The sequence below is a fragment of the Lonchura striata genome, chromosome 5, assembly GCF_050655825.1.
Source record: "Lonchura striata isolate lonStrDom1 chromosome 5, ASM5065582v1, whole genome shotgun sequence".
Classification (NCBI taxonomy): Eukaryota; Metazoa; Chordata; class Aves; order Passeriformes; family Estrildidae; genus Lonchura; species Lonchura striata.
In genome coordinates, this window is record NC_140707.1 from 11,657,508 (window position 1) to 11,787,437 (window position 129,930).

Here is a 129,930-nt window from a genome sequence, read left to right on the forward strand (position 1 = left end):
GCATGTTGTTGTTTTTTTTTTTCCCTACAACAAATTTAGGCATTTGTTAAATCCCCCAATGTTGTGACTGAAACAAATCCCACGACTGAACATCACCTCATGGAAGGAGCTGCAACACCAGTTTAGGTGGGGCTGCGTTCTCTACACAAATACATTCAGCCACATGTGGTATCAATCCTGTATCTGCCCAGCTGCAGATGCAGAGGTTCTAAACATCTCAAAAAGACTGCGCTTCCCCCCACCAGCCCTGGATTTATTCAGGTAGCCTTGCTAGCCCCAGAATTTATAAAATGCCTCAACAGGGAGAGGCTGTGTTTGCCTGGGCGAGCCAACAACACTCCATCCCAAAAACTCTCAGGATGCCTTGCGAGTGATTTAAAGGCTGGAACACGAGATGGCGCCAAGTCCTTGTAACAGCACCACCTAAATTTGGATAATTCCACCTGTCTCAGGTGTAGTTCCAGTTACAGAAAGCAACCACATTAATGGCTTGCTTAAATGTTTTTGGTTTTTTTTAATGCTGAACGAAAGGCACAATATGTTCCTAAAAGGCTTTTTTAAGGACAGCATGTGTCAGTGAATGTTTCTGGAATAAAAAGAGAAGATTGGAGGAAAAAAACCCAAACTGCTCAACAAATGTAGTTCTCTCTGGCAAAACTATCTGCATATTAAGGATTTTATTTCTTAACTGCTTCATATCTGTCCTAGTAAAGAGACCTCTAGATCATGTGTTCTGCTAAATGATGACAGAAGGAAAAATTATAAAAGAATTTTCATATCAAGTAGCTGTAGCTATCCTGCAAAATTTCAATATTCTATTTTCTAAATGCAGAATTTCTACTTTGATGTGGGGGCAAAATGTCTTTATTCAAGCTCCCAACTTGAATATTACAAAGTCATTCCACCAACTAAAAAAACCACAGGCATATCTTAACCACTTAAAAAAGAAAGTTTTCAAAGAGTAAGAGAAGGTTGTGGCAGAGGAAATTGGTGACGTGGCTGGCCACAAATCTCAGCTAAAGATAAAGCAGGCTACACTTTGTAGTGAGACATAATGGATTAGCTGCATGGAGTCCATGGGGAAGGATTCTCCAACACATTATTTCCTGTCTGCAGCTGATTTATCCCCATTTACAGGAAAGGAAATCCCTGAGCATTTCCATGGGTCACTTTTTTTTCAAAAACAAGAGATTTCACAGTATTGCAGCTTTCACCATCCTGCATCATAAAGTTTATTTGTTGCTTTAATGCTGGTGTTTCCTAGCCTGCAGCCTATGAGGACTGTGATTTGGGGGAAGCAGTGAAACCACACTGTGACTAATATTTGCTATAGCCTTGGAGAAAACATTTCATAAAAAAGGACGTGAAATCCTGTGAGAATTCATTCTTGAACAAATCGATACTAAAATATCCAAGTGGTTGGGACTGAATTTTGACTACTTTTTTTGCAACTAATTTACTCTCCTTCATAAACAGGGAATTTACAGCTTCATAAAAACTTTTCAGCAAATATAACAGCAATTTGGAACATACTGCAAAGTGGTGTGTCAAAAGATGATTTTTTATTTCCTGCCTCAGAACCATGAGTTTCTATCCAGGGAGCACAGCCATTTAGAGCCTTCATCTCAGAGTCTGTTTTGGCCCTTACCCTTTAGGGACTATGATCCATTTTGCCACTTTTCTGCACAATATAGTAACAGGGGAAGCAGCACAAGGAAAACGCCCCTGGAAGCATCAGCCTAAGCACCATTCAGGCACATTTGCAGGATCAGAAATCTGGCCTGAACTGAAACTCAGCATTGCCTAAGTGACCCAAAATGTGAATGTGATGCCGAGGAAGAGAAACTTGGTCAGGTCTGCTCAGTAAGTTTTAAGTACATAAGAACAAACCCTGATGGTTATATCTCATTAGGATAAACTCTGGGATCTCTCGTGGGAAATCTCACAGATAACTCTGTTTTTTAAGATGGAAGAAATGAAGGTGGTTGGTGAAGCCATGTCCAGCAGTGCTCTGCTTTGGGGCTTCTATCTTGTTTTTCTGATAGGTCTTTTCCGAGAAGGATGATTCTGCTCTCCCTGAATAAACCCCATTGTTACATAAGAGAGGCTAAGACTTAGCACAATGCCAGCTTTGTGACAGTCATGGGTCTGCACCACAGCAGCAAAGACACAAACCACTTTCATTGAAGGGGGCACTTCTGGAATGATAATTAGCCAAGAGGCCAGCACAGCTGAGGGAGTGCTCCTGGAACCCACTACACTGAGAGAGGTGCAGAACTAACTCACTTATTGCAATGATATTAAACAGGACAGACAGGACCAACGAGCTAAAGGAAGCCCAGAATTAAGATTCTCTCTCTGCTTTCTGGTGGTGCAGCAATATGATGTCAAACAGCAAAGAAATAGAGCTGTAAAATCATAACCTGTGAACAGATTGGGGCTCATGCTCTGTGCTCAGCCTCCCTCTGCTCCTGCCTGTGCTTCCCAAGGGAGTGGCAATAATTGCCTCCCCATTCCAGGCCCTTCCCCAGCACTGGGGCAAGGCCATGCTCGCCTTCCCAGGCACTGCCAGAGAAACGCTGGAGAACAGCATGTGCCAGCAGGGCTTGGCAATTCCAGTCAGGAATAAACAGCACAGGAGGAACCCTGCATCACAGTGTCCATGAGCTCCCAGGTGCTGCTTCTATCATGTGGAAAGTTGTGCAGATACCTGTCCTAGTCCTCCAGTGAGTTGGGAAAAAGGAGGGGAAACCAGGCTGTTTTCAACTAAGTTTTGCCCAGATTGTTCGAAATTCCACTGCCTCTTTCCCAAATGGTTAAGCAATACTCAACAAGCAGTGCTGCCCAGTAATTTTTAGTATCAGTATTATGAAAATTGCAAATGTTATCAACCTATGTGACCTATTTAGGAGGACTACCTCAAAGTTGAGACAAAAGGCAAGAAACATTCGAAAGCCAAATTAATACACAGCCCGTGGATCCTTGCCAGGTTAAATTATTCTTTAGCATGTTCAGAGATGTTTCAAAGGCATTCTACTTCACTTCCCATTTTCTCTCTCTCCCACCCTGGGCATGTCTGCTCTGTACGTGAGGTCCAGTCCCCTATCTGGAATATCTGGTATGTGATTCATAGCCTTGGTGTTTTGTGTAAGTTTAAAGCAAAACTGAAATAACGTGTATTTCTTCCCAAGGTCAGAGAGTGGCTCGGTAACAGGGAACAAGTTTTAACACTTCAAGATTATTCTAGGCAAAAAGAGTTTCTAAAACTGAGGAGAACTAACTGTTCTAAGTGACAAAATGACCTTAAAACAATGTGTATTTTAGACATGCTTAAACTATTTAGGTGAAAGACATCATCAAGCCAGAAGGAAGAGAGCAAACTGTGGTGGTGGAAAAGCAACCACTCCACAAAGAGTGAAAAGTGTGCGTTAATTGCATTGTTTATGTGTCTGAAATCTCTTTATCTCACTTTCTGCCAAGTAGTTACTTGTTTAGCCAACTCCATGGAAAACTGACATCCTCAGAAGCACTCAGCTGCTGTGCCAGAACAGCACAGGTGACCCCTTTGGCCAACAGAAACTTTATCAGATTTTTGCTCAGCCAGGCACCCTAAGTGATCAAGGAACTCGCAATGACCAAAACTCGCAGCAGTTTTCATATTTACACGAGCGATCTTGGAATCTCTAGAGACAGAAGAAAAGCTATACTTCATGGGTGTGTTTTTGTTTCACGTTTATGCACTTGGAGCCTTCCTGCTCTAGAGATTTTTTTCAGTCATAAACAGAGCATGAGAGGCTGATTTTTAAGCGAGAGTCAACAGGAGGGGTGATATAAAATAGTTATAACAATATAAACTACCTATGCTGTTATTTTGCTAAGAGAATTGAAATACCTAAGAAGTGCTCTAAGTAAGGAAACACCTGATTTGTAAAACTTTGGGGTAGTCAATACTATAATATCTGCGTTAACCGGGAAAACCCTCAGTGCGTAGGAAAAAGCACAAAAAAAAAAAAAAAAAAAAAAAAACCACGCGTGGTACCACTCCTTGGAAACGACACGGATTTGATTCCAGCAGTACGAGGGGTTGAAACGCTGTGCAGAGAGAATTCCCGTAGCGCAGGAATTCCCTGGAGCACCTGCCCGCGCGGGGGGGCCGGAGCGCCGGGCGCCGTCACTCGGGGGCGGCCCCGAGCGGGGCTGGCACCGGGAACGGCACCGGGAACGGCACCGGGAGCGGGATCGGAGCGGGATCGGAGCGGGATCGGGCTGCGAACCAGCCGCCCGAACCCTCGGTGCGGGAGGCGGCGGAGAGCGCTCCGGCCGCCCGGGCATCCCGGGTACCCCGGGCATCCCGGCTGTCCCGGCGCTGCGGAGGCACCACCGGGAGCGATCAGGGAGAGGATCAGGATCAGGAGGATCAGGAGCGGGCCCGGGGTGTCCGAGCGGGGCCGCTCCCGGCGCTGGCAGCGCCTGTTGCTGCCCCGCTCCATCCCGGCGGCTTTCGCACGGACGCGGCTCCCGAAAGGTAAATATTTATCCTCGCGGCGGACACAGCTCCGAAACTCGAGCTGGGCTGGCAAGCCGGGAAATAAAGCAGGGGGTTCAGCAAGCGCTGTCAGTGATGACATCCAGCTGCAGCCGAGCTCTCGAAGGTGGGAATCCCCCCTTCCTCCCCTTTCCCAGGCTTTGGCAATTAACTATAAAAAAAGCGGTGTGGGGGGGGTGTATTCATAGTAGTGAGGAAGAGGTTGTTTAAAGGGTGTTCAGGAAAAAATGCGCTGGCTGTTGGAGCAGCGCAGAGATACGGGAGGTGAGGGGATGTCAATGTCCCATGGGCTAGCGCTGTGCTGCTGGGATAAAAATAAAAATATCTCCTCCTAACATTTGCAAGAAGGATAAGGAACCACCCTCCTTTGTGCATCGTCCTTTGCTCAGCTTTGCGTGGGGCAAAGAAGATGCTGAGAATCATTTTGGCAGGTCAGCCACTCTGCCTGTGTGTGGGTGTAGTGCAACGTGTGCTTTTGAAGATTTGCATGTTCCACACTTTGTATTTCTACGGCCAAAAAAGTCACTTGCAATTTCAGATTTTTGGCTTTAAGGCTGTGGAAGGAGGGCAATCACTGAGGGATACTTTTCTGATGTTGTTTTGTTTGTTTGTTTGTTTGTTTTAAGTAATATATGAACAAGTGCATAAAAGATTCTACTCTGAAACTTGTTATGGAAATGTGGAAAGAACAGGTGTGACAGCAAAGAATGCAGAATTCCAGCTTTCCGTGCTTATTTTTTGACTTTGCCTGTGTTACTGATTTTTGCTTGCATCTGCTGTATGAAATTTAAAACCAATGAATCTTTAAGTTTCTCTCCATCTTTCTAATGGAGAAATACTTGGAGTAAAACTCGGCATACCAGGAAAGTGAAAGGTCAAAGTGGGAAAAACAAGCAAATATGGGTTGTTGTTTTTTAAATGATATGGGGTTTTCTATCCACTATCATGACTCCAGTTGAGAACAATTGTAAAGGCCTCTTGAACCCGAAGGAAAACCAGTGTAAGTTATAGAGAGGGAGAACTCAAAAGACCCTTAGCTTTGTCTTCAGGACAGGTATAATTGGTACCAGAATATGTGAAAAAAACATATTTAAAAATAATAATAATATCACTTATAATGTATAAAATCATTTGAAGTCCCCAGTAGCAAGACTTACGCTGAGGTATAACACAAGACTGGTCTCACCACTGACTGCTGAAGTTTTTTTCTGTTGTAGAGACACATGACTTGCCTGTAACTCTTCTGAACTAATGTTAGCATCACTTTTGAAAACTTAAATGCTTTATTTACCTGAGCTAGGTAGTAATCAAATATAATATTAAAAAAAAAAACATATAGCTTATCTGTCACCCATCTGGGACTCTGCCCTATGGGAAGCCCAAATTAAAGGGAGGGGGCAGAAACTGTTTGGTGTGTGGCTGGAACGTGGTAGGAATTGGGCTGGGAGCATTGTTCCCTGATTCCAGATTGCCTGGATGCTTTCACCTTCTATCCCAGGAAGCAGAAGGATCAGAGAGCACTGCTGCTGCCATCCTGATTGCACACCAGCAGCCCTATCCACGTGTGGATAAGTAGGAAAACAGGAAGGTGGTAGGGAAGGAATTGATAAAGATGAGATAATAAAGGTTATCTTCCCCTCACTCCTCCTGTATCTGATGTCACTTCATCTTTCTTCATGTGGTTCCAGCAGTGTGCAAAAGGGATCAGGGGGTGTGTGTGTAGCAAAGGGAGAAAGTTTTGATGATGTAGGCACAGACCACAGAAGTGTTTTTGGGGTTCTTGAATCCATTCTCCCATTTTCCTGTCACGCTTGTTGCACTGAGCCAGGGTTTCTCCAGACAGACCATGCAGACTCTGAGGCAGCAATGTGTGACTCCATGTGGCAGAGAGAGTTTGAATGGAGCATGGGGGGAGGACAGATGGACAAGAGTAGAGTGGAGACCTAAATAATCACCCTCCTCAGTGAGCTGGTTGTGTCAGCAATCAGGCAGGAGAGGCAGAGGGACAATGTCCTGTGAGTGCAAAAGAGGAGAAAATGAAACAGAACGAGACACTGAGCCACATCTTTGTTATTCCATGTGCAGTTCTGCTTCCAGCCCTCATTTACCTCACTTGTTTCCTGTTGGCCTCTTGCTGGTGTCTCTCCTCAAAACAAACAAACTCCCACAAAATCCTACAAGGCACTCATCCCCAGACACTGCTTTCACTCTTATTAGGCTACTCAGAGGCAGAGCAGAAACTCAGTTGGTTTTCCCTGCAGCTAAGGATTTGTTTGAGCTCAGGCAGCCTTGACCTGGTAAGGTTAGCAAAGGACTGTTCACACAGGTAAAGCAGGGCCTCAATAGGGCTCTGTTTATTAGCCAAAAATTCTACCTTCCTCCTGGTCCCTTCCACAGAAAAGACATTTACAGCAATAGGATGAAACCTCCTCCTTGCTTTAGAAGTCTATAATGTGATGATTTAGTTTAGCAAAGCAGAGAATGATAAATAAGGAAATGTGTTTTATGATAATGATCACTCAGTGTAGGTGCAAAATCATTGAACAAAGAAAGGCTTTTCTGTGTTTTCCAGAAATACCCACGGGTGTGGAAATAGCAATGCAGCAGAAGATGACATTGTACAGGGCAGTAAATTAGGGTGGCAAACTCATTCCTGTTTGCCACCCCATTCCCAGAGATCACTTCAAGCTCTCTAGGTATGACCTTGGAAATCTCAGCTACTCAAGAGGGTTTGGCAGCAGTGGCTGTCCCTGGAGGGACACTTGATCAGCCACCAGAGTTCTGTAGATATGTATGAAATAACTTTTGCTTCAGTCGATACCCTGAGAATCGGAAAGTTTGAGCAGTGAATTGAGTTTTCCCCAGTTTGCTTTTGTCTGTTCAGTGCTATCAACTCACCTGTTCCTTTGAATCTGAAGAAACTGAGAGTCCCACCTTTGCTCAATCTGTTTTTAACTTTGGCTAAGGACCAGCTCTGAGGTGATGTCTTTGATAACCTGTGGCAACTGAATTTCTTCCCGTCTTCTCTCTTCCACCTTTGCAACATTTTAGTTCTTCTTTTACATAAATGCACATTAAGCAACAAAATAAAGGTGCTTTTTTTCTTGTAGATGCCTCTGCCTTGTATGTTTTAGTGTGACATTTTTATTTCAAGTCTCTCTGACCTTGTAGCATTGCAGTTACCTTTTTTGTTTCCATCTTCATGTGTTTATTTGCTATAAAACCATTTCTCAGTGGCACTTTGCTCTTATCTGGTAATTCATTGATGCAGACAACAAAGCAGGTAAATTACAAGGATAATTTCTTTTTGAAGCAAACATAAAAAGTAAATCCTGGTGGCACTGCTGCCAGTCTAGGTCAATTTGTGTTTATAACGTGCACCTGTCAAGTTCCAATGTAGTGGTTTAGAGGGTTTTAAACACAATCTGGATTTTAAACTCTAATTTGATAACCTGGTACAACAAGATTTTATTACTGCTTTGTGGTTCGCTAGTATTGCTGAAAAACCTGTGACTGAAATTTGCTGAGGGGAAAGAGCTGTATATTTTCATACAGATCAAAAAGGAAAATATGGCATCTTCAGCTGCCTAAAACAGGGTTTTATTTCTCTGTCAGATCATCAACAAACAAATGAGGAACCATTAGTGGTTTTCTCAACTCTGTGTGTGTGATATATAAAATATATTCCGTGTTTCTCTGTTTAGTCAAATTTTCCAGGTTAAATCTGAAGTAACTGAGGATAAAAGTTGAGGCTTGAATACAGGTTAAACTAGAGCACTGTGTAGAGGAGTAAAGATAAGAAACTTGATGTGACCACACAGTATTCAAGGAATGGTAAATAATGGACCTGGCTTCCAAACAGTTGCAAGTATGACCTGGTGATTGTATGAGAAGCCTTTGGCATATCACCCAAGGAAATGGTGGCAAATTGATGGTGATTTCCTGAAGCAGAAGCAGATAGGAATTTGGAGAAAACAGATCAGCTGATTCTCCTTCAAGGAAACCTTGCATTGTTTGGAGGGCTGAAATCAGACTGGACGCTCAAAGTCAAGAAAAGGACAGATCCAAAGGATGCCTCTGTGGGGGTTGTTTTCATTAGAGCAACAGAAAGTGTATGAATATTCACAGAGAATTATTCACTTGCTGCTTAGGTCTTCATACTCTTTAAGATCAACAGATTGCGTGCCAGTTAAGGTAATTGGTGAAGATAAATCTAAGCTGTTGCATTCTAATCTGAATTTCCAGCACTTAGAGTATGGGAACTCCTGTTTCACCTTATCCTCTTCTGAAAGCAAGTCTGGTTGGTCTCTGCATTCAGAGGTGACTTAGCTAGGGTTGTCTCCTTTCTTCTCTATGTACTGCTCATACAAAAAAAGAGTAATTTTATTTCCAATTTCCGCTATTTTCAACCCAAAGTTTATTTCAGAAATCTTATTTGTTGAGGGGAAGATATTTTCCATGTGTCTCTTGAATGTAGTGAATAATATTTTTATTCCTCTACAGTGCAGATGGTAGCATCTGCTTTAAAAAAACATAATTAGAACATCTTATTCTAATGGCATTGCTGTAAGATTTATGAGTGTGTTTCTGGGATTATCACAAACTAATGAACATAATCCAATCAGCTCTCAAAGAGAAGAATTCTGATGTCTCACTCCAGACAAAAAAAAATTAAAATCTCTAGCAAACACCTTGGAGAGATAACCTGTTTTATGTGGATAGGTAGGAAACAAGCACAAACCACTTATGAAAGTAGAATGTGTTATTCCCTTAGAGTGTGTTCATTACAACTGAAGAAAAGTAAAAGCAAAATTAGTGAAGTCAATATTTTCTTTTCTTCTTCTTCTTTTTCTTCTGTAAATAAAATTTAAGTATGATATGATATTATATTATATTAATGTAGAAAGTATTTTAATATTAGTACAGATTATATTAAACCTGAAAATTTCAGTCACAGGCATTATAAATGATTAGTTAACTATTTCTTGAATTAAATCGTTCTTCAATTTAGAAAGGTGAATGCATGCAAAGTAGAAGTGTTACCTGAAACTGTAAAGTACATTTTTCAGTCTGCTCTGGCAGACTTTGTATGTATAAAAAGAAAATCATATTAGAACCTTTGTCACTAAAATAAAGTTGTTCTAACAAGTTTTTGTGCAAGAAGGAAGTCTGTTCTGGCCTGCTTTGCAGAGCATGACGCTGCTCTGTTGTGAAAAATAGTGAATAATCCTCAATAGTTACTCACCTATACAATGCCCAGTGTGGGCAACATTTTGTAATAATTGTAAATCAGGCCAAGATTAGAAAACTATTTCAAGAATTTTGATCCAAATCTGTTTTGCCTGGATTGCCTTCTTCATTTAGTTAAAATGAAGGAAACTTGGTAGTATCTTCAGCTTCCTCTGCAGATTGTGAAGCACAGCTGGTTCTCATTTAACTGGCAAAAGGCAGATTTTAGAAACCTTTTTATACTTTTTTTTTTAGCATGGGGAGAGGAGCTTGTGTTCAGTGCAAATGGTTTGTTATGAAAGGAATTCATACTCTAAAAATTTATCTGGGATTCACCAGCCATTTGTAGTTTTTTATTTAATCAAAGCTTCTGATTATCCAGGACTAATTGCAAATGGGAGTAGCAGCTGCTCACTTCCTTTTTGAAACCCAGATTTGGGTACTTAGAAGAAGAGGGTAATTAGCAGAGACTGATAAAAGTGCCATACCAAGCAGAATGTTCATAAATATCATTTCACTGTAAATGAATTTTATTTGCTTTTCTTAACTAATGAATAAACAGATCAGTTACATGTTTACAGCACAGTCTAAAAGAAAAAAAGAAAAACTACCCCTTATCAATAAACAGAAATAGAGGGAAAAAATTTCTTCATGACAGAACTCTATTGTACTATTTGCCAATATGACCATATTCTTCTTTTCAAGTAGGAATGGACAGGATCTATATTATGTTTGGAATTATGAAACTGTCTTGAATATTTCCACTTGGAGGTTTGAAAACAACTGAAAGGGGACTATATCTCTCTTATATAATAGCAAATCAAATTTTCCTTGCTAATTTAGTAGAATACAAAGATGCCACAGTTACTGATATGGAAGCAGACTGATCCATTTTCTGGAAAATTTAATTAATCTGAAGAAACTGATAGTGAATTCGGATTCCCTTTTCTCTCCTGAAATAGGAGCAGAAGATAATGTTATCCAACAGATGGTCATTTAGTCTTTTTTCTCTATTTTACTTTGATGCAAGTGGCCCTGAATGCAAGAAACTTCTGACAAACTTTTCATGCAGGAAAATCAGCTGGTAACTGTTAGGGATTAAAGGACTGTGTAAGTCATTAACCTGAAATAATTTCATTTTGTGGCTGTATTAATAAACAGGTCAAATAAAGGCATTGTTATCAAGCATTAAAATACATGATTAAGTTGTTAACTCAGGGAACTCCATAGGTGCATTCACAGACCAAATATGAGCAGTAGGACTTTCAAATAGCTCTAAAAATCTGCTGTGAGCCCTAATATGAAATACTCTGGAGCAAGATAGGATGTGTAAAAGCCTGGCAATCAGCATGCCCCCAGGTGTCATTCCTGATTTTGACAGTGCATTTTAGGACTTCAGGCTTTGCTGTGATGACATTCAGGCCCTCTAAAGTAATGTAAGAATTCTTTTTCATTTTTCTGCTCTGTCAGAACAAAGGTGTCAATCTCAGAAGCAGTAGAATTTGACTAAATGTATAACAATATATTGTCTTGGCTACAGTTATACTCTAGCATTTGGAATTTTTCTATTTATTTCAACCATATGAAAGAGTTCTTGGGACTGGAATTAGCACACAGTAGAATTTTAGCTGGAGTTTTATTTTTTTGGCAAATCCTTTTGTGTTATTGTTCATGTTCAAGTTGTTAAGTACTTATCTGGAAAGGAATCTAGAGAAATCCTCTGTGTGTTCATTATAATGGTTTAACATGCCCTAAAAGTAGTGGGAATTTAGAGAACAAAAGGTATCCTTTAAATACACCCCAGTGATGGATGATGCTGACAGCATCCTGAACTTCAGCTGTAAATATGTTTATAAAACCCAGGAGAGCACTGAGTTTATGAATAGGTTTGTTCCTAGGTTCAGCTCTTGCATTCAGTTCATTTGCAAAGTTTCCAAAAGCTTTCTGAATCAGGTGTCTTAGCAAATCTGTGAGCCAAAATGACTGAATTGGAATATGGAAAATTTAGAGACTCAGAAGTAGAGGCTTGAAAGTTTTACTGAGCAATCAGTCTCTATCTGGAAATGACACTTTTTTTTTTTTTTTTTTTTTTTTTTTTTTTTTTTTTAATTCAAAAAGGCATCCTGATGCATGGAACTGGGGTTTTGCTTTTTCTTATCTTTCTTAGTCCCTCTCATCACATATAACAAATAAGGAGAAATTTACATTGATTTGGTTTACCCTTGATAAGATGATTTGACATGGAAACATATTCATTTTACATTTGTATAGAACTTGGAATAAATACCTTGAAATGGTCGGCAGACACTGCATGATGGGCTCTGTGGGTGGTAAGAACTTGAGAACACCTCTTATAGTTGTTACTAAAAGGTGCAATATATTACAGGACAATTTTGAGATCTCTTTTGTAACCTGTGCCACAGGAGTATCCACTTTGTGGCAGCAGCACAGTGAGCACTTCAGAACTCTTTCTAAGCCTATAAAATCTTTTCCCCAGGTACTCAAAAATGGATATACAGTTTGGGGGTTTTTTGTTTGTTTGTTTGTTTGTTTTTATTATAGTGGTATTGCTTGTTTTACTTGTGGTGATAGAGCCAAAAGAGCAGCAGTGCACACAGATGTGTGAAACACAAGAGCTGAGCACTTGAGTGGGTTTTTAGGGAGGTGAATCCCTTAAGAGCCTTCCCTAGGTAAATATGTGTTTCTGTGAGCAAACACAGCTCCTCCATCAGCAGGTCACCGAGGAGCCTTGTCACACATTCATTGTGAGCTGCTCTATGCCCCTTCTAAAGTCAGCTTCTGCTTTCAGTGCATGCCTAATCTGTCTCTAGGCATCTTGGTATTCACTTTTTCTCTAGGATTCACTGGAAAAAAAAGAATAAAGGGGCTTGCATTCTTCTTGCCACCTGTAATAATGTTTCTTCAGCTGGGGGACGTTATACACTTCTCTCACCTCTGTGAATCTTAATTGTTCTTGGACATCCAGCTGCTCTTCTGTCTTGCAGCATTACCTATCTATATAATGCCCTTTTTTTTCAACATTAGGAAATCATGTTACTCCATTAAGTATGGAAAGCAATTATGATGGTAGGCTGGGATTTAAAATTCAGCTGTGGCACAGGGTTTGATACAGATACTTTCTTAGTAGTGGCCAGTTCTGCAGGGAGTAAGATGTCCCACATTCTGGATAATGGAGGAGAAAAACCAACAAAAGATATCATTTTAAACCAAGCTTTTTCTCGCTGTGAAGAGTTTTTTTGCCTCTTGGTTATGATGTCCAGGTGCTGGAATGATGAGTTACTTGTCCTCAGAGTTGTCTTGTTCAAGTTTAGGGCTTGATATGATGAGTGATCTCAGACTTAGGGAGAACTTAACAAAGCTTGAGGAGAAGGATGTACCACTGACAGTGGGCACAAAGAATGCAGAATTTACAGGCCACAGGGATTTTGGGCAGAGTTCCCAAAATAAGGAAGAAAGTAACAAAGCCACCTCAGCAACTGGTGCAACTCTGCTCTGTGTGTGGGTTGGTCTCTGGCCCACCAGGTGAAATAACCTATCTGGGGACAACGGTTGTACCTGTTCTTGAGGCAGAGAAAGAGGAAAAGCTTGAAGATTGTTCCGTGAAGATTATTGAAAATATCCTTGGGGAAGAAAGCTATCTATATAGGAATGTTTTGTTTATAAGCACAGAAATTAAACTGGCACAGCTGTTAAAATTTATATTTTTGTTGATATGCTGAGTAATGTGGGATGTGGTGCTTTTCGTAGTGATCCATTTGCTGTTCCCAGTTCAGTGCTTTTAATCCAAGCGGATTCGATTTTGTTGAATTTGCTGTTTCTAGCAGAAGTATGTTTTTCTTTTCTTTGTTTCCCACAGACACTTTCCTCAAAATAGCTACTGAAGCTTCAATTTATACAGAAGTGCTTGATACTGTCAGTTCCTGTTAGTATGAATTCAGCATATTTCTATCCACAGATGCAGGTTGGGTAATATTAAACCAGCCTAGTAGTGTTAAACCAGCCTAGTGAGTGTTATTTATAAATTGCTGCACAGAATGTTTCAAAGGGGGAAAAATACTCATATGAAAATGAATTTTGCAGAGTCAAAAAGCTGATGTTTTACTATACATTTTTAGCCTTTAGATCTAAAGCTGAGTTCAGACTTCACAAGAGCCTTAGTGTCGCATTTGTAAAGCTGAGGGAAATTCAGGACAGAACTTTATAATCAGGGTAACCCAAGAGTAGATAGTTTTGTAATAATAAATATTCATAAGAGGTATTTTTATTCTTTGTGTCTATGTTGAACTGTTTTTCTGTGCAGCTTAACCCAGACCGCAGGTTTTTTACCTTAGATATCTTGTGGATAAGAATTGCCTCTTTGCGTAATGTTAGAAAGTGATGCTGTATTAATTCTCTTACGTAGTGTGTTAAATGTAGTTTTAGGTTATAACATAAGGTTAAAATAGAGACTATGTATGTGGGGGAAGTTTTTTTAGGAATGAGATACTGGCTTCGAGGAACATCTAAACCTTCCAAAGGAGAGGAATTTATGGCTTCTTACCAGAAGAAAATAATTTCTTCAGGCCTTGCTCAGACTCGAAGATGCCAGGGGATTAAAGTAAACAGTTGACATACAACAGACAGAGTTTCTTGTTTAGAATAGAATGTATGCATAACCATGAAGGATGTAGGAATATGCAACAAGTGTATTGTTTTAAGGTTATTCCTTTGTTCACAAGTCATGCTTTTCATGACTCAGTGTCCGAGAGCATCCAGACATCCATAATTCTTTGCTTTTTATTGTCTTGCAATTGTCCTAACTCTAAACTTTATTACTCTAACTGTATTATTACTTTTATAACCATTTTATTATTATTAAACTTTTAAAATTTCAAAAACCAAGTGATTGGCGTTTTTCACATCAACCCTGCCCTTTTTTCTGAGGTTGTGCTGCAGAAAAACCCATCTGGAGTACCTCAGCATCCACTCGTGCCAATTCCTTCCCTCATCCTCACCTGTCCCAGAGTCTGCCCATGTTAAGGAGAATTTAGTGCTCTCCACTCTTCTGAACCTCCAAAGTGATTTGTTTCTGTAAAGATTTGTGGCTTTTACTCTGCACAGAAACATTCACACCTTCACCTGTGTCACCATGAGATTCTTTTGCAGATGAATTCTTTTGCATCTTTCTAAAAATCAGAAATACCCTGCACCTTGAATGATTCCCATTGCACTCCAAGGGCTCCATGCGCTCCACCAACTCTGCCTACTCCCTGAGGAGTGTTTGCTCTTTGCTGAAAAGGCAGCTGATTTTTACAGTGATCCTCTTTGTGCATCCAGGAACTGAAGAAACAGAGAAGATTTGAAAATTGGATTTGAAGAACACCTTCTGCCCCTGTGTTAGCACTGTTTAGCTTGTCTAAAGCTCTAGGAGTCTGACAGAGGTTAGCTTTGAAAATTTTGCTTAGCATATCTTCCTAATCTCTCTCCATTTCTGTCAAGGATTTGTTATCTGCTTTACTCTCCTTAATTCATGCACTTTAATCGGTGCATGAATTCTGTGTTTATTTTTACTATAACTCCTCACCTCTCAATTTACCAGAGCATGAATTTACTTACACGATGTGGGGGTGGGGGGAAGGTGTGGTCTGAGCAGTTTCCCAGGCATAGGACCTGGATTTAAGGAACTCCAAAGATCTCGTTGAAATGTTGACCTTCATGGAAGAAAACTCAGAGCTGTGACCTTGAGGCCAGTGAGATTGGAAGGAAAATTTAAATAAAACCCCCACACTTTGTTTTAAATCTTGAAATTTTGAGGATTTAACCTTTCTTAGTTGTAAAAGTCTCTGAACCAGATGTGAACTGCAATACCAGATCTGACTTTTGTATGTGTTTATTTTAAGAGCAGAAATGTTCATATTTTGGCTCAGAGATTTTCCTCTCGTGTATTTTATCAGGTAGTGTTTTGTTCAGCTGAAGTTTATATGCAAATTATTTATTAATTGTGTTGCTTTTTTCTTTAATTTTAACTAGTTAGAAGACAGAGAAGTGAACTAAAATATTTAGACTTTTCGGACTTAATACAGTAATGATGCAGTTTTAAGATTTGCAAAGTCAGAAGCTATAATGTTTTTCCTTTATATTGTATATATAACCCAGAAAACTTCATATATCTTATAACAACATGAAATTAAATGATGAAGGGCTTTTTTTAAGCTTTTATGGACAAAGTTTAAAGCAACACTGAGGAATGAAGGGCTTCCTGCAGCTGCTGAAGTGTTGCAGAGAGGAGCTGAAGAGAGCTCACTTTGCACATGCCATTCTGCCAGCGTCAGCTTTTGTATGTAAGGATGAGACTTTGTGCAAACATGAGTCAGGAAATCTGGTTATGGCACCAGTAGGAACTGTAACTCAATATCCACCAGGCCTGTGGAGGAGTTGCTGTGAGGTCATCTGTGTTTTAAAGCATCAAGTATCAGTCAGCTCTAGCATTTTTTAAAGGGGGCTTTCTTTTTTCTTTCACCTTCTGCTCCCCCCAGAATTGAAATTCAGACTGGTATTAGCAAAATTAATGAGTTTACTTTTGAAAAGAGCTGTTTGGCTTTGACTTTGCCACTTCATAGTGCAGGAAGTTTAGCTGTGTTCTGTTCCCTTTGTATTTTAAATTGAATTATTTAGCATATTATGTTTAAAAGCATCATTGCTTAATGCTTGTTGCTCTGACTTTCATCAGTAACACACAAATATGATTCTTTTAGCGTGCCAAGGTACATTTCAGGATACCCCCTCATACAAGGACTGCCAGCAAGGTGTTGAATAGGGACTTTAGCAGTTCTGCCACCTACCTGAAAAAATTTGCTATCAGGTCTTTGTTTAACTTTGGCTAATTGATATTTCTCTTTAGAGCTGTCCATTCTGCCTTCCTGTGGGCTCTTTACACTTTTCAGCTCAAAATAAACTTGTTTTTTTCTTTCCTATTCTAGCTATTCTTAAAAACCCTCTGAAATGGCCTTGATTTTATTTATTACAGAATGGGTAATCAATGAAAGAAGAGGGTTTTTACCTTTCTGCCTATTCCAGTGAAGCATATGAAGGGGAAATAGAGCAAGTACTGTGTGTATTAAGAAATAAATGAAATTTAAGCTAGAACCACAGAACGGTTTGGGTTGGAAAGGATTACAGAAGTCATCCTGCCATGGACAGGGATGGCCTTCCACTATCCCAGGTTGCTCAGAGCCCAGTCCAGCCCACTGCCAGGGATCCAGGGGCAGCCACAGCTTCTCTGGGCATCCCTGTGCCAGGGTCTGTCACCCTCACAGTAAAGAATTTCCTCCTGATATTGAATGCAAACCTACCTTCCTTCAGCTTAAGGCTCTTACCCCTTTTTCTGTCACTGGTGCCCTTGTGAAATGTCCCTCTCCAGCTCTCCTGTAACCCCTCTGGGCACTGGAAAACTGCTGGAAGTTCTCCCTGAAGCCTTCTCCCCTCCAGGCTGAGCAAGCCCAGCTCTCTCAGCTGTCAGATAAATAGGATTTCTGGCTGGAGAGCCCTGGGAGATCCTGCACAAGTAGCATCCCTTAGGCAGTCATTCTAGTGACCATCAGAGATTATTTGTTCCCTGGACTGCTAGTTAGGACTAAAGATTATCTTAATTAGAGAGTTCCAGCAGGTTCTCAAAGGCCAGGATCCAAATATGAATTTATAAGTTTTGTAACTGATGGAGCCATGAGTTGGAGGAATGGATCAGTGGCTGTGCTCCTGGCTGGGTGCTACACAGAGTGTGGCTGGGGGAAAAGAAAGGTGGGAAAGAGAGAGTGGAAGTTGGGCAGATTTCTGCATTCCAGGGCAGGAGTCCTCTTGCAGCTGAAGTAAAACTTGGAGGACTTCTGAGCTTATCCAAGGCACTTGATATTTCATTATGCCATTAAGTACAAAGCAATGTAATACTCAAATCTGAATATTTAAAGAGTCTACAAGCATCTGTTTATTCATCCTAGGGAAAAAAAAAAAAAGGTGGTGGTAGTTAATTACTACATGTGTCAGCTAAATGTGAGAGGAATTTGTAGGCCACAGACAAGACAAGATCTGGATTTCTGGAGTTTCTGTCAAAAACCACACCCCTTGTAATTGATAAAGTTGGTAGCCCCATTATTATGAGCAACCTTGGGAAAACATCTATGTTGCCTAAATTAATCTTGTTCATTTTCTTATCTCTGAGCAGCTGCTGGTTCAAGCCAGCCATGAAAGATTCAAATTTAATTAAGGCTTTTCATAGTTCTGAAGAGCATCTTGCTCTCAGTGAACATGTCTGTTAAATATTATGTTCCTTTGGATGCAGTAGGTTGTAGTTTTACATGGAGAATGTAGGTTAAGAAATTTGCAAGGGATATTGGCTCTGAGCACAATAGTTCTACCAGAGATTTTTCATTTTATTTGAAATGCAAATCTCAGATTAGGACATTCAGTGCAAAATTACCTTAGCAAAATAAATTTCGGGAATTCAGACCAGTTGGCTCTGTCTGCACTTCCTGGAAGATGTCATTACGTAGGCAATTATAACAAACAGGGTTGCAATATCTCTGTGGGCTGGGCTCTAAATTAATATGAGCATGTGGCTTAGAAGGGATGATAATAATTTAGACTTATGTCTGCTTAACAGTAAAGCATTGGCTATTAATAGCAAGGAATTTTTACTGGTCCGGCAAAAAAGTAAATTCTTTTCCTCCTAGAGACCTGAAAAGGTGAGTAGCCTGGTTCTTGTGTTTTGCTGGCTTGTGAATTAATCTAATAAATCCTGAAGGTTAGAATTTACTAATATTGAAGTTTGTACTGTAATGTGAGAGGTAGCTTTTGGTTAATCTTTACTAAAGCTGCAAAAACTTTTTTTTTTTTAATATATGTATGTATTTACATAAGTAAGTAAGTCATTGTGTTCTGCATATGTTGATGTCATTCAGGAATGAAAACTGTAAAAAATATTTGTAATTAAAATACCAGCAAATAGATGGATCCTGGTCAAGGGGGCTGTTACAAGTGTCTTGTTATTTATTAATATTTTCAAAAGAATCCACAGTTGAAGGTATTTCTATAGAATTAGATCAGAAAGCTGAATGCCCAGGAGATCTAAAAAGCTCTTTTCATAATACTGCTCAGAGCAGCCAAACTGTAAGGAGGGAGTGGCTGGGAAAGTGAGACTTGCCTGGAGCACACGCAGCAGGTCTGTCTAGAAAAAGATGTCAAGCAAGTAATATTACATTATCTCTCTGGAGCAGAGAACATTGCTTTCATTAATAAATCCTTGTTTGATCAGCAGATTTTGCTATGGCTTAGTGCAGTTAGGCAGCAGATACACTGTGGGTACAGGTGAGAAAAATAAGCTGACTGTGGAGGCAGGGAGGAGAGAGAAGATTTACTTCTGGTGGAGTTTTTCAGCAAAACTTTCTGGGTTTTGCCAGGGCTTTGATAGGAGGTTTTTCAATCAGTCAATTTTCAAGTTTGTAATGCAGTGTGTCAGCATCTTCTGTGCCTTTGTCACTACAAATGATGAAATGCAATATCAGATGTTAACCAGAAATGTCATCCTGCATTTCCTGTTTGAACAGCCATGTGCTGTTTCATCACAAATAAAAGCATGGAACGCAAGCTAGAATTAGAAACTCTGTGCTTTATTTAGCTTTTTTTTTTTTTCACTCTTTTTCTGCTGCCCTGATTTCCCAGCACAGCTGGTGGCCATGCATCCCTGGGGGAGTCTTGGTGCCCCTCTGGCACCTGTTTGCCACCTGTAGGTGGATTTCTTGTCACTGAGGTGATTATTCCCCATGCTATGGCTGCTTTGAACGAGAGGAAGTACTGCAAGGAAGGAGGATCACTGCAGCTGAGAGGGCTTTGGTGGCCTGTGATGTGGCAACAGAAGATGTAATTCTCCCAAAAACCAACAAATGGAACTAGCAGGATCAGGGGGAGTGCCTGGAAATAGTGCTTTCTTGTGTGAAAGAAAGCACTCTGAAATTTTAAGTTTATATCAGCTGGATTAATGACTTTCCAGAATATTCTGAGCACAGTTTATGTTATTTCCAGTGCAGCTAAATGAAATATTTGGGTGACACGTACTTTGGTTAAATTTAGCGTTGCTTGTACTTAAAAGATTATTTTGACAAAAAAAAAAAAAAACTGAGGGACCAAAACCACTCATTCATTTACATTAATCTGAGCCTTGGGTGACAGGAAGGATGAGGCATTCTCACATTGCCCTTCAGATCAATGTGACCTGAAGCTAAATCGTGGCTTGCCCACTGTGACAGGCTATAAATGGCAGAGTTCAAATGAGAATGTTGCAGCTTCTGACTCATTCCTGCATCTGCCTCTAGACCCTGGGGTTTATCTACATTAACTGGAATCAACATAGGATGCTGATAACGCAGTGGTTCTTAATAAATTACCTTTCTTTGTGTGTGTTTCACCAGAACCATGGAGAAAAGTCCATGCCACAGAAGAAGAAACTAATTTTGGTCGGATGGTACAAATTTTCATTGTAATATTTATTTCAATTCAAGCTTACTTGAATTCTTAGCACAAGTAATCCTATGACAAACACATATTAGTGGCACTTCAGTGGCATTGGAACCATAGGCCCACTGCCTTTGCACCTACCCAGAACCTGAGTTATTTGCAGGATATCTCTGTCCATTGTCAGACAGGTAATAGCAACAGGTGGTAGCTGCTAAAATGGAACAGTTTTAAACCACAGCTCTTCCAGCTTGCTGTACAAGAAGACTGAATGCTGAAAGACTGAATGTCCTAGGTTGGCTGTATGATGCCTTTATTCCCAATCATCTGCCCTGTTTATGTTGAATAATAAATTCTACACCTTAAGACTTGTTCCAGGAGTGGACGGGAGGATGAAGCGCAGAGTTTGCTCTCAAGAACTGCACTCCCTCCTCCACATTCTGCTCCTGGACTGTGTTGTCTGCGGATGGAGAGACAGCGAGACAGAGCTCTCCTTTGCTTTTCTAGTGAGTTTTAGCTAGCTGAGGCAGAGAAGTTCCCTGGACTGTGGTTTTTTCCCTTCCTCTGGACCTACTCTGGGCTGAACACCAGCAGAGCAGCAGCAGCAGCACCTGTGGTCCAGCGGGCCGAGACTGGGCTGTGGCATTTCCAGCGCTGGAGGGACTGAGCAGAGACTGAATGAGCCCAGCTGCAGCCCAGGGGGTTTTCTGAGCTTGTCCCTCTCTTGGAGTGGCAAGAAGTTTTATTGTTTAATATTGTTTAGGTATACTGGTTTAATAACCAGTTTTTTTCCAGTTTTCTCCGAGGAGGTATCTTTCCCGGACCAGCTCAGGGGAGGGGCCGATTGAATCTGCTTTCCTAAAGGAACATTTTGGGGTTCTTTCCCCAGATTTGCCCTGAAGCAGGACACTGAATTGCAGCCTTCATGGAAAAGAAATCAAGACACTGTGAGCCTTTGTGGGCTCTGTGGCTGCTGTGAGCTGTGTGTTGGAGCCAACCCTGTTTCCTCTCTGTGTGGGCACTGCTCTCGTGCTTTAGTGATGAAGCGATGTGCAAAAGGGGCTTTATTCCAGAGGGGATTTTCACTGGCACTGAAATGGACTGCATAAATTCTTCTCCACTTCGAAATGTCATCTGTTGGCAGCAGCAGCTGCTGCTTGACTTTAGTGTCCAGCAACACCAACTCATTCAGCAAGATTTTTCTTTTTTTTTTTTTTTTTGTCGTCATCCCCAATGTCAGATGGTAACATGAATGTATTTAGTCCTGTTTTAAAGTAGCAGCAGTAACTTCAGAGAATTCATACCTGGGGCATCTTGGTTATTTGAGCAGAAAAGATGGGATTTTTGGTGCCATGAAAAAGGTGGTAAAAAGAATGAATGGGAATATACAAAGGAGGAGTAAAACTTATTTTGGAATTTTCTTTACTCTTAAGGCAAAAATCAAAAAGCAGACTTCCTACAGATTTCTGCTTATAGGCAAGACATGTTCTGCCCCATGTCTTCATTCCCTCACTGAACCTGTCAATCCTCTTTTTTCCCCACAGAGGAAAAGGCTGAAATACACTGAATTTTGAATCTAGGAAACCATTGTTAAGGATGAGGAGCAGAAGAATCTTGGGCTTCCAGTATTTGAAGTTCTTTGGAATTTTCTTATTTGCATTTGACTGTTTTAGCAAAATCTCTTCAAAAAGATGAATCAGAACTCCCAAGTCATCTAGAAAACAGGAAGAGTTTTGTTAGTTTTCTTATTACTAGGCTGTATTTTTGTATCACTAGGCTGCATTACTAAGCTGTAGCATGGATTTTTTTGTGTAGCCTAATGTATAATGTGACAGTGACATATTTTGTCATCAGGCTATTTAGTGGTTTATTCTGTCTTTTCAGTAGAGAGAGTAAAGATCTGAAGAAATCCCAGAGGATGGCTTCTGATGCCAGTCATATGCTGGAAGCAGCTTTGGAGCAAATGGATGACATCATTGCAGGTACAGCAATGCATTATTTTATACCACACTATCTTGAGATTTAACTATGTCTGGTTTACTTTTTAATAATTATTCTCAATTTATCAAGTACTCTGACATGCAGATTTCACTATTAACACTCTGATTCAATAGCTGTGTGGAGAAAGCTGAAAGTAAAATAAGGGAAGTAAAAGAAACCCTACAATTTCAGCTCAGACAGGTAAATATTGAAGTAAGAGAGGTTTAGTTTGTTTTAATGCTCTATGGTAATTTAAATGCATCCTCGGCCTTGTGGTAACATTCCATATTTCATATGTTAGTTTTGTATTTTAATGTGGTTTAAAAAAAATTCTCACCAAGACTTTTGGGTAGCTGGATAATGCATACCTGCATCAAACATATGCAAAAATGTGAGTATACATAAAATTGTACATCACTTTTCTTATGCCCTGGGGGCTGTGCTCACACACCATGCAGCAGGGGCTCCTTAAAGGAGTGTCAGGGTAGGGCCATGATCTCACTTGTGCACAATGGGGAAGAATTCACTAAAGTTTTATAAATCTAAATAGTGACAACCAAGCTGAGCCTTCTTCCCTGATGATGAAGTCAATGGCATCAGCCTCTTGTTGCTGCAGTTGTGCTGCCCTTGATCTTCTTCCTGCTCTTGTAGGAAAGCTTTCTGTCCAGAGACTGATATGGGGCTTTACATGTCACCATCAGGCTAGATCATTATCCAAGATTTGTAGTTTAAATAATCACTAGGGTTTGGTTTGTTTTTTACATCCTCATATGAGTCTTCACTTTCTTCTAAATGTGCAAGCTTTAACAGACTGCTGAGATACACAGAACTGTAAATATGAATATGGGATAAATAGAAATGAAATTACTTTTCACACTGATGGAAAAAATTCTAGGCAAATAGGAAATATCACACATATATCTATCTCCTTGTCCTGAATGCAAAACCTTTTTCTGACAAGACTGAAGCTGATGGAAGTTGAGTGAGATTTTATTTTTTCACACCTAACAAAACACCATAGATAGGGAAGAATTGAACTTCCCTCGGATTTATAAGGAGAGAATAAGAAAAGCAAGTCCCAAACTGTAATTCACTTTTTAGCCACTGCAAGCCTTGGGATGCCATGGAAGCTGTGCTCAGAAGTCAGCTGCACACAAATGGAACTCGGTGTCTCTCTTCTGAGGTGATCAATTCACAGCTCTGCACACATTGGGGATATCATGGATGCACTGATGGTTCCATTCTGCAGAAAAAGGAAGAAAATTAAAAAAGAGTCACTCTATTTAAATTGATTTTCAGATTAAAGACTTATTGTTTTCCCCAGGAGCTATCAGTTGTGAGGCGAGTCCTGGCTATGACGGTAGATGTTTAGTGTTGGGTGTTTTTTCATGGTATAGAAAGATAGCCTCCTAATATGTGGCATAACTGATTAAATAGCAATACATGACAACCTAAGAAAATAATTTTTTCCTAAGTTTCATGTCAGAAAAGTAATTGAGGCCAGAAGACAGCTTTTATTGTGGTTGGTTGATTGATTTTAATATTATTTTCCCTGCTCATTTTTCAGCTTATTTGTTTGTGTCATACCATTTCAGAGTTTAATCTTGATAAATAAGGAATAGAATTAAATTTTTTCAGGCTTTCAAATGACATCACTTTTATTCCCATCACTAAGCTGTCTTGGTGGTGTAGAACAGTAATGCAGAGAAGCAAAGCAAATATTGGAAGAATTATTTCCTGGAAATCAGCTGGTCACAGATGTTCTGTGCTGGTGACCAAGCCCTAAACTAAAAAGACTCAGGCATAAATAAACTCCAGTGGCAAGTGGAGTTTATTTCCACAGTGGTCATGAGCAGATTGGCAATCTCTCCAGGAGAGCTGACTTTGTGACTTGGCATTACTTACATTTTCAGTCTGATATCCACTTGGCAGTGTTGAAAACGAGCTTATATAAAGATATCTAATAGGAAAAGAAACAAAATATTTCCCAGACAGGGCCTATGTAAAGCCTTGTGAATGTTATTTGAATGCTTTCCATATGATTTCAGAGTCACAGCTACCTGTACTAATAAAGAAACATATTGATTTATTCCTATACTTAGGAAAAACTCAGTTGTTTGGAAGGATTGTTGATATTATTTCTTTATTATTTTCTTTTGCCAGAAATAGATAAAACTTTTTAAAACAGCTTAAGTCTGTTGTCATTCTCCTCTAGCCAATGTTCTGTGTGTTCCAGAGCAATTCCTTGAATATTCTGGCATGATGGAAGGACCAAGTAGATCTGCTGGAGTCTGTACTGGGCTACAGCTGTTATCCCAATTTGTCTGAAACTGAGGAACAGAATGATTATTCGAGTTTGATTCTTCCTAATTCAATCCAGTGAGCTTCTGTATGCAATTTGGGCAGGGACTGGAAAACAGGAATAGTCTCTTGTCCTGTATGGTGGTGAAAGAAAAATAAGGTAAAAAAGCCCATTGAAAGGATGGCTGTAAGACTGTACTGAAACAAGCCAGGACTGATAATGATATAAGTTGTTATTACTAACATCCTTTAGTTACAAGCATGAAGAAACGTCAGAGAAAAACAACACATGCAGTAAAGAAGAAGCTGACAGCAATTAGGAATTATTCAAATAGTACACACAATCAACAACACACGTGAAATTCGATAATTATCAAGCATTAAAACACTTTATGTCATCCCAGAGTCTGTAATGGCTGATAAGCCTCAAATCACTGGAGAATTGGAAAATCATGTCTGGATAATGATTCTTCAGCTCACTTTAAAAATAGGTTCAGCTGCCATATTGATAAGGTCAAATTGCCAAGCCAAAATGACTTGAATATTATTTTTGAAGCAGAAGACATCTGGGTTTGTTGTCAAATATCCCATCCAGGTAGAGCTTCAAATATGAGAAAAATCATCTGTACAAATGCAGCTGCTCTCAGAGTTGACAGGAAACAGCAAAGAATCAATTTTTTAGAGCTTGTGTTATTTCAATTCACTGTATCCAGATCTTATGGACATTGCCAGGATTCAAAGACCGAGGTTAAACTTCATGACTGATGTAAACTTAGGTTGCTGATAAAAAAGACATTTTCTTTTGCAGTGAGGCCTGAGTGAGTACTAGTAGAGCCACATGCTTCTCTTGGCCCCAGAAACTTCATCTTTAGGTACAAAGTTAGCATTGCTCCCATTTTAGAGAACTGAGGAGTCCAGAGATGTATATCTGACATTGTTTAATTTTTGAAGCTTGAGTATAAATGTGCACGTACACATGCAAAAAAGGAGCATCCTATCTCTTTAATCAGCCTTCTTTTATTTAGTTTGCTTCATTATTAATAAAATATTTGATTGTGGCTTTGTCCTTCAGGGTGAGAACTGGGTATATACAAATATATATCACAAGTATTTAAAGATTTGCACTTTTAGGCTTCCAATAGTAGAAGTCCTACCCTTTTCTCCAAGAGGTAACATCTCTCATGCCTGGCTGTGATTAATCCAACCAAGGAGTCCCACTGCAGCCTGGGCTCATTCTCAGTGCAGCACAAAACCTATTAGTGCTCAGCCTGCATGAGGGGAGGATTGTGAGGCAAGATTAACAAATTGAATTTCACTGGGCCTGATCCAATTTGACAGATAGTCAGTGTTCCCAAGTCTTTTATGCCTCGGTACATCTGTACTGATAACCCACCCTCTCAGCTATATAAATTAGGCACGCTAAATGATTAGCCTTATTTGACTAAAATAGCAAAAAGGGCTAATGTGATTGTCAATGCACATCCCTTAGCCATTAGCTGGAGTGACTTGCACTCCAAACAGAGGCTTCCTCTAAAAAAAATGCACCATATATCAGATCTATCTACTCATTCTTCATTTAAGGTGGGTGACTTTGGCATTGTTTCCCTCTGAGCTTTAACCAAGTCATGACTTCTCCTTTTATTCAGCTTGTGCCCATTTGTTAAAATGTGTTTCTTTATAGGACTGTAGATTTTGGTTATTTTTCTTAGCAATATATCATAACAGATTAATATAGTTTTTATTTTACCAATATTTTATATCAAACTGCTTCTCTCTGTCATCAATTTGTAAATCTATTCTTTCCCTTTGTGATTAATGACCATTAATTGTAAGGTCTAAAAACTCCCATCACAATATAGTTTGCTACAGAGTCTCTTCAAATTCACCAAGTCATCATTGTAATTACTGAGTTTCCTTTTAACCAGAACTCCTGCAATTATTGCTCACTGGAAAATAATGAGAAAGTTAAATGTGTTATCACATGGGTCTGTGTTAATGCTTCAGTATTATCACAGAAATATTAAAAAAGTAAATACAATTAAAAAGTTGAGCAAGGAGTACTCATGTTTGAATTCTCTTCTCCTGAGCTGGCAGGATGTTGGTGTTCAGTTCATGGCTTTGGCTGCTGTGTTAGAAACCCAGCCACTGTCCACAGCCTTGCTGGAAAAAGGGCTCCAGAGGAAATTGTACTTAAGAGACAAACAGGCTTTTAGTTCAAGAGTAATATATTTTCCTTGTGGGATTTACCAGAATTTGAAGGACCTGATTGTGGGGAGTATTAAATCACCTCTAATAAGTGGTTAGAACTTGGTTTCTAAACAAAAAAAAAGAGTACTGACACTCACCTGAACTCCTTAGGATGGGCTTTAGATTCTATGGAATAAAATTTTCCCTGGGTTCCTAGATAAATAAAAGGAAATCACAGTATTTCCTGGTGACCTCATCCTTCACCTCTCAATAGCCACATGTCATCACAGGATCCATTCAGTCTAACAGCACTTTAACTGAGGAGGATGGACACCTCTGTTCTGCTTCATGTCCAGACCAGGCAGAGAGCACTTAATCCTATTTGTGTGTGTGTGTGTGTGTGTGTGTGTGTGTGTGCGTGTGTGTGTGTGTGTGTGTGTGTGTGTGTGTGTGTGTGTGTTTGCTGGGGAGGTGCTTCTCATTTGAAGTCTACACTGGGTGCCAGGCAGCTGATGGGCACAGCTGTGACTGTGTAGAGTGGCTAGAAAATAGCTTCTATTTGTTCCTTCCAACTTGGACACTTCCAGTCAGTTTTATGTTTTTGTCACTTAAATCCTACTCAAGGTTCACAATACTTTCAAACTCAAAAGTTTGGTTTCTATGGTAAAGGTGTATAACTTTGTAATAGGAATCTTTGTAGAATTTTGCTCCAGAGCACTGAACTGACCAGTTAAAATAATGGCAAGCAAAACAGGATAATTTAAATTTCCTTCATTGTAGATCAGAGTAAGTAGGCAACAACAGTTGTAGGAGTTTTCTTGCCTTTTCTGAATAAATTACAATTATCTTAAAAGGCTATGCTTCAGTTATGATTTGTGCATTTCCTCTTTATTTTCTGTTATTTTTCAATCAATGATTTAGGCTATCTTCTGAACAGAAGAAATAATATACCTAGAGCACTTGTTTATCTTGCTACTGCTATGCATTAAGTAAGGTGAGCATTTGTGAAGTTATAGTATTGTGACTTTTATAAACATTAACTAGAGCATGTTTGTGCATAGATCTTACAGCAAGAGATGTGAAAAAGGAAATTACATAGAAAATTACTTGAAGTGAGGTCTTTGTTATGGTTTGACACTGGCACAATGCCAGTGCCCCCATGAAAATGTAACCTCTCCATTGAATGCTGTGAAGTGGAATCAAGAATAGAGCAAAGCAGGCCCAAGCTTAATAACAGGAAAAAAAACTTTATTAAGCTACTACTACAAAAGGGAAAAAAAGAAAGGAAAAAGGGAAAAAAAAGAACAAACAAAGATCAAAATGGAAACCTTGCAAAAGCATTCCTCCCCCCACCACCCAACTCCAACAAACCACAGTAAGACACAATCTGGACCCCAATCAGGTTTCCACCCTCCAGACAATCGATACTCAGTCCATCGAGGGAACAGAGTCTCTCCTGTGCCACAGACCCCCCAAGAAACACAGCTCCACATCCTGTGTTTCCATGTCACACATGGCACCGCCCGGAGAAAAGTTTGCCATGGTGATCCTTCTCCTTTCCATGCACAGTGCTCTCACCACCAATGCATGGATGGACAGACTGCTTTTAGGATTTTTCTTTTCAAGGATGCCCTGCCAAAAGGAGAGAAAACAACAGTTTAGTTTTTCATTTTTTGGGACCACAGTCCCCCCCACCCCCCCATTTTCCCATTTCCCCTGAGGCCGAGGGTCTAAGAACAGAGATCTTCTTCTCTTCTCCTTCTTTTGAGGACAGGGGGCACTACCACAAGCCCCCTAACTTTCCTTCTGTTCACTCCACTTCTGTCTTTTCCCAGCTGAAGCAGGTCTCTTGACTCACTGGCATCCTCCCAAAACACAGTCCCTCTTGGAGGAGAAGATTGGTTCAGTTTGTGGCCAACATGGAAAAGTCCAGCCAAAAGCCACTCCTTGTCCCCCTCCCATCTAGAATTTCTTCTTCCAACATCCCAGGGTCCAAGGTGTCCCTCTTCCTCTCTTTCAAACCGCGGAGGGGAAAGAAAATTTCACAAAGCTTTCATTTCTCAAGGAAGGGTTAAAAGTCCAAGCTCTCCAGGGATGGCTCGATGCCCAGACTCCGGCGGCTCCCACGCACTGGGCACCTTGCAGCAGCTCCCCCCGCTCCTCCTTCTCCACGGTGAAACTGCTGATGAAAATTGCTGCTGTCTCTTTTTCCCTCTCGGGAGAGAAACTCTGGGTGGGGGGGAATGGAGACATCCCAGATTTCTTCCACCCTTCCATCTGCAAGGGCCAGCCTGGTTCCAGCCCCTCCACCCTTGGACCTACCTCAGTCAGGCCATGGGCCTTCCCCTCCCCACCCAGCCACGGGCCGGGCAGGGGAGAGTTTGCACTGCACGGAACCAAAGAGAGCGAGTTCTCCTGGGAATTCTGCTTTTAACCCCTCTGTGTTCTCAGAGGCGTGTCCACCTTCCATTGGTCAATATCCAAATTGACCTCTTCCTTCCGGAAAAAATTCTTTTTCCGTGTCAAACCACAACATCTTTGATAGAGGAATACTTAACTTCCTGTCATAACAGTTCCAGAAAATTATGTGTCAAGGCCTTGATGAGGGTTTGAGAGGAAGACAAAGATAAAAATTGTGTGTGACCTATAAATATCCAGGATATTAAAGGAGGAAATAAAAAAGCTGAACACAATATTTACAGTTTCTAATTTGTGGGGTTTTACTTTTTACCACTTAAAATTTGTTTAAGGTGCTGATATTTATCTTCAGATACTTGACTTCAGAAGTGCTGATTAGTTAATTCCTCAGATATCAACAACAACCTATTTATAGCAATTAAGTATATTTTAAATACTAAAAATAGAGCAGTTAATTGTTTTTCTATTTACTCAATTAATCATTTTTCATGCCAGCTCTCCGTGGCCTTGCCTTCAATTTTGTGACTAAAACAAATGTAACCACTTGAATAACCACTACAGCCATTTGTTACTATAACCAGCTATTTAGGAAGACTTTTACATGTGCTGGAGCCTTCACGTTAAGAGTTTGCCTAAGTTTCCAGGTGCACTTTTGATCTATGTTTTTAAAAGCATGTGAAAATCAGGGCACCTTGCATGCTGATTTGTGCCTGTGCAGCACTGGCTGCTGATCCCTTCCCCAGGGTTGCCAGAGCAACCTGTCCTTTGGAATTTCCTCAATTTTGAGTGCTTCACTTTGCAAAAGGTCACTGCAGCTGTCCCCAAACATGCTTCCCCTTCTCACTTTCTCAAAATCATGGGGCTCTGAGCACAGGATAGAGAATTGAGCCTCTCAATCTTGCTTGCAGGACTGATGGATTCCCTCTGCAAACAGGGCAGAACTTACAGAGCTGAAAGCACTGAGACCATCTTTCCTATGCATACTTAATTATCATCTTAAAAATAGGGGTTTAAACTTGTTTGCTGTAAGACAAAGTGGTCCTTTGAAGGTCCAAGTCAAATTGATTTACTGATGTATTTGGTCTTTGACTTCCCTTGCAAGTGTTTCTGCCTTTCCAGCAAAACAAAATTAGAACTTTTCTTGAGAATGGAAGTTAAACTAATTCAAAATGGAAAAATACTTAAAGTTTAAATATGCCACTTAAATTTTTTTATTCCACACAAGAGATAGGTTTTCTTAGTATGAAAGAGCAAAAATTCTCTTGTGTCCTAGACACCTACATCAGCTTACCAAAGTGCAGCAATGCATTGCAGTTATACCAAATAAACTCCATATATCAACACTGTTTTTACTGAGTTTTAGGAAGGACTGAAAAGAAACAGAAACAGAAATAGCTGCAGATACATCATGTAGCAAAGAAAGGCAGTTAAGCCATGATGTCCAAAATGCCACAAGATTGAAAATCTGAGGCACAAAGATCCTTTTGTTTGCATGATGTGATCTGTTCTTCAGTACATGAGTGAGTCAGTTCTTTAACAGGCAAGTGGACAGAGTTCTAAGATTTAAATTTGAAGATGTTTGATATCATTAAAATCCAAATTGTACCTTGTCCACTTCTTACTTTAAGTAAATGGAATTGATTTGAGAGTCCTTTTAAAAAGGAAAACCGTGTAGTCTTAATGAAACAGGTTTCCTTCACTTCCTCACAATCTGAATGATTTTACTACTGCAAATTACAAACAATTTTAGGTTTTGTGCTAAAAACACTGTTTAACTTTGACCACTGATTTCACTGGCCCTAAACACACTCCTTTTTTATGTGTAATTAAAAAAAAAAAAAAAAGAGAGAGAGTTCTTGAAAGTATTTTTTATTCTTTAACAAATGTGTTGGTCCTGTTTTTCCTGTGTAATGGAGACTCAGCCTCAAACCGCTATCACAGCTGCATAATCCTTTTTATTACCAGGCTGCTTAGCTTGTGTTTCTGGATGGGAGAGACTTTTTTATTGTAGCTGTGTGTGCAGTCCCCAAAAGTGCTGCACATCACAGCTCAGCGTCTAGGTAAGAAGTCTGAGTAATTACATATATAATTTGCATAAGAAATTATAGACAGTTCTTGGAAATTGTCTCAAAGATTCCACCTGTGATTGTAGGCTGAAAATCATCTGAGCTGCATGAAGCTCTCATCTGAATGTGGTCATTAGTGTTTTTAGGCTTGAAAATTTTTTCCTAGGGCTTTCTGTTAATCCAGCTTAATAGTTACTTTCCCCTGTAGTTAAAGATCTAAAAGCAGAGATTTGAGAAGTTAATATGAGCTGTGATTCAAAACACAGTTTGTGATGTATTCTGCATTACAGTAGGAGAAGAAAGGATTGGGTGAGCTCCCTCTTCACTCATTCTGCAGGAGGCTTAGGAAGCAGGAGGCTGAAATATGTCCTGTCCAGCCCTTACTCCTAGTTTACACAAATTCACATTTTCAAGGCTGTCTTCATGAGAAAAAAAAAAAACTGTGCTTCAAAGAAAATTTCACTGTATAATCTTGAAGGAGAGAGGAAGAACTTGGACAACCTATATACTCACTGAGTAAAAATTCAGGTAAAAATGTGCTCTCTAGCAGTGTAATGATTGAAAGGCTAGAGGCAATGTATGTTTGTGAAGTTTGTGAACTTTATTCTAACCAGTGCTGGTCAGATGTCAATATTGTTACTCATTAATATTTTAGCTTTGTAGAAAGTCATCCTCTACCCAACATAGATGTAGTTTTTGGTGTTTGCTGTGGGGGGGCTGTTGTTTTTTGTTAATTTCTGATCTAAAGGAGCCAGCATTCTCAGGAAAATCTCTTTTTAACCACTGATGATTGAGTTGTACATTGCCTGGAATTTTTTTTCAAAACTCAGACAGTTTGAAACTGAAAAAATTGAGATGAAAAGGATTAATGCAGGGGATCAGAAGTTAAGATGCAAGGGAGAGATCAGCCACAACATCTACTGCTAGGAGATATGGAAGCTGTGTGATGGATGAATGCACACAACACGGGCTCATGAGAGGGGTTTTTCAACCTGGCAGAGCTTTTGCCTCTTTCTTTACTTGTGCCTAGTAACTTATTTTTGCAAGCTACTGGCAGTGCTGTTTTCTGAATAGGTTATGTATTTGCCCAAAAGGAATGTTTCTTTGAAGCCATTCTGCTAATTGCAAGGAACTCTGAGAGAAGAATGCACTTGCACAGTCAGGGTGTAAGAAATGTGTAACTTAAAAGTTGTTTTGCTTGTTTTATTACTTATTTTATTCTTTCTGCCTACATAGAATGTGCAGCTGCCTTTAACCTCCTTCACTCACTGACTGGGGAGGCCAGGAGGGAGCTACTTGGAATGTCACAGTTTCAATATTTTTCTCCCTTTCTTTCTTTTTTTCCTGCTTTTCTAAAGTTAACATTCATGATGAACAATTGTGTTCCAGTAGTACACTAGGCAACCATTGTGCTGGGTATTATATAAACCTGATGACAAAAGATTTCCCTGTGTCCTGTTTACCCTTGGAAAAAGAAGTGAGGTACAGGAAGACTGTAACTTGTTCAAGAAAAAAATTAGTCTTTTTGTAAGAGTCATTTTTCCTGAATATTGATAAAATTCTGATGTTTGAACTGCATTCTTCCCCTCTTAGTTATTTATAATAAAGCTACATATATATAAACGGCTGTTAGTGGTAGAGAATGCTGGTAACAAATAATGTTACAATCTCTTTTTATTTCCATTAATCTGCAAGAACATCCAAATTCTTACTGTCTGGTGCTAAAACTTCATGCACTTTGCAGCATGATGATATCAAGGTTTAAAGCAAGGCAAAATAATACAATTATTTCCTACTACACACTTCTGTTTTCCACGGTGTGTTCTTCTGTGCAGTCCTACTTAATATGAAACTACATGGAAAGCAAATAAGAGAAGCAAGCCTGGGATTCATTTGAATTTTAGCAGTAAATCAGGAAGTTTTCTGAATTAAAATGCTGAGTTAGGCTCTGTATTTCTGCATTTCTGTCCCTAGTAAAAAATGCATTATTTGTTGTATTCAAAGGAGTTCTCAATTTTCCAATGCAGGGAGGAGAATAAAACGCACCATATTAACAATCCATAGCAAACTAGTTTTAAAGTAATTCAGCAGTTTGCAAAATGTGAGGATGCAGAGAATTCTGCCAGTCTGAACTGTCAATTGAGGAGCCTGGGATAACTCAAGGATGCATATAGTTCACGCCCAATCTCAAGAAATCACAGGATTCCTGGCTGGCTCTGCCTGTGCTCCAGCACTTTAGAAATTTTCTCCTTCATAGAATCAGTTTCTGAAACGTGACAGTCCCTGTGTGTATATGCTGTTTTCCCTGGTATTTTGGTAGAGGCAAATCAAATAAAGGCGTGATGGAAAGTGTGAATATCGCTGCCACACTGAATTTTCCTGCATCACCTGGGATTGTTTGCTTTGGAAGGCAGATGTTGTCAGGAACGTTGTAATCATGATAATGCAAGGATTGAGGCAAGAAGTGATACACAGTGAGTTCCTTGGGCTGGTGAACAAAGGTGTATCTTTGACTATATTATATAAACCACCTACTTAGTACAATTAACTGAACTCCTGAATTATTGTTTTAAATTGTATTTAGCTTAGCTTCTTTTTTCACACCTGAAGTATTCGTGGCAGGCCTGTAAGTTCATGTGATTTTGTTTGGATCGTGTGGAATTTTGTTTGTTTTTTTTCTCTTGCCTATGATTAAAAAATATTCATAAAACTCACATGAAACAATCTATAGCGGAATGCGCCTTTCAGTTTTTCCCATCCCATAAATATTTTAAATTGCCAGTTCATTGAAGGGGTAGCCACCACAGCTGGTTATGAAATAGCTTTGAATGCTGTCTGGTTTTCTAGAGTGAAAAATGCTTGCTAAGCAAAAAGAAAATATTGGCATGCAGTTTTCCAAAAGAGTGAGAAATGGCACAATAACCAAGGAATCAATGCTACTTAAGAAGCCAGTGTCACATATCAGTTTGTGTGTGCATCTCTCAGAATGTAATAAGCCTCTCTGGCTGAATGAAAATATGTAATTGGTTATATGACTCAAATGGCCCTTACTCAATTTGGAAATGTGCTATTTTTAGTTTAATAGTTTAATAATCTGCATTAGGCGATACAGAAACAGAAACGAGATGGGCCTGAGTAGCTGAGAGCATAGAAATACATAAGAAAATGTCATTTAGTGGTTAGAGAACACAAGTCCTGCAGAGCAGTCAGCTGATCCTGCCCTCAAAAGGAAGTAATTCAGGAAGCCAAGGTTGGTTTACGAGGTGAGGCTGTCTCGTGTGGCAGCCTTGGAGCACCGGATATTGAAGAAACTTAATCTTTGTCATGGTCTTGGCCAGAAATTAAGATGAGATCTTACACTTGAGGTATTAAAATAAATCCATAAGTGTAGAGGTCACCAGGATCAAACAGAATATTCTGAGTCTGAGAAGAGATTAAGGTAATATTAAATGCTCCAGCAGTGAAAATAACTGTTGCTTTACCAAAATAAAAAAAAGAAGAATCCTACTACAGAGCCTTGCAAAATTTCTAGAGAGGGTTTTTCATTATTTAAGATGGTCAAAAAAACCTCCCACATGGGTCGTATGATGGAATTTAAGCCACACAATTTTTTGTAAAAACATGCCAGACTACTTTGGGTCATTGAAAGAGTTTTTGAAGAAAATCTGGTTAATATTATTTAAATTTTCCCAAAAGCTGTGAGTAAAATTCATTAAATGAGAGACCAAGTATTATCTTTGCCCAAAAACTGGTTGACATGGGGAATAATATTAGCATTAAAGGATCCATTAGCAGTTTGGTTAAAAGGTATTTTAGGTGCAGAAGTTATTTCTGTGTCCTGGGACCTCCAGTATTGGTGTATTCATGACATGTGTATCAGGTAAAATGAAACACTGGGTTCAAACATAGTTTGCAATGCCCAGATCATGGCAGATAGATGAGCACATCAGGCCAATTAACACTGATTAATGTGAGGTGCTCTGTCTTCAAGAAGAAAATCTGAATTCCTTATACATTTGTGCATCACATTAGCTACATCTGCTCAGGGGAAAAATAAACTTAGCAGGACATTTTCAAAGACCCCGTGAAAATTTTTGTTCCCTTCATTGCTAACACGTAAACTATGTTAAACACAGGAGTAAAAAGAATAATAGCAAGGAGATTATTAAAATCCCCCTGTGTGCATCAATTATGCAGTCTTCTAATGAATACTAAATGCTATGTGCAGCCAGTAAAATGTGAATAATCGAAAACCTTAAAAAATCTCCCATTAAGTCAAATAGGAAGGGAAATTCTGATATTTTTATGCCAGAAAGAACATGAATGAAGTCATGTGTACAATCCATTATGTACATGAGGCAATAAATTGTAAACAAAAACTTTGAAAAATAGAGCAAATAGAAATTTTCTGCCTGACTGGTTCTTAAAGACACAAAATTAAATTAAAGACACAAATTAAATCAAGGTCTGAAATTCAGGGCTGAGAAAAGAGAGCTTATTTTAGTATGCATCTCATTGAAATACATAGGATACTAAGAAAATAAGTTTTGGCGATATTAGAATTTGTATTATTTATAATTCTTCCGTAAGTGAATTATGGTCTTTTATTCCTGTTGTTGTTGAGAGAAATAATATCGGTGTTGAGGACTGGCATGAGAATGACAGTGCAATTGAGAGAACTTTTTGTACTTTATAGAGCTAGAAAAGTTTCATTTGCTATTTTTATTGCTAACTTTTTCAGTGTTGTTTTCTGTGGGAGAGTTCTAAACCTGCTCATGGTCATTTATATTTTTCTAGATCTGGTAACACGATCTATTTTGATCCCAGTTTCTGCCAGAAAGCTGCATCATTCTTTCATTCTTAGTAGTGTGGGGACTTTCCATGGTGTTGCTGAGAAGTTAGTGACATCTCATGGTAACTGTGGAAAATTACAGGTGATTTGGGATAAGCTTTGGGTTTTATAATTTGGACCTTGCAAACATGACCTAGGTCAAAATTCTTTTTTGATATGCATGTAGACACCTCTTGCATTTGGTTCTCCAGATTTCTTGATTTATCTAGAAACTAATTCAGGTATTTTTAAGTCTGAAATTAAGGTTTTCAGCCTAGAGTGAAACTTGGCAGTCTGAAGTCCAAATACGGTAGCAGGCAGTACCTATTAATTTACCCCTACAAAGCAATTATATGACATTTTTTTCCATCCTCATTTTGGTTTTGTCTAGGCACAAAGTCCGCCACAGAGTTTGCTAATGGTGGTTATGATATTGTGTCACCTGCTCCATCAGTGTACCTGGGCACATTTCAAATATTGCACCTCCTGGAGGATCTGAAGATGGCCCTGGAGATGCTGGAGGACCCTCAGGAGAAAGAAGCTCTGCGAAACCAAATCCCAGGGGCCACAGCTCTGTGTCTGAGGGAGTGGTTTGAGGAGAACCTGGTGAGTTTGTTTTTTGAGCATTTCGTCTGCAAGCAGGGTTGGGTCGAGTATTTCCATGCTTAAATTATTTTTATAGTAACTGAAATCTGCATGCTTAGAAAACTGCAGGGGGAGTGGGCAATAATAGCTGAGGATATCATTGCTTTATGTGCAGATTTCTAAAGCAATGCAGATATAGGAGTAGAAGAAGTTGATAAAAGACCTTATTTTGTCCTCTGGGGAGAGAAGAAATAGTAAAAATGAACTACAAAAAAGTTGCCTTTTCTGCGGGTTTTTTTTTTTTTTTCTTTAATTTGATTTGCCTTATTTCACTTTTTGCTGGCAATAAGACATTTATAACTATTTACAAAACTAATAATTTTTAAACTGCCAGTTTAGGATAGAGTGGCATTGTCTGTTGAAGGGACAGATCCAGACTGGATAATCCCCATTTCCTTTTCCTTGCTGCATTGCCTTTGCTATCAGTATTACAAATCTCTAAAGCATCCTGTACACCAGGCAAGGGGGGTAAATGCAGGAAAGCCTTTGATTCTGAAGGGAGGACATTCCTGTTGGGATAGATGGGGAATAATCATCTGATTACACTGGAAAAGACTGAGTTTTGCCAGGTGAGGAGCAGATCCTGAGACAGAACTTAAAAGAAGAGATTCACCAGGTGTAAAGAGAGATAAAACACAAAATTCCCCTTTCCCCAGACCCACCACTGCCAGGGACTGGTGTGTTCCTCATGAGGAAAACCTACCTGTGGCTTCCCCAGCTCCAGAAATTTTCCTGGATTAATGGTTTTTCTTCTGGCTGTGCCAGTGCACGTGACTTCCATGGAACGATGCCTGTGGCCCCTGGTTTGGTGTTTATGATCTGCTGGGGCTGCCAGTACTGACTGGTGGAAAAGTGGCTGCTTTTGTTTGTGAACAATTTAATGTGAATAATCAAAAACCTAAAAAAATCTCTCCTTTTGTCTGAGCTCGTCAACTGCTGGCTCCTTGGCATTCTTCACAGAGGCTGGAAAATCCTCTTTGGGCCCACATGACAGAAAGGAATGAGAATTTGGTCACAGCTTTGAAAGCTAAAGGTGTAGGCAATTAATTCCACATCTGTTTCATTTGCATTTACAGTGTTAGATTTTGAATTTAGATATCCTTAGGCCAGCTCTTAACAAATGCTTGCCTCAGCAGAAATTCTAATGATTTTTCTAATCTTTATGATAGCTAAGAAATGAGTTTAATACATAAAAAACAAATTTTCAGAGTTGTTACCAGTAAAATTGGACCTGTATCAAGAGTAGTGTTCATTTCACAAATGAATTGGGCAGTCTGGATTCAGAACCAAGAAAACAGGGAAGATGTGGTTTGGAGTATCTCTAGTGCAGCACAGAGAGGTGATTGCTTTTAAAATATTCTGCACTGCTCTGCATCAAGGAAGGGTAGTGCATAGTTGTTGTGACTATTATTTGAAAATGGAGAATAATCTTATGTATTTCAAGACCTTCCTTGTATCTTTTTTTATGCAAATAATTTGCAAGAATGCATATAATTTCCATGGAAGAAATCTGATAAAATTCAGCTCAATAAGTGAAATGGAAGATGTATTTTATAGTTGTGTCCCATACTGAAATGTCCTTCATTCTAGCCCAGAGCTATGAAACATGACACTTAATATGTGTCATATGTCAGGATAGCTGAGGTAGTGTGTTCTAAAGAATGAGAATTCTGCATCTCAGAGAATCCATTCACACTGGAGCCTCAAAAACAGTTTGGTGATCATTACTCTATGAAATGCTGTAATATAATTAAAAAAAAACCACTCAGATGTGGCACAACAAGATCCTAAGTGTCTCTTCTAAGCATTCTGTCTAAAGTGTAGGATAAATAACTGAGCACAGAGATTTGGAGTGGATTTTAATTGTTGTATTCAACTGAAGCATTACATAAAACATTTTATGTTTATTTTATTACATAAAACTGTTTAATATCAATAGCAGTATTTGAATTGCAATAAACATTGTATGTGAAATGTATGCAGCAAACAGCGAATCGTGAAATAATTCCCTTGAGATTTTATTGTTTAGAGTTGTTACAGGTTAAATAACAGCTATAAATGGAGAGGGATTTTCTTTTGTGAGTGATTAATTCCACATCTGTTTATTTTTGGGGTTTATGCACCTTCCTTTGAAGCTGCAGAGCTGCTCTAGCATGTCACTGAATAGCTTCAATAGCTGTTAGAAACACCAATTGCTCCGTTTCTAACATTTTACTCGAATGGGCAGCAAAAATATTCCCAGCTTATCCTGATTAGGTACACATTAGAAACTAAAGACACAAAGAGCCATTTCATGTTTTGGAAAGCAGATGAGTATGCTTCTTTCAAGAAAAGTGTGTTTTTCTCCTTCACTTCAGTGTGTGGTTGAAAATGGTAATAAAAATCATTTCAGCTGCCATCGCTGATCAAGAATACAAGCAATGAGCCTAATGAAAATAATTTGAATATGTGTTTTGCCACTGCCCTGTGTTGCTTGGCTGAGAAACCAGAGAAAGGGAAGGCAGAAGGAAGACTGGAGGCTCATTCCTGCTGGATAGTATCAAACAGCAGCATTTGACTGCCAGTTTTTGGGCTGAAGCAAATTACAGGATAAAATTCCCAGTGGTTGTCTGGGGTGCTCCTTCTGCATTAGCAATCTTCATAACCTCATAGCTCAAGTAGCTTTGCAGCTTTGGGAATTGCCACTTAATGTGAACTGCAACTCCAAATAAATAAATAAATAAAGGCTGTGGAGTCTAGCCTTTGGCCAGCTTTGAGGCCCACGGGTTTGTCACTGATCAGCCAGGAAGTTTCTGTGCTGATTATAGATACTACAGCTGGTCTCACCTTCCTTCAGGTCCATAGCACCAAACTCTGGAATTTATCAGGCATGAAATATCACCATGTGATGTTTCAGATTAATTTAATTTTTTTTTTTTTAAACCAATGGTAACTTTTATTTTTTTTTTTTTTGTCCTGTCTGCTCTAGATGTGAATACCAAAGATATGGGGAAATTTAGATATGTCTAGAATAGGAAAACTTTAGGCCTCATGTTTCATACCTGATATTACCTTCCCTATTAACTCTTTTGAGAGCAGCTGCTGAATTCCTTTTTCTTATGGAGCCAATAGTGATTTGGTGTTTCCTCTAAGATCAAGGCACAGCATCTATTGAACCAAAGGTGTTCTTTTTGAAAAGGACTTTTTTTTTTTTTTTTTTTTTTCTGTTTCTGTGATCTGGAATCTATGATCCATTCATGTTCCTGAGTTTACAGAATAACTGGACACAGTAACTGTGATGTCCCTGCTTTGAGATAGATAAAATGGGTTTGACAAAGCACTGAATTTGGAAAGATTCTGTATCATAGAATGAGGATTTTATAGCTGCTGTAGTTGCACAAATCTTTTGACAAACCTAAAATGGAAGTGAACATGATTAATTACAGACTTTTAACTACTTAAGAATTGTATTAAAAACTTTCACCTTGAAAAGAATGTCTGAAGTGTTTTATATGGCTTTATAACTGTAAATTCTTTGGCCTTAACAACACAGAGACCTAGGGATTATCTGGGAGAGTTTGTACAAAACAAATTTGTGGATAGTATCCATGTTTCTTGTTAAATATTTCAGTATTGCCAGTGACCATGTGACCACCTATCACAAAGCAGATAGTAATTTCAACATTAAAAATTAACTGTGCAGTGACAATTTGGCTTTGTGAGCTGTGAGAGACTTTAATATTTAGTTACAGCTTCATAACTCTAAATGAATTTCCACACTGTTCATTCTGGGTTTTATTCTATCCAAATAGAATCCTTTATGCAATCCTTTTTTGAGCAAAGAGGAACACTTATGTTCTTACAATGGACCTTAAGCCTCATTTTTAGGATTGCAAAACATGATCTTCCTCCTAGTGGAGCATCTATATTTAAAGCAATCCACTCCATCACACAGCTTTATATAATGAGCATTAAAATGCCAATTCTTGAGAACTTATTAGTATTTTCCTGATTATTCAAAGCTTTTCTGGAAGCTTGTCTCTGAAAATCTTTCTAAATAATATTCTCAATTTGAGGAAATGGAGAGAAGAGAAGAAGAAATAGTAGAGGAATGTGTGGTAGAGGCAATTTCTAATAAATGTGATTTGCCTTATTTGTGCTGTGCCTTGTTGCTTTTGAGGACCCGTTCTTCAGTGATAAAACCAGAGACTTTTTAGCACAAACAGGATAAATTCTTTACAGTCTTGGTTACTATTCACTCATAATTAATGTTCAAAAGAGATTGTTCCCACTGTGGGTTAAAATCAAGGAATATTTTTCCCCCATATCTAAGCAAAGACTTGAGTGAAAACAGTAAAGCCCAGTTCAGAATTCTGACTTGATGGAGCTTGTGGGGTTTTGAAGTCACTTCAAAGTTTTATTTTAAGCATGTGTTAAAGTGCTCTGCTGAAACCTAATCACTGGCCTCTCTATTTCACTTTTGTCCAAGATTCATTTCACAGGGCTATCCATCCAGAGGAGAGGCAGAAAATGACTGAGTTCAGGGCACTTCCATGCAATTAGAAACAGGCTTTTATAAAAGCTTCAATAGTATTTTTCAGCAACAGCTGAGTGAGAAGGGAATGATTCTGAGCAATACCAGTTAAAGTCATTTATCTGCTGGGAGATCTGACTGCAGAACTCAACTGCTGGGAGTCCTGATGGAGATATTTATAGCTGGATCTCCCCACTGCCAAGGGAGATCAACACATGTTAGATTGAAAAGGGAGCAGGAGAGCCTGCTTGGGACAGCATAGAAATGCAGTCATACCATGAGCATTCATGTTTATTTTTGCCAGCTTGAAACATTAGATGAGCTCTGTTTTCTGAGAAGGACTGAGTTGAAAATTGAATATCCCATTCCTCTTCAGAGCTCCAGATCCCTCTCGGTGAACTGGTGATGCAAAAAAGGCCTGAACTGGAAAATCTGGTCCTTTCAGGGTTCCCCAGGTGTATCAGAGAAATTCACAGGACATTGGAGCCAGCAGAGAGGTGCCCTTCATGTGTTCAGCCATTTAGTAATGCTAGAATGCCTTGGAATTGCTGGTGTATAGAGCTTGCATGGAACTTTACTAAACCAGGCCTAATTTTTCCAATGTTTTGTTATTGTAAATGCAGGTGAACCCAGTGGGAAGAAATGATGATGTCTGCCTCCAGTTCAGAAGGCTGAATGATTTCTTTATTATAACTATACTATAATTACATTAATATACTATTTAAAGGAGATACTAAAACTACAAACCTACTTTTTCTAACTACCATATCTAACTAACAACTCCTGACCCTCTCTGGAGACCCCAGCCCCAGGTGGGTTGGATTGGCCATCAGGCTCAAACAATCCTCACCAGAATCCAACCAAGCACTCACCCCAGGTAAACAATTCTCCAAACACATTCCACATAGGAAAAACAAGGAGCAGAAATAGAAATTGTTTTCTCTTTCATTTCTCTCTGTGCTCCTCTATAAAAAATCCTGAGACAGAGAAGAATGTGCTTGCCACATTCTGTGGTTGCTTTGTCTGGGAAGAATCAACCCCATCACCTCTGACTACGACTGCTCACTGCAGTAGCTCTCAGAAGAAGAATGGTCTCCTCCACATGATGAACTTAGAGAAATTTAAATCAGTTTTGCAGTGGATAGGGCTGATTTAGATCTCTTCCTTAAAATGTCATTTTCCTTAACCCTTATAATGATCAGTAATGTTTAACAAAGCCACCCTAAACTACAGTGACCAGAAGTGCTTAAACAGGATTGAGTTTTGGTTTGAGGCTGAGAGTACTCATGGAAGATAGGTGACATTCCTGCTGTAACAGCAGGGGCTGTATTTTATGTAATTTTTTCAATATTTCAATTTTTCAAGACATGGGTGAAGTTTGCCCACAGGTGCAATCCTCAGCAAAGTGGCTTATGCACACCATGATGCTGACAGCAGAATATTCTGTAGGAAGCCATGATTTTGTACTGAAATTGCATGTTATCCTTCAAAAATACAATTTATTCAGTTCCATTTGTACAAGTCTCATTCAGCTCTTGGCTTCAGTGCCTTCCTTTGCACTAAATGTCTGAATATCCCATTAATTCATCTTTCCTTTTGTGTCTGATTCTATGCATGGAGTCCCTTTTCCATCCCATCTCCTGATCTCTCACTACAATCTCCAGCTGCATTACTTTTCACTGATTTAAATGTTATATACTCTATTCATTTAACGAACACTCATGCATAAACGCTTTTTTCAAGTGGAGCTACAGGAAGCACTGGAAATTGTTTTCCATAAAGTAATTAACAGAGGGGTTGGTAAGAGGGAATTGTTTCCTTAAACGATGGTGTTGACAGAAAAGGTGTAGAGGTTATGTAGAGAAACTGGAGACAAAACTTAGTTTTAAAAGGTCACTGTATTGATGTGGAGGCATTATTTGAATAATAGACGAAGGGCATAACTTTGAAGTACTTCTCTATATAAATCCTCTTCACATTTCACCCAATTTGGATGGATAGGTTGACATATTGCAATTTGCTACATCTTATTATTTATGACAAACATAGCAATATTGTACCCTCACCAAAGTTATTTCATTCTCTTTTGGATTATTGGGCTGATAAAACAAAACTAAATATTTTTTCAGATTTTGTGACCATTTAAAAATGGGGGAAAACCCCACTTATTTTGAACAAATTTTCTAAACATGTTTGCATCCTGTTCTTTTCCAGAAGTTGGAAACAATAGGGTTAATTTTTCTCAGTAATGATATGCTTAAGAAAAAAAAATGAAAACAATATTTTTCTATTCCTTATAGCAAATGAGGACTTTTAAAAGTGTATCTGCAGCTTATTCTGGGATTTTTTTACTATTTTTTTCCATTCTGAAATTTAGAAGAGAAAAATCTGATGTGCATCATAGCAAGGAGAGGCAAACTGTTACCTGGTAATGTTATTGGTGTGTATGCAGGTAAATATCCTATTTCAAATGTCTCACATCCTCCTTTATTGCAGGTTTAGTTGTTTCAGCAGTGCTTTGAAGCATTTGAGACAGGAAACGAAACCTGACTTATTTTAATGTGCTGCGTGGTAAGATGAAAATAAGTGTCTTTAAATTTTTTCTTTAGGTAACAGTGTACTCTGCATATAATTAGGGAAAGTGTTCACAGTAATGCTGATGCTCTGTTAAGTGGAAAATATTTTTTAGATTTTGGGTGAAAACAGAGAACTCAGGTTTCTTACGCAAAAAAAATAAAAAATTAAAAAAAAAAACGGCACAGCTCTTGTAGAGCTTAGGCTAGACAAAGCATTTCAGCACATGGTGAGGAATGTGTGAAACTGCCAAGAATGTGCAAATGCCTGGGGATGAGTGAACAGACAGAAACTTCAGCTCAGAACCAGCAATAAATACATCCTTTATGCCAGCCAAGGGAAGGGAGCTGCTCATTGCTGGAGCAGTGACCAGAGGGGACATGGCAGTGCTGGGGACGTGTGTGGCTGTGCCACTCTCCTGTGTCCCAGGAGGGTGGCTCAGGCTTTTGGCCGTGCTGGGTGAGGTGGTTGTGATGATGGTGGAAGTGAGGAGTCGACTCCAGTCCAGGTTTATTGAGGAGAGCTCCAGGGAGATCCACAGCCCAGGGGAACCAGCCTTGCCTGGGCTGTGCAGCACAACATAAACGGGGGTGGAAACATGGGGGAGATCACCCAGCCATCAAAGGGAATATTCCAGGGACTGGGAAGTGGGGAGACAGACACATGGGGAATTCAATAGGGAGGTGGAAGGAGGGACCCTGGCTCCTGCCTGCCAGAGCTCACCCCTAGGTTGGGGGTGGCTCCGTGTGGTGGAAAAGTCTCTCCTCCAGCCCGTGCTTCCAAAGAAAACTCAGCAGTCTCTGTTGTCTGGTCTCAAGGCAGTTTATTGCAAGCTATCTAAAAGATTTTCTTCTGGGGCTGCTGTGGTTTGCTCACAGCTCAGGCAGAGGCACACACACACCCTGACATCCTCTCTGACCCCGACTGCTTCTTCTCCCCTGCCCAGGGCTGCTGCTCTCTTTTATATGGTGCATCTCTTTTATATGGTGCATTACATGGTTACAGCTTTCCCCCAATGCCTATTACCTGTATTAAATGGTGCTTTTCTATCTTTTATATGGTACATTACATGTTACATGGTTACAGTTTTTTCCCAATACCTATTACCTATATTAAATGGTGCTTTTCTACTCTAAACCAATCTGTGAGTGCCAACATCACCAAGATCATGGAGGTAAGGAAGAAGAAAGAGGGAGGACAGGACAGGCCCAAATCCCTCCACCTTAAAACCTCTGACCCCCATGTACAAAACCAAAACCCCCCTGTAGAGCACTCAAAAATTCTTCCCTTTACTTTGTAACTACTTCTACTCTAATATCTAAACTTTTGTGACTTCTTGTTCTTCCTGCAAGGTTGGTAAATCATTCCATAGTTCAAACCCAAAATCACAGCTGTTTGCAGCTGCCTGCCAGGGTCTCAAATGCTTCTGACCTGGGCCCGGAACATCCAAAAATGTCTGAAACATTTTGAGTTCCCACACCTGTCCAATCACTCAACGCCCTTTGGGGAAGGTTCTGGATGAGTGGGATGGGGAGTCGAGTGATGGACAAAGCACCAGGGAGGGGAGAGGGGAATGATCCAGCAAACTCGTGAGAGATTGACATCAGGGAAGGAGGAGGGGATTGGCACACAAGGGAAGGGGTAGTTCAGGGTAAAGCCATGGGGAAAATGGGGCGTAAAGGGATGGACCATTACAGAACTGGTAGAAAACATCAAACTTAGAAACACAATAGATCTGTGACGTGGGCATGGCTCCAGGCATGGCAGCACCTGCTGCAAGGTCACCAACGTGGAACAGGGCTGAGGGGTAACCACCACAGGCAACTCATGGACATCTACCTCTGTTTGACTCCGAGTCAAGTCTGATTATTGATTTTAATCAACCAATTATGGCGTTAGGATTGAGTGTGTCTTATGGTTGGAAAGGATTATTTGTTTGTGCATCTGCAAAATGTTATTTCTTGTCTGTTTCCCAGGATACTGTTTATTTTTTTTAATTATCACAAGCAAAGCAAACATGCTCATCTACAGAATGCAGTGTATTTTTTTAAATTTTGTTCCAAGAGTTTCCTCTTTCTCTATCACATTGACATTATCAGTCAGTCACAATTAATACTCTAAGACAAATTTTCTCACTGAAAATACTTCATCTAGATTCCTGAAGCCATTTTTGCTATGAAAAGGGGATTTCTTCCCCCAGTGTCTTCTACACATGTGTCCTGAGTTTCTCTATACACAATTGTTCCCATATTTTCTCTCTCTTTTTTCACTCTGTAGTTCTCACATTTTTCTGCACCATGAAAATAACACATGTGAATTGGCATGCTGAAAACATTTTCCCGTTTAAAATCTGGTCATAATCCCTTTGTTTCCCAGACAGCAGCCCAGACACTAGGATTGGGGAAAAAAATTAAAAAAAAAAAAAACAAACACAGAGGAAGAGATGTAGGAAAAGTTGATAATAATTCTTAATTAATATTATTAATTAATAATCATATAAAATATTAATATAGTAATGGTTCCAATTCATCATAATTTGTTAATTATTAGTATTGATTAATATCAATAATTAATTAATTTAATAATATTAACATTAATTAACATAATAATTCTTGGGAATTAGTACATTTTTGTAGCATGGCCATCCTCACTGGGCTCCCCTGATGAGGCTGGGAAGATGCAAAACTGGACACTTCATTTCTTGGCCTAAGAGAGCTAGTGTAAGTTCTTTTAGTGTTTTCAGGGGCTGATGGGACTTGAAACCAGAACAATCTAGAAGTTATTGATGAAAAGGAAGACCTGGAGGACTGCTCTGAGTCCTCCTATTCCTTTGCCCTTTAATTGCCTAGGAGATTCAGAGGCAATAGAACAAGAATGACCGTTTGCATTTGTGCTGCACCAAAACCTGTATTTTATCACAAGTAAAATGTAAAATTGCTAAAACAATCCTAAGGAATATAATTTTTGGTGTCCACAGGAGCCTAGCTGGGTGGGAGAAAGAGGGGGGAAAGTGACGGAAAAGCAAACAGCTCTGTGCTTCTTCAGCTCAGTGTTGGTAGAAGAGGGAAAACACCAGACAGTGCCTTTCCCTCCACAGCTCTAAGAGGATTTTTGGGTGTTTTCTTGTCTCTTAATAGTCTTAAATGGAAGGACATGAGAAGTATAGTTGATCATTTAAAACATTTTTGCTTGCAGTTTCAAAGCTCTTGCAGCATGTTTGCTCACTATTTAAAAGAGACTTCAAGCCTTGTTTGAAGTATTTGACATGCTGACTAGAAGTAATGGTTCACTTAGCTGCGCAGGCTTTGTTGGTTGGGTATCAGCACAAAAATACAAAATTGCTAAAAGTTCTTGGGCTGGCACCTTTGGTGTTCTGCAAATGGAGTTTTTAGTCCAATCATGTCTGGCAGTAGTCAGCAGTTTTCTCTGGAAGTATGGAACTGGCAAAAACCCTGATGGGTTATCATGCAGCTTATGGAGTATATAAACTTTATTATCTTGAAATATTTTACTGCCCTACTTTGCATTTGCATTGTCATAATGTGTGTGCACTTTTTTTGGAGGAGAGCTCTGGAGAAAACAGACGGGGAGAAATTTGACAGGGGCAAGAGTACAAAAGCTGGATCAGCCTCCCTCTGGGGTAACACTTGAGGGTGGTGGTTCTGGAGTGGAAGTTGGGTAGCTTTTTCTTCTTTGTTTTTTACCTCTCTACTGAACCAGAAACTAAGTGAAGAGCTACACAACTAAGAAACATATACGGTGGTAACCTGATGAAGCAATGCTGAGACTGCAACGTATTTTCCTTTTTTTCTGCCCAGAGAAGTTAACCTGCTTTCCCAGAGAAATGGAAAAGCATTCTAAGCAAATCTGGGGCAATTGATTTGCATTCAGCTGGTTTCTGAGAGTTTCAGGCCAAAGCTCAAGCAGGATGTAAAGTTCAGTATACAGGTGAGAGGCTCCCAGTGAGCATGTGACTGTCTGGAATGTATGCTGTCAACATTCTGGCTGATAAGATGCAGAAAATTCAGACACTCACCTTTTAATCAGGAAGAATGACTAACAGAAATCAAGGCACCTTCTCATGATCTCCAGCACAAGTGACAAGGTATGTTGTCATTTTTAATATTTTTAAAAGGGGAAATGAATCCTAACCTAAATGCAGATGCTATGCTGGGACACTAGGAAGTTTAATAACACAGCTTTTCTGTAGTTTTTAAAGTTCAAAACACAATCATTAGCTGATAAAGTGTGGTGGAGTGTGTTAAGAGAGGTATTTCCTTCTTCCCTGAAGAAGGCTGAAATGGGAGTCTTAGAGCCAATGTTTTGAAATGGAAGAAATGTGGAACTTTAAGGCACCATAGTGCTGGTATTATGGGATATGCAATGCTGTGAGATAAAGTTTGATGTATTTGCTCATCTCCATAATTAGATAATAAGGACTTTTGGGGGAAAAAAGTGCTTTATACTGTTGGGCATTCTTGTTTAATGTCAAGAAAACCCCTATTCAGTCTCCAGCTTGTCAGCCATGACAGAGGCTGTCATGCACAGGGAAATGTACTCTATTAAGGATTTTTTGGTTTTTAATGCACTGTTGATGAAGTATTAAGATTTTTTCCAGATAATATTAGCTATTCAAGAAATAACTGCTCTCATCCACTTTCAGACAGCATAAAATAAGTATATTCTATGCTCAGGGCAACCCAAGTCAGATCTATCTCGTAGCATTGCTTTTGGGCAGTTCTTTTCTCCTCACACTTACTGGTGATTTTAGATATCTCAGCACCTTTAGAAGACTTGTAGCAGTGACTTGCTAAAAATCGTCATTTTTTCTTGTCGTGTGACTTTAGGTAAGAACAGATAATAAATACATGAAGGGAACTGAAAGTTCCAGGTTTATATCCTTCCCTCTTGTTTTGTGTTGTGGGAAGTTCTCAAAAGAGCTCCATTGGGTCAAAAGGACCAAGAATGGTTGCAATATTAAAAAAAAACACATCCCCTTGAACAAATTTGTCACGGATCTGTGGCTTCCCCAGTCTGGAATGTGGGTGGGTGCCTGAGTGAGGCAGGTCCCTGTAGGAAAGGCTTTCTACAGCTCAGATTTTGAGTCCTTTTTGTATATAACGTTCGTACCATGGGCAGCTTTGACACTGGTTCTCCCCAGCTGCTGGTTGATGGCTCCCTAAGCCCAGGGGTCAGTCTGGCTGTAGGATCTGAAGGCAGTGAGGAGATAAGCAAATGTTCTGAGATGATCACAAAGATTTCGTGGAGGCAGCTGCCTTTGGGTCTGAAGAGGCAGTTGTCCTTGTGTGTGTAACAAACAGCTGCCTGGTAAAAGGCCAAAGCCACTCTGAACTAGGGGCAGAAACAACACTGGAAACTGGAGTTTATTGGGAAAAATTAGACGTTATGGATAACTGCTGTGTGGAGGCACTAGAGGACACCGCAATAACAGACAACACTTTAAACCTCCCTTCCTGCCAGAGCATTGCGTTGCACACGTATTTGTCTTGGTGTTGCAAGTTTGAAAAGTTGCCATGCTGTGAAATTTCAGCTTCAGCAGGAGCAGACAAATATCTTGGAAGGATATCATCATCTTCTGTTAGGATGGAAAATCGCCTCTTTGGCAATAGCAGTATTTATGGGATCATTATCTTATTCACAGGATCGTCTTTGAATTCCTCCCCTTTTATAATGTCTTTTGAGAGGACAGGCAAGTAATTCAAAGAGCAGAACTTATTTTTAGGTTTAGTCTGAGCCTGAAATAAATCGAGAAGGCTGAGTAGTGTTATGATAAACAGTGAGCAGAACAGAGACAGGAAATAGGGGGTCTTTGGTAATGAGTTCCAGCCACTCTTGAAACAGAAAGCCAGAGAAAGCATTACTTGAGAATAGTTTCTCAGTGACAGCTTAATAATTTTTAGCTTGTTATTCAGCATTAAAGAGGAAGAGTTCCTGCAGATTTATGCTTTAAAGGATTTTGAAAGATCCTTTAAAAAATAATTTAGCAAGTTATCTTTTTAAAGTTTTTAGGGTTGCATTGTTCTTGCTGCAAACCGATCTGCTGTTTAAAAAAACCAGATGTTTGGGGGGGAGCCTGAAGTTTATACAGTTGTGTGTTATATATACATCTGTGAGAAGCCTTTGGGATAAGACTGTGGGACAGGGGCAGGGGATTCTGCTTAAAATATGACCAGCCATTGAAGATTTCAGAAGTTGAGGGTTGAAAGGGGAAGAAATCACAGCTACATCCTGTAGAACAAAGCAGAGCGCTTGCTTCCAAAAGTTTCTTTTAACCCTGGGAATGTGACTGCTGAGATGGGCCCAAAGCATGGATGGTGAGATTGATATTTACAAGCACTTCACGTGGCTAAAGAGGGTAAGTGATTTGCTGGCCTTTGTTTCCTCTTTCTGAACACACATTTAGCAAAATCTCAGGGAGGATTCTCTGCTTCGCGAAAAGAAACCAATTCAGTGCCTCAGACTTTAAATAGTGTGAGTTTCTTCATGAGAAGTGAATTAAAGACATGCCTTGGTGTAGGAGGAGGAGGCTTAGGGAGGGGGGGGTAAATCAGCTGTCTTTGTCTTTAAAAATGAAACTCTAGGATCAAACTTTCGGCAAATGGCAATAGATTCTGGCATGTGCTTGTGCCTTCCGGGGATTGCAGTGCAACAAAACAAATCCTGCATGGTAACGTATAGCAAAGGAAAGGAGAGGCTCTTGTTTACCATGCTGGGCTTTAAAGGGAAAACTTTTCTGCACCAGATCTGCACTTAAGTGATTCTTCATCGGGGTAACTGTATGAGACCTCTCGGGATGCCTTTGTCTCGGGTAAAAATGGTGGTGGTTTTCTTCTGTGCCTGTTACTCTGCTAAAAGGATGGGTTTGTTTAAAAGGCAAAGCTATTAATTTTGTTAAATTTGTTGATTAACTGCCCAGACATAGATTGTCGTTCTTTTCTTAAATGTAGGTTTATGCAGTTCTCTCATTACTTTGAAAAAATCACTTTGTTTTTGTCAGCTTTTAGATTTTTTTTATGATTCGAGTATTTCTTTTTCAGTGTTAGAAAAATCTATGAATGAGATATTACTAGATCCCTCAGAATAGGCTGTTGTTAAAATTAGAATATGGATTTATGTGTCACAAAAGAAGCACATTTTCTCCTTATTCTTTTAAAATCTGTTTTAGTCTGTGTGTGCTTTTCCTGCAAATTCCTGCCTGTCTATACATATACACACATGAATACAAATGCAAGTGCTCTCTTGGGTTTTTACTATGTATAAATATAAAATATCTGTCCATTCTAATGTGAAATGTGATTAGGAACATTTATTTTGAGTAGTTTCTTGAATAAGTGTAAAATATCAATGATGTATCAGTCTTTAATAAGAGCATGAGAATCTTGAAGCTAATTTAGCAAATATTTGCATCAGATATCTGCCAACTTTCATATTTCTGGAGTGTGTCTGTGGAGGGGATTAAATGGGAAGTGAGCGGATAGTGAAGAGGCAACAGGAAGTAGCTGCTGGTAACTTTATACTCTTCGTTTAACCTGTGCTCTGTGCAGTTAAAGCTAATTACCTCTCTAAAAAGGTGTATTTTGAGCTCACATATTAATGTGCTGTTTAAATGAGGTTATGGATACGGTGTGTCTGCCAGTCCTGCTTCCAGAAATTTCATTTCTGTGAAGACAGGTTTGCTAGCAGAAAGGTTAGTAAGGTCTGCTGCCATCAGCTTGAGGGCTGTGCTCAGAAAGGGCACGGTGTTCAAATGTAGCACAAGGTTTTACAGGAATTAATAATGCTTCTGCTGTTGTGGCATGTAATTCCCTTTATGTCAGGTACATAAAGGAGAATATCAGTACTGCTGCTTTTCCTTGCAAACTCTTTAAAGGGGTGATCACACGTGAGGGAAGGAAGGAGGAACGAAAGCACTCTTACACTGTTCCCAGGAGAACTTTAAGCAGTCTGCTCCCACATTCCTTTGACAAGTGATTTAGAAACCAAAGAAGTTGAAACAATCTAAGCTGCTGGATCAGTTCTCCCAACGTCTCATGTCTGGCACTGATTGTTACAGCGCATAAAGATTTCAGTTCCTGCAATCATAAACTGTTGCTCTTTGGCTGATAATAAAATTATGACTTGCTTTCAGAGTAACACATGGCATTTAACAGAGAATAACTGCAACAAGGCTTCCATAACGCCTTGGTGAAGTATGCCAGAGCTGGCTCAAACTTCATCATTAGCAGAAATCACTTCAGAGACCCAGATGGGTTTTGATGTTGCTGGGGTTGACTGGGCTGGATTTGTGTGGTATCTGTGGCTTGGACTGGGTTAGGGCAGCGAACAAAACCAAAAATCACGAGATCCAGGCAGGCAAAACAACAGATACAACTGCTATTTTCAGATGCTTATAATGGAGGGTCTGGTTTTAAGCAGTCTTTTAATGTAATGTGTACAGTGGCATCTTCCAACAGCAGCAGGGGAAAAAGTATTATTTAGATCAAACTGAAATAACATGTCACCACATTTCAGTTCTTGCCTTTGGACTTTATTGGTGTCGGCATGACCTGTGGAACTGCTGGGCCAAGAATGGCCAGAGGGATGGACAAAGTGGGCAGCAAAACCTGAGCACATGTGGACAGAGCCAAGGAAGGAGGGCAGGGAAAATTCCTGGTGTATAAACATCGTGCTTTTAAATTCACAGCTTGGCCAGCAGCACAGTCATAAAGCAGTTTGGAGGAAGTGTTTTGCAGGTAATTAATACTGGGCTCTTCCACAGGGCATGAGTGTGGTTCTCTTAAAAGTTTCATTTGCAAACTAAGGGACTTGAAATACCCCCACCACCTGAAAGAGTCTCATTTTAAATAAATATTCTTTTGTTCTCCCAAGGGACTTGGGTTAGAGAGTTCACATACAATTTTGTGTCATCCTGTTGCTTTATTCTTATTTTTCCACCCATCCTTAATTAGAAGCTACCATTCCAGATAAAAACAGCACAACCCGTATTTTGGTACATAGACATTTAGTTATAGCCCAAAAATATTCATATAAATGCTCATATTCACTGCAAACTGTGCAGCACAGAGCTGATGGCTGGCCTGAAATTGGTTTATATTGGTTTTATGCCTTCCTTTTTTTCCGGATGAGATTCTTAACCTGTACCAGCAAGATGTGGAGGGATCAAACCCATGATGTAGCCATTAAATTCAAGATATTGAAGGTGAATCTTGTGGCTTCTGTAAGGATATTTTATTTTAATAAGTGTAACTGTCTGGAGGAAAAATATAAGTATTTGTTGTTAGAAAAATTATCCAGATAAAGTAAAAATATTTGTTCAAATTTCATTTGGTTTAAGGACTACCCAAAATTTGCCTAGCTCTGTCTTTGTTAAATTTCAGACTATGCATTGTCAGCTTTTTTCAAGTGACTGCTACTTTCATTTAAGCAACCAGTAACAATGGCAAATAAAAAAATCCTGCTGTTGATTTACTAATTGCCTTCAGATGAAAGGCAAGAATTATAGATCCAGAAATTGTGTTCCAGCCTTCTCCTCCTCCTCTGAGGTAACTGAGGAAATGCACATACATTGGGATGGGTGTGTATCTGAGGTAGCACTAACATGCCAAGAGATTAAATTTTTGCTTCGACAGTCAGATGCAAATAAAAATGTTTACTGTGTGAGCTGCTCACTCATCACTCATCATAATACAACTCCTTGTGACTCAGACCATAATTCTAGTGACCACAAAGAGTAATACAGAGGTGGAAAGACCATGCACTTCTAAATATTGTCAAATGCAAACAGGCTGGGAAGAGGCTGCAGTGTCCATTTTCTTGTCTTGGAATGTGTTGGAATCTGAGGTATTGATGATTCTGAGATTGTAGAAAGTCTCTGTCTCTCAGCCCCCTGCCAAAGCAGAATCCATAATTGGTCTGTGCTGGTTTCCAGGTTGTTTATTCTGTTTATCTCTCACATGTTCTGCTGCCCTGCCCAGCTCTGTCCTGCAGGGCAGCGTGTGGGGCTCTGCCCTCAGTGGGATGTTACAAACATTAAATACCAGAAACTCCCTGGGCTGGATTGACAATAACGTGCCAATATCTGTCACCTACGTTGGACAGTGTGTCCCCAGCCTGAACCAACAGAAAAATGCCAACACCACAGTGAAACATGGAGGGCATGAAGAAGGGGAAAAAGGACAAGGCACACCCAATTTCCTCCATCTTGATCCCTTTGGACCCCTCATCTAGAATCCTAAAATTTTACTTTTGCACCTGTGCCACACTTAATTATTACTTCTATCAAACACTCAGAGCTTGTAATTCATCCTGTAAGATTGAAAACTCTTTTGAATGGCCAGAGATCACAGCCAGTGTCTCTGGGGGCTCTGTCCAGGGGGGTTCCTGACCCCTGCCAGGGTCCCAGACCTGCCAGGGCAGCCAGAGGGAAGCCCTGGATTCCTACCAGAATGCAGCACTGAGGTCTTTGAGGACTTTATGGTAAACCTGACTGCCTGGACTCTGCTGGCCATTCCCCTTGTTTTCAGCTTCTAAACTCCAACAAAAAGCGGTACATCAAGCATGCCCCTAATCTCCCCTGTTAATACAAGTATTGTCGTTGCCACAGGCATCCTGTCCAAGTATCAGAGGAGCTGAATGTGATTCATGTGGCTAAGGAAGAGAGGAGGGTTATGACACAATCTGTCTCCTCACAGGGGCGGGTGACTTGTTGAAAAAGCTCACAAATCACCACTTTCACTGACTGCCAGATTTCTTTTCCCAGCTCCTCCCCACTCCACAGCCCAGAGTGAGATCCGTGTTGTTTGTGACAAATTTCTGAGTCACAGGTTGCTGACCAACTTCAGAAGTTGGAGGGGTTAGGGTTAAAATTAGCTGTGTTGGAGATTCTTAGTGCTGAAAAGGCACACCTGAGAAAAACATCAACTGACCAACATTTCTTGCCATATCCTTTGATACTTCTGCTGATTATCTCAATTTTAAATCAAAGCTGTTTAATTGTTCTCCAAAGTCTGTTTTTTTTTGTGTCACATGAGAAGGAAAATTCAAGCTCTTTTCTTGGAAGAGGACTCAGTAATGACTGGATCATGCAAGTGATACTTAGACCTTCCCAGCAACATTCCAGTATTATTTTCATGTTAAATCAATGAGCATATTCCAAAGAGAGATTTGGAAAATAAAAACAAAGAAGGTAAAGCAGGTGATGGGAAGTTTTATTTTTCTTTTCTTTCTCTAGAACTGGGAGTTACAGCTGATTTGGAATTGTTCCAATTGTTTTAGGTTAATATCTCTTGCCATCTGATGGGCAGTAAACTATATCCAAAATCACTAAGGAGACTGTAATACAGATGCCCCAAGAAATTGCTTTGCAGCTCCTGGCTTCCCATGGCAGGACAGGTCCTTCTTCAGTGGGTAAAACCTGGCTGGATGTCCTGGCATGGAGTGGTGGTGGATGGTGCCACATCCAGCTGGGGACCATTACCAGTGGTGTTCCCCAGGGATCAGTGTTGGACCCAGTCCTGTTTGGTGCCATTATTGATGATCTAGATCGAATGCACATGCAGCAAGTACAAAGATAACACCGAGCTGGGTGGGAGTGTTGATCTTCTGGAGGAATGGGCCAAGACCAATGGTGTGAGATTCAACAAGGCCAATTTCTGGATGCTGTCCTTGGGTCAAAACAACCCCGTGGAGCACTCCAGGCTGGGGACAGAATGGCTGGACAGTGGCCAGAGAGAAGGACCTGGGCGTAGTGGTTGTGAGCGATGGAACATGAGCCAGGTGTGCCCAGGGCGCCAAGGAGGCCAATGGCACGTGGCCTGCACAGAAATATTGTCCCCAGCAGGACCAGGGCAGGGCTGTGCCCCTGTTCTGGGCACTGCTGAGGCCACGCCTCAGGTGCTGTGTCCTGGTCTGGGCCCCTCAGTTCTGGAAGGACATTGAGGGGCTGGAGCAGGTCCTGAGAAGGGCAATGGAGCTGGGAGGTTCTGGAGGGTAGAAGCCCTGCGAGAAGCAGTTGAGGGAGCTGGGGGCATTCAGCCTGGAGAAAAGAGGCTCAGGGGAGACCTGACCCCTCTCTGAGCTGCCTGACAGGAGGCTGGGGCGAGGTGGGGATCAGCCTCTCCTCCCAGACAAGATGAGAGAAATGGTTTGAGTTGTGCCATGAGAGGTTCAGACTGGATGTCAGGAAAAATTTCATCACAAAAAGGGTTGTAGAACATGGGAACAGACTGCCCAGGCAAAGACACCATTCCTGGAAGAGTTCAAAAAATGTGTAGATGTGGTACTTGAGGACATGGTTTTATGGTGAAAAAGGTGGTTGTGCGGGTTGGACTCGATCTTAAAACTCTTTTCCATTTTTAAGAATTCTATGATTCCTGTAGGCAAAGTATTTATGGCATGCAGTTGATTTTTTATCTGCAGTGGTACTGCCATCAGCATATTTTTAGCTGCCTTGCCTTAGCGTATCTTTCCTTCTACTTTGTTATCATAAAACTTTTTACGTGTTTTGTGCAATCTCTCTCGTTCTTTCATTGGAAGAGGCATAGTTAACATATTTGGCTTCTAACTTGTCTAGCCCAGGTAACAATCTTTGGTCTTTAATGCTGGATCTTCTGAAGTAACAGCTTTATAGGAAACCCTGCAGATTCAGCTTTTTAGACCTGTGTAACCACATGAGCAGTGTTTATTTGTTGTTTGTGAGTTCTCGTGTCTTTTGTGCTGTGGGTCTTGAATTCAATTGCTGCTGATACATGTGACATCTTGCTCAGTTTCCTCTCAGTCCTGACTCTCACAACAGCAGAATGCTCTCCAACCATCCACAGATGGCCTTGGTTCATGTTACACTGTTTTATCTTGTCTTTATACGTGCCACAGAGCATTACCGAGGCTCAAACAACTGCTGTACGTCAATCAGACACTTTTATTTAGCAGGTCATTTTTCTGTCTACTGTACCTTCCTGTGCTTATCTGAGGCCTTTCTGGCTGACCTCACACCTGCAATTTAGAGCCATTTCTGTGAGGTCTTGAACCCTAGTTGTGTTTTATTATGAGCTGGTCAAAACCTTGTGACAAAAGTATATTTTGAGAAGAGTTAACACGTTCTTCTTTTGATGGTGAGTGCTGGTAAGTGAGGTATGGAGTGAGAACCTGCAAATTCTGTTTCCAGCATTCCTGTTGACCCTTTAAACAGGAACAAAAGACCAAGATTATTGAATTTAGAGGTGTTGCAGCTATGCTGAAGGACATGGTTAAAACATAAGAGCTAGATGCATAGGAGAAGAGTATAAATAATAGAATGCAAGTCAGCGCAGACATACTCAAAGTTATACATTTAAGCAGAAACAAAGAGTAAAAGCAGAATGAAGAACAGGCTGATGGCTAAATAAAAGGATTTTAAAAGGATCTGGAACTTATGGGTCCTAGGCTGAAAAAGTATGAATTTTACTATATGGAAAGAAATATGTCCCAGGAGTCTGTGAAAAGATTTTAAACCAGTCTCAGCTGGAGTCAGCTGTGTCTCCTCTTAAATCCTTAATTTCAGAAGAAGCTGGGAAATAGTTGGTGAAGAGGAACCAAAAGAAAACCACAAAGCAAATCTTGAAAAATAATCTATGAGGAAAAGACAAAAAAACTAGTATTTTCTTTCACAGCATGAGGAGGGACCTGCTAATTAGAGATGTAGAGATAATCTTCAAATATGTAAAAAAATCTCTGAAGTGAATGGAAGGACCTATGTTTTCCTTTATGGTGGTATGTTAACCATGAAGTTGAAGAGATGATTCAGATTAGGCATGAAGAAAAATGCTCTTATGATGGGTAGGGAAGAAGCAGATGGAGAAGCTGTGAGTTCCAACTCTAGAGGTCTTTAGAAGAAGACAAAACAAGAATATTGCAAATACTTATTGGCTCTAGGATGGAATAGTGAAGAAGATGATCTCGTCAGACATCTTTCAGCCCCTGTTTGTTGGTGCCATTGTGATTATCTCAATTTCTTTCAAAATAATCAGAGATAAGGATGCTCAGTTTCTCTCATCTTACAAAGGTGCCACACTTGTATCTAGTGCCACACTTACATCTAGTTCAGCACTTTATGGCTTGAAAAGTGTCTTTTGATTGAATAAAAATTTGATTTCTTGATTTGTGTTAACTAGCACCATGTTTATTTTCAGCATTTGTGTTACGTTTGGGCCTGTTGGACTCAGCATCGATTCAGAAGCTATAAATATATATTTTTTAAATCTGTTCACAAATTTTCAGTTGAAAAAGAAAAGGCAGTTGGGGAGGGGGATTATAATTCTATTGGTGACATTGTGCAAGTAACTATAAATGAGAAGTCAGCTGCAGTTGAAGGGAGCTCCTTGGATTCCTGTGTTAGCTGAAAATCCAGGCTGAGTGTTGTGTTCCCTGGCAGAAATGCAGTGCCTGCAGTGGAGCTGGGAAATCAACCTCTGGGGGCTCAGGTTACTTTTGATGCTCTGAGCAAACAGCTCCATTCTCACAATGTTTCAGTGTGCAGGATGAACTGAGGAAACTCTTCTAAACTTAAATAAATCTGCAGATATTTTTTTTTTTTTAATGGTGGTGTTTCCATGTGAAATATTAAAATTCATAGGAAATGGGACATAATAGTGAAGGACAGATCATGTTTTAGAAGGTTTTGCTCCCTAGAGCCTTTTAGAAGCCTGTGAGTAATTGGGTGGCTAGAATAGTTCCTGATAATAATTTGATCATTTAAATAAATTTTTAGTTGCTAACAAAAAACTTCTAATTTTCTTTCAGTAATTTCTAGGAATAACACATCTATTGCAATTTTTGCCACTTGAAAGTAAATACAAGATTCATTGACTTTGCAAAAATACTGTGGAGAATAGATATTTCAAATTAAATAGGTTTTGTTTTGGTAAAATAGTTTTTTCCCCTGAAATTATAACTTTCTAGAAAATACCAGTCTATTGATTTACCACTCTTGAATGCTGGAAATGAGAGAGTGTTCAAAATACCTTTAAGAAGGTACATTCTTAATGTACACTAATTTTTAATGTACAGTAAGTACAGGTTTAATACGTATGAAATAAACAGTTCTGGTCTATGCACATATTTTTTCATATTTTTTGTCATATAAAAGCTACTTAATATACAAAACTTTTATTAACTGTTGCTTGAAACTTGAACTGTAAAAATTCTCACAGCACTTTTTTTTCCCCTCCCAGTCACAGGTGAACCATCATTCATCCAATAATGAAACTTATCAAGAAAGGTTGGCACGACTAGAAGGTGATAAAGAGTCGCTTATCCTGCAGGTATGTCCAAAAGAGAGAAGAATTTTGCCTGCATAGTTGATATCCAGTGCATGAAAGCTGAAGTGGCAGAGTATTTTCTGTTAAACAAATGTTAGCAGGTCGCCAAACATAGCTGATGTTTAACTGGGAATTAATTTGTAATCTGTATCATCCTTCTAAATGATTTTGTGATGGGGCAGGCTGGTAGAGGACAGAGGTGTAACAGCAGAAAAAGTGGGGGATGACAAAGTGATTAAAAATAATTCTGTCCCAGGCCACTTCTGGCATGGTGGTTCTCATTGTAGGTTTGCTAGGTTGTGCCAGTTTTCTAGGTTCTGTGTGCTACCATTTTTTGTGAGCCAGAAGACTGGCAGGTAGATGGAACTGGTATTTTTCCTGTTTATATGCTGTACCAAAATTGTTTACATCTTCAAAGAGCTTAAGGGGGAGGGAAGCAGGGATAGAGAAAATCTGACAGTAAAATGCATGCCTAAGCTCTTCCAGGTTTCCTGTTTCTCAGTTTACCAAGCTTTTTTTTTCCAAGATCCCATGTCCCATGTAAGCTCTCCTCCTGCAGAACACACGTTGCACAATTTCAAAAAAAAAAAAAAACTTTTTCTGTGTATTTTTGCTAGTACTAAACTGTATATTCCATGCTTTATAAAAGGTGAAGCTGGAGATTATTTAAATGTCTTTGAAGATCCTTCCCTTCATGCTTTCAAATGCATATTATAAGCATATATATTTATATCAAACAAAGTTGAAGTCTGTTGGGTGGGTGTTCTCCCTGCTTTCAGTCACAATTTTCTGTAAACATGTCTTGTCCTGTATGTTCTGCTCATACTTGTGTTCATTTACTGAGCAGAAGCCTCACTGCTGTTGTCAAATAAACAATGAATGTTTTGAGACACAAGCTTTGGCTTGGTTGGATTTTTTTTTTTTTTTTAATTACTGTTAAACTAAATTGCTATTACCAAATTTAGGAAAAAAACCCACCTGACTGAAAAACAATCTTCTAGTTGTAATTTAAGTGTGTGCTACAAATTCCTTTTATAATTTAGATTTATTAGAACACATTTTATTAATCAACTGTTTGTTAATGCTAGAAACTTGATCCTATTAGTAAAAGCAAACAACTTCTCACAGTGTACATTCATGTTTTGGATGCAGGAGCAGCTCATGAGTGGAGAGACAATTAGGGTGCCAAATCCATCTGTTCCATCCAGAGCTGATGGTGGGACTGTGCACCTGGGAGGGTCTCCTGTGTTCCCCACATTTCTGTGCAGCTTCTTTGGGTATGACAGGGCCAGTGCTGGTGGCTCCCTGCAGACTGTCCCAGGCTGCTGCTCAGGATGTGCTTTTCCTCTCTTTGTCCTGCAGATTTTCAAGAACTATTTCTTCATCCACACAAACAGGTACCCAGGGAGGCAGCCAGCCAAATGCACAAAACACAGTGGTTTGTAACATGTTTTGGGACCTGCCTAGAGTTTTTCTTAGAAGGAACAGAGTAAAATCAGAGCTTGAAAATAATCTCTCTTGCATTTTACTCCCATCACTTCCACCCTCCATCAAACCCGAAGGCTTAGTCAATATTTTTGCATTTTCCTTTCCCACTGCGCAGCGTTGCTGTGGAACTGCAAAAACCCCCAGGCAAATAAGACAAAAAAAACCTCAGTCTGGAAGGTGAACATCAACAACAACAAAGGTGCCAAGGTGGAGCTGGGTTTAGGACCTGGCTTACAGCATCTCCTCTGTCCAGGCAGTCACATGTGAGGAGCACAGGCAAGCCCCAGGCTGAGATTTGTGGCTGGAGGGACTGTGCTGGTGCAAAGCTGCTGCTGGGTGTGACCTGGGCAGGAAGGAGGAGAAAAGAAAGGGAGCAGAGCATCTCTGTTCTGTGCCTCATGCTGAATTGCACCAGCCACTGGCCCACAGCTGCAGGCTGGAGGGAATGGGAGGCTGGGAGCACTCCAGCCTCAGATTTTAATCCTTTCTAACACTCTAACACTCCAATTTTAACTAAGTGCTCAATGCCCCTCACTTTTACAGAAAATATATTACCTACAGGCTGAGTCTTGCAGGTGTTGCACTCCTAAAGCAAGATGGAATTGCCAGCCTAGCATAAACTGGGATTTTGTTCTGGGTGCAGCCTTCGGGTTCCTTGAAGAGTCTGGCACATGTGATCCTGGACAGAAGGGAAAATATGAGCTCCAAGTGGCTGATGTGCCTCTCAGCCCAGCAGCTGGAACACCCAACACATGCTTCTAAAGCTGCTAAGCTTTCACTAAATTCCTTTGCAGGTCACATTTAACATGAAGAGTTTTCTTTCCAGGTTGAAGTGGTATTTAAACCTAACCTGAAGCTCTAAATAAAGCTGGTTTTCTTTCTCTGGAACTTGCATCACACTGAAGGAGAGAATTCAGTTTGCCCCTTCATTCCTTCTGACTTCACATGGGTTTTTTTTTTTTTTTTTTGTGTATCATCCCTCATTTAATGGGAACAAAACAAAGTAGACAAGCAAGAGACTTTCTTGCAGGGAGTTCTCCTGCTCCAGCTTGGATGTGTCCCCCTGCCATCTGCCTCCACCCACTCCTTCCAATCATCTCTCATCCTGAGTTCAGCTGTACTTTAAGCTACAGACAACTACTTCAACAGGAAAAAAAAATTCTTTTCCTTTTTTCTTTTTTTTTTTTCTGTGATTTTTTTCCCAGGCATGCTTGGCATTATGTCAGCAGGTAAAAGAAATACAGACATCTCCCTCCGCAGCTTCCCTGAAGTGAACTCAATTGTTCATTGGGTTTTAGACATGCTGTGTAGTGGATGTATCTTAAAAGTTTCACTTCTGTATACTGTACATTTTTTATTTGTTTTATTGATAAAGGTGTTGCAAGATTGGATGTGAGAGCATATATAAGGTTTTGTTCATGCATTTTCTTCAAAATTGAGTTCAAACAACTTAGGCTCCTTTGTTTGTTTTAGATAATATTTTACTAGAATAATCAAGGCTTTTATATAAAGAAATAGTCACAATGAATTAATGAGCGTATGGTCTCCACTGGGTTTTTCCCCATATCTTTCTAACATCAAAACTTGGGGCAGTTTTTTCTACTTTGCAAGTTTTGGGTTCAGCTGCTGGGCTTTTTGTATTGCACACTCACTTCTCTGTACCACCATTCCCACAACTCTTTACCAGGATTGCTTACTGTTTCTTTTCCTGGGGTTCATTGTCTGCATCTCCCTGCTTTGACTTTCATGTTTTGGCTTGCCAAAGCCTGGGATTCTTTGTTGGAATAGAACTTTGCCACAGCTAAAACTTGCCTTTTACTCATTGCATTCTTTATAGCTTCAGAACTCTTTATTGATAGGTGGTCTATCAGTAAAGTTTTGTTCTTGTAAGAAGTAAAGTAACTAGTTGGGCTGGGAAGGAAGAGTTTCCCTACTTATCTGTTTTAGGGAGTGAAATGCCAACAGCACCCGAAACAGTGATGCACGCTCCAAAACCACATAAAATATTTCCTCTGTTATTGTTTGCTCCTTTCCAATTTTCCAGACTTTTGCATGAAGGGACCCAGTCTACCTGCAGGTAGCATTCCCCCTCTCCTTGAAATGCCCTTTCTTTTTTATATCAAAACAAAACAGTTGCAGGGGAGGGGAGATGAGAGGGCGGGGTTGCAGTGAAATACAGGTAAGGCTGCAAAACTTCTGCCTTGGTAGAGCAGGTTGCTGCAGTGCACAAGAATATTAAAACATTGAGAGCTTTAAAAGGGAACTTCTTGTCAAAACGTGCATTTGGATGTTATATGCATAAGGTAATTGAAACTTATTTACAGTCAGTTCAGTAGCACTTTGCTTCTCCTCTCAAATTGCAGGTGAGTGTTCTCACAGACCAGGTGGAAGCTCAAGGAGAGAAAATCCGGGACTTAGAAATCTGTCTTGAGGGGCATCAGTTGAAGCTGAATGCTACAGAAGAAATGCTCCAACAGGTAAAAATCTGGATTGCAGACCTTCTCCAGAGGTGGGGTGAGCACACATGGTCAGCTTGTCTGCATGTGTGACTGCCTTTGGCAACAGGATAAAACACAGAGGAAGAAAAAAAGCTTCTTTTATTGTTCTCCTCCTGCTTTGCACTTCTTTTTTTTTTCCCCTCAATAAATGTTTCTTTGTTTTCCTGTTGCAGAGAAGTTTTACTGGCTGGTTGCATAATGCTGTACGTGGCAGCATGTAAAATGAAACTATTTGTCTTATTTGAACTGTGCTTATTTGGACATGGCTGAGTAACTGGTTAGACAGGTTAAATGTATCTAATACATGTAGGAGTTATAGAATTAAGAGGTTTTATTTAAATGCCTTCTGTTTTTCTATGGCTTTGAAGTTGAACAAGCAGCAATTTGAAATGAATTACTGTATCAAGTTCTGTTCTATAACCATTTTCTCTTAACTTCGGAGCTTTCCCCTTATTTTGATATAAGAAAATCAGTATATAAAGACATTTTTTTCTTTATTTCAGTCAACAGTTTCAGCCTATGTGATTTAGTTTTTGCTCTTTGATGTTCTATGTTGAGGGAGCAGAGCAAATGGTAAATTAAATATGTCACAGAACTTGCAGGTCTGTTGATGCCAAAGTCCTTTCCCTGTGCAATTTTCTGTTTTTACAGATGCAAATTGCCCACTGTTAATGCAGTACATAAGATACCAAAAATATATTTGAAACTGTAAATATGCCTCAAAAATCTATGCCAGAATTATTTTTGATAGATACTGTTCTTGATGAGCTTAGTTCTTCACCCCACACAAATATTTTGTGTCATATATTTTCTATTTTAGTCCACGTGAGACAAGCCTTTTTATTAACTGATGGTAGCTTTAAATTATGATAAAGATCCTTGTGCATGTATATGTAAACAGCAGCAGTTTCTAAAATATAAAATTATATCCTAAACATTTTAAATTATAATTCTCAGAGGTTCTTGGAAAAAACTTCCATCTCACACAGTCCAAAATGCTTCCAAGCTGGGAAAGGCTGTATTCTGAGGGGACATCTTTAAAAAGACAAACAGTGAGTGCATGTAGTTTTACAGTGGAAAACTGGAAATGGAACTCAAATTATTGAGTTATTACAGTGATTATTTAAGTTGTGAAAATCTGGTTTCAGGCTCCAGGAAGGCATTCACAACAGAGGGCAGAAGCTCCCTGCCCCAGTCACAGTTTTTCTGTGACTTCTGCTGAAACTGCTTATTCTTTCTCTGACTTAAAATGTTTTGCCCAGATATTCTTCTGAGGAAACTGTGAACTTAAAGCCTTATTTACCAGAACACTGAGGCATCTGAAAATAGAATATAAAGTTGCAGGAACATTGCCATTTCAGTGAAAATGGTTGCATCTGCTTGTCTGGCCTTAGGCATGTGCATGAATCGCTTACAAAGCTGATCCTAAAGTGATAAGCTGCAAAAGGCTGTACCAAAGCTAAATAAGTCAGAGAATCTCCAGATATGTCTAAAATAAGACATTTATTATTTCTATCTAAATTTTGGGATAACTTTGAGCAGCTGTAGTTGTTGTTTCTCCCAGTAGATAGTGGGATATGGGAAACCCAAGTTAGATCTCTCAGCAGACAGAGAAGTTGTCCGTTTGTTATCTCAGCAGAGGATCCTATTTAATATAATTTATTTGTTACCTTCCCCATTCACCTTGTTGAAAATATTATCCCCTTTTGGATAATCCTTTGGGGGATGAGTTGAGATTTGGGCAGAAGAGAATGACCTGATTGTGTGGTGATCATGACATTCATGCCAGATATGTGGCCAATGGCCGTTTCTGCAGATAATTTGTCAAAAGTAGACTGAGTGTGTGGCTTCAGGGGTTTCAACAGATAAATCAGTCAGGTTTTGGAGAGATTCGGGTTCAGATCTTCTCAGCCAGCAGCTGCTGCTGGTGTCCTGCTTTTCAGAATGACTTCTGTTACCCTCTTGAGACAGGCTGTAGTGTAAATTCGGATTTATTTCATGGTTCTGCTTCCTTATTTACAATATATTGAACTCCACTGATTTTTTGCCTTTGTGAACTTAAGTTAGCTGCTTCCTCTAAGTGGAAAATGGAACAGTAAAGGTAAAGCCCTGTCTTTTTAATTTCAAGAACCAGAAAAAGAGTGACTCATAATTAATTCTGTGCAAAAAATGCTTCAATAAAAAAAAGTGTAAACTTTGAGATAACCTAATGATGGTATCTGGAAGTTCCACAGCAGAAGGGGTATCTAATGCCACCCTACAAAGTAGTTTTTGCTGAATCTGTGCTAGCAGAGACTTGTCAGGGTGGGGTTACTGGCAAAAAAATCCTTTTGGCTTATGATTTATGCACCGTTGTTTTGAACCCTGCTACAAAGTGATTGTGGAACCACTTCTGAAACAGCAACTGAAATAAAAGTTATACAAATAACATAAAAAGTGGCTGTTCAGCATTTTGGGTGGGCATCTTGAATGTGGAGTAGCTGCAGCAGGGGAGAAGAGAAGAAAGATTCTCCTTTCACCCTTCTCCCTCCTCTGACCGTGTTTGAGGCACTGATTTGAGTCTGTCATGCTCAGCAAACCTTCTCCTCCATGGCTGCAAGAAAATTGACTTGGGATTTAGGTGGAAGGGGCTGGTTTTGTGATGGCTGAGTCAAACAGCTGACAGGAAAGGTCAAGGTGTGGCAGAAGGGCAAAGGAGATACGTGCTTTGACCTCAGTGTTTATGGAAGCACAGCCAAGGAAAATCCAGCTGAGCAGCATTTGAGCAATGAGAGGATCCCGTGTGAGAGATGCAGAGATGCCCTGGTGTGCACAGGTACAGATAATGTGATGCTTAAGGCATCAAACCCTACTTTTTACTTTTGTAAGGACACTTTTTCCACCACAGATTGTAAGGAAGAAATGTATTTTTCCACCTTGAAGGTGTCTGAGTTTTCTTCCTTCAAGAAAACAAAGCAGGCCTTTTCAAAACTCAGTCAATGGCAAAACTTTAATTCAGTCCTGAAAAATAATTCAGGTTTGGGCCAAGAAACAAAGTCATCCTCCATAGTAAATGGTAACAGAAAATTTTCTGGAATATGGCTGGCAGCAAGACACAAGTTTAATTTCATGGAGTTACCTTCCAGTGGGGTGTCTGTCCTGCTCCTGGATGTGTGAAGCATATGGAAAGGCTGGCTCATGTGAACAGCTGCCTGCCTTTCCCCTTGGCACATTGCAATGAAGATGTCCAGAAGTAAAATTAAAAAAACTTCTTACAATTGTCCTAGGGAAACAATTTATGCTGTGACAGCCTATTTTCAGTATATCAACTGCTTTAAATTGTAAAGTTACAGCCAATTTGAGAGAGCAGTGATGTGTGTGTATGTGTGTTTGTGTCTTGTTCTAAGTTACTTTGTGGCATTACTAAGTTCTTTCTTCCAGTCAATTTTAAGAAATAATTTTTTTTTTTTTTTTTTTGGGAAGAGAGTGGGCCTTGAGGGAATCTCCTATCAACATGCTGTGGAATTGGAAAGCAGAAGTAATTTCTGCTCCATAAAGTTGCCTAAACTGTCCCATAACAGGGAGTACCAGCCATGCCTGATGTGAAGGTATCAGTGCTGTGGAATCTGTGCTGCCAGGCTTGGCAGCTGTGTCATGTCCACCTGAAAAGTGAACTTCTGCACACACAGATTTCACCTCCACGGTGTCTTTGCGTGTATTTGTTGGTAATTGTCGTGAGTAAATCTCTAGTTTGTTACCTCTTTGCTATTCCAGAGCTGCATTTTATTTGGGTAACAGACAGCAATTTCCATTGGAGCTCTCTGGCATAAGGGCCAGCAGTTTGCTTAGCCAAGGGCATTTCTGGTCTGGGTGGCAGGGTCTTTCCAGCCAAATCCTAGATGTGGTTTGACCATGTCCTTCTGCCTTCCAAGTAATTCCTGACACAATCTAGGGGACTCTGGTTGGCTGGTTTTGTAGTGTGAACACGATTGTGTCTTCAATCAAGTGAATTCTCTTGAAAAGCATGAAGGACTTGGGTTTAGGATTGTTTGTGCCTTAAAAAAAAATACACATAAAAACTGAAATGCTTGGGTATAAACAGGAGTGGATCTCTGTTCTGGTGTCAGTTTATGGCCCACTTCTGTCTGAGTGCAAGGGCCAGAGGAAGGTGTGCCAGACAGTAGAGAACCTTTTTAAAAACTGCATTAAAAGCATGCAGGGAGGAGCTGTATCAAAGTAGGAACTTGAATCCAGCACTGTTCAGTGTGTACCTGCTCTGGTTTTGCAGCTGTCTCATGCTCAGGGGAGCCAGAATCCTGCCTTGGTTGCAGGGTATAAATCTGGTGTGTATCTGTTTGCTCCTCAGGAACTTTGCTGGCTGGCAAAGACCATTCCTTCAACTTTCAGTTGCCCGAGTTATCTGATCTGAATTTCAGCACTTGTTTATAGCATGCAGGAGCTTCTTGCCAGCAGCTGGCTTAGTGCTTCAGATTTTGAAGTGTGTTCTGTGCTGCTCTGGTTGAGCTCTAAGGATTTCAGAGCGTGCTCTCAAGCTGTGCAGCTTTATTTCTCCAGGTGAGCACTCCACTTTGCTCTTTTGGAGTTAACGTGGGCAGGAATCTGCTCCTCAGGCAGATCCAAGGGCTGGTCAAGTTGGCAGGGCTATGGGAAGCTCTGTCCTTTCCCTGCCTTAACCATATAATGGGCAAATGATGAATTGGAGGGCTGTAATTCCCTGCCTGCTACTGCCTTGCACCATTTCATGGTGATTGCACACGTACATGGCTCTCAGCTGTGCTTCCAGCTAAGCAAATATCTTATTTCTGCCACAGCTGACACACAGCGCTTGAGAAGTGCAGTACTCATTAGGGGGGGTTCTGGCTGCATTTTGCTTCCCAGGTAAGTAGCTTGGCCTGTCTGTCTCTCTCAAGGTTTTTAGTGAGGGTGAAAAGTGAGGGATTTTTCAAATGTTGTATTTTGTGTGGTGCACAAAAAAAAAAAAAGTGCAAAATGGGATCTTTGGTTGTTTTTTTTCCTCCCTCCTCACTTGACTAAAATCTCACTTATGGTTTCTCAATCAGTGTATGGCATGATTGTTTCCTCTGTTTTGTGGAGAGCTAAATATCCTGGAATTTTCTGTGCTTGCAGCTGAGAGCCTAAAGAATTGTAATATCCTCTTTTCATGCTATTTTTGTCATTTTATATTTATAAATTGTTTTATAAGGATTGTATATTTCCAAGACAACTAAATGTGAGAGTGAGATATACAGCGTGGGCTACAGCTTCATTGGGAATACTGGAAAAGTTAAGTACTTTAGAAATATACAGTGTGAGTTTTAAAAAGAGTGTTGTATTTGGAAATAGTTTGCTACTCTTTGCTCTGTCTGGTACACATATATCATCACTTCTGCATGCCTCCTCAATTTTTAAAGTAAAAAGTTGAGTTTAGAAAGAACTCATTTAAGAAGATAAATTACATGTACAGAGTATAATGTATAATACATTTTAAAACTAAAAACAGGTATCTTGTTTCTGAAGAAGACTCCCCAGGATATGTTCTGTATCTGTTTGGTTTTTCAGCTAAGATCCTCCTAAAGCTGCTACAGCCTAAATTACCATTTTGCCTGTCTTATATTATCTTTTTTTGCTTTCAAACCAATAACAGAAATTTGTATTTTCTTTTCTTACAATTGCATATTTATTCTGGCTGAATTCAAGTTGCATCATACCGCTGCAATACACTATAATTTCTCGGTAACAAAATGGTTCACATTCTTAATGAGCTGTTCGCTGCGAGCATCTGCTTGAAGATGAAAATAATTGCTTCCAGATGTTCCCATTTCAAGAGGAGACATTTACTTTAAACGGCACTTGCTTTCAAAGCACAAGTTGGGTCCTCTGGATGCAAGAGGAATTGTCAGCTGTTTTAAATCACAGGAGCTCCATTGAAAACAAACCAGGGGTAGTTAGCTGGTTTGCCTATTTTAAGTCACGAGATTTATGCCAGTTTACTCCAGCTGAGGATATGATTCCCCAGTGTCAGAGCAAATGGTAAAATTTTCTTTGAGCTGATTTAAAAGCAAAGCAAACCCAAGCAGCTGCCTTTCTGCTCTCTTGGACCAGGTAGTGCCTCCACGTTCACACAGGGCTCCTGAACTTGGGCTGAGAGGAGTGAGTGTGGGTTGCTCTGCACTGCATGACAAAGGGTAATTTAGGGGTCTGTAGGAAAAATAAGAAGTAATGCCAGATGGTGCACTCAAAGGACAGATCTTTTGTTTAAAATCCCTAGAGGGATGCCGTGGCTCCTTGCCTTATTAAGAAATATTCCTCCCATATCATGGAATACCATATCAGTGCCCAAAAAAATTCTAAATGTTGTTTTAGCTCAAAAGTTAATAAGAGTCTGTCCATGGGGGCAGAGTTGCCTCATCTTGCTCTTCTTTCTGATGTTCAGTGGCTTTGTTTTGTATCGAAGCTCCCATTTTTAACTCTGCCTTAACCTGCAGCAGTCTGCTATCTTAACAGCTGTGCAGAGCCTGTTCCAGTCTGGACTGGGATGTGCCTCTGCAACTCCTGCAAATTAATGTTATTCTGGAAGACAGAGGAGTTATTTGTAATTATAATTGTAATTTTTAATCACCTGTGTAGAAAGCAATCAATGAAATCCTCCTGGGATTTCATTGACTGCCTCTTAGAATTCTTCAATTAGAAAAAGTCAGTGCAATATCTTTTCCTGATTAGTGCTTGATTTTTTTCATTCAGAGAAGACAAAAAAAGCAAAAAAGCCAAAACCATGAGGTTACATTTCTGTTTATTTTCCCATCCATCCACAAATATCATTGCCAATGTCAGCAGGAATGGGCATGGCATTGGGAATAGTGGGTGGTTTAGATAATTGGTGTTGCAATACAGATGCAAGTTTAGTACTATTTTTAATTTGTGCAATATTCCCCACCAGACTAAAATAACTTAGATGTAGAGCAGATTTTGAAATAAATTTTAACTCGGTAATCTTTGAAGTAACCTTTGTGGATTCTCCAAGCCATGGTTTACGATGTACTGTACAGTCTGAGGCAGAGGAAGAGATGAGAAAAGGCTGCTGGACATGGTGATTTCTGATCCCTTAATACCACCAGCACAGATCCAGATTAACTGTGGCAACTTCAGTTAAATCACTGCCATGTAACTCAAAGCACAGTCTGCTGTGATTCCTCAGTGTGATTCATATGATCAACACACTAATGGGATTTATGAATTATCATAAAATCTTTTAACCATTTGGAAGCCTACATTCTTTCATTAAAAATCCATTTGGAGCTTGGAAAACTAGGTATGAATTTTTCAGTAAAGCTTAAAGTTCTGATGGGACTTTTTTATTTTCAAAAATGGAGGTGAGAGAGGCATTAAATTTTGGATGGTTTCTTGCCTTGGCTTTCCTGAAAAATGAAATAATCAATGAAGGTGTGAATGTTGACCGTTCTCCAAACACACTGATAGGACTCCATCCAGAGTCTGTCTGCTCTGCAATCTGCAAAACAAATCTGGGGCACACAAGCAAAAGCCATGACCAGATGTTTCTCCTGTACACTCTTTCTTAGTTTAGACACTGCCTTTTAGACTCCAGTTAGGACATTTCTTTCACTGCAGTTCCCTCCACACTGTGCAGCTCTCAAAAGCCATCCAGTACTACATGGTGTAAGTTACTATTTATTGGTGTAGAGGTGTTGCTTGCCTCTGCTACTCAATTTGGGTTAAGGTGCTCATTCTGCAATACATCCTTTATTGGATTACACATGACAAGAAGGTCTGCAGGGTAATCCTAAAGAATAACTTTGGCTGATGAGTGTTTTAGGAAGACGCCAGCTCTTTTGTAATGTGCCATTATGTGGGTTTAGGTTTGTTCAGCCTCGGTATTGTTTTTGATTTCATGTCTAGCCCAGGGATTAACTTTACCACACATTTGCTTGAAATGAGGAGTGGGACACGATGGTTTGGTGATTAACACAGAACATTTAGGTGAAAATAACTGCAGCACTTGAGAAACACACTGAGGTTCGTACTGCGGCTTTAATATGGGCCTGCAATAATACACATGGCAGTCTTTCAGTGCTCACATAAATAACTGGGGAAATTGTTCTGCTTTGCTCTCAGGAGCTGCTAAGTCGCACGTCGCTCGAGACTCAGAAATTAGATCTGATGGCTGAAGTCTCAGACCTGAAGATTAAGCTGGTTGGGATGGAAAAGGAGCAGAGTGAATATGAAGAGAAACAGAACAAAGCTGAGGTGAGTTTCTTTCATTAGTTGTTTTTATGTTTTTTTCCATGTCACACATGGGCTGAAAGCAGCAGGGAATAGGATTTCCCATGCCTGCAGCACAGCCCATGTCACCAATCCTATGAATTCAGTGAGGAGTAGGATTAGGCATTTTCAGCATGCAGTTTCTTTTCCTCTCTCTCATCATACTTCAGAGGTTGCTGTTTGGCTTTCATCAAGGCAGAGTCCCTTCCAGAAGCATTTATTGCAGTGAGTGTTCCCTTAACCCTTTCCTTTCCCTGGGAGCTGGACTGGCATGGCTGTGCCAGGCCTACCAGAGCTCTCCCCTCATTTTTGTGGCAGAAAAGACTGTCAGCTCAGTAGTGTCAGGGGTGCCACAAGCACTGAGATCAGGAATTTTAATGTATTTTAAATAGCACATGGGAGGGAATTTGCCTCAAATGTGTCTTTCCCCTTGTGGCTACATAATAAATAGTGAAAAAAAATATCATAGGCTGGAAGCTGTTCTAATTACTCCCTTTCAGATGTGGAGATCTCTGGACATCAAAGGAGCTTTAGGTTTTGCTGTACTGGTTAAGAAAGAGAGCATGAAACAGGGAATTCATCTGAGCAACATCCATATCATGGTGGTGAGCAGCAGGTGGGAGCTGGGAAAGAAAGCAATGGTGGAAGAGAGAAATTCATACAAATTGCCATGTGTTGCTCTACTCAGTGGTCCTGTAAGGGGACCAGCTAGCAGGAGAGGACTGCCTGGGAAAGAGAGGATTGCTCAGTCTGAGATTTATACATTGCTGACTGGGAGGAAAAAAAAAAAAAAAGCCCCACACCCAAACTTTGTTCCATATTGACTTAGGAGGATTTGAAGTCCAGGCAGAATTAGGAGCTGTTTGCTCTCCATAACTCTGCCAGTGGAATAGGTGATAACTCTGCATCAGTACTTTGCCTGCAGTGACGTAGCTCATTTGGGGTGTGTTTGCTTTTAGCTTATTTATTCCCTGAAGTTTTTTTTAGAGATGCAAAGATAACATAAAGAGAACAATTTCTGGCAGAGCTTACAAGCCAGAGAGGCACCAGCTGCTGTTTTCACCACCTGTGGCCCTTCTTGTGCTCTCTCAGGCATAATTGCCAGTGCCTTGTGCACAGAGAGGGCCTGAGCATTCTCAAGCTACCTGAAAATCTGAACAGGTCTGAGCAGCACCTGATGGCTGCAGATGGCAGCTTGCTCCCAGTGCCTCCCATAAGAGTGGAATACAGGGCTCAGGATGCCTAAATTATTGCAGGGCATGCACAGCCAGCCTGGCTCCTGGAAAGCAGCAGAGATTTTGGGTGCATTTTTATGGATGGGACTCTTGAGTGCCTGGGAGGTCTGGTCCTGTGAGCTGGGAAATTCTGCTGCTGCTGCAGTGAGGTTTGTGCCCCCTTGGGTGGAAAAGTTGAGCTTTAAGAGCCTGGGTGTCTTTATGGCATTTGAAAGCGATAGGACACGTTCCTGCTGAGATGGAAAAAGGGATTCTAATCTGATGGAAAAGTTGAGAATCGTTGAGTGTGTGCTGAATTATTAAATACCCCAAGGTGTGATTAGGTTTCTGGCATGTTGGAAGTTGCAAACCTTTGTGTGTGGCAAAGCAAAGTGGGTGTTGTAAGGAAAGGTATGGGACACAAACAGCATTTTTGGTTTGCTTGTTGAGTGATTTGTGTATCTATTTCAGATTCTCCTGAATAAGCAGTAATCCTGTTTATCAGGAGTTGCTTTCAATCAAATTAGATCCTTAGTTGAGTTCTAATGCTTTAACCCTATTTCTGCTCCTTTTCCTGTAAATTATACTAATTTTTCAATACAGACATGATTTCAAACATCAGAATGAAATTTGTTGGTGTTCTTTACATTATTAGACTAAAGCTGCTTAAATTTGATAATATTTTGAGTGTTTTCCTGAACTCTTTGCCTCCACTGCTCAACTACATCTTTCTAATGAAGAAACCACTTTGATAAAAACAGTCTACTTGTAGTTTGCTCTTGGTTTTGGCATCCAGTAGTTAAACAATTTTAAACAGCTTGTTCAGATACTTCATGGTTGACCCTGCTATTTCTAAATATAATAATGGGGCTTAAAAAGTTTAAAATTAAATGTGGCATTGCAGGACCATTCCACTCCACCATGCTTTCTCTCTATTCTAATTTTGTGTCAGCTTATTTCACAGCAGCTGTTTCCAGTCACTTAGAATTTATCTATAGAATTATTTTTCTGATTAGGCTGGGAGGAAAGAAAGCAAATTAAAGCATCCTACTAAATATGAGTTTGTGTTAAGATTGGTTTCAATTTGTCTTGTGCAGCTGTCATTTAGGTTTGGTTTTAGTGAGCAGTAAAAAGTTTATCAAGCATCTCTAACCTCCTCTCAAAGGTATCGATTTCACACTGAATGCCACTTGTCTCTGGCTCTTCAAAAGTACATACTAAATATAAAGTGCCATTTATTTATATATATTACAGATGGGCCAGGAGAATAGCTGCTTGTACATGGGCTATCTCACTCCTGGCTTTGTCACTTTAATTCCTTTTCTGGGGAATAAATCCTACTTTTGACACATTAATGCTATGAAGGTTTCTGGACTCTCACCTGAAGGGGTTGTGTAGATTTTCTCTTACCTGAGAAGCCTCAGAAATTTTGAAAATGTGTTTTTCTTAATGTAGCAAGGTATGAGGAAGCAGCATTGGCATAAGATTTATGGCTGCCCAGATGTCTGCTCTACCTGAACGTGGACAAAAGAGACTTTCTGTCTGTCCTGCTTCTTCCTTTTGTAGCATGGGATAAGTCTGTGGGTTTGGCTGTAAGGCTGCTGGCAAGTATTTTGTGGCCCTTGTAACTTCTGAATTAAATATCTAGTGCAAAGCTACTTGCAATTCCAAAGAAACCTGAGTCAGTGAGGCACTGACTCCCTCTGGGGAGTCTGGTGTGCTGTCTCATCTGAATCAAGGTGTTGTAGTTAGTGTTAATGAATGTTCATGCTGGGAAAGAACATCAAAAAGGCCTGTTCTACCTTGAAACTGGAAAAAATTGCAAAGGCACAAGCTGGAGTTCCACTGGGATAAGGGTTTCTGTCATTTCTGTTCCATCAAGTTGGCCCTGTGGGGTCTGTGGACGTTTCCCTTTCCCCTTTTTTAATCAGACAATTAGAGGATTTTAATAAGACAAGAGGATTGCAAGGCAGCAGCATCCAGAACCTGGTGTGGGTTAACAGAGCTTTGCCAAAGAGGAGCACAGACCAAGCCTTGGAGCTAAAAGACAGCGAGGGAGATGGATGTGAGTGTCCTGCCAGCTCCCCTGCCCGGCTGGTGCTGCTCTGGGAGGTACCTGATTGTGGAGAGGATGGTAAAAAAACAAACCTAATCCTTGTTTATGTCCATTAAAGGTTGACTGGGTGAAAGAGGATGAGCATCAGACTCTGTGATCCTAATTGAGCATAATATGTATAAAGTAAAATGGCTTTGCTGAATTTCATCTTAAACAGTGAGCTAGAAAAATGTGTGAAACTCTTCTGTGTGAGTTAGGGGAATCTTTGTGAATGTTTAAAATTGCCTGTGAATGCTGTTATTGCCCTGTCCTTGCTATTCCCTAGCTCTAAAGCTCCTCATTTTACTGCAGAGTTGAGGTTACAGGAGGATTGTTGAGGCAACTCTAATGAAGAAAATAATTTAAAAATTTTTTGCCACATCATCTGTTGTTCTGTCCACCAAAATCTTTTTCTGTCCTTTGAAAGATGGATTAAGCTTCTCAAATTTGTTCCACTTGAGAAGACTGAGAAACCACAAAACTTATGTTATTTGTGTCCATGAAAGCTAAGAGAAAAGCATTTCAGGCTCTTAATACCTGAAAAAATACTCAGTGCTATTTGCTACAGAGTTGGGGAATTTAGGTGAAATATCTTATGGATTTTTATACTTGACTTTGGTTTGCTTTCTAAGCTGGATTTTTTGATGTGTGTATCACTGATACATGCACATCCAAGAAGCTGACCAGCAAACTGGTGCACTTTAAAATAATGACTTTTTCTTCTGTGTTATCCTCCTGATTTCTCCTGCATCTGTTTCTTAACTCCTCCTTCACGTCAAGATCCTGCCTAGACAGAGAGAGAGGTAATGGAGTTATTTTTCTGCCCCATGCTAGACCTGGAAACAGAATTACTTTGCTAGTGAATTCTGTGTATTAATTATGAAAGAGTAACTATGGCCCCAGCTGAGCATTTTGCAGTTTCTTCCTACTGGATGATTTGGAAGTACAAATGAATACAATCAACTCCCATTTCAGCAAACGTGTGCCTGTGAGCCAGCATATTAAAATATGTTCCAAATGATCCCTCACATGACTGTAAAACTTTCCAAAAAAAGTTTCTGATCTTAACATCAGAGTCAGAATCATGAATTGGTCTGGAATGTAGATTCTGTTCCATGTAAACTGTGGCTTTGTGCAATACTCATTTACATCTACTTTATCAGAAAGGAAACACATCACCTGTCTTTTTTTAGTTTGCCTTTGGTGTGCTTCACGTGGTTCTTTGTGCTGCAACTGTAGAAATATGTTCTTTGCATCATTTTTTTCCTCACCTGTCTTTTTTTTGTCTTTTTTTGTTTTTTCTCCCTTTCCTCCCATGTTTTCAGTCAGTAGTGAACCTGATCAGTGACCTACAGGAGCAGATGTGTAGACTGCAGCTGGAAATTAATAGTAGGATCCAAGAAAGAAAGTCTCAAGATAGGAAAGCAGACTTGACCCCTAATGGTCCTCAATCTGGTGCAAGATCAGTAGAGCCTCTGGGCCAGAAGAATTGCTCTCAGTGTGAAGTATGAGAAGCTCCCCTTGGCAGAAGCCTCTGTATTGCCTCTTCTCTCTCTCACAGAAACTAAATTCCACTAACCAGAGCTGCCTTGGGAATGTTTTGCCATTAATCTTTGTGGCTTTCATTAGCAAAGAGTAAGAGTGCCATAAAAAATGACCAGAAAAAAAAATCTCACCCCAGACTCTTCGTCCCAGTTACTGGGACAAATTTGGTCTCCATTGATGGCTGTCGACTAAAGCACAGAAATCTGTAAAACCCAATTGCCCCTTTCAGATTTTTCACAGTTTCCATTTCACTTGTAAGTCTGCAGCGCTGGTGGGGTGTGGGTTTTTTGGATTTGGGAATTGAGATTTGTCTGATGTGCAGCATGTTTTGGCATGGTTTGGTAGTTTGCTACTTTTCCTCGTGATGATGCCACCCCAGCTGTGCTTGATGGTGTGGCCTAACCAGTCCTCTGAGCACAGATTATTGATTCCTGGATATCTTAAAAGCTTAACACAGGTATAAAATAATTTCAGCTAAGAATCTCTGACATACACCCCTTTTTTCTATTGAAAAGAGCCATAATAAAAATAATCTGCTGGTACTTTTAAAATAGCAAATCCAACACGGTTTTGTTTATTCCCTGATATTAGCAGGTACCAGAATTTACATAACAAATCTTGGTTGTATTTGATCAAAAATGTGTCACATGGAAAAACAAAAGCTACTTTGCATAAATGGCTTCTTATCACTGAAGATGGAATGATACTGGTATGCCTAGAAAAAAGCATTTTAATACTTGATTTCAAATCAGATTATTTCCACATCTCTTCAGTTAAAATTTGCATGCCCAGAACTCATAAGTAATCTGCTTGTATTGTGAGGGAATTTTTCAGTAACTTCTCTCATAGGTTTATATTATAAAAATAACTATCCTGTGTGTTACACCTATTTTGAAAATAGTGCTCTTGCTTCTGGGCTTGTTTTTGTGCAGAACTGCTTAATGGACTATTAGAACTGCATGCTGTAGGTTGGGGAAATAATCCGAGAGTCAAATCTAGGAGTCATTCCTAATAAATCTTAATGTAATCCAAGATGTTAGTGTGGTGCTTAATGTATATACTGAACAGGAGTCCAAAATTGGGCTACTCATTCAAACTTTTCCTTTCCTTAGTTCATTTTAAGACATTTTGTTTTGTCAGAGCCCCATCAAGGTTTTAATAATATTGTCTTTTAGAATAAGCAAGATACAATTCTATCAAGGAGTGGGAGAAGGGACATTTAAGGGACAGCTTCTTAGAGCAGGTCACAGTTTTAGTGTGGCAGTTTAATGTTGAATACTGTGTGGCTCATGCATGATCTGTAATTCAGACTGGGAAAAATTAATATCTGCCAGGAAAACCTTACCTTTAATTTCCTTCTTCCTCTGCAGGGTTTGTTACAGGAACTCAGACACCTCAAAATTAAAGTGGAAGAACTGGAAAATGAAAGAAATCAGTATGAGTGGAAATTGAAAGCAACTAAAGTAAGCACAATCCCTGGTATTCTCTAATGACAGGCTTCTATCACCTGGGAAGGGATATGCTCCATTTGTCATGAAATATTTACTTTTCTGACATTTACCTTGTGGCAGGGTAGCTATGAAGTTAAGTTGTCTTTAACCATTTTTGGAATAAATATCTTGGTTTGAAGGTGGTGTAGCTTTCTTTGTGCCTTTTGCTCCCTCCATGCAGTTTTCAGTCTGGTACTTCTTGCAATTCTTATTTTAGGAAACCACAAAAGGCATTTTGACTTGCAAAGAGCTGCTCAAAGTAGAGGCCTCTTTGAAGGCTTCCTGACCTTGATTTGTATAATGGTGACAAGACTCTGTGGGATTTACTTTCCAGCCTGAGGAGACATGCAAAGTTTGTTGGGTGCTTGCTTACTATGGAATTTGTTTTCATAGACATTAAGCCCAAAATACACCATTAGATCATCTGCTTTGACTTTGTGTATATCACACTGCATGGCTGCCTTACACTTTTGTTGACCTTAAGTCCTTCAAAGCTGTTGGATCATAATCTGGAGAAACTTGGCATGTCAAACATTTAATAATTTTCCCCAGCAATTAATTTTTCTACTGGAACATTCTCACTGTTATTTCTAGCTTGAATTTTTAGCCCTTTTCTACTGGATTAAAAAGCACCATAAAATTTTTCCTTCTTGTGCTGTAATCACATCTCCTTTCATTTGTGTAATAATCCCTGTTGATGTGAGTGACTGACTCTTGACTTGTGGTTGAATCTTGGAGAAACATTTCAAATTATTAAACTGAATTTTCTATTTAATCCCTGATAGCTTGATCCAGACATGACAAACAGCTATTATTTGTATTAGCATTTCTTTCTTTTGAGAATTCTTGGATGAATAAGAGAATGGTGCTGTCATGTCTTTTTTTCTCATTAAGATAATAGTTCTTCAATCCATGAAAATGTTTTCTCTGACGTGGTGGAGATGAACAGTCTTGGAAAAATATTTTCTCAAGCAGTGTGTGGCCAGCTGCCAAGACAGATAGAAATTATGGAAAATGTAGGAGCAGAAGGAGAATAGTAAAGAAGAATCATAAAACCCACTGAGGGAAAGAAGATGCCAGACTGGAAAGGAAGAGAAAAGCACAAGGAAAGAGATAGGAAACAGAAAAACAATCAGAGATTACAGGAATTAGGCGTTAAGGGGAAAAAAGAGCTTTTAAAAGAGCTCTGAGATTGAGTAGACCAGGGGAGGAGGCAAATCCAGATCTGATATTAAGAGGTCTGCAAGCTTTTGTCTTCCTGTTGTTCCAGCTTCTTAGATGAGAAATTGGAATATATCCATGGCTTGATATAAAAAGCATATTAGTCAGAGGGAAGCATGGGAGCCCTTCAGAGATGCAACAAGGCAGATTCTTCTATTCCACGTGGAATTTTAGGCAGAGCAGTGATGCTACCCTGCAATCCAACTGCTTTCTTCCTGGTGAAAATAAGTTTGTGTGTTAATTAAACCATGTTTCTCTCTGTTTGGATAATGTTTGGTTGTTTGCATCTTTCCTGCTTTATTTTAATATTTTGAGAAACTGGTCAAATAATTTTTTATTCAATAGTCAATATTTTTTTTATTCAATTCAGTAATTTTTTGTCCTTTTTCTTCCCTTTTTATCCTTTTTTTTTCTTCATCTGCAAGGAGGCTTGGTGTGCTTTTACAGGGGAAATGCAGAATGTTGACACACAGAGGCTTTGAGACCTCTGAAGAAAATCTTATCAAACTGCTGCCTTACTAAAATATGCTGCTAGCAGTTTTTCTAATAAATATAAAAAAACTGATTAAAATCACTGCATTTCAGGCTGAAAAATCACAGAATTCTTCTTCCTCTGTCCTGTTGAGCTTTTTCAAGTGAGATTTTCTATCAATATCTAGTGGCAGCCCTAAATCTCCAGTAAATGTAAATGAATATGGTATTCTGTTGTATGTGTGTGGTGGTTTTCCAGGCCATGCTTTCTTTCTATCCCATTTGCTGTTTTGATTAAAAAACAGTTTTGTTATCTTGCTAAGGAGGCTCAGCATTAATAGATTCTCAGTTATACTAATAAGTAGCAATTAGGATTAAAAATAATTGGTATTTAAAAATGCTTTGATATCTTTTAGAGGTCTTCATTAAAAGTTTGAATTCCTTCTAATATTATTAATTAATAGTCATTATTATTATTATGTGACCAACTTTATGGCATTGAGAGCTTTCCAGAGTTTCCTTACCTACATAAATTCCTGGAAAGCATAGTCTGCCTTCTCCAAGAGCTAATTGCATCAGGGAAAATGAGCTTCTCTAATAGCAGTAGCAGCATAAATATGGATTCTTATCCTAGTGTTTGTGAAATATCCTGAGCTCAATCACAGCCTCACTGGGCTGGGACAGACTCACAGCCAGTGGGTGGGGAAGTTATTCTGCCTTTGCTGTGCTCTTTTCCAGGCTGAGATAGCCCAGCTCCAGGAGCAGCTGGCTCTCAAGGATGCAGAGATAGAACGCTTGCAAAGTCAGCTCTCCAGGACCTCCTCGTACACTGAAGTGGCAGAAAGAGGTAAGAGGAGGGGAAACAAAATTAAAAATTCTGTTTTAAGTTTGCTTTGGTAGCAGCTTGCAAAGAGATCCAAAGCAATACAAGAATGGAGTTAAAGTTTATTATGGGAGGAAAAGTAGTGTCAATTCATTCTGTGTTCTGGTCAAGTAAGAGGCCTTTAATGTGTGAAACTCTATTCCAGTCTAGAGGCAGCACAAATTTAAATAAGTATCATCAGGGCCCTAAAACAGTTTCTGTTGGTGTTTTATTTATAATTGTAAAGACTCATTGTAGTGCAATGGGAATTTATTTTGCAGGTGCACCTTGAAAATTTCTCCAAAAAAATCTTTACAGTTTCTGGTTTTTAGGGGGAAAAAAAAAGAGTCACAGTAGTAGCTAAACCTAATATTTCAATGTCCAAATATCCTAAAAGAGTCATTGTTTCTTTTCTTCATGACTGTGTCTCATTCAAGCTCCCTGTCCCATCAAAGTCTGGACTTTCAGTGTCCCTGCCAGCCTGGACTGGTTTAGAGGTCTCTGATACTGCAGGTTTCTGTTTGTTTCTCTTGACACAGGTCAATGGCAAACAAACCAGTTTGTTTAGCCTTTGGTCTCAACCCGTGGTGCCACAGTTCTCTGAAATATTCCCTCCCTGGGGCTCCTGCCAGGAGAACATGGAATTAGGGACCTCTTTTCCTTCTCTGCAGCACCGACACTCGGCCCTGCAGAGGATTTGTGTGCGGTTTAGCACAGGGCACCAGCTTTGCTGCTCTGACAGATTCCGTGGGGGCCAACTGAGGCTTCCCAAGGCTGGGATGTGCATTTCCATGTGCTGTGCTTCCCTCTTCCCAGGGCTTCCCAAGAGCTTCCTCTGGTTCATTCCAACAAAGTGACTTAACATCTCCTTGTGGTGATCTCACTCAGCTGCAGAGCTTGTGCATGTAGAGAGCTGCATGTCTAACCAGAAAATTAGTTTGTCTAACAGCAGTGCTTGGTAGAAGAACCCTTCTACTAATAGAATTATGTATTTTCTGTGAGATTCCCAAATAATTTGTGGTATTTCAAAAGGAAGATAGTGGTATGACAGTCAATCTAGAGCTCAGCAGCGTTCAGCTTGTAGAAATGTGGTGAAACTGTCCTTGATTCCAGTGGCAGAAGAATCAAACCCTCTACAAAATCCATCAAGGAAAGCACTTAGACTGTATTTCAACGGAAACAGTAACAATCCTTCTGAAAGCAAACAAAAAAAAATTATTGATCTATCAGAATTTTAGGTGGTCTTCTCAAATAAAGTTGAAAAATGATGTGAATGTATTTGTAGTCTGCTAGAATGCATATCCTAATTAAATTGCAAGATTGATCTAATATGTGCTTTTTCTGCATACTTTATTTGACTCTCACCACTTACCATCGTAGAGGAAGTTTATAGGAGAAGGCTAAAAGAAAAACGTAAGCCTGGCAATTCCCTTTTGGCTTTATCTCACTGCTCCTTTCACACCAGTGTTAACTCAGATGCCTTCTGCAGCAACAAATATTCCATGTTTGTTTAGATCTGGCTGTCTAATTGTAACACACATGAGACACTGCTTTCACTGCTTGCAGCAAGCAGACAGCTCCTTTCCCTGCTCAGTGAGATTTTACTGCAGAAATAAAGGTCAGAGGTTCACAAATCAAATGTTGGACTTCAAAGGGACGTTGTCAAGGTTAACAGAGCCAAAATTAGCAATTACCCCCTTTTATTTGCACATATATAAACCCCATTTAATAATGAGAAAGACAGCTTTAATTGAAATCCTTTCTCTTTGGAGGGGAGGATTTAGGCTTTTTTTATTTTAAATCACTGCATTAAATTAAAAAAAAAAAAGTTGAATAAATGTCCCCATACTTGATGATGTTCATTAATATTGTAAGTAAAATTTGATTTAGTGTGCTTAAATCTACCTTGACACCAGTCCTTTTTGATGTCTAATATTTATAAAGAGAAATTAGTAGGCCCGTGATTTTTTAAAAAAGTCTCCCAATCGCTTGCCCACTGCCTGCTGGCTTTAGTTTTTGATTTGGCTGTGCCTGTGCATGTCCTGTGTCTCTTCTTTGAGAAAACACCTGTGAGATTTACTTACATGTTTTAAACTTAATCATTTCAAGGTGTGCACTTTCCAGAATCCCTGCAATAAAAACTAATTACAGCTTTTTCAAATAGTTTAGCTATGACATTGTGTATTCAACACTCATTTGTAAAACCTTTTTTCACAGCTCTTTGGCAATGTTGATTTTCTTTCCCCTTTCTCCCTTCATGCCTGCTGCCATATCTGTTTTCATGTTTTTTGGGGACAGTTGTCTCTGGTTTAATGTCAAAGCATGAACAGCTGGAGGTGGTAGTTACAAGAGAGGAATTATTTCAGGTTTTGTCTCCATCACACTTGGTTTCCTCAGGAAGACTTGCTGGGACTATTGTGTAGACAAAAATGAGAGTTTTGGTTCAGCAAAGTTAGGACGTGATTAACAACCTCATAAATTTCAGAGAGGGTGTTTTAATTGACTTGATTTAACATTACCTAACCCTAACCATCTGTCACTAAATTGTGGGTGAGAAAATTCTCCATTAGCTCGTGACGTAGATTTAAACCAAGTTACCCATACTGAAACATTTAAGTAAATAACATTTTACAGAATTTCCTTATATCAAACCAGTTTTTCATTATTCCCAAGTTCATGGATGTACTTTAACTACTTCTCAGATGGAATATATTTTCAATCCTACTTTAAATTATTTCCTTAAATATAACAGCAAGCACACTCCCATCTTTCGCAAAATGAGCTTCAGCGTTTCTTTTCTTTTCCATTGCTTGACTTAGTTTAAAATAGTGTTATGTACTCTTTTGTAAGAAAAACCAAAATGTTTGTATTGTGCAATATTTTTAATAGTTCAGCTTCTGAAAAGAATCCACATTAAATGTAGTTTAGTAGTACATTAGCCATGCCACTGACATGGTTTTGGTTATTAGTAAGAACATAGGGAAAGTACCACAAAGCATCTATTTGCAGTAAACGTAGCAAGTCTTATTTCTCTTACAACATTTTAAAACATTTTCAGACCAAGAAGTTCAGAGGTTGAAGATAGGAATGGAGACATTATTGGCTGCAAATGAAGAAAAGGTGAGAAAACAATCCTTGTTCTGCATGTTAAGAATGAAATTATGGTTTTGAATCTCTGAAATGTTCCAAATAACATTGGTCCTTGCACTTTCTAAAAGGACTAAATGAGAAAGGGAATTCAGGCTTCAGGAGACTGTCATTTTTGTGGTAATAAATCAATTTTTGTCGGATTTTCCTGCATGGTGGCACACCATATATGATCACATAAACAATTACATGCCTCCCTAAAAATTTCCTTTAGCAAGTGGGGAATCCTGACTGTGAAACATTAGTTCTTGAGAACATTAATGTGGCTCATAGCATTTATTTCTCAAAAAACACTCTAATGGCAAACTCCTCTGGTTTCCTTACATCTGTAATTTCACATTGTCCAGCAAATATTGTGTACAAAGGCAAATAACATTCTTTACAAAGCATGTGAAAGACGAGTCTGTTTTCATTCAAATCACAGAGATGTAGTACGGTGTTTCTGCAGTTAAAAATGAAGAATTTAAAATGTCATTTAATTTGTTTCATGTTTTCCACAGGACCGTCGGATAGAGGAGCTGACACTGCTGCTGAGCCAGTACAGGAGGGTCAAGGACATAATGATTGCAGCTCATGGTAAAATGGCTTGTGAATAATTTCCTGATTTTATTTTTAGTTTATGTGGTGTTTCCTGTGACCGTTATGACCTGTGACCATCAGCCATATTTCACAGCATAAAATAATCCATAAATGAGAGGGAGAACTCATTTCCCTTCCACTAAGGAAAACCCTGACAGCTGATGAGACAAATTTTTTTTTGGAGGAACAACTGAAAACCCACATTGCTTTGCTGCACACAATTCTGTGTATTTAACTTCGAAATCTGGGGTGGGGGGGAAAAAATCCCTGTCCCATTTCTCATTGACACTGTAGGAAGTGGAGTGGGTTTTAGGACAATCTAATTTTAAGTTACCACCATAATTTTCAGCACTGACTTGAATCTGGGACACTTGACCTTCTGAAAGGACAGTTTTGTTCCATGCACACCATCACATGAACAAGCAATAACAATATTTTTAGGCCTTGCATGGCAGAATGGAAACTTGTGTTTAACACACAAAAATAGGGAATGAGTGTAAATGTGTTTAACACACAAAAACAGGGAATGAGAGTAAATCTCTCTCTGAACGTTCATTAAGTAAATCAATAAAAAGAAGCAAGGAACAAGCCATGATGCTCTGGATTGATGACCTGATACTGCAGAAAGCAAACTTTTCCTGTTTTTCTCCCTTTCTACTTCTGCTCTCTAATGTTTCAGGCTCTCCTGTCTCTGGTGGCAGCGAAGAGGAACTTGAGGCAACTTTAAGGAAGTGGAATCTTCTGAATAACTCACAAGGAGAATTACTGAAAACAGAGGTATAGATGTTCTAGAAGCAGGTTCTGCCATACAGATGATTTTTTTCTGTTGGTTTCTCTGTAGTAATGTGGGTGAGAGGTCAGCCCTGGTCGAATTTTTGTATTTCTTGGTATGGGCACAGTAGATTCAGCAGAAAACACCACAACTACAAGCTTGAAACTCTTGTATCTTACCCAGGCCTCTGCAGGAGAATTGTCACCAGCTGTGCTCCCTCCAGTACCACACAAAGCCATGGAAATCAGGCAAGACCTTTCTTTCTCCTGTGGTGCTAAAAATTCTACTATTTGGATAATAAATTGTATTATGAGTTATTTAACTGTTGGCATCTTCTCTTGACTGTTCTTGGCTTTGCTGCAGTTTTGGGCATTGTGAAAGCTGTGCTTGTTGTGGAGGTTTGCAATACTTAGATGTTTAAGGTTTAAATTATAGGAATAAATCAGCATTTTTATATGTAATATATTTTATATGTAAATATTTTTATAATATAAATATATTTATATTATAAATATGTTATAGATAAGAATTTATACTATCTTATACTATATTATACTATATTATATATAAAAATATAAATTCATTATATAGATTTATATTTTATTTATTGATATAAACTATATTTATGTGTTTATGTTTATATATCATATTTTCTATATTTTTATATAAGTTTATTTCTATTTAAAGTGGAAGCATTCCAGTACCTCCAAGTAATTTAAACTCTCAGCAGGAAGAATCGTTGGAAGTCACAAATAGGTAACAATGAGTAACTGTCATTGAAATGTAAAATAATTTTCCTTTTTAAAATACCTTAATGTTGCACACTGCTCACAGAGAGTTTTTGTTAAAATGTGCTTGTTAAACCACCTAGAGATACAAGGCTACAGCTGCCCACTGGGCCTGGCTGCCTTTCACTGCACTAAAACCACAATAAAATAAATGAATCTTTTAATTCTGAGCTAGGTTTGATGCAGACATTGTGTGGCTTATGCAGCTGCTGTGCAAACAAACCATGTTTTATTAACTGCTGCTCTTCTGCCTGTCCCTTTCTTAAGGCTTCCACAGAAAAAAAAGTCAAGTAGTTTAGAAGACTTGCAGAGCGAATCCTTGGAAAAGGTTGGTTTATCTGTAATCACAGCTTCTGATGTTTAATGTCACAGCTAAAAGACAAAGATCAAGTATAAATATTCTTTTTGTTATACTTATAGTAACTTTAACCACCACTAACTCTGTATGTGGGGAAGGAGCCCTAAAACAGCTCAGGTTCTTTTTCCCCCCCACCTTCAAAACTGGTTGACATACTCATGTGGACACCTTCAAATTCAGTTTTGGTCCTTAAAGAAACAAAAATATTTAAGTGAAATACAAGAAATAACAAGGAATCATTTTGTTAAACTGCAGTATTATTTTGTTTATATTTTTTTTTTAAAGTATTTTTTTTTACTTCCATATCATCAAAAATATTAAGGCAGCTAATCCTGAAAGTAGCTAAATGTTGGGACTGGGTATTTCCAGCTAGGATTCCTTTTTGGGTGTGTGCATGTAACAGTGTTTTCCCTGATCCAAATTAGCATTCCTGAAGGTGGCAGCGATGCTGCCTTAGTTACAGCAGCAGGAGCACTTCAAGGGCTTTCATTCCACCCCAGAAAAAAACTTCCCAATTTGCAAAGTCTTGTTATATTGTGGTCCACAGTCCTGTTTTGTCATTATGTACACTGACATTTTTCTGCACTTTTAAAATTCCGCTTTGTGAGACTGTTGTTGTTTTCTGTACTCAAATTAGGCTTAATACCAGGTGATCTAGACCCAGTAATGCCATTGAAATCAGATACCAGTCATATGATTGCTCCAATTCTTGAATTTTTAAATTTTTAAAAAATATTTTAATATTTTTCTTGAATTGATAGAGATGATACTGACCAAGTAAAATGAAACTTGTGAAATTTGTGCTGCATTCATTTGATTCTAGTCACACACGTAACAAATCAGACCTAACATTTCATTCCATGAAGAATTGATAAAGGTTTTCTTGTTGCAACTTTCAGTTATTTTCTTGTCTTAAACCAAAAGTCTGAATTTATCTCTGTGATATGCTGTGATAAGGCTGGACCTACACATTTATGCTGGTGTTATTCTGCCATGCTCAAAGCTTAAATTCCCACTGCTTCTAGCAATAATAATAATAAAATAATAAACCACATTGGTGTCCCTGACCTAACTGTGGTGGAATTTTTATCACTTGGTTTCTGTCGGAGCTCTTTGTGGTTTCAGATGGATCCATACAGGATTGTGTGTATTATTTTATGTCAGCTGTTTTCATATTGGTCTGTTAAACAGCTGTTGTGTTCCCAGCTCAATGCAATTCTAAAAGGACCACCCAGAAACCTGAAAATAGCAAAATTCCTTTGATCACGACAGAACATAAACAGGAATTTTGTAGAGTGGGGAATGAACAAACACAGTTAGTATTAAATATTGGATTGAGATGAAATTAAGAGGTAACAGTCCTTGTAATATATTGTCCATATGTTAAGCACCATCTCTATAGCAATAAGACTACATTTGATGTTCCATGTATGTATGTTAATACTAACATTTGTCTGTTGCTTTTTTCCACAAAACTTTGAAATTGCCCTCCCTGAAACTCCATAGTATGTAGATGGAAAACCAGCACAGCCTGTTGTAGAACAAGAGGTATATTAACTGCAACCTTCCCTAACAATTCTCTGGTGGGGTGTGCTGTGATGTGCTGTGATGGTATGCCTGGTTTGCATTTTATATTCATTTTCTCTTCAAAATGTTTGCATAGTTCCAGTGCTGACAAACAACACAGGGGGTAAAGATTTGAGAGGGAAATCTTTTTGGTTTTTTACTTTTAATCTAAGTTTGTTACATGAAGCTGAGGTCAGTCAGTCTCACTGCTGATGTAAGACACAATTTCTCTACTCTTACAATAGTTTTGGTACAAGTCAGGATGTACTCCTGCAGTTGCCAAAAAAGAGCAGGAGAGTTGAGGAACTGAGCAATCTGGCCTGCAGTTGTATCCAAAGAATCCTCTAGGCCTTGGAATAAGAACAGATAAAGCAGTGGTTATCTCATAGAATTTTTAACGTGTCATCCTGTCACAATGTTTTGAAAAAATGTTGTTGGGATGGGGTTTACTGAATAAGCACACTGTATGTTCCTCTGTACTAAATATAGTTTGCATATTTCCAGTGCAGAGTTCTCCTATGAAACCTCTGTTCTGATACTGAAACATTTATCATAGGGAATTTATTTCAAAACACACCATTCCCCCTAATAATGTCAGCTGGAGCTGCAGGTTCACTGCTTGTCTCAAAAAGCATCCCTGTCCTACAGCTTTCACCCAGTGTTGGCTTGTCCATCTCTTCATCTGGATTCAGCATTGAAGAAATCCCAACAAGCCATTTCCAAAACTGTAGGCAAAAGTACTTCTGTGAAACACATGCTTTGCCTGGAAAAGTAACTTATAAGGCTCAAATCCATCAGATTTATAGGAATATTTCATCTGCCCTTGTGAAAGGAGCAAGGTGCCCAAGTAGATATCACTTGAATGCAAGGAAAATTAGGTTCTGTAATAGAACTGGCAATTATATTTAACTGTAATTATTTAAAAAAAAAAAAAACAAAAACAAAAAAAAACTTCACATTTAAAATTCTGACTATGCAAAGATACTTTTGTCCTTACAAAACTTATATTTCTGTATCCTAACTTTGGTTTTGATTCTTTTACTCTTATTAATGGTGGTAGGAAATACGCTTGTGAAAATTTGAGGTGTACCAATACTTTTGGGTTGAATTCCTGAGATACAGTTGTGAGGCAGAAGCACATAAAGTCTAGTGGAGAAAAAATGATCTGAGAAGTAACTAAACACATATTTGGTGCTATGAAAGTTGACCATGAAAAGATTAAACAATTAAATAGTGGCAGGGTCCTGGAGGAAAGAGAGACAGCTAGAAAAATTCTTATGGCAAAACCAGGTAATATTTAACATATATTTTAAAGTAACGCAGAGTGGATGAAGTGGGAGGAGCAGATGAGGGAAGGCAAGGCTGTGTCTCAGCTGATGGATGGGTTTAAACTGAGTTATCTGTAAGCAGGAATTTGCAGGGAGTGGAGTCATTTTGAACCATACGTTTTTCTCAGCTTTAAGAACATTGTGAACCGGATTGCAGATGCTGGGAGCAATTTGTACTTATTTTATCTTTCCCTCTTTTAAAAACAGCAGAGTAAGCCAGTGGGGAAAGGCAGCAAGTACCAAACGCTGCCAGGAAAGCTGCCCCGAGCCCTGCAGAACGGAGAGCAGGGGATGTACAGCTCCCCAGAGGGGTGTGGCACGAGTGACAACGATGACAACAGCATCCCTGGCCTGAGTATGTACCTGTGCCTCTCTCCCCCAAACTCTTTGAGGGGTTGGGACATAAAGTGGGATAGAATCTGCTGTGCCAGAACAATGCACTGTGATGTTCACATGCTTCACTCAAGGAATGTCCGACTACTACTTTTTTTCTTTTTTCTTTTTTTAACAAATACCAGAAATATTCCCATAGTTCATGGAAGAATGGGTTTAATTTTGAGGGGTTTTTTTCTCTGTTGCACCTGACAATACCATTTGAAACTTCACAGTACAACCATCAAAAAGCATGAACATTTTGGGTAAAAATCCCTCTATCAGCTCTGTTGGTTGCTTAGTTGTGGGGGACCCACTAGTGAAAATTAAATATACTGCATGCAGAAAAACATCAGTGGATTTTGCAACTACAAATATATTTCCATTCCACAACCACAGCCCTGTGGAATCCTGTATTAATTTCTTTTCAGTGGCACCTTAAGCACAGATTTGTTGACAAAAAGGTGTTAAGAGTGAGGCACAGGACCAGGTATTTTTTTAGGACTGAAGGGCTTGGGAGCTCAGGCACAAGAGTAACCCTTGTGATTCTGAAGTCTTCCTGCACCTTAAAAGTTACAGTGATGGTTTTTTTGTTTGGCTGTAGTATTTTTCCTTTGGTGGGGGTTGGTTAATTTTAGGGCCTTGTGGTCCCTAAAGCTGCTAGCACACTGCAACTTCAAGGTTGCAGGTTGTGGTTGTTTAGGAGTTTTAAAAGAGCTTTTCTGTGACGGCAGCTTTGTAGGCAATGCATGAGCCATGCTGCAGTGTCTTTTAACTGCAGGATTATCCAAGGGTGGGTGAGCTTGTGAAGAAAATGTTCCTTTTTCTTGAAACAAGCAATGGCTTCTTAAATACACTGATTTAAGAGAATTTTTTTCTGCGGGTTGGTTTGTTTCTTGCACATGCAGTGAATTCATTCCACCTCCAATTCTGTGCTTCAGAGCAATTCGATGTAATCTTAGCCACTGCTTCATTTCAGATACTCTGCAGGCTTCATAGAGCCCTGTAGTCTTTGCTTAAAGAGCTGAAACTTTGCAAGAATACTTAGGAAAGCCCAAACAGATCCATTAGCATCCCCACCTGTTTAAGATGATCTGTACAGAGCTCCCAGGGCTTGTGCGTATTCACTTCCACGTCAAGCACAGCTGCTTCTTTTTCTTTTTGTTTCTGCTTTTAATGCTTAGCTTAACCACTTTGCCCTTCTGTAACTTTATTTTGCTGGTGTTTTGTATCTTCTTTGCTCCTCCATCTGGCTTTCTGCTTCTTGGGATGACTGAAGATCGCAGCAGGAGTGTCAGTGCGCCTGCGCTAGGTACTGTATCCAAACAAGATGCAACTTGAACGCTCCTTTGCTGCTCACTTTGTTTCCTTCCTTTCTCCCTCCCTTTCCCTACGAAATAATAATCCCAGCTGGGCCCTCTAGACTGAACTCCTTTACATGCAGTACTGAAATGAAGTAATAGCTCCTGCTGTGTGGCATTCACATGGGGTTTCTTTTTATGACACTTATTCCTGATTCGTTATGTTTTCACTGAATTTAGGAAAATTCCCACTGCTTTTGATGGAGGAGTTGAGGTATTAAGAGCAGGCAAGAAGACCTTAAACTAATTCAAATAACATAGTTAAATAGAAAAGACTGAAATAACAGAATTATTTTACCCAATGTTTTATTTTTTTTAATCAAGTGTCCAGCTATTTTTTCACCTTCTGAGCGTTTTTGGTTTTTTACAATAAAATAATGATTTTATAAGTATCTCTACTTTCATATCACGTTCTGCATTTAAACATCAGCCTCCCAGACAACAACTTTATCAACAATGAGTATAAAATGTGACTGTAATACTGTTCTTAACCCAGGAGAAACAGAGAACATGGATGGCACAGTGGTCTCAGATGACCTTTCACCTCTCTCTTCGGGAACGGATTCGAGTCCACAATCTCCGTGGTCTCCAGAAAACAGAAAGAGTCCAAAAGGGATCAAGAAAATCTGGGGAAAGTAAGGTCTTTTTTTTATTATTATTATTCATTGTCAAAGCATTTCAGCTGAGAATTAATTCCCGGCAAAATCTACAATTATCTGTAGCAAGAAGAACCTAAAATTTGGGGAGCAAAAGCAGCTTTGGGATGGCACAGGTGTGTTCTTATGTACACTATGGGGTGGAAAAAATATTGGGAGTGTTCACAGCATCATGCTGGTGAAAGAAATAAGGCACTGCTCTCGTCTTAATGCTATTAATTTAGCATGCCAGCAGTTTAATTAGCCATGAAAAATTAAATTGTAGCAATTTGCTCATTACAAAAGACACCAGGTAAAAAAATAAGGGAAAACAGAAGGAACAGAAAGCAGGGCACAGTTGCACTCTGTCCACTCGATCTGCTTCAGCAATCCATTTCCAAGTTTGAATTACTAATTGGCTCAAAGTGTTACAGCTGCTCTGTGGAGCTCCTTTATTTTCCACCAGAGTTAGGTCCAGGCTGAGTTTCCTCGAACTCCTTCAGCTGCCTGTGGAATCTGGCATTTGTGGTTTCCAGGGAGATGCACGGAGCTGCTAGTTGTCACTGTAGTTTCCATGCAGAACAAACCTCTTCTGGCAGCAGCTAACAGTCCTGTCGTGGCACTCTTGTCTTGCAAGAATCCGAAGAACTCAGTCAGGTAACTTCCCTGCAGACGACCTGGGGCTGGCAGAGTTTCGAAGGGGAGGGCTCCGGGCTACAGCTGGACCGCGCTTATCCCGCTCCAAGGACACCAAAGGCCAGAAGAGGTAAAGGTTCCTCCTCCCCCTGCCACACCCTGCTGCTGTTAAAAGTGCCCAACGTAGCCGAACTCCCTCCTCTTGGGGAGTTTTGCCCAAGCGCTGTGGAATTCCACAACAGCTGGAAAGAATTTCTCTGGTTGCAAAAATTGTCCTTGAGAATCTTCCCTGCCTGCAAGTTGCAGCACTGGCTGCTTGGTGGAGGGTCAAAAATTTCACCTTTTTAAAGAGCAAGGAGAATAATCATCTCCTCATCTGCATAATGACGAGGATTCAGCAATTCCCTTCCCCCCTTTTTCAAACAGAAGATGGGAAATTCTTATCTTCCCTGCAACTGTTCACAGGTTGTGGCTGGGCTGCCAAATTCCCAGGACAGCCCAGAACAGATCTGCTGTGGTGCTGCCTCTGGCACACCATGAGCTTTCCAATTCCTTCTTTCCTTTGAGATTTTCCCAATCTTTCTTATGCTTTTTCAGCGACCACAACGCCCCGTTTGCTCAGTGGAGCACTGAGAGGGTTTGTAACTGGCTTGAGGACTTTGGCCTGGGCCAGTACGTGATTTTTGCCCGGCAGTGGGTGACGTCAGGCCACACGCTGCTGACTGCCACACCTCAGGACATGGAAAAGGTACTCACTGCTTCTCTCTACCTCCTGGTTCTGTCCCACCAAGCCCCTCCAAACCATTGGCTCTACCTTTCTGAAATCCAAAGTATCAATTTTCATAGTTACCTCACGTGAGGAAAGGAACCAGAGGCAGGGCAAAGTCTTTGTTAATGGTTTGTTTTTTTTTTTTTTTTGCAGGAAATGGGGATAAAGCATCCACTCCACAGGAAGAAATTGGTTTTGGCCATTAAAGCTATAAATGCAAAACAAGATGAGAAGTCTGCACAACTTGATCATATCTGGGTGACACGTAAGTGTTTGGAGTTGTTTGGGAGGGAACTTCTCCCACCTCTATGAAAAGGCAGCCTGACTCATGTTTTTAGCAGTTACCAAACATCTTTTAAAAAACACTAAGTTTCCCCATAGAAGAATTGAGGATTTTTGTGTTGTTCTTGACACACAGACCTAAAGCTTGCGGTATGCTATGGAGAACTCTGTCAGACAGCAGGAAATCAGATGGGTGGGCTCAGTCTAGGAAGAGCTCCACTGTGCTGCAGAAGATGTGCTCCATCACCTGCTGCGTGTCAAATATCACAGGGCTGGTGTGGGCAAAGCTGCTTGATGGGAATTGCTTTCAGGCTGCTGGCAAAAGGCTGTCCTCAGGAAAGGGGAACAGGCAGAATGAGCCACCTGCATGCCTCTAAAGAAGCCAGGCCAGGCAAGAGGGGAGGAGGGCTTCATTCTCACCAATCTGGATTTGGTTGCCCATTGCTCTCATATCTGCAGGGTGGCTTGATGACATTGGCTTACCCCAGTATAAAGACCAGTTTCATGAATCCAGAGTAGATGGGAGGATGTTGCAGTACTTAACTGTGGTAAGTACAGTCTTTTTCCTCAGTTTCACCAATTTTAACTTCCGAATAAGCAAAAACTTTTAAGATTTTCCTTTGAATGTGAGCAGTTAAAGAATTTTTGCAAGATGAAAATAGTACCAGTAGTAACTCCTTTGTGCTGCCTAGTGCATGGAATTTGTTCCTAAGGTCCATAAAATAAGTAATATGTTAGAGCTAATTTATACAAAGCCCTTCTTTCAATATGATGCAGCACACCACAATTAAAAGTAAAATTACCTGTTTCTGTGTAACCTCTGGAGCTTGTTGTTCTCCACATTAAGTTAGCAACAATATTCAGCAAAGTAACAGCAGAAAATCCAGTGATTTGTACAGCTCTGACTACATCCACAGCACACCATGAACCACACACAGCCACTGTGTGTTTTCTTCCCATTCTCATCCCAAGTCTGGATAATTAAGTCCTGGATTATCCTTAAAAGGCTACATTCCTGCCCTCATTTTTTTAGCCAGGTGTTGCTCTGGTGCAATGGGAAAAAAAGCCCCAACAAACCAACACCAGAACCCCCTTCAAACTTCCACCCTAACAAAACCCAAACCCTCTTTTAAGTATAAACTTTCATCTTTCCTAAATGACAGTTAGTGTAGCGTTACATAAAACTACACAGTGAACTTAAACTCTTTCTTCTTGGGGAGAATATCTGTTTTGGTTTGTGTTCTGAAAGTCTCTCTTCTTCACAGAATGATCTTCTCTTCCTGAAAGTCACCAGTCAGCTGCATCACCTGAGTATTAAATGTGCCATTCATGTGCTGCATGTCAACGGCTTCAATCCCCACTGTCTGCGCAGGAGGCCAGTTGAGGAGGTAAAAGAATGTTGAAATAAATTACTTTAAGCAAGCACAAATTACCTGGTCCCAGCCAAAGGGGATGGTAAGTCAGCAGTGTACAGTGGTAGAACTTCTAGGGACTTGCACCTAAAGCAGCAGCTATGTGACTTATTAGGTGAATCTCATGCATTTCTCTTCATAAGTTATATGCACAGTGGAAAAAAAAAGCTAATTCATCTTCCAAGAGAATAATTTGGACTGACTTGTCTTTGCCTCACCTAATTTTTAAAATCTGTAAGGTTTTTGCCTTACCTGACCAACACAGTTTTTCCTTAGCGTTAAACACTGTCAATAACTGTGTTGTCAAACATTCTCTTTTTATTCCTGTAATCTGTAATCTCTGCTGTTGTACTTCTTGATGCAACACATGGGGTTTCATCAGTACTAGACCAGGTCTGCCATCTCATCAGAGACGGCTTGAAAGGGGCTTGAAGAGAAACAGTCCTTCAGTCAGGGAAGAACAAGTGGAGGAAGAGGAGGGAGGCTGTTTTAGTCTGAGCTGAGATACGAGCTGTGCACACTCACACAGTGCAGGCTGTGGTGTCATCACCTGTTGTGGTCCCTCCAACAGAACAGCGTCTCTCCTTCCGACGTGGTGCAGTGGTCCAACCACAGGGTGATGGAATGGCTCAGATCAGTGGATCTGGCAGAATATGCACCCAACCTTCGAGGCAGCGGAGTGCACGGGGGCCTGATCGTAAGAATTTACCATTTCACTATTAAAAACTGACAGGCTGTAATATAAAACCATCTTTTATCTGAAGTTCATCAAGCAGAAAGAAACAAACATATCTGTAATGTGACAGCGCGATCCAGCCTTCCAAGGAGCCTCTTTGATCCATGCATCTTCATTTTACAAAGGAAAACTAAAATAAAAAAGGAACAGCTAAAACACTTTCTATAATCACTTTCTATAAAACACTTTCTATAAGCTGAGCTGTGCACAAGTGTATGACAGCAGCACAGAAAGGGAAACCTGAACTGTGCTGTGTAAAAGTTGCTTTTTGATAAGGCATCACTGAGTGTTTCTTTGAGTGATTTACCAGAACTCTGAGCCACCCTGAAGTCACAGCAGGCCGGAATGACCTTTTTTTGTCATTCAAAACATTCAGAACTATTTGCAGCTCCGTGATGTCAGGGTTCTGAAATACCATGATTCTAGTGCTGTAGAATTTTTGCAAAAATGCAGCAGTAGAAATCATACTAAGATTAAGTTTTCACTCTGAGTAGAGCAGAGAATTCTGAAAGGAAACTTGTTCAACCCAAACAAATGTATGGTTTGATGATAAATATATATTATATTATTATTATATATATATAATATATATAATATACATATGAATATAATATATATTATATATAACATGTTGATGGATTTGATGATAAATATAAACACATAGTTGCCTGATCACATTCAGCGTTTTTTCTTGGCTCCTTTCAGGTATTTCCCTTTCAAACCCCAGTATCATGAGTGAGCCATAAAAGATCTAATGTAAACGGGTACTTCGTGAGAAATCCTCTGCTGAGCACTGTAGTAGTTTACTATTGCAAATATTTATATAAAAAAATAATCATCCTGCCCTTTTCCCAGATTCTGGAACCCCGCTTCAACGGCGACACGCTGGCCATGCTCCTGAATATCCCACCCCAAAAGACCCTCCTGCGCCGCCACCTCACCACCAATTTTAACGTGTTAATCGGGCCAGAGGCACAACAAGAAAAAAGAGAAACCATGGAGTCAGCAGCATACACACCTCTGACCACCACTGCCAAAGTTCGGGTAGGTACCGCTGTCAAAAATGAGATGTCAGTGTCAGACTTCTCTACTCTGAATTATGAAGAAAGGGACAAGCATAGGCAGGGAGAGGTGAATTCTAGGAGTGCTACATTCCCCTTAATTCTACATACCAGGCCTTTTACTATGTATCTGTTTAATCAGCTCCTGAAAACAAGCAATCTATTCTGTCTTTTCTTAGAAGGAACATCCTGTAAATGCATTTAGCATCCACTGTAACCCAAATTTGAGAACAAATATAGTTAATTCAGAAACTACGTACTTGAACGACCAGGGGATAGCAGTAATTTAAAAAGGGGAGGATTCTGAATGTTTACAGAACAACTTTACTTGTTTTACTCAAACTACTTGTGTTGACTCCTTATTTTAGCCAAAGAAACTTGGATTTTCGCACTTTGGAAACTTAAGGAAAAAGAAGTTTGACGAATCAACAGACTACATTTGTCCTATGGATACAAGCCCAGTTGCTGCAAATGGTACTTCGAAAAACTACGGTGGCTACAAAGGACTTAGTCCTTTCACTGACAGGGAGCTGGATCAGGTGGGACAGACAGACTGATGCCATGCTCATCTCATCCTCTCCATGCATTCCAAAGCTTGCAAATAACCAAATGTTCCCCTATAACAAACTCTTTGCTACATCTGCATGAACTCACAGAGAAAAGTATTGGCTGTGGACACTGGAAAGAGTTCCAGACTAAGAATGTTGGGGTTTTTTTAATCAACACCATAATAAACTCATCCATCCTCAAGCCCTTTTTCAGGACTGTGACACCTTTACACTCTGAAGATCGAGGTAATTTGTCAGTCAAGGGTGTGGTTGCAGGAAACATAAGACTTTTGTACTTCTAGCTTTCATAATTTTAGTATGGCACACTATTTTTTTTTTCCATTATCTTTATGGGTGCTTTTTAATGTAATAAATTCATTTGGACAAACTTGTACAAAGCTATCGAGTTATATTAAAGTACAACTGGATTGTATTTTTTAACAGACAGTAATCAAGAGAATCCAACTGAATTTTTCTTTCATGGTGTACAGTGGGGAGTAGTTCTGCTTACGAATACAATGCATCAGCAATGAACAAATTATTAATAAACCAACAGTTAATTCACTTTTGTAATGTAGTAGTGAACTTGTGAATGAAACTGTCTAGACAACATACAGAGAAATGATGATGACTAAAAACCATCAAATTTTATTTCAACTTTGCTGTTGTGTAAAGGGATGTAAACCCTGAAAAAAGGAGCGCTCCTGGAGCCTTGTGTGAACTTTGGCAGCACACAAGAGCCACACAGAGGCAACTGGAGTAAACTGGTCTTTCTCCAGTGACTTAAAAACAGTTTAAACCTGATAAGAGAATGGTCACAGCATTGAAAAGATTAACTGTGAAGGTAATTTTTTCATTTGCATGGTTTAGTGCATCTAACATCTCATTTGTGTTCACTGGCTAACCGTGGTCTTTTTCAATGTATTGCTCCTCAACAGGGAGAATGCCAAACCTGGCTGTGGATGTCCACTTGCTCAGCTCAGAGTTGTGAGGGAATGCATTAACTTTGAGCCAAGAACTTGCACTGTGCAGTTGTTCAAGCATGACAGAAAGACTGGATTTTTCTCTGGGAGCATGGTCTGTCTATTAAGCATGACTTCTGAGCATGTGGCCCACACAGGAAATCACAATGCCCTAGAACGGGTGACATTTCTATGAAGGAAGAGGTAGGACTGTATCAAGGACTTCTTGCCTGTAAAAGCCTGCCAGAAATAAGCAGTGTCAGACCATTTAGAAAATTTTACTTTTCATTGATAGTATCAATTAAGCTTTGGGGTTTTTTTCTGTGAATTATAGGCCAAGTTTTGTGGAATCAACCTCTCTTAATCAGGATCCACTCTTCCTGTCATTAAATGCATTTCCACATACCTTGTAGCACACAGAGGCATTTTTGTTAAGGAGTTTTTCAACTTACCCCAACTTCATTTGTCCAGGCACAGATCCCTCCCAAAGCTGCATGTAGAGTGAATAAAATTGCACATGCTGTCTGATTTGAACTAGTTGCTGACTGCTTTTACAGATGGAGCACTCAGAAGGCACGGTAATGCAAATAGGGGCTCTTTCCCAAGGCATAACCCACCTCACGGTAAGTACTTGTTCCTCTCTTGTTGCAAAGTCACCCATGTGCTCTGCTAAATCTCACTGAAAGTTATTTGGTCATTGCTGGTGGCAATGAAGAGTAAGTGGGTCTCTGCTCTTGTTAAGTATCTCTTTACAGCTTGGTGGGACATTCAGTCAAAAAGAACCCTGTTTTTAAATTGCTCTAGAAATTAAGCTTCAATTAGGCCTCTTTAAGTGGCCTAAATGATAGATATTCATCCCCTTAAATGAAAACAATTCTTCAAAGACTTTTGCAGGCAACCATCACAGCATCTAGGAATGAGGTACAGACTTTTGCAAATTTACATGAGCTAAAAAACTCTGTGCAGAAGAAAACACCTCACTTTTGCTTCTTCATTCCACAGAAGCCAATATATTAAAAAATAAGTGACTGGAAGACGTAACAAAGAATTATGAAATAGAGTTAAGTTGCATGCCAGACACAAAATCTAAGTTTCCCCAAGCAAAAAACTTTACTTAAAGCTGTATTGAAAGAATTCCCTTTGTGTGTGGCTCTCACCCGCTGTGTTGTGAGCCTGATCTCACTGTAGCTGGGTCTCTGGGAGACCTCTCACCAAACACCCTCAGTCCTTCCCATCTTGTTCTTTCAGACCCTGCTGAGCCAAGATGAAATGCTGAATGACAGCAGGTTTTTAACACCGACTTTTGAGGACTGGAGATGATGCTTCAGCCATGACCAAGATCAATACTCGTACCTCAGGCCTGCGGGAGTGGCCAGGAGCAGCTGGATGCTGCGGAGCAGGAAAGCTTTACCTCTTTTCTGCCACCTCCCACGTAGCTTTTCCTACTGTCAGTGTAGCCACACCTTACAGGTAACTCCCCTCTGTGCTGTCTTACCACATCATGGCATAGGAAACAGGTGTTGGGAGAGGAGTGGGACTCATCCAGAGTCTGGAAAGCAAAAACTGGCAATGCTTTGTCCTTTTATTCAGTTGACTTTTACATGCTATGTTGATGTACTGTTACGTGAAAGACCTTTTGTAATTTTTTATTTTTATAATTAACTCGTAGTGCAGGAATCATTAATACATAATTGTACCACGGGGGCTGATCAGAGCTACCTGGAATTCAGCTGGAGGCTGGTGAGAGCAGCAGTAATGGCTCACTCAGCACTCCTGTGCTCTTGCCAGACTGATCCCCACAGAAAGGATTTGAATCTCTCCTCCCTTTCACTGGCACTGTCCTGCCCTCTTCTTATCCAAGTCAGGGCGCTGTAGGATGGGAAGAATGGAACATAGGGACTGTCCATCAAGCCCTTGCTTTTATTAGGATGACAAGCTGCCATGTTCACAAATCTTTACCTAAGGCAAAAACAACTGCAGCAGGAAATTGGAACTCTGAGACTACCAGGAAAGTACCAGAAAAAAAACACATATTTATTTCTTTAAAACACCTGACAAAATAAATCTGTTGCTGCTGTACTGTTGCTGCTAGACAGAACTGCATCAGAGGGAAATATGGCCTCTCACTTTTTGAGGGGCTGAGGATGAAGTTGTCACCTTTGCAGCACTTGTGGCATTCGCTTACATGTACAGCTCCTGTATTAATGAGATGTTAAAAAGCTCTCTTAGTAAACAGATAAATACCAGGAAAAAAAAAATCTCCTTAACTGTAAGGAAAAGTACTTTGTACAGGGCTGGTGTGCATTACTCTATCCTTGCTGGCTGCAGGTGTTGCTTTAGATTCCAGTATAGGCTGAGGGCAGGTCAGTGCCAGCCACAACCCTCCCAAAGAAAGAGGAAAGCTCAGGGCTGGCCACAGGATGCAGCAAGGGTTCTTTGAGAAGTACCTGGGGTTCTTCTTACAGATTATCTACCCTGGTCCTTGCTTCACCAGTCTCTCATGACAGACCTTGCACTGTATGGTCAGGTGTAAGAAGATAAACATGTTATTTGACTGTCCACAGTGGTAAAATTAAGCCAAATTATTTTCAATCCCTCCAAACTGAAAAAATAAAGGCAAATTCAGAAGAATGAGAAATAAGTGTACACAACAGCAAAGTACTAATGTTTAAAGTTTAATAAAAGGTATTAAAATGTACCAAGTCTGGTAATGCAGTCAGTGCCAGCGACCAGCTCAGGTACCATGGGCATTTGAAATACTTTGTCAGGTCAATTAGCCAACAGACTTATTACAGCACTGCAAATGGGATTGGCTGCTCCAGCTGCCCTGGGATATTCCAAACACAGTATTTCCTGTTTTCTTTCAATGCTGTATTTACAACTCAGTGTGTTGGTTTGCTAACTTGGCTGTGAATAGTCAATCCACAAAACAATTCATTCTTCTTTTAAATACACGTAGTAAAAATCCTAGTTAGCATAACACCAGTATAAATGCTTATTTCCTGACTGTTATGAATAAATTCTGAATGTTCTGCTCTCTTCTGCTGACTGTGGAATGATTTAACACAAATCCATGTGGATGACCTCTCATCTTTTTTTTTTTTTTTCCCTCAGAATTAATATTTTATTCTAATTCCAGAGGTAAGACTAACTCCCACACAATTAAAGATGATTTCTCAACTTCTTAGTATTGAAACACACAAGGTAATTATGAAGTTATAAACCACAGAAATTATATTAAGGTGTCAAAAAACACACACACACAATCGCTGCACAGTTGCACATAAATTGTTCCTGTAGAAAAATATGCAGCATTTCCAAAAAAGGTATCAGGTGCCAGCAATGTTAGTAAGCAAATGTACTGCTCTTAGGGTAGCCAAGCTTGTCCAGGTTGGGCTGACAGGCAAACTGAATCATTGGTGGTGGCCCACACATGAGAATGAGGGTCTCACTGCCAGGGGGAGGCAGGTGGTCTTTCAGCATCTCTGCAGTGACAAAGCCAGAGCTGTACTTCCAGTCTGCAACAAAGAAATTCATTCCATTACTGTGAATCTCTGTACAGGCTGAAGCCCTTTTAAACCTCATTAAGTAGCTGAAAAATCAAGTTATGGCACCATCACTGCAAGCCAGGAAAGGGTTACATTTCTCATTCAGCTCAAACCTAGTGATCTCCTTCCACAGGGACAACAAGCATGTAGGTAACAAGGATTTGGTTGATAAGACATGGAGGTCTTAAACCAATAAATTGTAAAATTGATAAGAAATGAGCAGGTAGGAATAAAAAGGAAGAGTGAATCAGCTTTTCCAGTGAAGAGGGATCACCCAGTGGCAGGGAGAGGTATTGAGACCTGTACTTTTTTTTTTTTTTTTTTTTTTGAGATGGAGTGGTGAGCTGACAAAGTTTGGTGATAAAAAAAGCTCTGCCATGTAGTTTAGTGATAAGAGAAAACAAATTAAAAGAGGAAAAAAAATGCTAAACTACTTCAAGCAGTAGTATTATTGAATGCATCTGCCATTTGAAGTGAGCCAAGAAGGAAAATTATGCTTAATCCATACACATGGCAACTCTGTTACACCAGAATCTAATCTGGAGCTGCTGCACATAATATTTACAGGTATTAAACAATTTAGTGCCAACAACATGGTAACATAACCTGATTCGGGAGACAGCCCAAAACAGAGCTGAACTTTTGATGCACACTCCCAAAAACTGGAATAGATGAAAAGATGCACTGGGTAACACATCTGACCCAAATGAGGTTAATTATGAGCTCCTACTTTTTAAGGCCCACCTGGCTTAGATCCCTTTTTAAAACAGGGTGTGGGGGTAAGGTTTGTTTCTGAGGAGTTTCAAAGTGTAAGACAAGAACATTTGACTCTGATGTCCTCTTGAGCAAGAGTGAAGCTCTGACTGTTGTATAGGGATCAGCAAAGGCATTTCCATGTGTCCCTACCTTTTGGAGGTCTGTCCAGGGTGTACCACAGCACAAACTGCTCAGGATACCTCTTGGCAAGGTCTTCTAGCTCAGCTCTCAGCAATATATCATTTTCTGTCTGCAAAATGAGTGCTGGTTAGCTCCAAACCATCCCAGGAGCCCTCTGATGGGAGCTCATCTGCCATTCACAACACATGCAATGATAAAAATTATGCAAATCAAGAAAGTAATTGATATTTTGCCCCTTCCATGATAGCTATTATCATTACAGGCTTCTGTAAAGAACAACAAACTGTAAGACTTAGCAGCCACCTAAACACAGTCCTCAAGATGGCAATTAGAACAACTTTTTAATCCAGGCTAAAATCACAACGAGCTGGATTTGTCCCTGACCCCGGTAAATTTGTCCCTGGCCCTGACAAATGTCCCTGGACCAGCATGGTGAAGGTTAACTTTACAAACAGATTAGTGGAAATAAATCCTGCTTCCTTGAAATCAGTGAAGGACTAAGATGAGCAGAGGGATCAGGATCTGGTCACAGTATTTATTCCCTAATGTAGGAATTCAGTGAAACTATTAGGAGACACCTAAGTGTGAAAGAGAATCAAACATGGACCATCAGTTTAAAAAGCTCAGAGGCCAGCAAAAATAAGTGGGCTATTAAAGAAGAAACAGATGGGTCAGAATACTCACCTGATTAGCAAAAAGGAGGTAACATTTTGTGGAGTCCTTAGGATCATTTGTGATCTGACGGATCAGCTGCAACATAGGAGTTATTCCTGTTAAAAACCAAAATGGTTAAAGTGGGTACTTCTTTCCATGGCTACAGGTCCAGTATTAATGCTGCCACCCTTTAGTCTTCAATGGAATCTCAGCCTGCACAGGGCTACACATCTCTGGATTTCTAATCCACATGGAATGCAGAGATTGGGGTTTCTATTACGACGAACCGTTCCAAACCCACAAGTACTGTATGCAGGGCTTTTCTCTTCAGGATTCTCTATCATGTAATTTTACCCTCAATACATTCTCTTAAAATACTTTTTGTCACTGATGAAGTCAGTTCTGAGGTCACAAGGTAAATTAATGTTCAAACCCTCAGGTTGCTACTCCCCAGGACTGAGCTCAAACTACTGGAGTGCCTCAGTGTTGCCACCATGAAAAGAAATGAAGGTGAAAGTACTCTGCTGCTGAAGTACAGTGACAGACCTCACATATATCCATAAAACATCTCCCCTTTCTAGACCTCTCCATGATGGGATTAGTTTTACCTGTTCCTCCAGCTATCATCCCAAGGTGCTTTGCAAACTTTTTCTCAGCTTCAGACTTCTTATTAGGCTTGATAAGAAAGGTACCTAGAAGAAATATTCCAAACCTATAGGTACCTTAGCTTCCAAACAAACATGGATACAAATTCCATGGCAATAAATTACCACAGGTGATCAATTAATGAAGGCAAATCTGGAAATCCCTCCCTTCTGCTGAGACAGAGTCATCAGGATTGCTGATCACAGGAGGGCAGCATCCAGAGAAGTGCTGAGCATTCCGAGGTGAGACTTAAGTGCACAACTCCTCTCTGTCAAGATCAGTGCAAAATCTTTCACTTGTATCCTACAAGAGGATTACTTCTCTGAGCTTATTTCCTCACAGACAGCTCAGACCCGATTTTAATTATGAAATGGAGCTGGCTCTCAGTCAGCTGGTTATTCAGTAACAGCACTGAGATTCTCAGAGGGCATTTTAAGCCACAGTCTCACTTGCTTAAGAAGGATCTGGAGCATCACCCTCCGTATGTATAGGTGGGGTATTTTATTTCCACTGCAGACTTCTCAGTCATATAAGGGAACAGTAATTTTTTCAGATTTATAGTCCCAGGAGTGAGACACTCATCAGTTATTCCATACACAAAGTACTCTCTCCCATCACATCAACTCTGACAGGCTCATGGTCAAGCCTAGAAAAGCTGTTTTTCCTCTCTTCCACTTTAAAAAAAAGATTCTCTACAGCTGTCAAGTTCTATAAAACACCACTAAATGTAACCAATACCTCCCTTTTGCTCTCCCACCTTTGTGTCACAGTACCTGTCCCCTTATAGACCAGGAGTCCATTTGGCCCTCTGAAATCAATGGTATCTCCAATCTTCATATTGTCTAGATACTGGGACATCTTCCCACCTTCTGGAAACTTGGGGTTCACATTTTTGTGGTAGACCTGTAAGAACAATCATTTGCACATTATCAACCACTAACTTTCCTGCAGACAGTATCTGTAGGACACAATCCTGCAGGCCTGAAATTCAGCACCTGAGAAAGAAATCAAGGCAATTCTTTGCCCTCAGTTATCTCTTGAGCAGCCAAAATAAGAAAGTGTGCTATTGGGCACACATCCCTCTGCTCCCTGCAAACAGCCAGGATAACAGGGATGGTGGCAGGCAGATAATGTACTGCTGTCCTCATTTCACTACTGACTTATATCACCCCATTTTTGTAGCTGCTCCTTCTGAAAACAGCATTGCTGCATCCTTTCCTTCTGACCCTTTCCTACTCAGCCACACAACAGCTTTTTCAGCTTTCAAAGCACCTAAGAAGCATTAAGCAGCTCGTAAGGATCCACCAACCTTGTAACATGAAGAACAGAGCATGCAAAAAAAAAAAAAAAAAAAAAACCACCTGGATTTTTGCCTAAGGGCGAACTCTATTATAGAAAAGGATTAGGAAATCCAGAAGTCCTGGATCCTCTAGCTTAAAGGATTTCCCTTGTGTGACTTGTTTACTGCTGTGAGATGTTTGCAGTAAGCATTAGCAGCAGCCCAGGCATCTAGAGGGAGAGACATCAGTATCCATGCACTGCCAAATCAAAGATACTAGGGCAATTCCTGAAGTATTGCCAGGGAAGTGATTCTCTCCTCCCTCTACTCTTCCTCTGCCATGCCTCAGTGCCACACAGCAGATAGACAGGATACAACTTACTATTCAAGGACAATGTGAAATGAGCTGCTTGCCGTGCAGTCACCCTATTTGAAAAAGATGAGATCCAATGAAAATTTAATTTAATGTAAATTTAATGAGAGATGATGAAATTTGATGACTAAATCAAAACAAACGGTTTCACTAAAATGAAGTGCTTGCCCTCCTTCCAGCTAGCAACTTATCTCTGTTAAAGGAAAACAACATTTACCTTTATAATTAAATCAACATAACCTTTTGTCTCATCACTGGAAACAGGGGTGTAGGCTCGAACCACCAGATTCCCATCAATTTTTGCAGAAAGGTAAACATGCTGGCCTGGGGAGAAATAATTACAATCTGACTGTTTTTTTCATCTCCGAAGCACAAGAGAGAAAGGCAGGTATTGTAACCTGCTACACATGCAATGACAGAGAAAATCTTTGCCATATAAATCCTGCACGAAACATTCAGCTTCTCCTCTTTTTTCAGCACAGAGCAGGCATCTCCCAGGAAGTAATACAGTTTCAGGATCTTATTCTTAAATTCTTAAGACTGAATCTGGATAAACACATGCTCTGCAGGGCACATGTCAGTTGGTTTGCCATTTGTCTAGTTAATTCCATTACTCTTTCCCTTACAAGCCAGAAGAGAGTTTGGAGAACAACAGGCAGCATGCAGGGCCATGCTGACAGCATGGAATGGGATGACCCTGACACCTGCCATACAGCACAGGGAACTGCCAAGTGCAGAACAAACAGAGCCACATCTGCAGATCAGACACAGACTTTCCCCTGAACAGATTTTCACTGATTCAAGGTCCAAGGTTCAGTGCTATTAGTGTTCCAGGGCACAGGAAAGAAGGCCAATCCTAGGCTGAAATTTGTGCTACAGAACTCCAGATAAAGTTGCACGGAAATGTGTGTAATTCAAAGGTAAGTGCATGCACAGGAAAGGCTCTGAATATTTCAGCATCTACCCAGGCAGCAGAGTTGCACCCTTTCTCCTTTACATGCCAAAACCATGAAGGCAATTGACAACACACTGAGGGGACCAGATGGAAGTAGAATGCAAATAAGAAATATGAAAAAGCTTTGACAGATACCATTCTTGCTTATATCCTGACTGGTGACAAATTCCATCAGGCTCAGTTCAGTTTCTCTGCTTCATTTCTAACCTACACCACGCAACCGGGCAAAGCACTCACAAAAGATCTGAAATGCAACCCTCTGGGAAACCTGACATTCCTCTCTGAGACAGCAGCATTCAGATACAGCTTTCAACTCCTTGCTTTGCTGAGCCTTAAATTCAGAGACAGAAGTCCAAGAACTGTGAGAAACTAGAAATACAAGTAATTGTTTACACTACTTACCTACAGGTAATCCTAATATATGATTCGTTGAGGGTAACCCGAATCTGAATTTCTTAGTATCATGACTGATTTCCTTAAAAAAACAAAGTTAGAACGAGGTCAGCATCACCATTATTTTGAATTTCAAACTCGAGTAGAGTTGCTTCAGCAAGCTCTTTGTCAGCATGCAAGCCAAACGCTGGGAAACAACTTTGAAAAATAAAGTTGAGACAACCAGGAGCTTCAGAAGCAGTCTTCTCCTCTCTTCTTGCACAAGGAGCGACTTTTGCCTGCCTGCACAATCCCTAGGGCATCTTTTACATAGATAAAATCGGGAAACCCTGTCGGCCGAGCGGAAGCTCAGGCTGCTTCTCGTGGTTGATGTAAGTCAGGACGGAGCCGAGGGAGGCACACAGCCGGCACTCCAACACGAGAGCGCCGGGCAGGGCAGCCCGCGGCGCGCCAGGAGCGCTCCCGCACGCCGCGCTCCGCCCGGGCGCGCCGCGGGCTCGCAGCCACCCTCCGCGGGCTCCGCGCCCTGCTCCGGCCCTCCAGCGGCCCGCAGCCCTCCCGTGGGCCCCGCTGACCCCCGGGCACCTCCTTGTCCAGCAGCCGCAGCGGGTACTTGGCCAGCGGGTCCTGCAGGGTGACGGCGCCGCTCGGCCTCCGCGCCGTCCCTCGGAGCAGCAGCAGCAGCAGCGCGGACGCCGCCACCACGGCCACGGCGACGGCCACAGGCGCTCCCTGCGAGGAGGAGGAGGAGAAGGGCAGGCGGTGAGGGCACGGCGGCGGTGGGGGCACGGCCGGCCCCGGCCCCGGCCCGGCCCCTCACCGCAAACGCCTCCATGGCGGCTCCGGGCCCGCAGCTCCGCCGAGCGCCTCAGCCCCGGCCAAGGACACCGCGCCGAGGCTCGGGCTCCTCCTCGGGCTCCTCCTCGGATTCCTCCTCCCGGCTCCTCCTCCCGGCTCCCCCTCGGATCCCGCCTCGGGTTCCTCCTCCTGGTTCCTCCGGGTTCCTCCTCGGATCCCGCCTCACGGCTCCTCCTTCGGGCTCCTCCCGGTTCCCCCTCGGATCCCGCCTCACGGCTCCCGCCTCGGGTTCCTCCTCCCGCTTCCCCCTCGGATCCCGCCTCGGGTTCCTCCTCAGGTTCCTCCTCCCGCTTCCCCCTCGGATCCCGCCTCCCGGCTCCTCCTCTCAGTTCCTCCTCAGGTTCCTCCTCCCGCTTCCCCCTCGGATCCCGCCTCCCGGCTCCCCCTCGGCTCCTCCTCGGGTTCCTCCTCCCGCTTCCCCCTCGGCTCCTCCTCGGGTTCCTCCCCCGGCCCCGCCCGGCGCCGCTCCGCCCCGCGGCCGGGCGGGTGAGGCCGCTGCGGTAGCCGAGGTTTTGCTTTCGCAGGATTCCTGAGGTTGGGAAAGCCCTGTGGGACCACCGCGGCCGGGCTGTGACCGGACAGCACCGTGCCAGCCAGCCCCTGGCATTGGCGCCGTGTCCAGCCTTTCTCCTTCAGCGCCTCCCACAGTGACCCACCGCCTCTCTGGCAGCCCCTTCCAATGCTTAGCGATTATTTCTACCAAGGAAAAGGAAAGGAGAGCAACAAAGTCGAACTAGGCAGTTCAGATGAAGAAACAGCAGCGCTCAAGGCATGGCAATAAATGGATTTCTAAATGAGAAATAAACCTGCCCTCGTGCCGCTTCTAGAAAAGTGCATGGGAAACAAAGCGAGGGTGTGAAAAATGCATATTTATGATTGACTTTTCACAAATGTTACCATGAATATTATATGTGTAATGTTAGAAAGTTATGATGTATTAATTCTCTTACGTATTGTGTTAAGCATAGTTTTAGGTTGCAAGATAATGTTAAAATAGAGACTATGTATGTGGGGGAAGGTTTGGGGATTTTTTAGGGATACTTGCTTTGAGGAACACCTAAATCTTCCAAAGGAGAGGAATTTATGGCTTCGTATCAGAAGAAACTAATTTCTTCAGGCCTTGCTCAGACTCGAAGACACCATGGGAATTAAAGGAAGCAGTCAACATATAACAGACACAGTTTCTTGTTTAGAATAGAACATATGCATAACCATGAAGAATGTATGAATATGCAATAAATGTATTGTTTTAAGGTTATTCCTTTGTTCACAAGTCATGCTTTTCGTGACTTAGTGTTTGAGAGCATCCAGACATCCATTATTCTTTGCTTTTTATTGTCTTGTAATTGTCCTAACTCTAAACTTTATTACCCTAATTGTATTGTTATTTTTATAACCATTTTATTATTATTAAACTTTTAAACTTTTAAAAACCAAATAATTGGCATTTTTCACAGATGGTAAAAAAAAAACAGGGAAGATCTATCAGAATGGGGTTGTCATGTCATTTTGGGCAGAGCCACAGTGGAAGGAGGGTCAGGAAAGGCACGGGATGAGTTACCTCCACAGCAGAGGAGCACAGAGAGCAGGACACCATTCCAGAGCTAACCAGAACAACCTACAGTGACACAGCCTTGCTTAAAAATTAAATAGAATCCCATTACATAGACACCGTTGAAAGTAATTTTTTATTATAATTTTTAGTCGTTTTTTTTAATCAATATTTCATTTGCATCAGAAAACAGTTCACATTGTTGCTAAAAGGTACTGGCGCCTTACATGAGACTAAAGAGACAAACAAAAGCAAAAACTTAGTTCCCTGTGAAGTCATACTAGGAGAAGCACAAAGGCCAACATCAAGCAGCCAAGCAAAAACTAAGTGCCATAACCATCAAATCAAAACCAGACATTGTAAGACAAGAATTTAAGACAGGAATTTTCATAAGCAATACCAATTTATCACTATATAACCACTTCATTCAATAACATCACAGCTGATACCACCTGTAGTTCTCCCCACACAATTTTTACTTTTCTGAACATATCCTCTTGAAATCCTTGTTTTAAATTAATAAACAGATAAAAGTCACTGTGTTCCTGTTAAGCAAAACAGAATAGCAGCAAAGAGATAATACACATCTGCTCCAAGCATAAACTGATACAGTCAGCTGATGGCTATTTCCACCATAACCAAACATTAACAGGCTTCTATGATAAAAATTTACAAAGGATATTTTCCCTCCATTTCTCTCTGAAGATCTCTTCAGAGAGCTTGGCAAAAATAGAGCACATATACTCTATCAATAATGTGACACAGCTGTTAATCTGAATCACTGAATCTCAATTAGCCCATAATCCTTCCACTGCTAAGTATTTTCATAGCTTCACAAAAAACTCATGTTCAATATTTTGTGGGCCTTTGCCTCAAACTTTATGGTGAAGAGAAGAAAGTGGTGAAATATGTTTACCTTATTCATTGAAGAATAAAGTCAGTGAGATTATTGTTTCCCCAGCTACAGAATAAAATTGAAAGTTTAAAAAAACTAAAGAACCAAAGTTCCAAACCAATATAATAAAAAAGGAGGGTTATTGGCATCAAATGCTTTTATGGGAAAAACTCCCTAAATATTTTTGCCATTAATATCAACAAAAACTAAGTGAAATATCTAGTTATTATCTGGACCATTGAGTCAAAGGAGGATTTTTCTTGTGCTACCTGTTGTACTATCTTACTAATCTAATTTTAAACACTACAGCTGTCAGCTGCAACGCTCACGAAAGTCTGCAAAGCTAATTGGAGCTCGTCACCAGAGATTTCTGCATAAGCAGCCTTTTGGACATTAAACAAACTGCTAATTACAAGTTAATGCATAGATTAATTAGGATAGCTGTCAGTTCTTGCATGTAATACCTGTAATACCTGTCTTTTCAAACACATTTGTTTAAACACCAAGCAGTTTGTAAAACCAGAGACTGTATTAAAAACATCCTGCAGTATTTTTACACTCTCCAGCACTACATTCAAGGAGGACAAGCAAGGACATGTTTGGCTCATGTGGCTTATTTTCCCTCTTTTCCTTTCTAAGATGGATTAACAGAGTGTCATAAGCCTGCAGGTAACTTGTGACTGCTCCAACACACATAAAAAGCCAAAGTCTCAGTTTAGGTAAATCAGCAGTAAATTCCCCAGGGTAAGTATCAGCTACTCTGGAATCTGTTCGTCAGTCAAAAACCTGCATGCGCCCACCAAATTTTGTTTTCAATGACATTTGTGCTTTGGGAATGTTTTACAATGAGATCCATCAGAACAGTTCTTTTGACAGTCACACAATGGAAATGGGGAGCTCTGAAATAAAGAATATAAAACAGGGTAAACTCTGCCAAGATCATCAATGAAGACAGGCTGTAAACTTGTCAAAGTGGACTCAGCTGTCAGCACGTGTCAGTTCATGCTCCTCGACTTCCTCCCAACCCTGAGACATGAAGCTGCAAAGCCACAGCAAGGAAAAAACATTCATCCACACATGAAACGCAGTAGAGAATGAAATAATAATAATACAACTGGAAGAAATAAGATTTTCAGTAGTTACTGCTGATTTAAGAAAGAAGTTTAAATCAACTTTTTTGGGTATTCAGCTAGGGATATTTTAAACAACCAAGATCTCAAGGAGTGCCAGACTCCCAAATATAAAAATGGCATCCTGGAAAAGACCTCAATCATCTAACAAAAGCAAAAAGATTATTTGTTGTTTGGGGGTTTTTTTCCCCCATACATAGCACTACTATTAATATTCTTCTTGATCCAATCAGCAAAAAAACTAACATTGGTGTATTCTCCTGGGTTGCTCTTCCTTCCACATCCCAAGCCCCAGCCAGTAATTCCATGGAGAGTGTAAAACCCTGAGCTGTCTCCTGAAGGACAAACTAATGAGCTTCCAGAATCACCCTGCACAAGGACAGAGGAGCCTTGTCACGAGCCAACATCACTCCTGCTGTTTTTAAAATCTCAGTTCAGCAAGGAGAGGTCCAAGCTGCTCACGTGCTTGGAGTTTCCCATTTTTAAAAGACAAAGTTTTCTTTGAACACAACCTTTGTTCAAGGGAAGTAACTCTTTTTGAAATATGGGTTTGACTCCTAAGGATTCTTTCAGTGTTAATCACCACAGCCTGTTTGCAAGAAAACAGCTTTGGGAGGTTTTGCATTTCCCTTTCTAGAGCCCATCTGGCCCAAGGGTAACTTACTGTGCATGAATCCTTGCCTTCCTCCAGAGGGAATCCTGCACAGATCATCCCCTGGGTCACTTTACTGGGAAGGTTTATGTAATAGCTCTGACATATCCTCAAGGTGCCAGGATGGGGACTTCCAGCTGCTGCAGTTTTTTCCCTTTTTTGCTGTCTTGAATGAAAACCCATCATCCACTAGAGACATGAATTAGCGGTTCCAGAAGGAAGCTTTACTCCTCTCCTTTTCAAAAGGTCTCAATCTAAATGACCTGATTTTTCTTCTCCCTTTCTCTCTCTCCTTCATGTCTAGCTGACAAGTGAAAACTTTTTAACCTGTCTGTTCTCCAAAAACTAACGTATAGACAGAAGGACTGTTCCAGCACAGAATGTGGTATTTAAAACACAGCCACAAATGCCCAAGCAGCAAAGACTGCACAGCTGCCTCAGATGCAGCCCATCCTGTGACCACATGCATCCTCCAGGGCTGCAGCACCTGCAGGGAGGCACACTGGGAGCATGGAGGAGCAGAATTCCAAGGGCTCAGCCAGTTGCAGCAAGGCAGTGTCAGAGTTCAGAGTGGTCCTGTTGAAATTTGGGGTTATAAAACACTGCCTGACTGACCTTTTCTAGGAAAGCAAAGACATCGACATTTTCTGAAAGACTTGGGAGTGTGAGGCTTTAAATAACTTTGGTTTTATAAATTTCCAAGATGCCTTAAGAAGGGAACACATTTAAAAACAGCTCCAGAAACTGCCAGCTTTCTGATATTAACAAGTCAAGATTATGCATCTGTGACATGGAACAGGGAACATGCAGAAAACCCCATCTAGCAAGGGTCAGAAGAGAGTCTTGGAAAAACATTTATCCAGTGTGAGCAAAGTGGCAACTTGTGCTCTAATCTTTCTGTCTTGGTGACAGTCACCAGTGAGTACGGAGACAATACACCTCTCACTCCCACATCCTCTGGAATTCTGAGCTTTGGAGTTCAGTGGTGGCACAGATCTGTGCTCACAGTCACACAAAAGCTGTTGCATAAATGCAGATTACGATCAGGGTTCAGGCTGTTGGACTGCTTCATCATGGAGAATTTGGGAATAGCATTTACAGCAAAAACTACCTTTAAAAATTGATTTGTATTTCATTACTAAGCAGAGCACACAGTACCTGTGTGTATTCTTCCTCTGTAAGATCCTGAAGTCCTGTTACCACCATCCATAAGTCTCTGTATACTTCCCTAAGGAAAAAAAAAAATTGTTCACTGTCAGGCTGATATAACAGCAGTCCTGAAACCCATGAATCTTAAAACCTGCTGTGTTCCTAGCACACAGAACCTGGGTTGATTTGAAGGCATTCCACAAGCATCCTCTGAAACAGAAAGCACTGATGTTCCAAGAAATGGTTAGAGATTAGATTAACACTGGGAGAAGTAAAGAACATTCCAGTTAAGGGCAACCCCACAGCTTTTCAAGCTCCACCTTTTTTACTAAATCCTCCCATTTCCCTCATTAAAAAGGATCCAGATGCAAATTCCTGCCCCTTGTACCCTCAGCATTGAGAAACGACCACCAAATGGGCAAAACCAGACAAAAACCCTGCAGCAAGATCTGTGCTGGCTGAGTGTCACTGGTGTTCATCATGTGGCTCGAGAACTTTGCAGATGTCTCAGTTTTCCTTAAGCTTTCTCTGCGACCCCGAAAACAGACTGAATTAATTTGCACAGAGCCTTTAAAGGCTTTGTGCGACCCATATCTTTTGATATGGCTTTAAACATCTCAGTGTGTTGGAATGAGTTTTTTCTTGCCGTGCCAAGGGAAAACGATCCGTGTTAATTTTTACAGCTGTTAATGAACAAAGCTTGGGAAGGTGAGAGCCCAGGAGATCCTAGAGCTTGCTGCTGTCCCCTCAGCTGTGCCTTGGGGCCTGGAGAAAAGCAACACACCTGTGATAAACCCAAGTCCCTGAGGTACTCAGGCTGTGAAGGTGACTGGCTGGTTGAGAATTTTGGGAGCACTGCAAATCAAGGATGCCTGGCAGTAGCCAGTGGTGTCCTGTGTCCTATTTCTGAGAACTTTCACCCATTTACAACAGACAGACTCATCCACAGATACTCATCCAGAAAGAGTGATGACCAAAATAAAAATCATAAACAAAGGTTTATCAGGAAGCAGGATGGGTTCTGAGTCCTCTCCACCTGCACCATTGCTTTTCTTTAAAGCAGGCTGGAGTTCAAAAATACGTTATCAAACCATGGCTTGGGTTGGAGGGAACCTTAAAGATCCAACCCTCCTTACCCTTCCACAGCACCAGCTTCCTCAGAGCCCCATCCAGCCTGGCCCTGGACACTTCCAGGATGGAGCAGCCACAGCTTCTCTGGGCAGCCTGTGCTCTCACAGTAAAGAATTTTTTCCTAATTTCCAATCTAAACCTACTCTCTTTCACCTTGAAGCCATTCCCTCTGGTCCTGTACTCCCTGCTGTGGCAAAAAGCTCCTCTCCAGCTCTCTTGTAGGCACCCTTCAGGTACTGGAAGGCTGCAGTGAGGTCACCCCAAAGCCTTCTCTTCTCCAGGGCTTTGTTCTGCAAATAAAACCACATTTGCTTGTGCAAACCTGCCATGGGTGTGAGCCTTGCTTCCCCTGGTTTCCCCCAGCAACCAGAGTGAAAAGGACAAAATAACTCCACGGGCTGGTCTCTTGCACTTTCTGCCCACACTTAGAGTCTGAGAGGGGAAAAGAAGGAAGGATTTGGTCAGGATTCAAGTTTTATTTCTGTTTTGGTAACATTGAATTGGCATGGCCTTGTGCAAAAGTCAGTCTTTCTGCCCTGTCAGGAAACAGATCTTATAATCCCTAATACCAAGTGCCCAGGCTAAAGCTAAACTGGGCTAAGAAAAACATGTGCAGATATTCTCTTTCAAGCAAGTTTTAAAAATATTTTGGAACTAAATCACTATTTCATTATGAATTTCAGAAATCTCTTTATAACTAGCATTTATACTGAAAATACTTTTGACAAAGAGTCAAAATACACAATAGACCTTGATGACCAAAAACAGTGGGTGGATTTCTCCAGAACATCTATAACTATGCCAAATTTACTTCTTAACTCACTATTATCATAATTACTGATGGCTGAATGAAGCTGATATCCTCTATGTTTCTAAAGGAGAATACAGAAACAATTTTCTGCAGGCATAATTATTCATTTGGCTGTATTTTAAGAAAGGCAGAAGCAAAGCAACCATCAGCAAACTGTAAAAGAGGAATTCTTTGTAGTGCACTTCCCAAACCCAACAGTGGTCACAATTTTATTTTTTTCCTTAAAGATGATAACTTCAACAAAAACTCATTGAAAACACATCTCTAATAGATTTGACTACAACCTCTGTTAAACTCTCCATTGTGAAAAATACAGGATTAATAATGATGGACCATTTTGCTGTTGCTCTGGCAGACAGGAGGGTGCATTCAAAGGATGAAGGACCAAGACTTGTGCAGATTGTCTGGGAAATGTGGAATTCTCCAACCTACCAAGGGAACCAACATCTACAAAAAAGGGGTTTGCTGTCACCTCAGGATTAGCATGGCTGATGTAAGGGATTGCAGTGACACAATTGTGTACCTGACACAATGCTACTCCAACCAGCTTTTAAATTAAAAAGACTTTCTATAGAAATGAGCTGGTTCATTTATCTGATTTTTTTCCATTCTTCTGTAATTATCACTCCACACACCTTCATAACCCAACAGACCACAGGCAAAGGTCAAATAGACTTGATTTCCATCCACACCTTTGCTCTGAATCTCAGTGCAGAGCTCTGTGTCCCAAAGCTTTGTAGCAAGAAAAACAATGAGTGTTTTAGCAGGCGAAGCCTGTTCCTGCTGGCCTCAAAATAATGGCATTAATCAATGTTAGTCAGCCTGGGCTGTCCCTTCCTTTACTGGAAAATTAAATGTTTGTAAACCAAAGTGTGCTCAGTGCTGTAGAAATGTGCACAGCTGCTCCTTGCTGTGAGGTCATTAAAAAGAATCATGCACACACCCAAATAAGTTTAAGACCGAGAGAAAGCAAAGAATATTGATAATGCTCATCATCAGAGCCCGCCTGTTGCTTTTTCTGCTGGCTTTGAGGGGTTTTAGAGGAGTCAAGGGCTGGTGGACCACTGAGGTGGCTCAGCTGCAGGGCAGAGAAAGTTTAATCCTTGCTAGAAAATTCTCTTCATGTTGCTGCTCCTGCCCAAGGAGAAGGAAAGGTGGAAAATTTATTCACCCAGTGACAATGTAAAGTTTAAGAGAAGAGAGAACAAGGAGTGAAGGGTAAAATGAGCAGCAAATGCTGGTTAGTAATTAACCTCTCAGAAAATCAGTATTAAAAAAGCAGATTTAAATGGGATTGGTTTTTGTTGGGTTTGCTTGTGCTTTGCTTTTTTTTTAATACAATGAGCTGTGCTTTCAAGGGCCACTGGTCACATCCTAACAGTCTACAAGGTCCCTGCTGGAAAAGCTCTAGGCTCAATAAAATTAATGGTATCATATTCTAAACAAGATACAATGTCTTGAAATAGGAAACTTCATAGATCTTGTAATTCATGTACTATTCTTCTAAATCAAATCATTCTTAACTGAAAGCAAATTAGCTTTAACATGGAATTAATGTATTTATGTTTGAGTAGTTGGGCAGGAATTTTGATTTTCCAATAAACTTATTTTTCACCAGTTTTAGCCTATTGTAATTTCAGTGACTCCAAGTTTGCTGTAACAAAAAAATCAAAACCAACTCTCAAGGTAAGCCCATTATTGCCTACCATTTCCCCAAAAGCTTATGAAAGACCCTGAATGGCACCAGCAAAAAATTCACCTCAGTTTTATCACACTTTAAAAGCCACCATCCACCCTCACATTGAGACAGGGGAACTTGGCATTCACTTTTTTCAGTCAGAACTTTCATGTTAATTCAATGATCAATAAATTGAAAAGCTGAGGGAATTAAAAATTCTCAATTCTTAAAATCACAACATTAAGTACCTCTGCAATTCCCAACCGTGTTTTTTTCGTCTCCCTCTGTACAAATAAAGTCACACTTTAAAGCAAAACTATGCTACACCTTCACCTGGGATTTGTGGTTTTAGGATTCATGTAGTTTTTTAGACCAGCAGAGATCACTGATAAATATACCTGACTTGCAAAAAACAAACTACAAGTTTTCAGCTCAATATTCTCACACGAATCCTAGTTAACCTGGTCTTCTAGTTTAGGATCATAGCTAGGTTTGTGTAAAAATTGCAAAAGAAGACCTACAAGCTAAAACTTTGCACTAACAATGCTCACTGTGCTATCAATTCATTTTCCAGAAAGATTCATATCCACAATTTTTCAGTCAGCCAAGCCTTTTTTGGGGAGCAAAGTGTTTGCCTGAAAATTAAGAAAATAATTATTTATAAAAAGGTCAGAGACAAAATTTAAAAGCCAGTATAATTTTGAACCTATTTAATTCCATCTATTAATAAAAACGGTGCTGACAAGTTCCTGTTTCTCTCCCAAAGACAAACTGACAGCTGAAAACCACAAAGCAAATCCTTCACAGGTGATGCAAAACACCTGATGTGGGATCTCACACTGCTTGCAGAACCTTGATGGCTTCAAACCAACCCAGAATTAGGGCAGTTGTGCCCCATCTCCTGTGGAAGTGCTGCTGCTATTCCCCTCATGCCAGTCTCAGCCTTGGCCAGGCTCTGAGCTTGTTTTATGTAGCTGGATTTGCTTTTAAAAGCAGGACTGGTTTCTTGACCAAAGCTTTTAAGTAAAAATTGAATGCCAGTGTCAATGCAAAGGAGTGAATACATGTCCTAGACAGAACAGCCCATTCCTTCCAAATGTAGTCCCAATTACAATTTAAAGCATCAAAATCCATCATGAAACTTCAGCTGGGCTGTTCTAGACACAGCACTGTCCTCAGAGCAGATCCAGAATTTTCAGATCTGTTCCAAGCTTTGTGGCAAGCTTGTGCCCCGAGCTCCTGCCTAATTCTGCTGAATGAATGTGCCTCAGCCAAACAAATTTGGGAATGTTGAGGTATCACCTGTCCCACTCCAGGCGTGGTGAAATCTCTTTTTTTCTGGTGTCAGAATCTGAGGTATTGATGATCCTGAGATTGTAGAAAGTCTCTGTCTCTCAGCCCCCTGCCAAAGCAGAAGCCATAATTGGTCTGTGCTGGTTTCCAGGTTGTTTATTCTGTTTATCTCTCACATGTTCTGCTGCCCTGCCCAGCTCTGTCCTGCAGGGCAGCGTGTGGGGCTCTGCCCTCAGTGGGATGTGACAAACATTAAATACCAGAAACTCCCTGGGCTGCATTTACAATAACGTGCCAATATCTGTCACCTACGTTGGACAGTGTGTCCCCAGCCTGAACCAACAGAAAAATGCCAACACCACAGTGAAACATGGAGGGCATGAAGGAGGAGAAAAAGGACAAGGCACACCCAATTTCCTCCATCTTGTCCCCTTTGGACCCCTAATCTAGAATCCTAAAATTTTACTTTTGCACCCGTGCCACACTTAATTATTACTGATACCAAACACTCAGAGCTTGTCATTGATCCTGTAAGATTGAAAACTCTTTTCCATGGACAGAGATCACAGCCAGTGTCTCTGGGGGCTCTGTCCAGGGGGGTTCCTGACCCCTGCCAGGGTCCCAGACCTGCCAGGGCAGCCAGAGGGATGCTCTGGATTCCCACATTCTGGGGGTGAAGGTCCCCAAAGGGCAGAGGAACTTTGTAGGCTTTCAGCAGCACAGCAGAAGTTAAAAGTCACCCCGTAACTCTGGAGTTTAAAGAGGAAAGTTGCTCCCACCCTGCACAGCTCCACATCCTGCCATGTGTTAGTCAGAGGAACTTACAGATCTACTCACACATCAGATTCCCTTGGATGCAGAGGACTTTGTGAGACTTTGAACCCTTCCTCCCTCGCTGTTCCCATCACAGCCCACCCCAAAACTGAAAGGGCTGAGGGTTCTTGCCTCAGAGAGACACTGAGTTGTGTTTTATTGCCTCCAATTAACTCCAGCAAGGGCTCAGAGGGAGCAGTAAAACTGAATAATTTTTATATAACTTTTGATAATGTTTTCACTTCAGCTCTCTACACCCTCCTAAATTTTCCAGCTGGCCCATCAGGGCACAAAGCAAAGTGCACAATGGCAAGAATGCTCCAAGGAGCACTTGGGGCAATGACAACCCACAGAAACCTGCCAAAAAACTCTTTCTCAGAACGTTTGTTCTTTAATTCAGGACTTTAGATATGCATCAAGATCTGTTTCAGTCTCCTTTGCAAACCAAAAGGAGCACAATTTTAACACAAAATGCATTTTTTTTCATCCAGAAATGCTCAGTAGTTGATGTACAAGCCAAAAGCAACTGGAAACCAAGAATTAAAAGAAACAGCAGCTGCTGGCCTTTTCCCACTTTTCACTGCAGCTCCATTTTTCCATTTTCCAATATATGGGAATTATAGGTACAGGCTCAGTTACCTGGATCTGTGATGAGCAATTTTCCTTTTGTAGCTAAGTCCTTTCCCAGACAGCAATTTTACCTTTCAAAGCAAACAAGACCAAGGCCAAACAAGGGGAACAATGTCAACAAATGCAGAAATACTGCAGGCTATGGAGAGCACAATGCACTAACATCAGCCAGAGCTTCCCCTGGATGGAGTCCAGCCTTAAACTGATTAATTAGGAAAGGACAAACAAAGGAAGAGAGAGGGAACAAAATTGTGCTTAGCTTAAGTATTTGACCTGAATATCTCAAAATGCTTTGTAAGGGCAGATCAATACTAATGCTTTTCAGCTGATAATTGGCAGATTTGGCATAAACAAATCAGCAACAGTCAGAAGCAAGTTGGTCACTTAACTCCCAGCTTATTCCCCTTGGGAATGTTTTGTGAAATGCAGTCTTGAGAGCACAGTGGCAGCTCCTCAGGGTAAGTAGAAATAAAAAGTAATAAATGCAGTACATCACCTGATTTTTGGAGAGCACAGTGGAAACCTTTCAATGCCTCCTTGGGATGGGTAAAAATTTGCAGTATTGCGGTGTTTACAGAATATGCTCAAAATATATAAACATGCCATCACAGGCAGGCAGCAGTGAGATGAATCCTTGCAGATTTTTTCAGAAACATACTTAAAATAAAAATAAAATAAAATAGAATAAAATTAAAATGTGTTCCATCAGCCTGGCTATGCTGTCGGCTGTGCCTGCACTGCACATCACATCAAGACCAGGAGGTGAAAGGAGAGAACTGCAGGCGACTCCTGGTTCACAGTGGGTCACTCTGCCTTGCAGGGAGATGGAGCTGAATCCAAAGAGTAGGAAGAGATTAATGACCTGTCAAGATAGCTTTAAAGCCCAGGAGAAGGAAGTCCAGGAGTAATCCATGTATTTGCTCTTGACCAGCTTGCCCAGGGTCTGTCTGCTCTCTTCCAGGCTCAGTCTCCATGGCTAAATCATTTATTTTCAGGACCCAAAATCAAATGCAATCAAGAGCAGATTCACAGCCTTCAGCTACTGGGACATCAAGCCAGAAAGGAGGAGACAATACTGAAGAAGTATCATGTTCATAAAGCTATAAAGGTGGATTTAAAACTCTTTAAATTTGGGGTATTTCCAGCCTGAAATCTAAGGAGTGGATTTGGCTTTGTAAAAGACTTCGAGATACACAGTTCCCAATTTGAAACATGGAAATGGAGACACAGAGAACAAGAGAGACAGAGGGGGGAACTGCAAAGAAGTTAAAATTGGAACTTTGTCTTCTGCTCCTGATGCTCCCGGAGCAAGGAGAGTGTGGGGAGCACCAGCAAAGGCAGCTCAAGCACAAAGAGCAAGCTGGGCCAGAGAGATGGGGAGAGCCAGGCCAAACAGCATCAGTGTGAAAAACGCGAATCACTTGGTTTTTTAAAAATTTTAAAAGTTTAATAATGATAAAATGGTTATAAAAATAGTAATACAATTAGAGTAATAAAGTTTAGAGTTAGGACAATTACAAGACAATAAAAAGCAAAGAATTATGGATGTCTGGATGCTCTCGGACACTAAGTCACGAAAAGCATCTCTTGTGAACAAAAGAATCACCCTTAAAGCAATACACTTGTTGCATATTCTTACATCCTTCATGGTTATGCATGAAGAATGCATATACATTCTATTCTGAACAAGAAACTCTGTCTGTTGTATGTCAACTGTTTCCTTTAATCCCCTGGCATCATCGAGTCTGAGCAAGGCCTGAAGAAATTAGCATCTGATAAGAAGCCATAAATTCCTCTCCTTTGGAAGATTTAGGTGTTCCTCGAAGCCACTATCTCATTGCTAAAAACAGAAAAAAATTTCCCCCCACATTCAGAGTCTCTATTTATTTTTTTAACTACTAAAGTCTTCATTTTAACTACAAAAGCACAACTAATCAATATAACATAATACATGTAGTAACTATCTGCGTAGAGCCATGTAATATGCATTTTTCACATCAATGAACAAGGATGGGATATTTCCTTCATTTCCATTGAACTACAGCCAGTGGCGGGATCCCCAGCAGTGACATTTGGGAAAGGCAGGAGCTTTGTTCTGTCCCAGCTCTGCCATCAGATGGCAGAGCAGCACCAGCTCTGCCACCGAGCTGGGGCTCTCACCTTCCCAAGCTTTGTTCATTAACAGCTGTAAAAATTAACACGGATCGTTTTCCCTTGGCACGGCAAGAAAAAACTCATTCCAACACACTGAGATGTTTAAAGCCATATCAAAAGATTTGGGTCGCACAAAGCCTTTAAAGGCTCTGTGCAAATTAATTCCAGTCTGTTTTCGGGGTCGCAGAGAAAGCTTAAGGAAAACTGAGACATCTGCAAAGTTCTCGAGCCACATGATGAACACCAGTGACACTCAGCCAGCACAGATCTTGCTGCAGGGTTTTTGTCTGGTTTTGCCCACTTGGTGGTCGTTTCTCAATGCTGAGGGTACAAGGCGCAGGAATTTGCAAACCCTTCCTGCCCCACTGCAAAGCTGAGCAGAAATCACCCTTGTGGCAGTAGATGCACTGACACAAAGTCACCTGGATTCAAGCCGTGCACAGCTTAGAATTCCCCAGCTGGATTCATATTCCTAATTTTTCACTTTCATAACCAGACTCTTGCTCCCAAGCAGCTTCTACCACTGCAACCACCTGCAATAGCTGCTGCCACAGGAGACTGGTGGCTCAGGCATTACCAGCAGTGAAACTCTGGTTTTTTCCTTTAGGGAACAGACGTTGTTCTACAGCAAATGCCACAGCAGGACGAAGAGGGGAAGTAGAAAACTTTGGTCTTGAAACCAAGGGGATTCCCTGTCTCTGCAACGGCTGGTGTAGCTGTAAATAATGAGGAGAAAATGAGAACTCTGCCTTAAAACTATTCAGTACTTTGAATGTGCAAACATGACTGAAACAATAACTGGGAAGAGGCAAAAAGAGTGAAAGCAAAAGTGCTAAATAGTATAGAGCTACAATTAGGTTGGATATTAGGAAGACATTTTTCACTGAAAGAATAATAAAATACTGGAATTGTCTTCCAAGGAGGTGGTGGAATCACCATCTCTGGATATGTTTATAAAAAGACTGGACTTGGCACTTGGTGCTATAGTCTAATTGTGGTGTTAGGGCATAGGTTGGACTTGATGATCTCATAGGTCTCTTCCAACCTCATTATTCTGTGATTCTGTAAAATACCCTTAGTTTGTTTGTGAGAAATATGATCATGCAAGCTGTGAAGCAGAGTCATGGATGTACAGCCACCCCACCACAGGCCTGCTTTGGAAGGGATGAATTTCAGCTTTTTCAGCAATATTTGGCCAAGCTGACAGAGCTTAAGGGTGCAGGTTACTCCTGTCAGGCCTGCAGTGCCAGCTCCTGTGGCAAGCACATTTCTCTCCCTCTCAGGATTTTTCATAGAGGTGCACAGAGAGAAATGGAAGAGAAAACAATTTCTGTTTCTGCTCCTTGTTTTTCCTATGTGGAATGTGTTTGGAGAATTGTTTACCTGGAGTGAGTGCTTGGTTGGATTCTGGTGAGGATTGTTTGAGCCTGATGGCCAATCCAACCCACCTGGGGCTGGGCTCTCAGACAGGGTCACAAGTTGTGTTAGATAAAGTAGTATGTAGTTTTAGTATCTTCCTTTTTATAAAGTATATTGATATATTTTAGCATAGTTATAATAAAGAAATCATTCAGCCTTCTGAATTGAGTCAGACATCATCATTTCTTCCCATTGGGTTCTCCTGCATTTACAATAAGCTCCCAGCAGCACATTGCAACAAAACAATCACAGAAGAGTCTTAAAAGCTTCAGAGAACGGAGTTAAAGGAGTTCCAGGGCTGGAGGGAAAGTGCAGTGGGTGGAAAGCTGAACTGTGCCACTGGTGGAGCCTCTTGAGCAATTCAGCCAAGAGGAACCTCACAGAGCACCACAGAAACCACACCACGCTGACAGACAGGAAGGCTTTTGCCTTTCATCAGCAGATGTGAGGCATTCTCAGCATCAGCAGCAGCTGAAACCAACCACTTCTTTGCAAAACAACTGCAATGGAGCCCTCCTAAGGCAGGCAGGCCAGTTTTAATGCCAGCCCTTTTTCTTGAGGACATTCCTTTCTGCCAAAGTGGCACAAGGAGATTGGTCACCACATTTATTCCTGGCTCAAAGACACATGAATTCAAGCAAGGCAGACACGGCGTTAAGTTAACCTGGACGAGCTTTGCTGTTAATTTGATGTAAACAGGAGACAGAATCGAACCACTCACAAATTCTGTGCATGCTCAAGATTTCACGGACGTGGGGGTGGTGAGCAGCACTGTGCTGATCATGCAACAGCTTTGGCCTGTTCTGAAAAAACTAAAAAAGCCAAAAAAACAGCCACGTAACAAAGTAGACAGCAAATACTGACTCCCTGCAGAAAAAAAAATAACAGCTGAAACACACTGAACAGCAGCATTTCTTTCACAACTTTGTGCACAATGCAACCCTTTTTATGTAGGAAAGTGCCGTGTCAAGCTCTCAGAACTGCAGATCACAAACACTGCAGAATGCTGTAGTTTTGTGCTGGTTTATATTGAATTAGCACACGTCACTTTCTGCACTGTTTCTTGCTCTAATGTAATATGTATGGGGTTCCATCATTAATTCATGGATTAGGAACTCTCTACTTTCTCTAGAGCAAGGGTCAGGGGTAAACTGTAGTTTTTGGTATCTTTTCATGTAAAAAAATAAAAAAAAAACCAAAACCAACCAAAAAAAACCCAAAACCAAAAGCCTCAGCACAGGAAGCTTAAGTTGGTACATTTGTGTGTGGGCAGGTGGAAATGGGGTAGGATAGAAAAACAGCACAGCAAACTTCAGTGAGGCACATCCTTACCTCCAGAATAATTGACCACCAAAAAAAAAAAAAAAAAAAAAAAAAGGAAAAAAATTACACAAAATCCACAAACAAAATACCACACCCCAATATTTCTACTTGCAAAGTTAGAGGTCCTCTGTGGGCTTAGTAGAGTCTTGGGCAACCTGAACTGTTCCCAGGCAGCAGGAGAGCCAGGCAAAACCTTCCTGCAGCCTCAGAGCCTCTCGGAGCCTGCAGGAAGGATGCTGGGCTTAGGACTGTGAGAGTTAATAATTCCATCTCCAATATTGTCGTGGTACAGGCAGGAAAGGAGTGGATACTCACTAGGTGTGCTCAGTGTGAGTCACTTTTCAAACAGCAGAGTCAGTCCCAGGCTGCAGGGCCCCAAAGCCTCTCCCCCGGGCCAGGATTCACCACTGAGCACGAGAAGATTCTGGTTGCAGCCTGATTTTCTGGGCTTTCACAACTTTTCTTACTTGTGTGCTGTGCCCAGCCAAGGTTCTCCTGCCCAGATTGAGTTAAATGTAAAATTGGCACACACAGAGCAACAGTCTGGACTTAATAAAGGTAGAAAAACTTCGACAAAAGAATTTGGGTGCACTTTAGCTTAGAACTTCTAAACTTGAAGTTTTATTTTTTTAGTCATTTGTTCCTCACTCTGAAATCCTTGGTACAAGATTGTATTATTAAAGTGATGCAATTAAATAAGCAAAACTAGGGTTTTGTATTAATTAGTGGTGTATGAGTGCCCACTGCAAAGGTTAGAATAGCAGAAAGGGTGAAATAATTAAAAACAAGGGGGAAAAAAAATCAATTCAGAACCTCTGAGATACCACTCTTGGTTTGCATATTTTACAGATATTTTTGACCATCTGGACACTCAAAAAGTTGTATGTACAACTCCAGCTGAGGACCTACAGAGGAGTTATAGAGGAGTTTTGAGAAGTCCAGCTGAGGCTTAATGATCCTGACTTCTTGGCCAAGCACACGAGACCAGAGGAAGCTCCATTTTGCCATAATTTCATTGCTGTTGGCACCCAAACATCCCAGCAAGCTCTGCAGACTTCACTTGTGCAAAGTTCTCTCCTACAGAGAGCTTATGAGCAAAAAGTGCTGCTTTTAGAATGAAAACCTAAATTAAATCATCTGCTGCTGTGTAGCTTTAATTGCCAACCCCAAATGGCATCTGAGCTGAGTGGTTTGTCTGTTCAGACGCTTTTTTCCTTTCAAGAAATTTCCCTTGAATCAGAACACTCCTCATACCCAACCAAATGTGGAATGCAATAGTGCACAGGAACGACAGAATGGTTTGGATTGAGAGGAACCTTAGGGATGATCCCATTCCAGCCCCCTGCCATGGGCAGGGCCACCTCCCACTGCACCAGTTTGCTCAAAGACCCATCCAGCCTTGAGTCATTTACAGGAGTTGGTTTTGCCGTTCAAATTCCTCTTGGCACAACATCTGTTCCCACAGGAGATTCCCTTTGCTGCTTCCCTTTGTGCTCCTGCCTTTGGAGTCACAGCAGCAGATCCAGCCGGGCCCGTTTGCCAAATTCCAGCCAGCCAGGTCCAGAGTTCCCCATGAAAACCCCGAGAGACTCCAGAAGAGCTGGGGCTCTGGGAGATGCTGCAGGAATGGGAGCCCCTTGGAGCTGCTTCCAGGATCTCCCACGTTCCCTCTCATTTGGTGTCGAAACTCAAAATGTCCCTCAGACATTTTTGGATGTTCCGGGCCGAGGTCAGAAGCATTTGAGACCCTGGCAGGCAGCTAGAAACAGCTGTGATTTTGGGTTTGAACCATGGAATGATTGACCAACCTTGCAGGGAGAACATGAAGTCACAAAAGTTTAGATATTATAGTAAAAGTAGTCACAAAGTAAAGGGAAGAATTTTTGAGTGCTGTACAGGGGGGTTTTGGTTTTGTACATGGGAGTCAGAAGTTTTAATATGGAGGGATTTGGGCCTGCCCTGTCCTTCCTCTTTCTCCTTCCTCACCTCCATGTTCTTGGTGATGTTGGCACTCACAGATTGGTTTAGAGTAGAAAAGCACCATTTAATACAGGTAATAGGTATTGGGGAAAAACTGTAACCATGTAACATGTAATGTACCATATAAAAGATAGAAAAGAACCATTTAATATAGGTAATAGGTATTGGGGAAAAACTGTAAACATGTAACATGGAATGTACCATATGAAAGATAGAAAAGCACCATTTAATATAGGTAATAGGCATTGGGGAAAAACTGTAACCATGTCACACGTAATGTACCATATAAAAGAGAGCAGCAGCCCTGGCGGGGAGAGAAGAAGCAGTCGGAGTCAGAGAGGATGTCAGGGTGTGTGTGTGCCTCTGCCTGAGCTGTGAGCAAACCACAGCAGCTCCAGAAGAAAATCTTTTAGATAACTTGCAATAAACTGCCTTGAGACCAGACAACAGAGACTGCTGAGCCTTTCTTTGGAAGCTCAGGTTGGAGGAGAGACTTTTCCACCACACGGAGCCACCCCGACCCAGGGTGAGCTCCGGCAATCCGGAGCCGCGTCAGCAGAGCCACGGGAGAGACAAAGAGGTGTGGGACAGGGAGCAGAGCTCTGGCAGGGCACCCAGGCTCCGTGGGAGAGACCCAGGAGAGGCAGAGCAGGGGGCATAGCAGCTCCTGCTCGTGTCTGAGGGCACCTCTCAGTGCTCAGGAGCAGCCACCAGCAGCAGCAGCACTCTGCTCATCGCTGCTGGCCCAAAGCTCTGCCCATGGCACAGCCCTTCCGTGGGGACACCTTCTCTTCTGGCTCGTCCTCCCTGTGCAAATCAGCTGGCACCCCAAAAAACCACACCATAGCAGCAGTGTCTGCAATCTTGCTATTAGCTGTGTACCAGCACATTCCCTCAACCACTGCTTAGCTCTGCTTCCAGCTGCCTTTAAAAATTAACTCGAGAACACAGCTGGAGGAAAAGGGAAACTAGAAAACAAAAAAGTTTTTTTTATACCCACAAATGAGTGCAGTTGCAAGGTCCTAGGCTGTTTTCATTAACTGGCAGGAAGAAAGTGCCTGTCATGCAATGCAACTGAACCTACTCCTGTACTTTCAGCTCTCCATTTCCTGCTACCTCCTCAAGCATGTGCATTTTCAAGCTCTGACACTGTCTCTCAGCAAGTTCATCTTCCAATTGTCAAGCTTTCAACCCCAACAGGAAAGAAACTACAGCCCACACCCCATACTGCAGCCACACAAATAGCTCTTTTGGCATAGTTTTTAATTTTTCACACTCTTTACTAATCCTTTCTACTCACAACTCAATTGTCCTGGATCAGAACTTATTGACAACACATGCTCTCTGTTAGTAACTAAACAGGCCCAGGACTGTAAGGCTCCAAAGTGCATTCAATCCACCTGTAAGGGTGAAACAGAGATGATAAACCTTCCAGCTCCTTGGAGCAGCGCAAATCCTCTTGGTCCACCTTGCACTGCAACATTTAAGCTTTTGCTGCAAAGATGGACATTGGAAAGACACTCATTTGTGTGTGTATACATATATATATATATATATATATATATATATATATATAAGTGTGTATGTACACATAAAAAAGAGAAAGTCATGTAATTTAGAGGGGATGGTTTTTATATGGAAGATGGCGCTAGCATTTTAATCTGTTATTTAATAATGAGTTAGAAAATATTTCATTTTAATCCAGTTTGGCCTGGCTAAATATCACAATGTAGCATGTAGTCTGCAAAGTGTTAAACGTCAATGAATGTGAAAAGTATTGCCTGTATAGATAATTACTCAAGTACTTTTAAAGCACAACACTGGTAGGAGGAAACACTCACAAACAGTCCCCTGAGGCATAATTCTGCTTAAGTAGTTAATTACCAGGTAAGAATGACCTGGGCTCTGGTTCTCAGTTCCCAACAAACAACTAATCTTCAGTCATTCCTCTCCAAAGAAAAAGAAGTGAAAGAAGAGCAGTGTCAGAAAATCTGCTCTGATTGTATTGCAGTCTGATACCCTTATATATCAAGGGTAATTGCATGTCACTTCTTCAGGATACTGAATATTGCTTTTCTAGTAAGCTTAATAACACACACATCTCAGAATTTTAGTGCAGTTAAATCCAAGCATAGCATACCAATCCACCTCGTGTGTATTCAAATTATTTTAGCCTAAAGACATCCCAGACAGTGGCCAGGAGTCTGTTGTTCAAAACTTGCAATACAATCAAATTTCACTTACAGCCTTTGGACCTTTTGCCTCCCCTCAGATCATTTTGGCAGAAGAGAATTCAACAGCCTGAGACATCACCCTGCAGCAATTTTACATTTAATGAAAACTCATTCCTGCAGGAGCAAAAATCAGTGCTTGCAATAATTTAATAAAGTGTTTACTTCCCAAGCACAATCTTGAAGACAGTTACAATTTCCACCCTAAAGACAAGAACAGCAGTAAAAAGATTTTAAGAGCAGTGATTCATCATCTACCTTCCTTTTTAACTTTCATTTCCACTCTTCTTTCAGGCAGGTGCAAATCCTCCCAACAAGTTCTGCAAGTTTTATTTAATCCAGTTGTATAAAATCAGACCCTTTTTTACCACTTTCCCATTCCTTTCAAGCACAAGTATTTCTTTCTATCATGAGGTAGCAGGGCAGAAGGCTTTAGACAAGTCTCAAGCAGTAATTTCTGCAATAAGGCTGAAATGTTTCCTCCCATTTTCCACCATCTCCCACCTGCATTCTGTGTCCATCTCCATCTGTGCCTGACTTCCTAAGGGATCCTGTGAAACTGCTGCTGCTGAAGGGAACCAGAAAGCTTCTGGAAGGTGACTGAGAAGATGCAGCAGCCATCATCTCTCTCAGGCTGCTCTCTCAGCAGCCATCATCCCCAGAATGGAACAGGAAACACGCTGGGCAGGAAGGCTGGCAGCAGGTTCAGGTGGTAGCAGCCCATTCTTTCAGCATCACTTGAGGCACAGCTGAACTCCTCCTCCTTCTGCTCCAAAACCCCAGGCAGTACCTGTGTGTTCTGGCAGCACCACACTCTAATAATTACCTGTTCTAAACTCTCCCACCCGGGTTTCTAAAAACAACAAGGTGATCTCAACTTAGGAGCCAACCTATGTGGCATAGGTGGGAAGAGGAATTAAGAGAAAGATGACCCAAATTAAGATTTCATGCTTTAAAGATTATAATCATAGATTAAAGATTTAATCATAAAGATTATAATCATCCCTCAGGATGCAAGTCATCATCTTCAACTTGTCATGTTTTAATAGCTTTATGACAGCAAATGCAAAAAACATTTCAGTGTGGTGACAACAACCTCTCAGGATTATGAAGGGTGTAACTGGGAGTGTGCAGGTGACACTGGCTTTCCACTTGGGGTGTTTGTTCTGGCTCTGAAGTGCCTGACGAGATGGCTTTTCAGGCAATTTACCTTACCACGCCACCATACTCCCAGCTTAACCCCAAAAGATGCCTGCCAGAAAAGGGGTCACTGCTAAACCTGCATGCCAAGCACCTGGAAAGCTCTCACAAGTGAAAGAAACATCTTTTCCCAAATTGTTCATTCAGCTTCCATGACAGGAACACTGATCACTGCTGACTCCCAGGATAATAACATTTCAAAAAGACAGGAAGTAAAAACCCCAAGTTTCCACCAGAATGACTGAAGTGACAAGACTGCATGAGTCTAAAACAAAACAAAGGAAAAAAGAAGTGCCAAGAAGCACTGGCAGATGTTTTTTCACTTGGTTAAAAAAGTTCATTTCTAATTAGAAGCAAAGTTATTTGATAGGTGTTAGGACAAACTTTAATGAGAAAAGAACCAACTGCTTCCATATTCTATGCCTTTGAGTTTTCATTTTTTTACCAAGATATATTAAAAAATATTTCAGCTCATTAATTCAGACATAACTAGCATTTTCTACCAACAGCTTAGCTATCAGTACTTTCCCTGCAGTCATGCCAGAGACTGATAAAACAGGGAGATTGCTTAACACTTGCAAACTTGGAACTGTTCTGTCTCTCTAACCAGAGGACTGCTATAAAAAAGCCTTCACAGAATACTATTGGAGAAGAAGCCCCTACAATATCTTCAGTCACCTCATGTCCCATGGAATTTCAAGTCATTT

General features: G+C 40.5%; 2 protein-coding genes across 51 annotated transcripts; one reads left to right on the forward strand and one right to left on the reverse strand.

The window, feature by feature from the left end:
* Positions 1 to 4,179: 4,179 nt before the first annotated feature.
* On the forward strand, positions 4,180 to 100,619 carry PPFIBP2 (PPFIB scaffold protein 2). Of its 50 annotated transcripts, none has more exons than XM_085579674.1 (30): positions 4,398 to 4,525; positions 22,163 to 22,260; positions 36,453 to 36,667; positions 59,021 to 59,110; positions 62,959 to 63,072; positions 71,224 to 71,355; positions 76,005 to 76,184; positions 77,595 to 77,687; positions 80,145 to 80,253; positions 81,649 to 81,681; positions 83,327 to 83,388; positions 83,916 to 83,991; positions 84,674 to 84,771; positions 84,950 to 85,014; positions 85,454 to 85,522; positions 85,822 to 85,882; positions 87,419 to 87,460; positions 89,014 to 89,161; positions 90,458 to 90,490; positions 91,036 to 91,174; positions 91,812 to 91,940; positions 92,408 to 92,558; positions 92,733 to 92,844; positions 93,321 to 93,409; positions 94,127 to 94,249; positions 94,845 to 94,970; positions 95,865 to 96,053; positions 96,439 to 96,609; positions 98,138 to 98,203; positions 98,829 to 100,619. In XM_085579674.1, exons 2-30 carry the CDS (start codon positions 22,197 to 22,199, stop codon positions 98,898 to 98,900), a joined length of 3,051 nt encoding a protein of 1,016 aa, XP_085435800.1. In that variant the 5' UTR covers positions 4,398 to 4,525; positions 22,163 to 22,196; the 3' UTR covers positions 98,901 to 100,619. The 50 variants fall into 50 exon arrangements, 39 of the variants coding, with proteins under 39 accessions (XP_085435808.1, XP_085435800.1, XP_085435803.1 ...); XM_085579677.1 differs by having other exon boundaries at positions 4,507 to 4,525; positions 22,166 to 22,260; XR_014955319.1 differs by lacking the exon at positions 4,398 to 4,525 and adding an exon at positions 4,603 to 4,652 and having other exon boundaries at positions 98,052 to 98,203; positions 98,829 to 98,912.
* On the reverse strand, positions 100,240 to 107,247 carry CYB5R2 (cytochrome b5 reductase 2). Its single transcript, XM_021527580.4, has 9 exons — positions 107,145 to 107,247; positions 106,910 to 107,056; positions 106,334 to 106,406; positions 105,194 to 105,300; positions 104,098 to 104,227; positions 103,288 to 103,371; positions 102,710 to 102,795; positions 102,035 to 102,134; positions 100,240 to 101,098 (listed from the first exon to the last, which is right to left on the reverse strand). Exons 1-9 carry the CDS (start codon positions 107,157 to 107,159, stop codon positions 100,926 to 100,928), a joined length of 915 nt encoding a protein of 304 aa, XP_021383255.1. The 5' UTR covers positions 107,160 to 107,247; the 3' UTR covers positions 100,240 to 100,925.
* Positions 107,248 to 129,930: the final 22,683 nt, after the last annotated feature.

Excerpts from the sequence above, each read along its gene's own strand:
- PPFIBP2 (XM_085579674.1), top strand. The coding sequence starts at position 22,197 with ATGGCTTCTGATGCCAGTCATATGCTGGAAGCAGCTTTGGAGCAAATG. Across the intron at positions 59,111-62,958 it reads AAGAGTCGCTTATCCTGCAG|GTGAGTGTTCTCACAGACCA; the intron begins GTATGTCCAAAA and ends CTCAAATTGCAG. Across the intron at positions 81,682-83,326 it reads GAGAAGGCTAAAAGAAAAAC|ACCAAGAAGTTCAGAGGTTG; the intron begins GTAAGCCTGGCA and ends AAACATTTTCAG.
- CYB5R2 (XM_021527580.4), bottom strand. Across the intron at positions 104,228-105,193 it reads ATGTTGATTTAATTATAAAG|GTCTACCACAAAAATGTGAA; the intron begins GTAAATGTTGTT and ends TTGTTCTTACAG. Across the intron at positions 102,135-102,709 it reads ACCTCCTTTTTGCTAATCAG|ACAGAAAATGATATATTGCT; the intron begins GTGAGTATTCTG and ends CTCATTTTGCAG.